The following is a 144,179-nucleotide window of genomic DNA, read 5'->3' as shown; positions in this document are numbered from 1 at the left end:
TGAGGTTCTAGTTTGAGCAATGTTAAATCTGAATTTTTGTGTAAGTGTCAAGCAGCGACAAGAGGCCTAGTTTGCAATTGAATATCTCACACCTAGTAATGTTTCATAACTCTCTACTTGTGGAGTGTTTAATTTCTATATCAAAGAACCTATGTTTTATATTTTGAGTCATTTTGACATGATTTGAATACATTTTGAATCCATCAAAGTTGGTCATTTATTATTGTCATGCTGATGTGAATTGCTCAGAATTTTGGGATGCCTTGTTTGATTAGTCGTAACTTTAATCCAGTTGACCAAAATGAGATAATTACTTTTTCATTTTATTCTAGAGGTTAGAAAAAATTTCTATTTCAATTTTGAGCTTATGATGAATCTGTTTGATTAGTTTTCAAATGTGACTCCATTTGCAATTTGTGAAGTTTTATTGGTGTCAATAAGTGCAGATTGGTTAGTACTTCTATTTGGGATGTCATAATTCTAAATCCATGATAGGTGAGATTGAATGGATTGTACCACTATGTTCTACTCTAAAAATATTTTAACTATGCAATTTTTCAAGTTTTGACAAATCCGTCTGTGCACTTTCCCAGGTCAATTCTCTTTGCAAAAACCACTTTTCTGCTAGTGTTTCTAGTTCTACAAATTCAAGTAGCTCACTTTGACTGTTAGCTAAATTTACCCAGTTATTCGTCATGAGCCCTAATCAAAAATTTATATTCTCCTCATTATAGTGAACCAATGCCCTCATTTTTGTGCCCACAAGTGTTAGTTTTCCCTATTTTCAAAGCCAAATTCGAATGCATTTTATTGTTTCTGACATGTTTGCTTGCAGGCAGTTTTAAATGAGTAACTTTGATAGCCAATATCTTTTGACTAAGAATTCATCATGAGACAAGATTCAATAGGGTGTAAGAATGTGGAATAGAGGATCAATGTGATTGAATTCAAAGCCTAGTCAAGTGTTTTTGTCAGTTTTTAAGGCTAGTCAGAAGACCCCTTGGCACAAAATTGACAAGTTACAGAGATAGGTGAATTGAGTTTCAAAGTCTTTTTCAATGGTTGACTTTGATTTCAATTAGTGTGATATGTGCATCAAATTTGTTTGAAATCTTAGTTTCTTGAAAGCAAATTTTTTTAGCCAAACCCACTTTGGGGTCCGATTATTTTCAGTAGATTGATAAGGCATTGTGGAATTTTCAAAATGGCTAAAAGGGGTTAGAATGAATGTGATCTTTTGGAATGTAAAGATGATATAATAAGAATGCTTGGAATAATTTATTCAACAACATTTGTTGATATCAATGCAATACATAATTGAGTCCTTTGAATGTACACACTAGGACACTCCTAAAGGGACAATTGATACCTTGAGCAGGATGACAACTCTTTCAAGCCATGTTTTATTTTGAAAATTAAATTCCTTAAGAATTTAAAAGGAATTCATTTTCAACTTAGAAAAAACATTCATGATGATGTTGAGTATTGAAAATCTTGAATTATATACATTTTGATAGAGAAGGAGTCATTTCTATGGGGCATTGTTGATCAAGAAAAGGGCGAAGACAATGGTTTTAGTGGCTTTAAATTCATCATAATAATCCTAACTTTTATTGGGTCTTGGTTGATATGTGGTTATCAAAAAATATATAAGCAATTTGTGTTACCTCACATTCCCATACTACCTTTATGGAATCTTCTTTAGCCTCTTGTAGTAGCAGTTTGTGTCCACGCAAATGTGTAAGAGGAATGATGTTGGCTGTATAAAGAATAGATTCATTAACCAAATGAGGGTGTTGATAACATCTAGGGTAGGGCCCCCCTTTTTGGACGAGTTTTGAAGTCGGCAACAGATCTCTAAAACATACTCTCCATTGCTAGTGCCTTCATTCATGCTAGGAAAAGCAGATCAAAATATATGCCAAAACTGGGGATGAGCATTGCAAGGAACAAAGAAGGAAGAATCAGCAAGATTATGGAAGAACATCAATGTCATAAGGAACTACATCCATTTGGTGAGTTCAACATGCAAAAAATGATGGAGGAGGTATTTTGATGTAAAGTTTTGTAGACAAGAATGTTATTTCTAGAATATTGATGTCTCGTAAAACCACATTCTATAGTTGTTCTCAGTCCTCATCATGGACTAAAGGAGAGACTTCCTCCAACTTCATTAATGGAAAAAAACCTATTATTTCACTGTAGCATCTAATTTTTTTAAAAACTCAAATGTCAAAGTTAAAAGATAGCCATGTACATCACTCTATTCTCTAGAAGATGCCATTTATCAACGGAAATCAGATTTAGGGGACATGAATTATAAGAAGCCTTCATGGAAAAATAAGTTGTTGGATAACCAAAAGCTACTTTGTTCCAAAATACATGAAGAGGCCAATGAATTGTACCAGACCATAGAGGACAATGAAGATAAGTTTCATATTGCTTCATAAGTGGTTGATGTTCTTTACCATACAATGGTGCTACTTGTAATACAAATATTGATATAGAGGAATTTTTTAAAGGAATTTCCCAATGGAAGGACTCTAAATATGGAGATTACTGGTCAAGGTTCTACATCATGTAGCATATAGATAGAATTGAAGCTATGAGGAGCCAATTTATAAAGGGGTGTTTAGAGTCACAAGTGAACACCAATTGAAGCCGTGACAAACATGAGTTGAGGTTTTCTCCAACCTATCATTTACATGAGATGTAGTCTAGAATAAATAGAAGGAGAATTGCCTTCATCCAACCATGCAAAGAATTGCAAGGTGATGAGAATGTCAAAGTTTTCAAGGGCACAATATTTTACTGTCAAACCTATAGAATTTGGTATAATAAGTATGTACAATTGAAAAATCATGGAGTGAGTGTAACTAGAAATCTTCCACATTAGTCATGGAGGTGCACTATGCATGGAAAAGGAGCCACACCATGACATCTATTAGGAAAAGACTTGCAATTATAAATGGAAACAAGCATTTTCCATTATCCCACATTCATTGTGGATAGGTTTTTAATAGTCTCTATATACCATAGGAAACACTTCAAAAGTGTCTTAAAGACACCATCATTTTGAAAGCCTCAAGCAGCTCACATGGTTGGCCTAACCAGTTTGGTAGATGGTAAGTTAATTTTGAACATGTACAGTGACTGGATGCTGATGTGGTTGACCAACTAGACTTATTGGGACAAATATTATAGCAATACCTAGCAAGGCTTCCAGATGTGGCATGCTTCCCAAGGTGTTGATGTGGTACATAGTGTCATGTGTCATTATGTCATTATGTTTCCATGACATGGAACCCTATTGACATGTCATGCGACATAGTGACCAATGACATGGCAGTGATGTGGTGCTGCCAATCGGATGTTAACATGGACTGAGGTGCCATGTGTCATGATGTTTCTATGTCGCGATGACATGGCAACATGCTAACTAGGATAGTGATGTGGTAACTACCACATGGAAAAATAGGGGATCAATGAGATGGTGAGATGTGGTGCCTAGGTGGTGAGTGTCAGGTGATTGTGTAGAAATTAGGCCAATTTAGTATAGGAAAGTCAAACTAAGTTGACCCAAATGGAAATTTTGGAGGGAAAAAACTAGATTCATAAAATTCAATATTTTATTATTTCCTTTAAAAAATCACATGCAAGGCCTTTTAAAATCAAAATGGTTTATAAGTTAAAGTTTTAACTTTAGTAAATGTTAGATACTTGTCATAAAAATGCAGTTTCAAATCCATGATAGGAGCCTATAATTTAAACTAAGATTTTGGGCATTTCCAATAAGAAAGAATATTAGTATTATATATCACTGGAACCAAGAAAGAATAAACTTTCCATTTCTAGAGTTTTTTTTGCATAGAAGGCCACTAATTAAAGTTATGTGAGGATTTGTCTTAGGTGTCCATTTTCAGTTTCATTTAGTTTAGGTAGTTCAAATTTGATTTTCGGTGAAATGGTGAACTGAATGAACATAAAAGGTAGTACAAATATAGTTATTGGTGAATTTTGTCACATCCAAATCAGTTGAATCAAGGTATTATTAGCATTTCATGATGCATTTTAGATATTTTGGCAACACAATGGTTTTCATCATTGAAGAAGAGATATTTCAAGTTTGTTACAAATAATGATGAAAATAATATTAGATTTCATGGCTAGAAAGATGAGAGATGTTTTACAATAGCAAGGAATGGAGATTCAAGTGGACACATGTCATTTCCAGATCAGATTTGGGATTCCATTCTTTTCCTATATCTTTCCAGTTTTGGAAAAAAATTCTCACTATTGTGATACCAGGGGGTTCCAATCTTGATATTTCTCAAATTTGTGAGACCAAGGGTTGCAGTTTTGATGTGTTTTCATCACTGTGATACCACATTCTTTAGCATATTTCTCTTGTATGAACAACAATAGTTAAGCTAATATAGATAGTTCTGATCTATTTGGTGGTTATATGAGTTGTTTTACATGCATCTGAATGTTTAGTTTCAAAGAAATGAATACAAATGAGCAAGAATCTCTTAGTTTCATTCTGATTCTTGTCTCCTATCTTTGTAATCTACAATCTTATGTGGTTTAGGGACAAAGAACTAATACCCATTTGCATCCCCTTGAGGTTGTATGTCTGATATATTTTGATGTTGGAACAAAGGGCCAAATAAATGCTTGATGAATTTGACAAGGTTGCTGGTTATTTGAGAAGGATATTTAATGACAATGAGGTCTTTATGAACACCAATGTCTGATTCAAAAAGTGATAAGATAGATCTGATAACTTGATGTATGGAATATTTCATTGGTATCATAGATGTATGTGTCTAATTTGTGGGATTTTCCAATAGATAAGGCACTTATTAGCTACAGGATCAAATTGTTCTTATTGTTGCATATTTGAAGTTTTGCTGAAATCAACATCATTAATCAAATATCTTTCCCTTTAATGTTGAAGGAACTGAAAGGATTCCCTCACTTAGCTTATCAATTTCTTTGGCCATGTAATTAACTATTTCATGTTTGAGATCTTTGCATAAGTGTTAGAAGATTAAGGGTTTTTATCTACTTTGTTAGATTGAAGTGTATGTTTTAGCACTAGGACCATATAAGTGAATTTGAGGTTTACCCACCTAGGTTTTGGAGAGCCTGAAGTAGAAGAAGGATCTAGCCTTATAGTTGGCCCAATGTCTGAAAGGGTATGTTGAAAATGGGAAGTAGCTACCTCTAGATGTATCTTGTTCTCATTGAGGTAATTTGAAACTATGATGTTTCAAAACATCAACACTATAGAAAAAATAGCTAGACAACATAAAGGATATTATGGGAGAATTGGATAGAATCTAGGAAAGTATTGTGGTAGGTACTATGACATTGGAATCACTTGGATGGAAAACACCATCTTATAGAGAAGATTGTATTTTCACATTCATAATGATCTAATGAACAGGGTATTATAGATGATAGAAAGTGGGTTAAATGGGCTTAACAAGAATATGTCTCTTGTGGAAAGTGTGACCTTGATTTAAAGCTAAGAATGCCTAGGACACAAATTCTCATCCATACCTTATAGGATTCCATAGATCAAATATATAATTACTCTTAGGGCCTACAAACATGTGAATACACACTTATTAGAAAACTTCAATATGATGAAGCTTGGGCCTTTTGATGTCAACCCATTATTATAGGATACCCAAAAAGAAGATCATTTGGATGGATGTTGGCATGTCTACTTGCTAGCCTATTACTATATTGGTATGTAGCATAGATGAAAGAAAACTTAAAAATATGTTTGTCAATGAAAATCTATATCCTTCTCAAATTAGTCAAATACCTTTTTGCCAGTGGCATACATATTCCAGAAGATGGTTGAAATAAAATATAAAATGGCGGTAAGTGTCAAGAAACACTAGAATGAAACCAACCACTGAATAAAATACCATGTTCCAATTATGTTCACAATGGCTACAAATGTCCCAATTGAATTTGTGATACCTGCCCAATATAGATATGAAGAATAAGATAGTTGTCATGAATGAATCCAATTAATAAGAAACTGATCATTTGCCTTGAAACTTGAGGATAAAAAAGGGATCAACCATCATACGATGAAGAACTCTTGCATATTGTGGTGCTATATCTTGATTATACAATAAACAAAGAAGAATCCAAATATTCAAAAAGTGATTTTTCTAAGTAGAGAAAACTGTGATACCATTGTTCAAGTTTCTTAAAGCTCTTGACACACACTAAAATCAAATGAAGGAGTTTTGAATTAGTGGTAGAATGATATACTTCAGTAAGCTTCAAAGACCAACTGTAATACGTTTGAAAATAAAGACATTGGTATATCAATGAAGACAAGAGACCTATGTGCATATTTAGAAGAAAACCAGCTTGGCTGAATGAACTTAAACTAATGTCATTATTAGCCATGCTACTGCAATAGTTGGGTTTTGAGCAGTATTTAGACCAAGGAGTGCTATTCCTGGACCCAAAAAATTGATTGATTGCAGATCTTTACAAAAAATTATAAGTAACATTGTTTGTTATTGAAACAAAAAAATTGTAAGTGTGCCTTTTGCTCAATATCAAAAAAATGTAATTAGTTTAAAATTAAAAATAAATAAGCTAATTGAGGAGAAAAACTTTTGAAGGATCAAATTTAAGTTAGAACTTGTCAAACATGGTTTGGTTATGGCTTTTATAAAATTATAGATATTTATATGTCTATAATAGAAAATAGGGTTAATTTTTACCATGTTTTAAGAGTTCATTGATAAGGTCGTTGTAGTAGGCCACTCCAATTTTGTTAATTCTACCTTTGATTGTTCCATTTGTTCTCACCAAAAACAAGAAACTTTTTTCAAGAAAGGCATTGTTGATTGCTAGTCACTTGTGTTTAAGGGTTAAAAAAGGGCTCACATGGTAATATCCATGACTAGGATATGAAAAACCTATATGCATCCAAGTTTATGTCCTTCATTAGTTTCACATCTTCTTGCAAATTACATAGTCCAAGATAAAAATAGCAAATTCATTAGGAGGCTAAAAACATAAAAAGGAGTAGATTTATGATCTTCCACGGATAGTCCCTCAAAATTCCCATGTTTTCTTTCATATAAATATTCATTTGGATAATTAGCACATATCCCTTAGAGCTCCCACTTTTTCTTACAAATAAATATTCATTTGGGGGCCATTTGGATGGTAGCTTCTCTCTAATATAACCCATTTACTTTTTTACGCTTACAATCATTTTAAAATTGTGAAAATAAATGATGTGTATTTAGAAATTGTTTGTCTTTCCCATATCACATCAAATGATAAAATTATACATGAAAAAAGAAACCAAATAATGCAACATGGATAAGTTGGTTCTTCTAGAGCCTCCTACATTGCCTAAAACCAAGAGATTCGCATAGTTAGTTATCATGCAATCATAGGTTAATGTTGAGCTTCACTTGGTTTCAAGAATAGTTTAATATTCTCTACTAATCAGGGCCAACCATGTGAAGGTGGAAACTCATTTGGCCCCATCCATCCCCCCCCACCCAGCATCTAAATTCCTCCTTAATATCTAAAATCTTTAAGAAAGGGTCAATCTTTAAAGTACCTAGAAGTTATGCTACTCTCAGGGGAAGTCCATATTCATTTCTCATGAGAAATTCATCATAATTGTTTAGTGATCACGTACATCTAGGAATGTCCTCATTGCCTTCTGCATAAAATGAATCCAATATTACAAAATGCCCCCTAAGAAATAATAGTTCAAGAGAAATAAACACATGAAAAATGAGAGAGAAAAAGAGCAATCTACTTACCAATAGACATGGCCATCACAAGGGAATGAGCCTCATGATTATGGAATTTTGGGAAGAAATACCAAAATCTATTTTGATATGGAATGTATTATGAGATTCTCATTTCCATAACATATATGAAGGATTCTTAGGTTTAGCTAGGGGATCAAATCAAGGATTTGGCTATGCAACAAAGAGTTATTTCCACTAGACTTGGTGTTATTTTTTTGTTTTTATTTTGGACCCTTTCTCACTTTAGCTAATCAAAAAATTTCAAGACATTTTAGGACATACCAAAATTGAAAAAAGATGTTCACTATATTCTCTATATGTTCTCTTCATATTGTCAAAATATTTTTCAAAACAAATTACTTAATAATTCAATGTGAGGAGGAAGTTGATTCTTACAAGAATGGTATTTCTCTACACCACATAAAAGTAAAGATGTCAAACTTGTTTTCTCTATCTATTATCTTCATATTGTCAATGATATTTATGGTAACAATTTACTTGAACAACATCCAGTTCAATGTGGAGAGGTTTTTGGTTCTCACGAGAGTGGTATTTTGAACAATATGGATCCAAATATGGAGTATTATGTGAATCACAGAGGGGAACATGCTAGATTATATTTTTCACAGTATAGATTTCAAGGTGAGCTTGGAATCACCTCAATTTTTGCCTCTGTGTGGTGGGGGACCACCATGACTACTCATTTCTAACCAATATTCTATGAGTCAAAAATAACAATTGATAGTATAGAGCCAAGAATATGTGTTTTTGTAACAATGTTACTCGACGCCACAACTTTATCAAAATAAAAATAATCCTTTTTCCCATGAGAATATAAGAAGATTTATCATATGTGAATATATAGTTCTTTCCAATGAAAATATAAGTAGATTCATCACAAAAAAATAACCCATTACATGAACGAATACTTTCATATTCCAAGCTCTACTCATTCTTTCCATTTAAAGAATGGTATTTAAAAGCAATGAATAACAACTAGTCAAGTCATTCACCCATTAGTCATACTACTCAATAAGGAGTCATCCTCTATAAAGAATTGAAGAGATTGTGGTAGGTTATATAGAGTATAGTCAATATTAGTCATGGCCAAATCAATATTCAAAGTGAAAGTTGTATCTATCGAAGCTTTCTCTTCCATCAAGACTGAAAGCAACGACATGTAAAGTATAGCATGGTAAATACTTTAATCCAATGTTGTTTTGTTCATGGATAACTAGGAGAACTCTTCAATATTAAGAAAATAGATTACATAATCAAGATGCAAGGAAATAAGAATGGAAGAAAAGCTAACTTGGTATCTTTTGTAAAGATTTTCGAGATGACTCCTTCATTCTTTGTAGTGGAGTTGAGAAAATCCAATGGAGATACAATATAATATGAAAAAATATGTAATCAGTATCTTAAACTTGCTCTCAAAGATATTGTATGGGTTTGGCAAGATGATGATCATACTTTGGGGCTTGGGTCATTCTTAAGAAAGAAGCTAAAACTATTAAGTAAAATTTGAAGAAACTAAATTACAAAATCAAGATGTTGGGATAAATGGTTGTAATGATAATGTGACAATAAGATTCACATGCCCAATTCTATTAATTAAAAAAAAAAAGAACAACTCATCCACAATTTAAAAAATTGATAACCATTATCTATATAGATTAGAAAAGTACCAAATACTACATACCTCACTTCATATTTTGATGAAATCTTCGTGAACTTGTTTTCATTCTATCTAGTAAGTACAATCCATTTTTCACCATCAACAAGCACTGGAGCAACAAAATCTAATGTTAGAAAACTGCCATAATCTAAAAAGCTAACATAAGGTTCATATTAAAACAATTGACATAAGTTCTAGAAAATTTATACACTTAACCATTTCTTTTTTAGATCATCCTTAAATTGATCCCCATATCTCCATATTGCAAAGAAAAAAGGTCATAAAGTGTCCAAGCTACAAGGTTTACTGATAATACCATCTCCCTCATAGAAAAATTTGTAAGATTTTGGTATAGCTCTAATACCATGTAAGAATTTGCCTGAGGAAAGAATGAAATGCCAAGATATAGAAGCTCAAGAGATAGTAGAAGAGAGACAAGATATGATCAAATGAGAATGAATAGAAAATTATTGGATATCAAATAATTGGATGAATACATCATAGAAGTGCCTTGTATATAAAGGAAACTGATATGTCTAGGAGTCATACAAGAGATAAGCATAACAATTAAGTGCATTTCCACCAAGAGTGGATTATCCTACATTGTGCATGAATGTACATGCAACAATGAGAGGATAAGAATAAAAAGATGTATCTCATGAAGAGATGTAGTAGAAAACATGTGCTCAATTAGAGTGCAAAGAACTGTGTTGTCAACATGAAAATCGATATGAATATGCAAACTCCTAGGTGTCTACATGACAACTAATATGAATATGCATTATCATAAGTAAACTTATGTAAAATATAAATAGTAAATACTTATTTACACCAACAGAATCATCTGTCAACTTGTAGGTGCCTACCCTACTCATTAGATTTTGAATCAAGAATGCATGTGCAACCTTATTCTACGTGCATGGACAATAGGAAGAGCTGAAAAATAAAACCATGTTTATATTTATTTAATAGGTTTATTAAGTTTTTAAAATTATAGACCATCATGAACATTAGAACTCTAGCTGTTATGGACAAGCAATCCAACATATAGAAAGTCTTAATTTTCTTGCATGTTGAAGAAATTACCCTTGCCTATAAGAGTCAAAGTTACAATGTTCGTGATGGTGAATAACCTAGAATACCTTATTAAATACCTCTAACAAAAATGCAAACATGTTGCATTTTTCAACTCCACCTAATGTCGTATGCATATGAATTGAGATTTCATATTGAACTATGGCCTCCTTCTACATTGCTTGAAACCAAGAGATTCACACAATTAGTTGTCATCCAATCATAGGTTAATGTTGAGATTCACTTGGTTTTTTAATAGTTTAATATTCTCTACTAATCAAGGCCAACCACGTGAAGGTGGAAGCTCATTTTCCCCCACCACCCTCCCCCACCCCCCCAACATCTAAATTCCCCATTAACATCTAAAATCTTTAAAAAAAGATCAATTTTTAAAGTACCTATAAGTTGGGCTACTCTTAGGGGAAGTCCATCTTCATTGTTTATGAGAAATTCATAATAATTCTTTAGTGTTCTTGTACATCTAACATAGGTACATCTAGGAATGTCCTCATCACCTCCTACATAAAATGAATCCAATATTACAAAATACCTTCTAAGAAATAATAGTTCAAGTGAAATAAACACATGAAAAATGGATTTCCATTGCATCTGTGGTGATGCTACATTTTGAGTGAGTTTTATTTTTATTATTATTTAGATTCTGGAATATGTTTGCAACTAGATCAATAAGCAGCTTAAAAAAGACCACTCTGTATATATACATACATACATACATACATAGACACACACACACACACATGTGTGTATGTATATATATACATATATATACACATACATAGGTATATATATGTATATATATACATATATCCATGCATATATGCATGCATATATACATACATACATATATATAGAGATCACAAGGGCACAACAACAAAATACAATGATCAAAAGGGAATGACAACAAAATCCTAGATCTCCACTAATCTCCACCAACGTTCAAAGCTCTCCACCCTCTTTTGTATGTAGCTCTCCACAATTGATCACAACAAATGGGGAATGATTAATGTCATGTTTTTTTGTTTGTATATAATCCATAATCCACAATCTACATGATCTCTCTGTATATATACATACATACATACATAGACACACACACACACACACACACGTGTGTGTGTATCTATGTAAATATACACATATATACATATACATATGTATATATGTGTGTGTATATACATACATACATACATACATACATACATATATATATATACATAAATACATATATATACATGCATATATACATATACACATACATATATACATGCACACATACATACATACATACATACATACATACATACATACATACATACATACATACATCTACATATAAAACTTTATCACCTTGGAAAATCATATTTGATTCGACTAGCTAGGAACAAACTGATTGCTTGTTTTATTGTACCTAATCTCATGACAATTCTGTAGGAATTTTTAATCAACCCATCTAATAAGAAACTAGACCAATTTAACTGGGTTATGGTTTTTTACTTTCTAAAAATATCTTCTATAATATGTTTTTGTAAAATTTCTTGCGAACTCTACCCATTTATCTTGGTCTACATTATTTTTGTGCAAGATCTTGACCAATCTTGAAAACTTGAATGTTGAAATATAAACTAACAAGGAAGTGATTGAAATATATGCACAAGAACATGACATCCATTTTTTTCCTAAAGTGGGATGCACACAAGATGGTCTTCAATTTTATGGCTTTGAAAATGTCAGTATCTATCTAGATTCTATAAATCATCAAGTGCTTGTACAATCTATAGGTAGATGGGTGATTGCATCATTGGAGTAGTTAGTTGAGATGCACCATAATTGAATGAGAGAGAGTCTATGGCAATATACTAAATGGAGAAGGAGCAGCTTTAGAAAGACACTACATAGTAGAAATAATAGCTAGCCAACACGGAGGATATTATAGAAGCATTTGATAGAATCCAGGAAAGTGTTGTGGTGGGTACTATGAAATTGACATAACTTATAAGTGTCTTTGAGAATTTATAGTCCAAATATCAAGAGGACTACAAGTTGTGTAATTTGTCAAGTATTTCATCTGCATTTGCTTTGTCATTTCTTATAAGAGTGTTTCAAGGTTGAGAACCACTTCAACATCCTTTGCATGGTTTATAGGTAATGTCATTGTGGTAGAGGCTTTTGCAAGGGAATGTGTCTCATGATTAAGGAATTTATAGAAAAGTAGAACTTGCCTCTTCAAATCCTTACACTCAAATCTTCATTGAAGTTATTCTTCTAACAGTGATAATAGTTGCTAAAAATTCCTTGGAGCCAAGGTAGCCTAAACCTATGTTACATTTTCTAGAGACATGGGATAAGTTACTACCAGCTTTAATACTTCATAACATTTTGAAACATATAGTGATGCCCAAATTAATAGCAATAGTAGATACTTGGGATCCTCACAAGGAGACTATGCCAATACATGCATGGTTACATCCTTGGCTTCCATTGTTGGGCCAGGGTACGGAGCCTTTATATCCAACCATTCATTATAAATTGAGGAATGTGCTTCATGCCTAGCATGTAAGTGATGCATTTGCATATGCAATTTTATCACCTTGGAAAACTATATTTGATCCTGCTAGTTGGGAAGAATTGATTGTTCATTTTATTGTACCTTATTTGATGATTTTTTTATAGGAATTTGTAATCAACCTAACTAATCAGAAACTAGACCAATTTAACTAGGTTATGTCTTGTTTCTTTCTAAAAATATCATCTATGATATGTTTTTGTAAAATTTCTTGCGAAACCTACCCATTTTTCCTACTCTGCATTATTTTTGTACAAGATCTTGCAGCAAGTCACTTAGCACAGGTTGAGTGAGTTTTATTGTTTTATTATTTGGACTCTAGAATATGTATGTAGCTGGATCAATTTTTTTGTTGTGCTAAGATGTAATAAGCACCTTAAAAATGATCTCTCTCTATATATAAAGAGATAAAAACATAGACACACATATGTGTATATATATGTAGATATACACATATATATACATATACATATGTATACATGCATACATACATACATACATACATACATATATATACATATACACATGCCTACATACATACATGTCTACTGCATCAACACAACTCCCATTTTATATTGATTACTTATTTGGACTATCTTTCTCCCATTGATAAGTTTTAATAGTGGGAGAGAACTAATTATTATTAGTTTTTGGTGAGAACCAATAGACATTATTGTCTAGGGACATAAAGAGAAGATATGGGTACAATGAAGGAAATTTCATAATTTCTAAGAGTTTACAATTGTTCAAAAAAATTAATACTTTACAAGAAAATGCACCTAAAGAATTGTTAGCTCATAAGAAAGAACATGTTGAAACAATATAGAAAGTGCTTGACATGAGAGTTCCATAAGTGAAGGTCTTGACCAATCTTGAAAACTTGAATGTTGAAATGAAAGCTATCAAGGATCAAACACCTATACCAGAGTTACAAAATAATATGAAGTTTATTTTAGATATGGTAGAGGTAGATATTTAGAAGTTTGATAATCAAAATTTAAGGCATGAGAGAGAGAGAGAGAGAGAGAGAGAGAGAGAGAGAGAGAGAGAGAGAGAGAGAGAGAGAGAGAGAGAGAGTATGACAATATACCAAAAGGAGAAGGAGTGGCTTTATAAAGAGACTACATGGTAGAAATAATAGCTAAACAATATAGAGGATATTATGGTAGCCACAGGATAGAATCCACAAAAGTATTACAATAAGTACTATGACATTGGAATCACTTGCAAGTGTCTTTGATAATTTATAGTCCAAATATAAGGAGGACTACAGTTTGTGCAACTTGTCATGTATTGCATTTTCATTTTCTTATAAGAGTGTTGCAAGGTTGGGAACCACTTAAACATCCTTTGCATGGTTTAGAGGTAATGTCATTGTGGCAGAGGCTTCTGCAAGGAAATGAGCCTTGTGATGATCAAATTTACATAGAAGAAGAACTTGCTTCTTTAACTCCTTACACTCAACTCTTCACTTGAGTTATACTTCCATCACTAAGAATAGTTGCTACAAATTCCTAGGAGCCAAGGGACCCTTAACCTATGCTATTTTTTTTGGAGACATGGGATAAGTTACTACTAGCTTCAATACTTCATAACATTTTGGATCATATAGTGATTCCCAAATTAATAGTTGCAGTAGATACTTGGGATCCCCACAAAGAGATTGTGCCAATACATGCATGGTTACATCCTTGGCTTCCATTTTTGGGCCAACATATGTAGCCATTATATCCAACCATTCAATATAAATTAAGAAATTCTCTTCATGCCTGGCATGTAAGTGATGCATCTACATATGCAATTTTATCCCTTGGAAAAGTGTATTTGATCCTGCTAACTGGGAACAACTAGTTGTTCATTTTTTTATACCTAATCTAATGAAAGTACTACATGAATTTGTAATAAACCTAGCTAATCATAAACTAGACCATTTTAATTGGGTTATGGTTTGTTTCTTTCTAAAAATATCTTCTATGATATATTTTTGTAAAATTTCTTACAAAGTCTGCCCATTTTTCCTAGTCTACATTATTTTTGTGTAGGATCTTGAGGTAAGTCACTTAGCATGGGTTGAGTAAGTTTTATTGTTTTATTATTTAGATTCTAGAATATGTATGCAACAAGGGTAGAGCAAGGGTAAGGGCATGACACAACAACACAATCATAGAGCTAGGGCACAACCATAGATTGGTTGGAGATTATTACAATATAGTCAAGCTCATTTGATGCCATGGACAACAAAAAATATTTTATTAAGTTTAAGATATCATATAGGGAGGAAGATATTCAAAGTTAGTGTGAAATGATAGAAACAATAAATAATGAGAAGAATGCATTATAAGCAAAATACCATGGCAACAAAATGCAGAGAAAAGACAACAAAAGGGCATGACTAGGAAATTGTATATCTTCACACTAATCTCCACAATCTTTCAGAACTTCTCTAAAAATTTCTTTTGGATCTCTCCACAATCTTTCATGTGCATCTCTCCATAAGTGATCAAATGGGAATGATTAATATTGTGAGCATTGTTGTAAAGTGGTGAATAGTACATTTGTTTTAATTTTTACTTCTAATAATTTCCAAGAGAAACCTTGTTTACCTTGGTTGACTTCATGCAAGCCATTACTTCCCCTATTCACCATTTCATGAAATTTTCTTATGATAGTAAGATTGAGACAATTAATCATAGTCTATATCATCTTTCTAGACCTCAACATTGTGTTATTCTTGATTTCTTTTGGCCTTCTATTCCTACTACAACTCCTACTTGTCTGGATTATATTTTTTATACTTTTCAAACTAATAAATGTTGAAATATTTCAAAGTATTCCAAGGGATATTTTTCATGGTATTTACCCAAATTTCTATGCCTATTTCTTCTTAAACTTCTATTTATAATGGTCAACCACTTCTTGCATCTATTGGTCATCCTAGTGTGGTTCCTCTTCCTAGCGTGGTTCCTTCTTTTGGCCTTCTATTCCTTCTACACCTCCTACTCATCCAGATTATATTTTTTGTACTTTTCAATCTAATAAATGTTGAAATATTTCCAAGTTAATTATTCCAAGGGATATTTCTCATGGTATTTTACCTAAATGTTCTACACATATTTGTTCTTAAACTTCTATTTATAATGGTCAACCACTTCTTGCATCTATTGGTCATCCTAGTGCAATTCCTTCTTCTAGTGTGGTTCCTCCTCCTAGTGTGGTTCCTCTTTCTACCCCTCATCCTCTTGTTGTTCATACTCTTTTTCCATCAAAAGGTAAGGAACCTATGGTTTTTTAATCCTCTTTGATCTTCTCAATAGGTCTCTAATAAAATTTGTTGGATATAATTGTTCAAATTGTGTGTTGTCTTTATTGTCACACAAATGTCATATCAGTCATCAGATAGTGTCTACCGAGCTCAGAAGGTCAGTAAGAGAAAGAATAGTGTCTACCAAGCTCAGAAGGTTAGCAAGGCAAAAGACAGTGCTTACTGAGCTCACTCGATCATCAAAGGAAGTGTGGTAAAAATAGTTCTTACCAAGCTCACTCGGTCATCAAAGGAAGTGTGGATGAAATAGTTCTTACCAATCTCACTCGGTCATCAAAGGGAATGTGGTAGAAATAGTTCTTATTGAGCTCACTCGGTCATCAAAGGGAATGTAGTAGAAATAGTTCTTATCAAGCTTTCATGAAGGAATTCAGTTCTTACCAAGTAAACTCAGAAGCCAAATGATTTTACAGCTATTGCAATGTTAACTGAGTCAAGAAGGTTAACTCAGGAAATTTGTGGAAGCAGTATTTACCGAGCAGGGTCGGCTAGTAAAGGATTTCATTATTTTATGAAATAACGTTTATTTGTTTAGAGTAATATCTATAGCCGACTGATGTATGGTTTATTGGTAAATGTAACATGTAAATAAGTCGACTTGACAATTTGAATGGTATAAGTAAGAGGTCAATTTGTGAATTCTAAGTGAATGGATGTGTGGAATTGATATGATATAATGACTGATTATTGTGAGAGAAAATTGGAAGGATGATCAAAGATAATTGAGGAGCAACAAAGCTATATTTGATCAAGGAGGATCTAATGATGCCAAATAGAGACCTGTAGCCAGCAAATTCAATTGTATCTTGTTTAGGTCAATTCATTGTTTCTTTCTAACCATTGTAGTAGTGATTTCAAATCTCTTAACAAAGTTGGTTTAACAACCATTTTGTAAATCCTCTAACAAGGTGAAAGTTTAGTTGAATTGTTCTAAATACCTCTAGCAAGGCCACTCCTAACAGGGTGATTAAATCCTCTCATAGGGTCACACCTAACAGTGTGTATTGCAACCTTTAATAGGGTTGGCTCCTAATAGGGCTCACTTCAGAACTAGTTACTTGGTAGTTTTTCCCATATTGGGTTTCCACATTAAATCTTGTGTCTCTTGCGTTCATTTTATTTAACTTTTGCATTCATATTAAAGACTATGAATGCTAAATAATCAGTAACTAGTATCAATAGTAAATAAGCATTAAAGACATCTAAGGGATATGCGGATTAATTTTTGTGATAACTGATTCACCCCCCCTCTTAGTTACTCTATCTTTATCCCAATAATTGGTATTAGAGATCTTGGTGCTTGCAGGAAAAGATTTCAAGGATCTAAGCCAAAGGTTAGGATGTCTTATAAGAGGGAAATTCCAAGACTAAACAGGGACAAATTCTCAGAATGGCAAGGGTTGATGAGACTTCATCTAGGTTCTATTGGAGATACAGGACTGAAGTACCTTGATGAAAAATATGCAGAACCTACTGGTACATTATTTGTCCATGATATTTCTGAAAAGAAGATCGACAACAATATGATGATAGATATAGCATCTGCTTTGAGTTATGAAGAATTTGATGACATCAAGGACTGTAAATCCGCCTTTGAAATGTGGAACAAGCTGAAAGAAATCTATGGAGGAGATGATAATGTAAGAAGAGCCAAAGCAGAAAGTCTGAGAGGACAATTTGATCAAATGAGGATGAGAGAGGATGAAAACATTGCAAAATATGTTGAAAGAGTTAAAGAATGTGTTAGTGCAATAAAGCATCTGGAGGAGATATCAAGGAGGAGACAGTTATTGTAGACAGCTAAAAACCTTTAAAAAATAAAGTATTTTTATTTTCTGAAAAATTTCTGATGACATCATCATTTATTAATTAATTAATTATTTAATTAATTAATTTATTTTTATGCCATTAAATCCCTTTATCTTAATTAAAAATATTTAATTAAGGAATCTCTCCCAAAAATGTTTAAATCTTATTTAAACATTATTTCCTTATTTATTAATTATTTAATTAATAAATTGACCAAAAAACCCAAAATAAATAAAAAAGTTTTTTTTTGCCCAAAACTTGACCAATTTTCTTAAGACCACTAACCTCTTCCAAAATCTTCTAATCCTTCTTTAATTTTAATTAAAGGCTAATCCCATCATTTCCTACCCCTAATCCCAACTCAAAATATTTAATTAAGATTAAATATTAATCCTCATGTTTATTAAAAAAGTTTTAATAAATATCTCCTCAACCCAAACCCTTGAAATAAATAAAACTTTATTTATTTCCTAAAAATCTAATTTATCCTCATCCTAAGAAGTTCTAGACTCTTCTAGAAAGTCTTCATCCTCATCCTAGGAAATTCTAGACTATTCTAGAAAGTCTTTATCCTCATCCAAAGTCTAGACTCTTCTAGAAGATGTCTTTAAACCTAATCCTAATCCCCTCCTAACCTTGTTACATTCCCTAAACATGGGTTAAAACTTACTAACCCAAGCCAAAGTTAACAAATATCTCCTCCTTCACCCACCCTCATTAAATGCCATCCACTTGCCTATCCCTAAGCTAATCCTAAACCATCCTAATCCATCCTCTAATCATTTGCACAAGCCTAAACAAGCTTAAAACCTTCTTAATCAAGTCCAAGTCGAAATTGCTCTCATCACCCTCAAAATATCTCAACCATAAAATTTTATGAAGTCCACTAGGTCATAAATGACTCTTACAAGCCCTTTTATTGCTCTTACAAGTCATTATGAGGGTCTTTATGAAGATTTTATCCCTTGAGCCTCCTTTTTTGACTCATCCTTCCCTTTTCCTCCATCCTCTCACCATGTGACATGTGTCACTCCTTGATTGGCTATAAGGAAGCACAAATCCATGTGCTCTCTTCTCATGCAATCTGAGCCCTCCATGAGCTTTTTCCCATCCTTGCATCTTAGCCCTCAATCCCTCAAGCCTCTTGCCTATAAATTGGATCCTTCCCCTTTGAAAAATAACACAATCCATGAAGTAAAGTCATAATGCCATTTTGAGAAGGCATTTTACATCAAAACCATACACTCACACCCAAATTCCAACTCCATTTGAAGCCCTTTTTGAAGCATAAGCTTGAGCATACATCCTATCTATTTAGACAAAGCTACTCAACAAGAGAGCTTCTCATTGAGAGAGCCCATTAATGGCTCATATTCTCAATTGAGAGTTCATCTTAGTCTATCTTGAAGTTTATGAATTTTTTTTAGTTTGTAGAAGCTTTATTTAAATTTGGTTTCTATTAGCATACTAACATTGCTCATATACATTTTGGCACGCCCGGTGGGACCCCACATGGGTCATCTTCATTAGCTTTTTTAGTCAAGTTTTGTATGTCATTTGCTGATTTTGGCTAATTTTTCTTGTTTTTGTGATTCGTAGGATTGTATAAATTGGTTTTGTAGGTCCACATGAGCATGAAGAAGACAAAGGAACTCATAATCTATCTCATAGTGTTTGCATATTTTTCAAGCTTATAGGTGAACAAAGAACTTGAAATTCTTCTTCCTCTTCTTGTCTATATTCTTCTTATTCCATCTACTTCTTCTTCTTCTTCTTGTGGGAGATCTTGGCCATTTTTTTTTAAGGAAGCAAAATCATACACACTTCTTTTTAGTGCTTAAAATGAACCCCCAAATCATACTTAAATCCATTGAAAAATTAAAAATTTGCAAAAAAGAAAAAATCTTTTAACAAGTGAAACTAAACCAATCTAATCATTTGCATCCTTGCAACATCAAGGTTTTAGATGCATTAATGCTAAATTAGGAACACTTCATTTTTGGGAATTTAAAAAGAACTTCAAGTTTCCATTTCAAAAGGTTCAAAATCAACACTAAGTGCACACTAAAGTTCTTTTAAAAAATCTCATGAAAACTAAGAGTCCTAAATGGTTGCCAAAAATTGTCCTAAAAGCTTTGTTATTTGTTCCAAACAAATGTCTTTTGCAAAATATTGAATGTTTCTTAGGTTTTTCATGCATCAAAACAATCTAGGAATATCATTTTTGGGCTTAAAACATGCAAACTAGAACACAAAATCTTGAATGAAAACCAAAGTCCAAAGAGTCATTTTCACTTTTGAGTCCAAAACAATCTTGAATGATCTAAAGTTAAAACAAAGCACTTCAAAGTTCTTAAAAAAACACACAAAATCTCAATCTTGAATGCTCAAAAGAAAACACTTGAATGTTTAACCACTTGTCTTTGAATGCATGTTGCTAAAATCACTCTTGAATGCCATGGATTAAAATCAAATTTTCCTTGAATGCATGATTAAAACAACAAATCCAGTCTTGAATTCTAAGGATCAATTAACCATTGCAATATCAAACACTTCATTTGGAGCTTCTAAAAATTGAACAAAACAAATCTCTTTTCCACATGCAATCTAGGTAAAGTTTGATTTTTGGACATTTAAGAAACCTTGTTAAGTTAAAATACAAATTTGCAAAAATCAATTTGAGTAGTTCCTTGGACTCACCTCTTTTCTAATCACCCATCAAATATTAACCATTGGTTGCAATCTTAGCGCCATTTATGGGGATGGGTCTACTTGAAAAAGGTGTTAAATGTTCCACAATCTAACTCACTCACTTGGTCTTTGAATGTTTGCTTTAACTTTATCAAAATTCTTAAATGATCAAAACTCTAGATTAAATCGATCACACTTCAAGTTTGGGCACTAAAATTGAACAACAACTGACGTGGAGAGCCTCCGGGTGCGCGCTTGAAATCAAATCTCACACACTTTTGTTTTGGGCTTAAAACAAACTCACACTCAATCTTGAATGCCTTAAAGAAAATTAATCGATACTTGACATGGAGGGTCTCTGGGCGCGCGAGTTTTCTTTTTTTGACCCTAACTCTTCTTATTGTTTGCATTCTTCGATCGATTTACTTTTGTTGGCACTTCAAGTTGGAATTGAACATTGTCTCTTAAACATGAGTTCTTGCAAAGTCTAGATTAGCAGACATAAGAGTCAGTTGGTAAAAGAACAAGCGTGTTTTTTAGCCCAAGGTCATCCAAGTCTTCTCTCCCCTTGTCGTCTTTTGAGGCCATCTTGGGCGCATAAGATTAGGATCCAAGAACCTTGTTTCTTTTTAGGATGCCTGCTTGGGGATTTCATCACCCCTTGGACGACCTCAACTCCAGCGTTCTGGCGGAGTATAAGAATCGGGAGGTGAATCGAAAGAAACCTCTCTTGGGATCAAGATTTTGTCACTCGGGCTAAGCCTCAAGGAACTTTATACCCTTGAGAAGTGAAAGAGGAGAAGTGGGTTACCGCTCCTCTCGGCTGTGTGACATCTTTTTGGTCTCATCTATGGATTTGGGCCTTACGTACCTTGGGTATATCGAGGACTCCTTAGCTAAACCAACTGTCAGCCTTGTAGACAACCATATAGGATGTTAATGTGTTTGAGGTGACTGATCGAAACATTTGTAGAACATACACACTCCTTGGCGCAAGTATCACTTTCTGAGAATCAAAAACTTCTATCTGGTTGTTTCTATCTATTGCTTGATCTTTTATTTGTTGAATGAATGTTTGCCAAACTTGGTCAATCCTAGCTTAGGGCATACTTAGCATAGTCACTGCCTATTCCAGAAGTTGAATGAGTTGAAGCAAAACAACCAAGATCTCTCAAAGCCAAGCAGATTCAGAAATTGATGTCAGAGCAACCCAAACCCAAACAGAAGTTCCACAAAGTTAAACTCAAACCATCTCTAGCATACCAAGAACTTTCAGCCAAGAGAAAAGAAATAATACCAAGCCCATGAATTGCCAAACTCCACAAAGAAGAGGACAAAGCTACCGACGAAGCACTTCAAGAGGCCTGGTTAGAGCACAACATCAAATTTAGCCAACATCTAGGAGTTAATCCTGCTTATGCCTTACCAACTAGGCATGATTTATATGATTAGACACCCTTGTTTCTCCACATCTTCTTGGATAAGCTTCACTTTAGAGTCATCTTTGTAGAAAAGCCAGCCATCTTAGGTTATCCCCTTAATCATTATTAGCTCATCCATCTCATTTAGAATCAAACCATCTAGCTAGCAACCAAAACCTCACATCCAAGCCTTCAAAATTGTTGTCACTTTTGCCAAAAGTTTGCCACTCCTAAAATCTTCCAAATCCATCAATCTCACCAAGGTTATCCCTTTGACAGAGCTTTGTCTAGGGTAATCCAGCTTTGTCACTTGTTATCCCTCATCACCTTGAGCTAAAGGTTGGGATCCACAAGTGGTCAATCTCGTGTTCTTCCTAAAGGATCATCAGTCTATCCTTAAGTTGACACAATCACCACCAAGCTTGCACATAGGAAAGTAGACCTTTCGTGCTTTGACAACATATCTTTGAAGTTAGAATCTCCAACCCAATCCTCCTTAGGTTTTTTCATATAGCTTTGCCTTAATCTAGGAAATCATTTGCATAGGGAAGCCTTCCCCCTTTTGCATCCATTAGCATTATTGCATCTCATCCCTGGGAGCATTTTTCATGCCACCCGTCACTCACTTAGCCAAGAAGAAAGAAACAATGGAGCCCTATCATTTGGATCGAACAGCCTCACCCCCCTTGAGCACTCAGCCATCCTTCAGCCCAGAAAAAGCTATGCCATCATGTACTGACATTGAAGCTTTCATGAACCAACCAGGAAATGCAGTATTGGTAAATGCCATTATAGACAAGAACAAAGAGACAATCATGGATAATTTTCGAAGGGAAAATGTAGGAACCTTTGACTTTGGAAGACCCCCTCCATTATCAGATCCATCTCACCCATTGTTTGGGCAGCTACCACCACCCATAGGCTCTTATGATCCAAATTATCCTCAATATATGGCAAAAGAAGAGCCTCTAGCCAATCCATATGATCCAATAGACCCAAACATACCATCATCCACCCAAGTTGAAATCTCCATGCCGCAAGCCAACCTAGCCACCACCACTCCATCCTTGGTTCATACCTCTCCGCTCCAAACCCCCTTTACCCAAAACAGCTCACCGTTCACCCCCTTCACTATTGCTGCTGCTGCTCCCCAACCCAGCCTTCCAAATCCACCCATCTCCCAAATCAGTGCTAGCATCTTTGGCCAACCTCAACAATATACAACAGGGATGCCACCCATGGGGCCAAGTAAACAACCTTTCATCACCCCCAGCTTGTTCACTGCAGCCTAAAGCACAATCCCATCATTTCCATTAGGTCTTGGGAGCTCAATACCATTAGCCACAAATCTACAAGCTACTACCCTCACTCCACAAAGCTATCAAATCCCACAAGCTACTACCAATTTTCTACCAAGCTCCCAAGTGACCCTAGCCCCTGCCACTACTCTACCAAGCTTCCAAATCCAACCTCAAAGCTATCAAACCCCATCAGTTCCATTCCCAATCTTTCAATTCCCACCACCTCCACCACCAACTAATCCATTACCTCCAATTACCAACTACTTTTCAATGCCACTTCTAGGAGGTAATCCACCACCCCAGCCAACCACCAATTATTTGCAGATACCATCCCAAATGGGGGCACAACCCACATATATTGGTCAAACCCCACAAGCCCCCCGATCCTTTCCCCAAGCCTCTCAACCCTCTTATACCTTACCTCCACAAAGCAATCCATTTATCCCACAACTAGCTTATGTTCCTCAATCCCAACCTCAAATCCCATATCAACAGCAAGCCTCGCAGCACATGCAGCAATATGCGCCACCTCCCCCTCAGCAACCTGTCATCCACCATGCAGCTGCCCAAACAATGTACAATCCCTATCAACAAATCCCTCATAGCCATCCATATTCAGTGGCCCCATCCAGCACATACCTACCTCAAGGCACTCCTACATTGGGGGCACCCCAACCATCACCTATCAATTCAGAATGGGAGCAAATGAAGATAGCTCTGAAAGCCATCCAAGAAGGGAATGATCCAAAGACATTCAAGTTTGAGAATGTGTGTCCTTACCCATTTGACAGAGCCATTACCATGACACCATTTCCCAAACACTTTGAGGTACCCAAATTTGACAAATTCAGAGGAAAAGGAGACCTTGTCACACATATCAAAGAATTTTACATGTACTGCCAGGATGTAGCATACAATGATGTCTTCCTCTTGCACCTTTTTTCCAAAAGCTTGGCTGGACCAGCTCTTGAATGGTTTTATAGAATCCCCTATGGCACAATTAAAAACTTTTCTGAATTATCTGAGGCATTTGTAGCCCAATATGCCCATCTTGTTGAAACAGAGCTATCAATAGTTGATCTTGTCCACACCAATGTGATGAACCTCCTTATAGCAATATCGTGAGAATGCTCGAAATAAAAGAATACAAAGTGATAGCAGAACTCAGAATGAATCTACTGATCGTAGGCCACTTCGAGGGGGTAACCTCCTTTGAGCAAGCTCAATACAATAAATTCGTCCGTGCCCATCAAGGGCCTCAACCTATTCTTATATACTGAGTACGATCTAGAAAAGTAATACTACCTATACATGTGGGATAATAAAATATACTCACGGGATGACTTACAAAGCATATGCGTCCAACAACACTACTCTAACAAAATAAACAGAAGGAACACACAGGTTCCTAACAACCAAGCAAAAAGGTGGAGAAAGCCTTGCCGAATACCTGCAAAGATGGCAAACCCTTACCACCTACATATCCTGCACCTTGCCAGAATGCCATGTGGTGAAAATGTTTATTGATAATGCCCATCCTAGCTTGGCTCACCACATGACCATGAAATGTTTGCAAACCTAGAAAGATATCAAAGAGAAAGGAATGATCCTTGAGTAAGGACTCATTAAAGATGGTGTGGTCAAGATTTACAAGGAAGCCAACCAAAATCAATCACATTCCAATGACAAGTCTAGGTATTGGAACAAAAACAAGCACGTTGCAACAGATGGCGTCACTGACACCAGACATGTGAATATTGTTGGTCCTTCTCACAACCAGTCCAACCCACCATATCAACCAAACAATCAACAAGCTATCAACTACCAACAACAGAATAACCAAAGCTATCAAAACCACAATCCAAGACCCAACTTCCAAGGGTCTAGCAATCAAGCTAATGCCATCAATATAGTTGCAGGACAAAAGCCTAGATTCCAACCTACACCTAGAAACTATACACCCCTTGGTGAGCCATTGGATGTCATTTTTGAGAAATTAGTCAAGGAAAACCTCATCAAATTTCCTCCTACCTAGCAAATTGACCCAAGCCAATCCAAAGCTGCATGGTACAAAGATAATGAGTACTGCAAATTTCATAGGGTAAAAGGTCATAGTACCCTCAGATGCATGAAACTGAAAGACTATGTGCAGGACCTCATTGATCAGAAGGAAATCACTGTTGGTGCCCAAACCTCTCCCAATTCAGGCTTACAGATCTATCAAAATGCTTTTCCTCCACACCATAACCAAAATCCTGGAAAAGCACCTATCCAAACCAACAACAACAACACCAACAATCGTCAACCAAACCAACAGCATGGGAAGAACAATGACCATACTTCATCCTATATAGACTATGGTAGCCTTATAGGTTGTATATCCGAGAAAGAGCCTTCTGTCAATGTTATCAATATCCAAGGACCAAACAATGAGTGTGCAGTTAGCAGTCAAAGAGCGCGATTTAACATCGCAGGCCCACCTATTACACCAACACCATCAGCTCCATCAAAAGGCCAGTACAATATCTTGGAACACCTTGGGAACATGTCAGCCCAAATCTCCATTTTAGACCTTCTTTGCACTAGTGCTATGTACAAGAACATCCTTGACAGTGCTCTCATAGAATCCCATGTCCCTTCTGATATCAATGCTACTGATTTTCATAATCTTGTTGGACACCTCTCATCCTCATGTGCCCTATCATTCAAACCCACCGACATACCCATGGTCGAGCCAGATCACACCCTTCCGCTTCGCATAGCCATCATGGTATCCAACTTTGCTGTGAAAAGAGTAATGATAGATAATGGATCAGCCTTGAATATTTGCACCCTAAAATTCATCAAACAAGCTGGGTATACTGAGGCAGATATCATCAGTGAGGTTATCACCATCAAAGCTTATGACAACTTGGAAAGAACCACAGAAGGAACTATTTTGCTGCCAATCAAGGTTGGGCCAGTCATCCAAGAGACACTCTTCCATGTTATTGATCTAAACCTACCATTTAACATCCTCCTCGATCGCCCATGGATTCATGCCATGAAAACCATTCCATCCACTTACCATCAGTGCGTCAAATTTCTGCATCAAGGCACTGAGGTAACCATCCATGCCGATCCAGAACCCTTTGCTTACTGTAATGCGCTTGAAGCTTCATATACAAACCATTGCCCTAGAATTGATATCAGCACATCCATCGCCAGCTCATCCCACACTTATAATAACCCAGAAACCATCCTCGCCTCTACCCTGTCTACCGTGAAGATCAATAACAAAGGTTGTGGAGAGTATAGTCTGTCAGATGCATTTGCTGTCGAGGCACTCCCACTTGATCCACATGCCCATGGACGACCGACATATCACAAAGCTAAGGAGATTCCACCTCCTCGATACAAATAGTTTGGCCCAACAACCTTTGTATCCTCGAAAATCCCTCTTCATGAGGAGCTCACTCCAGATATCAACAAATGGTTACATAAGGATGCACCTCAAAGAAATCAAGCACGCCTTGATCACTTCAGCCAAAAGTATCCCCAAGAACATAAGCTCATCACTGACAAATGGAACTATCAAGGTGGTGGTCTAGGACTAGAAGAAAGAGGCATGCAGTGCCCCATCGACGCACACAAGTGGGAATCGAAGTCAAGTCTTGGCTTTGGCATACCCACAACTGGGGGCACCAATGAGAACGATCACACTTTTTCAAACATTCATCGCAACCTTTTTGAAATTGAAGACATTCCTGAGGAAGTTGAAAAGAGAGCCTACGACGATATCCTAGACCAAATCTCCCTCGGAGACTCTGTTCTCCAAGAACTATCCATCCACCTCATTGACCTACCACTCGCCCATCCACAACTCATAGATTGGGACCAACCAAGTGTCATACACATCGATGAGTTCACATCAGAGGAGGCACTTCTAAGATTCATGGGAGCTGAAACTCCTCACAAGAAAACAAAGCCAGATTCTGCCTAAATCTACAAGCTAGATCCCAAGGGGTATTTTGGAGAAAATCCCCAACCTAGTTTCGATACACCCAAAATTGGAACTAAGGTGAATTTGAGACTAGCTAAGGCAACAAAGAGAACCCCTCAGCAAGAAAATCCAGAGCCACAAGAAGAACATGAGGATTTAGCATTGCCTCCTCAAGATAATTGACCAGAGGTGTCTTCTATTCTAATTGAGGATACTCGAGAAGTCAACATTGGTTCTTCAGAGATCCCCAGACTTGTTCATATTGCTGCATCCCTATCACAAGATGAAGCTGACCTCCTCTTTGAGGTCTTAAGAGAGAACATTGGCCAATTTGCATGGTCATATCAGGACATGCTAGGACTTGATCCAAAGCTTGTAGTTCATCATCTTGCAGTTGATCCAAAGATCAAGCCCGTCAGACAAAAGCTTAGAAAAATGCACCCCAAGGTGGCATTATTGGTCAAAGCTAAATTAGAAAGAATGTTAGCTGCTAAGGTTATCCGACCTATCGACTATTCGGAGTGGATCTCCAACATGGTCCCTGTCACTAAACCTTCCGGTGACATCAGAATCTGCACTGATTTTAGAGATCTTAACAAAGCTTGTCCAAAAGATGATTTTCCCTTGCCCAACATAGATATGATTGTAGATCTTACAGCTGGACATGAAATTTTGTCCCTCATGGATGGATTTTCTAGGTATAATCAAATCAAGATTGCAGAAGAGGATCAACATAAGACAACATTCACTACCCCTTGGGGAACCTTTTGCTACAACATGATGCCTTTTGGCCTAAAGAATGCTGGGCCTACCTATCAAAGAGCTATGACAGCCATTTTTCATGATCTCATCCATAGCATTTTGGAGGATTATGTGGATGATATCTTGGTAAGTCTCATACCTTCATGGATCATCTTGCTGACCTGGAGAAAGTCTTTGATAGGTTAGCCAAATATCATCTCATGCTGAATCTCAAGAAATGTGTCTTTGGGGTTACATCTGGCAAGCTTCTAGGCTTCATAGTTTCTAAACGAGGTATAGAGATCGACCCCAAGAAGGTCAAGGCTATCTTAGACATGCCTCCTCCCCAGACACTGTGACAGCTTCGCTCTCTTCAAGGAAAGCTCCAATCTGTTCGGCGCTTCATCTCCCATCTTGCAGATAAGTGTACACCATTTTCACATTTACTGAAGAAGGATGAGAACTTCAAGTGGGATCCTTTATGTCAGCACAACTTCAACCATCTCAAGCAGTATCTCATCAATCCCCCTATCTTGGTTCCACCAGTTCCTGGTCGTCCCCTGATTTTGTACATATCAACAACACCTACTGCTCTAGGGGCACTTCTAGCACAACTTGATGACTACAACAGAGAAAGAGCCATCTACTACATCAGTAGAACCCTGGTTGGTTATGAACTCAATTACACTCCTATGGAAAAAGCTTGTTTGGCAGTTGTTTTCTCAACTCAAAAGCTTCGCCATTACATGCTAAGTCATACCATCCAACTAGTCTCCAAGATTGACCCTCTCAAGTATATGCTCTCTAGAACAACACTTACAGGCCGTTTGGCCAAATGGTTTATGCTCCTTAGTGAATTTGACATCCAGTATGTGGATAGAAAGGCAATCAAAGGGAAAGCTATAGTAGATCACCTAGCTGATGCACCTCTAATAGATGCTTATCCATTGATCACAGAATTTTCAGATGAGCATATCTGTCTAATTGAAGAACAACCCCCATGGAAACTTTATTTTGATGGCTCATACACATCTCATGGATCAGGGGCAGGAATATTGTTGGTCACACCTCAAGGATATTGCATTCGAAAAGCCTTCAAGCTACAATTCTGTAGCACCAACAATATAGCTGAATATGAGCCCCTCATAGCAGGATTAAAGATAGCTGCAGAATGGAACATTGTTGAGCTAGAAATCTTTGGCGATTCTCAGCTCATCATCAAGCAAGCCCTAAATGAATATCAAACCAAAGATGAAAAGCTATTACCCTACAAAGATCTAGTTGATCAGCTAACCCAACATTTTACAAAGCTTCAGTTTACACAAGTGCCTAGAATACAGAACAAAGCAGCAGATGCTATGGCTACTATAGGCTCGCTCTTGGAAATTCCCTAAGCAGCTACATAGTATGAGTTTTTAGTGGAGCAGCTCCTCACACCCGCCTATGCGAATGAGGATTCAAATCGTGTTTGTATCTTGGTTGGTCCCTAATCCCCTTGGTACCATGAGATTCACACTTACCTTAACGATGGTATCATATCCCCTCACCTCACACGTACCCAATGCCAGAACCTCATCCAAAAATTATCCCGCTATGTTATCATAGCCAATACCCTATATCATTGAGGTTATCATGATACTCTCTCTCGATGTTTAGACCAAAATGAGGCCGCAATGGTGTTAAAAGAAGTACACTCTGGACTTTGCGGTGCCCACACGAGTGGTATTGTCCTAGTGCGAAAAATCCTTAGAGCAGGCTACTATTGGCCTACCATTGAAGAAGACTCCTGTGACTTTGTCAGAAAGTGTCTCCCATGTTAGCAGCATGCAAATCTTGTGCACGCTCCAGCACAGGATCTACAACCTATTGCACCACCTTGGCCTTTCGCTTGTTGGGGCCTTGATCTAGTTGGAACTATCACACCCCTCTCATCTGATGGACATAAATGGATAATAACAACTACAACCTATTTCACTAAATGGGTGGAAGTAGTCCCCCTAGTCTCAGCTACAGGAGTTCAGGTCTCCAAGTTCATCTTGTACCACATTGTTTGCCGCTTCGGCATCCCATCCACCATCTTCACCAACCACGAAGGTAACTTTGAAAATCTCAACATGGAAGAATTATGCACTTCCCTCTGCATCCATCACTGCTTTTCTAGCCCATATTTCCCACAAGGTAACGACCAGGCAGAGGCAACTAACAAAACCCTCCTCAAAATGCTAAAGAAAGTTGTCAATGATTCTGGCCGTGATTGGCACCTATAAATAAATCCAGCCCTATGGGCCTATCGAACTTCCTTCCGTACATCCACAGGCACAACTCCATACTCCCTAGTCTATGGTGCTAAATTGGTACTACCTATAGAGGTTAAACTTCCCTCCTTGCGCATATCTTTGCAAGGGAAAATATCAGATGAAGAATATAGAGTAGCTCGACTCACCCAGCTAGATCTCTTAGACAAGAAGTGACAACAAGCCTATGATCATCTCACAGTCTATCAAACTCGTCTCAAAAGGAATTTCAACAAGAAGGTGCTTCCATGAAACTTTCAGCCAGGTGACATGGTCCTCAAAGAAAACATGAAAGTCCAAGTAGATCGAGAGAAGAAAGGAAAGTTTGAACCTACATGGCTTGGTCCTTATGTTGTCACTGCTTCCTTTGGTTCTGGAGCTTATCAACTATCTACACTAGAAGGAGAACTCTTGAATGATCCTACTAACATCATTCATCTCAAGAAGGTCTATGCTTGAAGATCCTTGGTATACCCAGCTTTTGAAAAATACAAAAGAAAAAAATAGTAAAGAGAAATAAGTGTCCAATGGTGAAAACTTGGCAATTCAAGCACCTTGGATAGGTACCTTGGTGAAAACCTGGTAATTCAGGCACCTTGTGTACTAAAAACTAATCCATTATCTATCACTATCCTATCCCTCATCCATTCACCCACCATCCCATAAGACACACTTGCTTGTTCCCTTGGTGTTCCAACCAAATATCCAAAATCTGATGAAGCTTGTAAATACCTCCTGTACAGCTTGTAAATCTTGTACCAAAGCTTGTATTATACCTTGTAAATCTTGTACCATACCTTGTCTATCCGAATCTTGTCCAAGGTTTGTACCATATTCTAGCCTATAAATAATCCTGTATCCTAGCTTGTATACTATCACGTGCACACACAAAACCCCATTTTCACTTAAGCTTTTCGCAAACCATCTACCTATCCACCTATCACCTATTATAGACATCCCATCCTTCACAAACATTTCCATCTCACAAAAACTAAAACATGAACAAAATTGTATATTTGTAACATATCTTGGTCCATCAGCTTGTACATCCTCTTTAGCTTAGTACCATTGTATCTATCCAGTGTTCATGTCAGTTCGTCCTTGATCAACATCTTGCACCCATCACACATCTTGGTTAGCTATTCCAACACATCCTTTAGCTAGATTTCCTATCACCAAAGTGTTATCTTTCTTAGTTCAGCTTGCCAGATGCATCATTCATCCAAATCCACCAGCTTTAGTGCTCTCCGATAGGTCCTTGCAGGATATAGCTTTCCTCATGTCTGATCTTGGTCCGTTAGTACCTTATCCTACCCATCTCATTGGCAAACGACTCTCTTTTGGATTTTCACTTTCTTTTGATTTGGGATCTTCCATTTTGAGTCTTGAAGTATCTTTTCCAAGCAATCTCCTTGTTCCCTCCTCAAGGTTGCCACGATCTTCCATATCATGGTATGTTGCGAATGGGGCAATTAGAGCGTAAGGTCTTGATCAGGTCTTTCATTTGTTTTTCTTTTCTGCTTGTGGGTTCTCCAGTGTCGTTTCCACGCTGCTTCCTCTAGGATTCATGTGTGATGCTGGGGCAATCTTTGTGTATTTGTTTTGAGTTAGTTTTTCAGTCCTTTGGATGGTTGGTGAAAAGGCCTTGATGTTCTTGGTAACCTTGGCAATTAACCAATAGTCCTATAGAAAATCTAGTGCTCAACTACATGGTGGTACTTCTTTTTGAAGTATCCCCTCGCTCAAAAAGCTTCAATGGTTTTCCTTCATCTCCATTATCCCCTATCCATATCCAGCATCCGTCTTTCCTACCCCAGCTGATGCATCAGTATCTATTTGAATCACTCATCACTCTTAGCTTTAGGGATCCACAATCCTAGTCTTAGGGATCCACCAATTCAAATCAATCCACCAAGCCTCATCTTTCGAGATCCACAATCCTAGTCCTAGGGATCTCCGAAACCCATCTTCCGCCAATCTGACTCTTTGAAATCCTATTGCATCAACTTTATAATCCCCTCATCCATCTCCCTATACTGGATTCCTTTTTATAGCGCTCCACTCCTTCATCCTCCACCTTCCCAAAAGTCTTAATCTTGTTTCCTCTTGTGCCCCTGATTTTCCTTTATCATCGTCTCGTAGTGAGAGTTTGAGTTAATTTAGCCCCTTCTCTTTGGCAAACCTGTGTCTTAGCTCATCTTAATTTCTTGTACTTTTCAAGAAGTCATCAAGCCTCACTTTCTCTCCCTGTCGCCTTCTTGAGGGGGCATCTTCCAGTCCATTCTCTCCTTTTCTGCTCTAGCCTTGGGCATCTTATTTTCTTATCTTTGATGCCATGCCACTTGCGGCATCACATCAAAGAGGGGCAAAATGTAGACAGCTAAAAACCTTTAGAAAATAAAGTATTTTTATTTTCTGAAAAATTTCTGATGACATCATCATTTATTAATTAATTAATTATTTAATTAATTAATTTATTTTTATGCCATTAAATCCCTTTATCTTAATTAAAAATATTTAATTAAGGAATCTCTCCCAAAAATGTTTAAATCTTATTTAAACATTATTTCCTTATTTATTAATTATTTAATTAATAAATTGACCAAAAAACCCAAAATAAATAAATTTTTTATTTTTTGCCCAAAACTTGACCAATTTTCTTAAGACCACTAACCTCTTCCAAAATCTTCTAATCTTTCTTTAATTTTAATTAAAGGCTAATCCCATCATTTCCTACCCATAATCCCAACTCAAAATATTTAATTAAGATTAAATATTAATCCTCATGTTTATTAAAAAAGTTTTAATAAATATCTCCTCAACCCAAACCCTTGAAATAAATAAAACTTTATTTATTTCCTAAAAATCTAATTTATCCTCATCCTAAGAAGTTCTAGACTCTTCTAGAAAGTCTTCATCCTCATCTTAGGAAATTTTAGACTATTCTAGAAAGTCTTTATCCTCATCCAAAGTCTAGACTCTTCTAGAAGATGTCTTTAAACCTAATCCTAATCCCCTCCTAACCTTGTCACATTCCCTAAACATGGGTTAAAACTTACCAACCCAAGCCAAAGTTAACAAATATCTCCTCCTTCACCCACCCTCATTAAATGCCATCCACTTGCCTATCCCTAAGCTAATCCTAAACCATCCTAATCCATCCTCTAATCATTTGCACAAGCCTAAAAAAGCTTAAAACCTTCCTAATCAAGTCCAAGTCGAAATTGCTCTCATCACCCTCAAAATATCTCAACCATAAAACTTTATGAAGTCCACTAGGTCATAAATGACTCTTACAAGCCCTTTTATTGCTCTTACAAGTCATTATGAGGGTCTTTATGAAGATTTTATCCCTTGAGCCTCCTTTGTTGACTCATCCTTCCCCTTTCCTCCATCCTCTCACCATGTGACATGTGTCACTCCTTGATTGGCTATAAGGAAGCACAATCCATGTGCTCTCTTCTCATGCAATCTGAGCCCTCCATGAGCTTTTTCCCATCCTTGCATCTTAGCCCTCAATCCCTCAAGCCTCTTGCCTATAAATTGGATCCTTCCCCTTTGCAAAATAACACAATCCATGAAGGAAAGTCATAATGCCATTTTGAGAAGGCATTTTACATCAAAACCATACACTCACACCCAAATTCCAACTCCATTTGAAGCCCTTTTTGAAGCATAAGCTTGAGCATACATCCTATCTATTTAGACAAAGCTACTCAACAAGAGAGCTTCTCATTGAGAGAGCCCATTAATGGCTCATATTCTCAATTGAGAGTTCATCTTAGTCTATCTTGAAGTTTATGAATTTTGTTTAGTTTGTAGAAGCTTTATTTAAATTTGGTTTCTATTAGCATACTAACATTGCTCATATACAGTTATAAGTAAAGTTCTTAAAACTCTACTTCCCATTTATGCAATCAGAGTCTCTACAATTCAAGAAAGAATATGTGAAGCAAATCATAAGATAAATATAGAAGCCATAGTTGGAAAATTGACTGCATTTGAACTAGAGATCTATGATAATTATGTTCCAGTTGCCAAAAACATTGAATCAACATTTGAAGCCAAGCTTTCACTCAAAGAAAAAGGCAAAAAGCTAAAGGATCCTCAATCAGATAGTGATGAAGAATCATAACAGAGTTTAGATAGTGATCTTTAAGTGGTTGAAGCCTTGCTAGCAAGAAAATATTCAAGAGGAAAAGGAAAATACAAAGGTAAGGTTACTCTAATCTATTTTTCTTATGAAGAAATTGGACATATTGCTGCTAGGTGCTCAAATAAGAAAAAAAAGGATGAGAAGAAAGGTCACAAGTACACTGGCAAGAGAGAGTTCAAATAATTCAAGGACAAAGGTAAGAAAACATGTTTTATAGCTCAAGATTCTAATGATTTTGATGAAGAAGAAGAAGATAAAATTGTCTACATTGTTGTGAAAGATGAGTCTGATGATGATGAGAAAATGGCACTCATTTCTCATATGAGCAAAAATTATACATGGATCATAGATAATGGTTGCTCTCATCACATGACCGGTGACAAAACTAAGTTTGAACACTTTGAAGACTATGATGGTGGCAGTGTAAGATTTGGTAACAATGAACCTTGTTGTATAAAAGGAAAAGGAAGAATCTCACTGACCAAGGAACTTGTATGTGATAATGCATATTGGGTAGAAGGACTAAAGCATAATTTATTGAGTGTGGCACAACTACTCAATAATGGATTCAAAGTAGAATTTATGCATGGAAAAACAAGATTGCTAGATGGCAAAGGAAAGCTGATTGGATCAAGCACTCAAACAAAAGGTAACTTATTTTATCTTGAACTTGGTGAATGTTCATGTTTTATTGATCAAATTGAAGAAAGTTGGTTATGACATAGAAGGTTGTGCCATGTAAACATTGAAAACTTGGTAAAGATAAGTAAATTCAAGAAAGTAAGAGACATTCCTAATATCAAGAAACCTGAGGTTGGTCTATGCAAAAATTGTCAAATTGGAAAAATGGAAAAAACTAGTTTCAAGAGTAAGAACTATCAGTCTGAAGAAGTTCTAAAAATTGTGCATACTGATTTGTGTAGACCCATTGGAATTGAAAGTTATACTGGTGAGAAATTTTTCATTCTTTTTGTTGATGATTATTCAGGAATGATGACTGTCATGTACCTAAGAGAGAAATTAGAGGCATTCAAAAAATTCAAATGATATTTGGCCAGAGTGGAAAAGGAAACAGGCAAAAGACTGAGATGTTTAAGGTTTGACAGAGGTGGTGAATTTATTTCACATGAATTCAATAACTTTTGCATTGAAAGGGGAATCAAAAGATAGGTCTCAACACCAAGAACACATGAACAAAATAGAATAGCTCAAAGAAGGAACACATCTATCATGGACTATGCAAGAACCCTAATGATTGAAAAGAGCATTGCTATCAAATACTAGAAGGAAGCTATCAACACTGTAGTTCATACCTTAAATCAAGTACAACTAAAAAAGGACTCATTCAAAACTCCCTATGAATTATGGTATGACTACAAACCCAATTTAAGTTACCTAAAAGTATTTGGAAGCAAATGTTACATTTTGAAAGAATCTAGAAAAGGTAAATTTGATGTGATGGGTGATGAGGGAATATTTTTGGAATATTCTTGCAAAAGTAAAGCATATAGATTTTTGAATCTTTCTACTCACAAACTCATAGAAAGTGCACATACGAAAGTTGATGAGTTTGCAGGAAGATCTGAAGAAGAAAGAAAAAGGGTACCTACAGACTACAGAAGATTTGTTTACATTGAACTAGATACAGTTCCAAGTATATCGGTTAATCAGGAATCCTCAACTCTAGAGTCTTCAGTTACTGAGTCATAGGAAGTTCAAACCAAGCTAATGCCTCTTGAGTTACAAGAATCTGAGTTGCAAACAAAAGCTACCAAATCAACATCTACCAAGCCTGAGAAACTAGATCTAGGACAAGAAGTTGAGATGCAGAATGATAACAATGGAAGTCATTCAAAAGGCAAGGAGCCCATGTTAGCCAAGTATGTTAGAAAGCATCATGCACCAGATCAGATCATTGGAGATAAATCATAAGGAACAATGACAAGAAGTAAGTTGAAAGGAACTTGTTTACTTGCTGATTTTGAACCTAGAAATATCAAAGATGCATTAGAAAATAAAAATTGGATTGAAGCTATGAATAAAGAGATAGAACAAATAGAGAAAAACAAAACATGGACTCTTGTACCTAGACCCAAAGATATAAATGTGATTGGAACAAAGGGGGTATTCAGAAACAAATTAAATGAAGATGGTAAGGTGTCAAGGAACAAAGATAGACTAATATGCAAAGGATACTCTCAGGAAGAAGGTATAGATTATGGAGAAACTTTTGCTCCTGTTGCAATATTGGAAGGTGTTAGAACCTTACTTGCAAATGTTGCATACAAAGGATTCGAAGTTTATCAAATGCATGTCAAGTCAACATTTCTCAATGTTATATTAGATGAAGAGGTCTACATTGAACAACCTGAAAGTTTTGTTGATCAAAATAAGAAAGACGTGGTCTACAAATTGCATAAAGCATTATATGGTCTAAAATAAGCCCCTAGAGCATGGTATGAAAGATTGCATAACTATCTTATTCAGATTGGTTTTCAAAGGACTAATGATAACAATAGTTTGTACATAAAGGAAGGACTAGATAATAAGATTATTTTGGAAAAAATATTTGTAGATGATACTTTGTTCATAGGAAATGATGATCTTTGCAAAGAATTTTCAGAACAAATGAACAAGGAATTTGAAATGTTAATGTTTGGTGAAATCAAATTCTTTGTTGGTCTTCAAATTCAACAAAATAAGAATGGCATCTACATCACTCAATCTAAATACATCAAGGAGATACTAAAAAAGTTTGGTATGGAAGACTGCAAACTAGTTGGGAATCCTATGTGTACTAGATTGAAACTTACCAAAGATGATGAATCTAAGGAAGTAGATCATACATTGTATAGATCTATGATTGGAAAGTTGCAGTATGTAGTACATACAAGACCAAACATTGCACTTGTAGTAGGAATTGTAACAAGATTCTCAGCAAATCAAAAGAAAATCACATGATGGCTATATGCGTGAAAATGCGGCCTATGCTAACACACACACTTCAACACGGTCCTTATTTGCGAATTCATCGCGGAATGAACATTGAATTGTTCATCCAAAATTTGCCTTGCAAAGCGACCTATTGCCTTCTATCTAAAGGGATTTTGCCTGTTAATATCCTCAGAATCGAGGTGTAGGCAACTAGACCCTCTAAGAATGAAGGATTTGACAATGGAATTAAGCTAAGAATGAGTATACAGATTAATCTAAGAAATGAAAGATGCAATGTAATCTAAGAACAAATGAAGCAAACTAGATTAAGCATATGCATGATTAAACTAAAATGAGATTAAACTAAAAATGAGAATGTATGCAAGAAATGTAAGTAAATATGAGCATGAATTTCAACAACAATTCGATAGAAAATCAATTCATCCTCCCCCAAATGAAGAGATGAGGGTCTCTGAAATAGAGTTTCCTGGAATCCATCAACGGTTGAGATCGATTCAGACCAATGGTCAGGATTGAAGATGAGTTTTAGTCATAAAGGGAGATTCCCAAATTAAAGGGAGTTAACAGACTTAATTTGAGATAAATAAAGAGTTAACTATTTTAATTTGAGTAGAAAAAGGAGTTAACTATGTTAACTCATTTTTGATCAATAGTGAACTGGAAATTCCCCTTTTTTGAACTAAAGAGAGATTTTGTTGAGATATTTAATTTAATAAAATGAAATATGCTATCATAATTACTTTTTCTATTTAATTAAATAATCTTTAATTAATTAGAGACACTTTTGTTTAATTAAATAACTTCATTTAATTAATTAGGAATGTCTTCCCATTTAATTAAATAACTTTGTTTAATTATTTAGAAGTAAGTACTCCATTTAATTAAATAATTTCTTTTAATTAATTAGAAATACCTTTCCCATTTAATTAAATAATTACATTTAATTAATTAAGATAGGCGTATTTATTAAATTAAATAAATTTAATTCCATAGTACATTAGCCTTAGGATATAATTTAATTTAATTAAAGTATAAATACTTAATAATTAAATTAAATATTAATCAAGTAGGTTTAATGCAACTAATATGAGTACGTACTATAGGAATTAAATAAGAAATATGATGAATGCAGATTAGGGTTTTTCTGCATCTGAAAATTAAGTCAAGTAGCGAATAGCAGAATGAGAATTGCCTATTAGAATAGGACTTTGAAATTATCAGAAATAGACTAGAATTGGTATAATGACAATGAGCCAATTTTGGGGTATTACAATGGAAATCAAAAGGATCATGAGATACTTAAAAGGAACTGAAGATTATGGATTATAGTATAAACTTGGAGGAAATCTGAATTTAAAAGTATTCACTAATGCAGATTGGGCATGAAAAATTGATGACAGAAAGAGCACAAGTGGATGAGCTTTCTTTCTTGGAAAAAGGTTGGTTTCTTGGACAAGCAAAAAGCAGAATTGTACATCTCAATCCACAGTAGAGGCTAAATATGTTGCAGCAGTAGTAAATTGCTCAAACATTGTATGGTTTAAACAATTATTGGAAGGTATGAAGCAAGAAATCAAAGAACTTTTTGTTATGTTTTGTGATAAAACAAGTGCAATTAACATCTCCAAGAATCTAGTGATGCACTCAAAAACTAAGCATATTGCCATAAAGTATCACTTTGTTATAGAATTGGTGTAAGAAAAGGAAATAAGGTTGGAATATGTCTATACCTGATGTAGGAGCATCCTGGGTTGCCTTGTTATCCTACTCTTTTTTTTGCTTCTTTTGCAGTTGGTGCCAAGTTCAGGTGCTGAGTTACTGTAGCACTCTTCAGGTGCCGAGTTACTATAGCACTCTTCAGGTGCCGAGTTACTATCGTACTCTTTAGGTGCCGAGTTACTGTAGCACTCTTTAGGTGTTGAGTTACTGTAGCACTCTTCAAGTGTCGAGTTACTGTAGCATTCCTTCAAGTGTCGAGTTACTCAGTGGATGCCGAGTGATCCTTCATGTGCCGAGTTACCTAGTGTATGCCGAGTGCCAGTATTTGGACGTGATTTTTGCGAGCCAACTTGCGGGAATTATTTTATTTGTGACATTTAATTTAAGATCTTCTCTTGGGATGAGTCCAGACCATTGTTGGGTCGGCCCTCCTCTTATATAATGTTCTAGAATGTTCTGTAAGCCATTTTGGAAAGTATAAATAGAGAGTTTAGGCTTAGAACTAAGTAAGTTTTAGAAGGGGAAAAATTTTTTGGGAGCAGAACTGAAAGTGCGAATTTGCTATTGGATCTTTGTAACTGAATATATTAAATTGGCCGTAACCCAGAAGGCCTCACAGTTGGGCATGTATGAAGATATTTTGATGAATCAATAGAAGTATTTTCCTCTTCTCCTCCTTTGGTTGCTGTCCATTTGTGTTTTCTTTCGTTGTGTTAACTCTTGCAGGGTGGTTTGGATAGCTGGGTGAGCCCTTGGCCCTAGTTATTCATCCTTCTTGCCTGCGTTAGTTGGTGTCAAAGCTTGAGGTTTGTCCTTGTGGATATTGGATCATGTAGAACCCTGATTTGGATTTGGTTGTAGGGTGGTAGATCTATGGATTTGACCTATAACTTGCAGAAGGTTACAATCTTGCAGGAACTTGATTTGTAAAGATGGTTTGTAGTAGAGGAAATAATGTTGATAATGCTACATTGGATCAGTTGATACAAATTGCAGCCAGATTAGATGCTGTGGAGACAGCTGAGAGGAGAGGAGCACATCTTGATGATGTAAGTGATGATGAAGTAGTAGCACCAAACCATAATCTAGAACCTGAAGAAGACCAAGATTGTTGAGAATTTTGTCTAGAGTGAATTCAAAGCCTACTGTAGAAGTTGTTCCTTATGATGGAAAATTGGATACCAATGCTGTGCTGGATTGGATCTTTGATATGGAGAAGCTCTTTGAGTATGAAAACACTCCTAATAATAGAAAGGTGAAGATAACAGTCACTAGGTTGAAAGGTCATGCATCTCTATGGTGGGAGCACTTGCAAACTGATAGAAAAAGAAGAGGAAAGGAGAAGATCAGAATTTGGTCGAAGATGGTGAACAAGGTAAAGAACAAATTCCTTCCTGCTGACTACCAAGTTAGCTTGTTGTGAAAAATGCAAAATTTGAAGCAAAAAGACATGACTGTGAAGGAATTCTATAGACTGGATATTAGATCTGGACATGTGGATGATGATGTTGAGAAAATTGCAAGGTACATTAATGGATTGAGATCTGGAATACAAGATGAAATAAGTTTTGTGAAGCTGGAAAGTGTAGAAGAAGCATATCAATATGCCTTGAAAGCTGAAGAGATCTTGACAAAGAAGCATGAACAAAGATAGAGAGGTAGAGGTGGTAGATTCCAGAGAGGCAAAGGTAGATCTTATGGAGAAAGTGGTAGATCTGATAGTTCTATACAGGATAAAGACAAATCTGAATGCAAGAATGATGACAAAGGAAAAATTGAATGGAAAAGTGGCAATTCTTATTGAGGAGGCACTAATTCCTACCGAGGAAGAGGTAATTCTTATTTTAGAGGTGGATTTCATGGTAATTGTTTTAGATGTGGAAAAGAAGGGCATAGATCCTTTGAATGTAGATCTTTTGAAGGTGGGCAAAACAATAGAAATGCTGTGATTCAAGAAGATGATGAGGGTTCACCAAGTGGACCTGAGGCTGGAGAAAATTTGATGGTGAGAAGAACCTTATGTAATAAGGGAGGTAATGAGGAACCTATTCTAAGGAGAAGTCTTTTCAAGACAAGATGTAAGATGGCTGAAAAATGTTGTAAAGTGATCATTGAAAATGGAAGTTCTACAAATCTGGCATCAAAAGAGCTGGTTACAAAGTTGCAGTTAGAGAGGCTCAAACATCCCAAACCTTATCATGTTTCATGGATCAAAGATGAGCATAAGATATTGGTAAGTGAGCAATGCCTTGTGAAATTTAAAATTGGACATTATGTTGATGAAGTTTTGTGTGATATTATGCCCATGGATTGTTGTCATATTTTGTTGGGTAGACCTTGGCAATATGATAGATATGCTATACATGATGGAAGATTGAATCAATATACTCTTTGGGTAAATGGGAAGAAAAAAACATCATTGCCTTTGATTGAAGTTCCAGATGAGGTTAATTGTACTGCTATAAAAATTTGCATGGTTAATGGGAAACAATTTGAAAAAGAAGTAAAAAAGAATCAAGTTTGTTTTGCTATAATTCCAAGAAAACCAAGTTTTGTCAATGGAGACCGAGTGCTAGAAAACAATGTTAACCGAGTGCCAGTCAGTGGTGATCGAGTGACAAATGATAGTATTGACCAAGTGCCAGGAGAAATTGCAAAGCTATTGAATGAGTATAAAGGCATTATTGTTGAAGATATTCCTGATGGTTTACCTCCAGTAGGAAGTATAAGTCATTGTATGGACCTGATCCCTGGAGCCAGTTTGCCAAACAAAGCACCATATAGATTGACACCTGTAGAGAATGAAGAAATTAACAGAAAAGTGCATGAACTATTTTAGAAAGGTTTCATCAGAGAAAGCTTGAGTCCATGTGTTGTACCTACTGTATTAGCACCTAAAAAGAATGGATAATGGAGAATGTGTACTGATTCTAGAGCCATTAACAAGATAACAATGAAATATAGGTTTCCTATGCCAAGAATGGATGACATAATGGATTGTTTGAGTGGAGCAAAGTATTTTACCAAGATTGATTTGAAGAGTGGCGATCATCAGATTAGAATCAGAGAAGGTGATGAATGGAAGACTACTTTCAAGACAAAAGATGGTTTGTATGAATGGTTGGTTATGCCTGTTGGTCTGGCTAATGCACCTAGTACTTTCATGAGGTTGATGAATGAAGTTCTAAAAAGATTCTTGGGTAAGTTTGTGATCGTTTATTTGGATGATATTCTGATATTCAACAAGACTAAGGAAGAACATCTTGAGCATATTAGGCAAGTATTGCAGAGGTTGAAAGAGGAAAAGTTGATGATTAATTTGAAAATGTGTTCTTTTATGCAAGAAGAGATTGTGTATTTGGGATTTGTGATTTCAGCTGATGGTTTGAAGATGGATCCTAAAAAGGTTAAAGAAATTTTGGAATGGCCTACACCTGAGAATGTGAGTGAGGTAAGATCATTTCACAGTTTGGCTAGTTTCTATAGAAAGTTTATAAAGAATTTCAGTGTTGTTTGTAATGCTATGACTGAAACAATGAGGGGAGATAAAAAGGAATTCAAGTGGACACACGGAGCTAATAAGAGTTTTGAGACTTTGAAACAAAAGGTTGTTGAATTACCTGTATTGGCTTTACCTGATTTCAACAAAGTATTTCAAGTTGAATGTGATGCAAGTGGAAATGCAATAGGAGCTATATTTAGTCAAGAAGGTAAGCCTGTTGCTTTCTTTAGTGAAAATTTGAATGATGCTAAAAGGAAATATTCTGTGTATGATCAAGAATTCTATGCCATTGTTCAAGCATTGAAGAAATGGAGACATTATTTGATGCCTAAGGAGTTTGTGTTATACACTAATCACAAAGCTTTACAATACTTGGGAAGTCAACATAAATTGAATCAAAGACATATCAAGTGGGTTGAGTATTTGCAGAGTTTTACATTTGTGATCAAGCATAAGAGTGAAGTTACTAACAAAGTTGCTGATGCATTGAGTAGAAGACGTTCTTTGTTGATTGAAATGAAGGTTGAAGTTCTTGGTTTTGATGAGATGAAAGAGTTGTATTATGCTGATCCTAATTTTTTTGAGGCATGGAGAGAGTGCAGAGCACCAAATTTGATAGATCACATAAGTAAGTATGATGAGTATTTCATTCAAGAAGGTATGTTGTTCAAAGGTATTCAGTTGTGTATTCCTAGAAGTCTTATGAGATTGAATTTGATTAAGGAAAAGCATAGTGGTGGATTAGCTGGACATTTTGGAATTGATAAAACATTGAGTTTGCTGAAAGAGAAATATTATTGGCCAAAAATGTATAAGAATGTTCAAAAATTTGTAAAGAGCTATGAAGTTTTTCAAGTTGCAAAGGGAGTGAGTCAAAATACTAGTTTGTATACACCTATTACTGTTCCTGAGAAACCTTGGACTGATATCAGTATGGATTTTGTTCTTGGATTGCCTAAAATAGTGAAGGGGTATGATTCCATATTTGTTGTAGTGGATAGATTTTCTAAGATGGCTCATTTCATACCATGTAAGAAGACATCAGATGCAGAGCATGTTGCTGAACTTTTCTTTAAAGAGATTGTGAGATTGCATGGATTACAAAGAAGCATTATTTCAGATAGAGACAATAAGTTCATTGGTTATTTTTGGAAGACTTTGTGGAAGAATATGGGTACTGAATTGAAGTTTAGTTCTACATTCCATCCACAAAAAGATGGACAGATAGAGGTTGTGAATAGAAGCTTGGGTAATTTGCCAAGATGTTTAGTTGGGAATAAATTGAGCAATTGGGAGATGGTATTGGCACAAGATGAATTTGCATATAACAATTCTATAAATAGGAGTATAGGGAAGACACCTTTTGAGATTTTTACTGGAATGCATCCTAGAGGTATATTAGATTTGAGAGATGTTGTTGGTGAAGAAAAGAAAAGCACTGCAGGAGAAGAATTTGCTGACTTTATGGAGTCCTTGCATAAAGAAGTGAAGTTGAGGTTGGAACAAAGTAATCAAAAGTATAAGGAGAATGCTGATCAGTCTAGAAGACACCATTATTTTCAAGTTGGTGATGAGGTGATGGTTCATCTAAAGAAAGGAAGATTCCCAGTTGGAACATATAGCAAGCTGAAGATGAAGAAATTTGGACCTTGTAAGATCTTGAAAAAGTTTGATAGTGGTAATGCTTATGAAGTTGAGTTACCTGATGACATGGATATATCTCCTATATTTAACATTGTTGATTTGTATAAGTATCATGAGTCAGAGGATGAAGTTGTTATACCAGATGATTATCCTAAGAAACAGATTGAGGAAGTTGAACAGATATTGGATCAGAGAGTTGGCAAGAGTACAAGAGGAAAAGATTACTATGAATATTTGGTGAAGTGGAAGAACACACCTATTGAAGATGCTTCATGGATTTCTCAATTTGAGTTGGATTCAGCTCAGGTTGGGACATCTCAATGATTCAGGAGAATCATTTATTGACGTAGGCAAGAAGGATGAATAACTAGGGCCAAGGGCTCACCCAGCTATCCAAACCACCCTATAAGAGTTAACACAATGGAAGAAAATGCAAATGGACAACAACCAAAGGAGGAGAAGAGGAAAATACTTCTATTGATTTATCAAAATATCTTCATACATGCCCAACTGTGAGGCCTTCTGGGTTACGACCAATTTAATACATTTAGTTACAAAGATCCAACAACAAATTTGCACTTGCAGTTCTGCTCCCAAAAACTTCTTCCCCTTCTAAAACTTACTTAGCTCTAAGCCTAAACTCTCTATTTATACTTTCCAAAATGGCTTACAGAACATTCTAGAACATTACATAAGAGGAGGGCTGACCCAACAACAGTCTGGACTCATCCCAAGAAAAGATCTTAAATTAAATGTCGCAAATGAAATAATTCCTACAAGTTGGCTTGTAGAAATCATGTCCAAATATTGGCACTCGACATACACTAGGTAATTCGACACATGAAGGATCACTCGGCATCCACTGGGTAACTCGGCACTTGAAGGAATACTACAGTAACTCGACACTTGAAGAGTGCTACAGTAACTCGACACCTGAAGAGTGCGATAGGAACTTGGCACCTGAAGAGTGCTACAATAATTTGGCACCTAAAGAGTGTGATAGGAACTTGACACCTAAAGAGTGCTACAGTAACTCGGCACCTGAAGAGTACTACAATAACTTGGCACCTAAAGAGTGCTACAGTAATTTGGCACCTAAACTTGACACCAACTACAAAAGAAGCAAAAAAATAGTAGGATAACAAGGCAACCTAGGATGCTCCTACATCAATATCAAGGAAAAAATTGCTGATATATTCACAAAGCCTTTACCTGAGGATGCATTCTTGTATCTTAGAGGTAAGTTAGGGGTTATTCTCCTATCTAAAGCTCACTAAAATATAGTTTTAATGATGCATCAATAAGAACATAATTGAAGATCTATTAGTTGATGCAGCAAACAATTGAAGACATTGCATATGAATTAGTACATTAGGTACAATGCTATTTAGCTATTTTGAATTGTCTTTGGCATGTGTTGTCAAAAAGAGAGAGTATACTGTCATACCTTTCTAAATTTATTTATTTTTAAATAAAATAAAATAAAATAAGAGTTTGTATAAGAGGGAGAGATTATTATGAAAGAGGGAGTTTGTTGTATTTGAAAAAGAAAGTGAAGTATTCTATCAGTAAAAGACTTGTTTTCAAATTTCATTCTGTTATGACATGTTGTGTTGCCATCAATGCCAAAGAGGGAGATTGTTAGGTACAATTGTTCAAATTGTGTGTTGTCTTTGATGTCACACAAATGTCATATCAGTCATCAGATAGTGTCTACTAAGCTCAGAAGGTCAGCAAGGCAAAGAACAGTGTCTACTGAGCTCAGAAGGTCAGCAAGGCAAAAGACAGTGCTTACCGAGCTCACTCAGTCATCAAAGGAAGTGTGGCAGAAATAGCTCTTACCGAGCTCACTCAGTCATCAAAGGAAGTGTGGTAGAAATAGTTCTTACCAAGCTCACTTGATCATCAAAGGGAATGTGGTAGAAATAGTTCTTATCGAGCTCACTTGGTCATCAAAGGGAATGTGGCAGAAATAGTTCTTATCGAGCTCTCATGAAGGAATTCAGTTCTTACCGAGTAAACTCAACAACCAAAGGATTTTATAGATATTGCAATGTTAACCGAGTCAAGAAGGTTAACTCAAGAAATTTTTGGAAGCAATATTTACTGAGCAGGGTCAGCCAGTAAATGATTTCATTATTTTATGAAATAACATTTATTTGTTTAGAGTAATATCTGTAGCCGATTGATGTATGGTTTATTGGTAAATGTAACATATAAATGAGCTGACTTGACAATCTGAATGGTATAAGTAAGAGGTCAAGTTGCGAATTCTAAGTGAATGGATGTGTGGAATTGATATGATATAAGGACTAATTATTGTGAAAGAAAATTGGAAGCATGATCATAGATCATTGAGGAGAAGCAAAGCTATATTTGATCAAGGAGAATCTAATGATGTCGAATAGAGACCTATAGCAAGAAAATTTAGTTGTATCTTGTTCAGGTCAATCATTGTTGCTTTCTAACCATTGTAGCAATGATTTCAAATATGTTAACAAAGTTGGTTTAATAGCCATTTTGTAAATCCTCTAACAAGGTGACAGTTCAGTTGAATTGTTTTAAAGACCTCTAGCAAGGCCACTCCTAATAGGGTGATTAAATCATCTCACAGGGTCACACCTAACAGTGTGTATTGTAACCTTTAATAGGGTTGGCTCCTAACAAGGCTCACTTCAGAAGAGTGAAAAATTGGTGACTAGTTACTTGGTGGTTTTTCCCATATTGGGTTTCCACGTTAAATCTTGTGTCTCTTGTGTTAATTTTATATAACTTTTGCGTACATATTAAGGAATTTGAATTCTAAATGATCAATAACTAGTATCAGCAATAAATAATCATTAAATACATCTAAGGGATCTATTTATTAATTTTTGTGATAATTGATTCACCCCCCCTCTCAATTACTCTATCTTTATCCCAACAAAAATTAAGTGTAACCAACATGCTTGTGAATGTCAAAATAATTGTCAAGCTCATACTACAACTCATATGAATAGTTCTCATGAGTCCATTTCTATTGAGGAAGTTAATCATACTAAAGAGATGAATATTCTTTTTTTGGATTCTATTATTATTAGCTCAGATGAAGAAGATACTTTATTTTTAGTATATTTGGAATAGCTAAGAGGGGGGATGAATTAGTTATCCCCAAGTCTAGATGTATAAATCAAACACTTAAATTCAATAAATTTAACCCAATAACTCACTAATTAAAATTGTTCACAATAATCCAACTTATTCATTCCATTATAGCTCTCTTTTCTAAATGTGTCAAATTGTAGAAACTTATCATAGTCAACAATAACATTACATTTTAAAAATTAAGTAGCATAAATACACAACAAACATCCACACAATGTTTGACATCAAGATTTAACATGGAAATCCATTTTGGGAAAGAACCAAATAACTTGCTACCATATTTTCACTCTTTTGAAGTGAGCTATGTTAGGAGCCAACTCTTATAAAGGTTACAAAATACACTATTAGGTATGACCATGTTAAAGGATTTAATCACCCTCTTAGGAGTGGCCTTATTAGAAAAATTAACAATATTCCATAAGAATGTCACCTTGATTAAAGAATTTATAAATGGTTGTTAGGTCAACCTTATCAAAAATATTTTACAAGTACCACAATGGTAAGAAGGTAATAGTGAAACTTTGACCTAATAAACTACAACTTACTTTGCAAATTCAGATCTTTGTTTGGTGCAACGCTAGTTCATTCACTAGACTCCATCATTCTCATCATCTCAAATATTCTTGGTAACTCTTCAAGAAATCCTTCACCTCACAAAATTTTCACTTCTCCTTGCAAGTTTATCTACCACTTTTCTTTGCAATTTTCTAGCTCAACAACCCCATAAAACTTGTCAGATATCTCTTTAAATAGGTAGTCTTGATCTTATTCCACTTAATCACAATTGTAGATCTTAGGGTTTATGATTAAATCCAAAACATTCAATGAGTCTATCCATCTTCTTTTTCTTCTTCTCTTCTCAAAACTTCTAGAAACATATCCTTGAATCTTAGCCTTTGATCATTCAACTAATCCTTTCCTTGCATTAAATCATATAGCTTATCAATGCATTTTTCTTATTCCAAGATTTTAACTATATCAGTTACAAATATTGATTCTCTCATTAACTATTCTTATGTTGTCACTTGGTTATCACTATGCCTTTCTTCTCAATCTTCATTGGATCACTCAGCCATTACTACATTGTCTCTCTCGGTCATCACTATTCAACTTGGTTGATATTGTTTCTTAGAAATCTCTATCTCTCAACCAAAACTGGTACTTAGCCAACATTCTTCTTCTCAACAATGCTTAATTTCCTTAATCTTCTACTTCAACTCCTTCACTGATTATGGAACATTGATACTTAATCAAGCTTATCATTATAAATTGTTTCAACTCTTAGCTTCAGCTAGCTATCTCCTACACTTCATGTATTAACTTAAACAACACATTATCTTGTCAAGTACTAACTTGTCAAGTTCCCATTGTAATTACATCTCACTTTCACATCTCATGTAAACCTTTCACTAGGTCATCTCATAATCTCTTCTTTTCAAATCCTCTTCATCAATCAATATATATGGAACTCTATACTCTTCATGAATGTCTCTGTAGTAGGTTTGAAACTTGTCCTATCGATAAGTTTGACATGAATGACAATATAAAAATTATTCCAGTCAAGCTCTACAAAATTGTAGCTCTAACAATATCCCTCTTTGGCATTGATGGAAACACCCTCAAGTGGGAACACCTTTCCACCTTTCACAATATATATAATATCTTCAAGTTACCATGTAATCCAAAAGGTAAGACAATACCTAAGTTTTCACCTGCATTGTATTTCTCCCTCTATGTTCAATAGATAGATCATTAGTAATATCCTTAGTTGCAATATAATTATCATCTAGTAAACTTTAGTGATAACAATAGTCTTCAACATTTTTCATATGATCTTCCATAACTATCTATATTCTTCATCATCTCCCTCTTTCTTTGTGTCTTTATTAACAAAAGTATCATGTTTGTAATAAAATAACTTGCACAATAGAAGAAATAATATGAAATATTATATAAATACTTGATAATAATTAAGATTAATAGGGCACTTTGAGGAGGAAACCAACAAATATCTCTAATGAGAACACACTTCAGAATATGATGTTGAAATAAGACTCCTAACCTCTTATATATACCTAATTATTCTTAAGTTGAACAGACACAACCCTACATGACACCTAGGCCGAGCTACCTACCTAAATAATAATAAAATAATGATAACATGACTTAATTAAGGATTAAGATAGCCACAAGTTGACTATTCATAACCCTATATACACCAATATTAAGGGCATAGCATGCTCCCTCTCTTGAAAGAAGCATTGTCCTCAATGCTAACCAAGTGTGGATTCTTTTGGATGAACTCTTCATCTTCCCATGTGGCCTCCTCAACTAGTAAGTTCTTCCATTGGATAAGATATTGCGTCAGGGTTTTGTTCCTCATCTTCTTTGTGTATGTTTGAAGAATGCACTCTGGTTCCAAAATTATTCTTCCTTCATCAAGTTCTAGTAGTACTATTTGAGTAAGAATATTCTACCCAATTACCTTCTTCAAATAAGAAACATGAACTGGATCTATCTTTGTTGTTGGTGGCAACTCAAGCTTGTAAGAAACACTACCAATCTTTTGCATGATTTGGTATGGTCCAAATATTTTGGAAACAACTTATTATTCATTTTTTGTTGCTTCATTGAGATTTTTTTATAAGGCTGCAATCTCAAGAAGACCCAATCTCCAACTTCAAAATTTCTTTCACTATGATGTTGGTATGCTTGTTGTTTCACTTGATTTTGTGCCGTAGTTAAATTCTCCTTGAGTCCTAAAAGTGCTCGTTGTTGATGAAACAAGTGGTCCTCTATTGCCTGAACTCTTGGTGACACATTTAATGATGATGTGATGGAAGGAGGATGATATCCATAAAGTGCTAAAAATGGAGACATTTTTTATGAGCTATGAAAAGAAGTATTGTACCACCATTCTGTAAGAGGTAGCAAATCTACCCATTGAGATTGTTTTTCTAAAGTGAAACAATGTAGATATCTTTCCACACATTTATTAACAACCTTAGTTTTCTGATCTAATTAAGGATGGTATGAAGAACTGTGAGCCAATTGAGTACCCAAACATGAGAATAAATGTTTCCAAAAGTGATGATCACTAACAATAATCCTAGGTGTACCATGTAGCTTTTGGATATTCTCCAAGAAAACTTTTGCCACTATACTTGTTGTAAAAGGATGTGATAATGCAATAAAATGTGCATATTTAGTGAGGTGATGAACTACTACCATGATGACATTATAAATTTTAGATTTGGGAAACCCTGTGATGAAGTCCATGGATACCTTTTCCCAATGTTGGCTAGGAATAGATAAAGGTTGCAAGAGACCTGGTGTCTTAATTGTTTCCCCCTTATTTATTTGACAAATTGAACATCACCTTTTAGCCCTTCCCAAAAAAAATCTTGCTTGACCTGATGATATGTCTTTAAAAATCCTAAATGACCACCAATTGGGGACTCATGTAGTTCTTTGAGAATATTTTGTTTAAGAGTGGAATTCTTGCAGAGATACAAGTGCTCTTTATACCAAAGAATATCCCTCTTAAAAAAAAACTTATCTAAACTACCAGGTTCACTTTTTATTTGTGGGATGAAATTACTTGTTGCAACATCATTTTGCCACTCTTCTTTGGCTTCTACCACCCAGTTTTCTTGTAATATTGAAAAGGCACACAATAAGGCTTCATCTTTTTCATCCTTTCTAGAAAGTGCATCAACCAAAATATTTTCCTTCCCTTTCTTGTATACAATTTCAAAGTCATATCCCAACATCTTAGTGACCCATTTGTGTTTCTCTTCTGACAATAGTCTTTGTTCCAAAATATATTTTAGGCTATCATGATCTATCTTAACCTTGAAGTGTTGACCCATTAAATAAGCCTCCATCTTTTAACTACATGAAGGATTGCTATCATTTCCTTTTAATAAATAGGTTTGAGTTGATTTTTACCTTTTAGTTGATGACACTCAAAAGAAATTGGTCAACCTTCTTGTGTGAGAACTGCTCCTATCCCATTTCTAGAAGCATCACATTCCAGAATGAATTCCTTGGTGAAGTTTGGAGTGGCAAGCATTGGAGTTTTACACATAACCTTCTTCAATTTCTGAAATGATACATTAGTAGATTCATTCCAATGAAAAGAATCCTTCTTCAATAGAGTGGTCAGGGGTGCTGCTATATGACCATAATTCTTCACAAATCTTCTATAGTATCCATGGCAATCCCAAGAAACCCCTCAACTTCTTAATAGTTTTTTGAATAGGCTATTTTGTGATAGCCTTAATTTTTTTAGGGTCCACCTTTACTCCATGTGAAACTATGTGTCCCAAATACTCCACCTCCTTAAGACCAAAAGCACACTTGGATGGCTTAGCATAGAGTTGACGATCTTTGAGTAATTGTAATGCTTGATCTACATGTTGCAAACATTCTTCCCAAGTCTTACTATAAATTAATATATCATTGAAAAACACTAAAAGAAACTTTCTCAAGAACTTCTTAAAAATGGAATTCATCAAACTTTGGAATGAAGATGGTGCATCAATAAGAATGAATGGTATCACCAAAAATTCATAATAACCCTGATGAGTTTGAAATGTTGTCTTAAAAATATCTCCCTCCTTAATCTAAATTTGGTGATAACCTGATCTAAGATCTAACTTGGTAAAATACATAGCTCGATTTAATTCATCTAGAAGATCATTGATGACTGGAATAGGAAACTTATCTTTAATGGTTTAATTGTTGAGCACTCTATAATCTAGATACATGCACCAAGTTTCATCCTTGTTATGCACCATCACAATAGGTGAGTAGTAAGCACTTTGGCTATGCCTGATAATTCTTGCCTATGTAAGGAAACTCAGGTGCGAAAACAGCTTCCTACACTAATCTCTTAAGAGAAGTATGGTGCAAATCCTATTAAAATCTTTTACACTTATAGATTCAATATCATGTAATCAACAATATTGCAGCCAACCATGCATACAAAAAATAGATAGAGAAAGAAACACATAACACAAAGATTTTTCAGTGGGGAAAAACCTTTCGGTAAAACAACCCCACCCCTCCAGAACCTGCACAATGTATTATCTTCAAAAAAAGGTTACAATACACTTATAGTGCGAGCTCAACAATGACAATAGAAGACTCCAATAACAACTCACAGTACCAACAATAAACTCTCATGCATCACTTCTCCTTGCAACCCTAAAAATGCTTATAACATGCCCTTCACTTTAGGGCTACTCCCAAAGGTAAACCATATTAGGGTTTTACCATTTTTTGAGAAAATAGGAACCCCAAAATTTTTTTTAGGGCAATCTTGAACCCCACTATTGGGGTAGAGTGTACAGTACTCAAATATCTTAGTTGCCACATGTCTTCACCTATCATTGAATCTTCCTAACATAGCTCTTATGTGTCACAAGAATCTGTCATAACCGTTTTAGCCATGATCTCCTTACACACAATTCAAGATGTCGACACATCAAAATTATTTGCAATAAATACATTTTACAAAACAAATAATAAGAATATAAATCATACTAGTTTGAGACACCTTATTCCTAACAGCCTATAGCATTTCCTTGACAATTTTTTGTGTCTCACTTTTTTGTATGTGTAGGTACCTATAAGGCTTGATGTTTGGTGGCTAGCTCCCTAGAACTAGTTGTATGGCATGGACATGATCCCTATTAGGAGGAAGTCCTTTAGGCATATCTCCAAGAATCACTGAGTGATGATTAATTATTGCTTGTAAAACTAGATGATTAAGAGAATTAGATTGAGAGACGTTTAATGAACATAACTGGGCCATAAATCCATCTACACCTTTCTTAAGAAACTTTTGCATTTGATGAGAGCTTACCATCTATGGGAATTTTTCTTTCAATCCTGTTAGCTCCACTGCCTTTCCTTTTGATTGAAATCACATGAATAGTTCTTGGAAGTTCATCTCAATTTTTCCCAATGTAGTAAGCCATTGTACTCACAAAACAATATCTGTTACACCCATGGATATCGCATACACTGGGGTATCAAGTTGATAATGTCCCATGGATAATTTAATGCTATGAAACTTTAGTGAACAACTAAATGTGCCCCCATCTGCAATCAAAACATGAAACTCTAAGGCTATATATATAAAATAATTTAGAAGAGTTGCCAACTTTTTGTTGATGAAATTATGAGTACTACTTGAGTCGATCAACACTATTACTTTCCACTTCTTTAAAAAACTCACTACCTTGAGATTTTGTGGTGTACTAAAACCTAAAAGTGCATGAAAAGAAATGATTGGTTGAGAATCATGTGATTCCTCACCTAACTCCCTACCCTCCTCTAATGTGGGCTCATCCTCTTCTTCCTCACTTGGACCTTCAACATAGAATAATTTCTTTTCACTACATTTATGTCCTCTATTATATTTTCTATCACAATTGAAACACAACCCTTTTTCTCTTTTCTCCTCAACTTTTTGTGGAGTTAACCTAGTAGGTTGAGGAAGAGAAGGTGTTGAATATCCTTTTTCTATTGTCACATTAGCCCCTTGCTTTCTAGGAATCAAGAACTTCTCCTCTACCCTGTGTGCTAGTATAAAAGACTTATTTACTAAGCTAGGACAAAACATGTGTACCTCATGTTGAATGTGATCCTTGAGACCACCCAAGAATAAATCATTCAAGTTCTCCTCTATAATTGTATCGACTCTTAAGGATAGATTTTGGAATTTTGGAATATAATTCTTAACTAATCCTATTTGTTGAAGCTTAGCAAGTTGGCTAAAGAAGTTTTCTATCACACTATTTCTATATTGTTCTTGGAGTTCTTCTATAAAAATTGACCATTATATAGTGAGACCCTTTTTCCTCCTATGAGTACAAAGCCAATGATACCAAATGAATTGATTTGGTTCTAGATATAAGGAAGTCATCATGACCTTTTGTCCATATGGGATTTGATATACTTCAAAAATATTCTCCATTTGATTTATCCATGTTAGAGTATCCTTGCAATCAAATTTGTGCACTTCCACCTGTGAAAATAAATTCCTAGATCTTGTAGGATTAATAAAATTTGTGTCACTATTAGTCAACTTGAAGGTTTCACCTTGATTGCTTGAGAGCTCCTTCCTTGTTTCATTCATATAGGTGCTTAACATGCTTCATATATCTGATATATCTCCTTATAGGTCACACATATCCCTCTTAACCTCTTGAACTTACTAAGTTCCTCATTGGGACTACTATCCTCTGTTGCTTCCCAATCTTGATTAGAGGATTTCCTCAGTGTGGTTGCATTCTTTTTGCCTCTTGTTGAAGGCCTCATCATGATGGAAACTGATATTTCACATAAATGAAATGTAAATTAACTAATTTATTTATTTATTTATTATTGTAACTTACTTGGGCCAAGATGCCCTTACTCAAAAAAGAGATCCAATTTTTTTTTAGCAATTTTGCTCCCTTGAGAGAGAATTTTTCTAATTTTTCAATATCTTGCTTATTTTTTCTTCAATTTCTCCAAGCTTTGAAATTTAGGCTCCTCTAATATGTATTCAAAAACCCAATACAAATTATATTCCAATTTGGCAGGATGTGAGAAATATGAAGATCTCAATAAATTGTGTAGAAATAGTAACTTTATAATAATTTTCTCAAATTTGCTCCAATTCCTCTAAATTTTGGATATAAATTCTTTAATATGGTCTTCAAAAACCTTTAAAAATCTTTGAAAAAATTTCTAAAATCAAAAAGTTATGCTCTTTCCAAAATTGCCCCAATGTTGAGAAACAAATCTTTCCTCTATGGTGCCAAGGTCATGCTCCAATACCACTTGTAATGAAATAACTTCCACAATAGAAGAAATAATATGAAATATTATATAAATTATTGATAATAACTGAGAGTAATAGGCCACTTTGAGGGGGCAAGCTCCAAATATCTCCAATGAGAACACACTTCACAATATGATGTTGAAATAAGACTCACAACCTCCTATATATACCTAGTTATGCTTTTGTTGAATAGGCACAACCCTACATAATACCTAGGCTGACCTACCTACCTAAATAATAAAAAAATCATGATAACATGACTTAATTAAGGATTAATATAGCCACAAGTTGACTATTCATAACCCTATATACACCAATATTAAGGGCGTAATAGTTTTGGAATCTATTTTCTTCTCCCTTTATGGTAACTACCTATAGTCTATTGGAATTATTTAGAATAAATGAGAGTGGGGGTGAATCAATTATCCAAAGTCCAGATGTACAAATAAAACATTTCAATTCTTAGTAGACCCATATCCATCAAACCTTATTATGCATGCATCCATTTGATCATACAACACTTAAAATTTGTAGGTTACAATCCTAGGTCAAAACAACTTTGCAAAATGCAAACATGAAACATAACAGATTCAATAACACATTTCACACAAGGATTTTATGTGGAAACCCAATTTGGGAAAACCATCACTAACATGCTACTATTTCTCACTCACCATTGGAGGATTTCAATCACCTTGTTAGGAGTGCACCTTGTTAGAGGACTTTAGACCATTCACCTAGAATGTCACTTGGTTAAAGGATTTACAAATGGCTATTAGGACAACCTTAATCCAAAGGATTTACCCTAGACTAATACAATGATTAGAAAATTATAGTAAGGCTTGATCTGATAAAAAATTACAACTCACTTGTAGATTATATATCTCTATTTCAATCCTCCATTCTACTTGGCTTTCACACACTTTAGCTCTAATAGCTTGTTCACCCTTTAAGCATTCATACTCTTAAGCCTTCTTGCTTTGCATGCCAATTGTAGTCTCTTCTTTTCGACCACTAAATGAAGCAATACCCTAGACTAATTTAGGTTCTCACACATGACAACTTTTTCTTCTGACCAACTCTCTAAATAGAAAATTTAGATCTTTTGTTGCTTAATCACAATCATCCATTTTAGAGTAAGGTAGGATTAGGTAGGATACAATGAATCTACCCAGTTTTCCATTTGGTTCCTCTAGAAACTTCTTCTATAATCTTCCTTCAGTTTGCCACAAAATGGTTTACCTTGAATTTTCTACCACTAGCTCATCATAGTTATCTTCTACATGCTTCACACAATTCAAGAAAACAAAATAATTGGCTCAGATTCATCAAATCTTCAATTTAACATGAATACTAGCACTCAACTTCTATACTATTCTTTTATTCGGCCAACACTTGTTCACTCAGAAAATGCTAAAATTTACTAATGCTTAGCATTAACTAAACTTTACTTGGCATATATTGACAATCACTTGTCTTGCACTATTTTTCATCTTTCTTAGCAAGGCTTGTTTTTCACTCAGCTTCCACTGAGTTCTACTTGGCTTGCACTAACTTCTTGACAAGGCTTAGCAAAAACTTTTCATACTTGATCTTCTTCCAATCTTAACTTGAGTAATCTTTCATTTCATCTTAGAAGTAGATAAACAATACACTATACTATCAATGTCTTACTTTGTCTCTAGGCTTCTTTTACATACCAAATAACTCATCCTTTCTCTAGGTGGTATTGTTATCTTCTCTTTTCAAATCCTCTTCATCAATAAACTAAATGATAGCTTTTAGACCAAAAAGAAATTGTCTCACTAGCAGGTAGCAGGTTTGACATCATTGACAAAATAATGATTGTTCTATTACAGATTCTTCACTTTAAAACAATCTCATATCAACACAGTCTTCATTATCATCTCTATTTCTCTTTTTCTTTATTCACACAGTATCATCTCCCTCTTTAACAAAAATTCCAAAGATATCTCAATCACCATAGAAACATCAGGTACAGTATCATACATCTTCTATGTGTAGATATCATTAGTCTTGCAATTTTCTCTCTCTATCATTAGGTTCATCTTCAAAATCATCTCTTCACATGATTTCACATCTTTGGGAAGATCCTAAAGTGTGATCTTTTTCACCAATGTGTATGATATTCTAATAATAATATTTGATGCATTGTCACATGTTTCCCTAGTTAGCAGCAAAGAGGGGAATGACCCCCAACTTGTCTCTCAAGCACTCATGTACTTCCTTAGGTGATGCCTTAGTAAATATGACAACTATCTATTCCTTAGTGTTCACATATTCAAGCCTCACTTCTATGTCTTGAACCAACTCTCTCAAGTAATGCTACTTGATCTCAATATGTTTTGTCTTGGTATGTATCAAATGATTCTTTTAAATATTTGTAGCACTTGTATTATCACAATAGATTACTACAAGATCATTAATCCCCTCCTTCATACCTTTCAACAATTACTTGAATCAAATAATGATAGAACAATTTACTTTTGCAGCAACATATTTAGCTTCTATTGTGGATTAAGAATTGTAGTTTTATTTCTTGCTTGTCCAAGAAATTTGTCTCTTTCCATAAAAAGAAAGTTCTTCCACTAGTGCTTTTTCTATCATCAACATTTCCAACCCAATCTACATTAGTATAAAAATTCAACTCAAATTTATAATTCTTCTTATACCATAGGCCATAATTCTCAATTCCTTTCATATATCTCTTTATCCTTTTCATAGCCATTATGTGATTCTCCTTAGGATTACCAAAGAATCTTGAAACTATTCCAATTGCTAATGCAATCCCTAGTCTTCTATGAGCTACATACTATAATTTTTCAATCATTGACCTATACAATGTCTGGTTCACCTCTTTAGAATCATCATTCTTTGAAATTTTATGTCTAGTCGATATAGGTGTTCCAACTAGTCTCAATTCTTCCATGTTTTCAGTATCTCCTTGATATATTTTGATTGTGTAATGTAGATACTAGATACCTTTGTTCATGTGATACACTTGTAGACCAACAAAGAATTTGATCTCCCCAAACATAGACATTTAAAACTCTCTCTTCATGTCATCAAAAAATGATTTACATGATTCATCTTTTCCTCCAAATATGATGTCATCCACAAAATTTTGAGCTAACATTTTCTTACTCTCATATTTATTATTCAAGTATAGATTTATGTTTTCATTTTTTTTCTCAAAACCAATTTTTATGAAGTATGCATGAAATCTCTCATACCATTCTCTAGGATCTTGTTTCAAACCATACAAAGCTATATGCAATTTACATACCATGTTTATCTTGTTGGGCTCAACAGAACCTTTGAATTGCTTAACATAGACTGCCTCTTCAAGTATACCATTCAAAAATATGGACTTCACATCCATTTGATAAAATTTTATTCCTTTGTAAGAAGCATATGCAAGAAAATTTCTTACTCCTTCCAACCTTGCAACTAGAGAAAAAGTTTCTCCATAGTCAGTACCTTCTTCTTGTGCATATCCTTTACAAACTACTCTTGCCTTGTTCCTTGTAACTTAACCTTTCTCATTTATTTTGTTCCTGAATACACACTTTGTTACAATCACATTATTGTCCTTTGGTCTAGGTACTAGAGTCCATGTCATATTCTTTTTAATTTTCTCAATCTCTTCATTCATGATTGTAATCCAAGATTCATTCTCAATTGCATCCTTGGTTGATCTAATCTCATAATCACATAGTAGTCACTTATCACTCCTTAGTCTTCTTCTTTTCATTACTCTTGAATCTTTTTCTCCAATGATTTGGTCTAGTTCATGATTTCTTCTCACATACTTTTCTAGGATAGGTTATTTTCTTCTTTGTTGTTGCTAAGGTTCAATAGGCTCACCTAGCTCAACATGTTCAATCACTTCAGGTTCTTCATGTATGTATCATAGGTACATCATTTTGATGGTCAACATTCTCTTCATTTTTCTCAAATTCTATAGTCTAACACTCAGTAGGCTATTTTTGCTTGATAAAGCCTTTCTACTGTGACTTGATAGTGTTCGCATTTTGTATTTCTTCAACTAGTTTCTTAGGTTCAAGAATGTTGTTAGGTTCTCCTTCATAAATATATACAAAATTTGTATAACCTTTGTGTTATTTCTTTCATTCCATCTCATTATTTTCTACAAATCGATCAACTCTAACATTTTTACTTTTCACAACCTTGTTAGTGTTAGAATTAAAACATTTGTATGCCTTACTCTTTGTGGCATAACCTAGGAATATGCCATCATCACATTTAGTGTCAAGCTTTATATTCCCTGAATCTTTTAGAATATAAAATTTTCTCCCAAAAAATTTGAACTATATTACATTACATGCAAGTCCATACCATAGCTCAAAAAGTGCTTTATTCATACCTTTCTTGACTTGTACTTGGTTTAGTGTGTAGACTATAGTGCAAACAACTTCTCTCAAGTACTTTGATGAATTATTCTTCTCCATCATCAATATCCATGCACAATCCATTATGGATATTCCTTCTTTGAAGTATACCATTTTATGGTGGAGTCCTAAGTATAGACATCTACTTTTTTATTCCTCTATCATTGTAGAATATATTAAACTCTCTAGCTATGAACTCTCCACCTCTATCATATCTCAATAACTTTAGACTCTTACATGTATCCTTCTCCACTCTAGCCGAATACCACATAAACATTTGAAAAGTATCTGGTGTGGCCATGGGCTCCCCTCTTTCCCCTGTCATCGCCAACCTTTATATGGAGCATTTTGAAGAGGTGGCCCTTCATTCATTCCCTCTTCAACCTAAGTGGTGGAAAAGATATGTAAATGATACTAACATTTGCTGGCCTCATGGGCTAGACAAACTAGAAGAGTTCCACCAGCACATCAAAAACTTGACTCCCTATATTTCTTTCACCAAAGAGCTAGAGTATAGCAACCAACTGCCTTTCCTTGATGTTCTACTCATCAAGAAACCAGATGGCTCCCTTGGCTGTCATGTGTTTAGAAAGGCCACCCATACTGACCTGTACATTCATCCTTCCTCCCACCACCATCCTAGCCATAAAAACTAGCACTCTTAAGACCTTGGCTCTAAGAGCCCATAGGATTTGTGATGATGATCATCTAAACCTTGAGCTCAACCACCTCCACCAAGTCTTTCGGCTTAATGGTTATTCTCCCAGGAAAATTTCTAGGGCCCTCAACCAAGCTAGGTCCCTCCACCTTGCCTCCTCGATCGCTTCTCTTCCCCCCCCTCATGCTCTACACGCCTCCCTCCCTTTCATGGAAGGCATTTCCCATAAAATTGCTAAGATCCTATCTAAAAATGGTTTGTGTGTTGCTTTCAAGCCCCTCTTCAAGCTTAAGAATCGTGTCCCACCAATCAAAGACCCCACAGATTCGTATTCCAACTCAAGGGTCTACAAAGTGGTCTGCTCTTGTGGCACACCCTATATTGGTGAAACAGGCCACTCCTTCCACACCCATATCAAGGAGCATGTGGTGGACATTAGACATGATAAGGTTTACAAATCGGCACTTGCTAAACATTCTTTCTTGACCAAACATCACATATGTTTGGAGGACACACAAATCATTTCTTGCAAGGACAACTATTTTAAGAGGAATCTTAAAGAAGTCGTTGAAATTATTAACCACCCCATCAACCTCAATCGTGATGATGGATGGCTTCTCAACCCCTCATGGCATCCTTTGTTGACTTCTGCAGAGAAACACCCTCGTTGTGTTGGTTAATCTCTTTCTCTCTTCATACCTTCTTGCATGGTTGCTCCCCCTCTCCTCAGTTCTTGTCCTCTCTCCCCCTCTCCTCTCCTCTAGTGCCCTACACCCTTCCCCCAGGTTGGACACTTATTTTGTGTCTTTGGTAATTCTTCCTCTCTCCTCCTCATTCTTTCCTGTCTTATTTGTTTTTGTCTCTTTGTGGGTGGTATGATTCCCCTCCCCTCTTTTTCACTAGTCTTCTTTAGGTCCTTGTTGCTGCTCTTCTCCTCCTTCAGAGTTTGGGTCTTGATAGTTGGGTTAGTTGCACCCTCCTCCTTTCCTTTTCACCTTTTGTGTTGCTCTTTCATCCTTCATTCTTTTGTTGGAGTTCTTCCTTGCTTTGTGTTTCTATCCTAATATTCACTATTCAGAATATACTCGTACATATATACAATTTTCACTTGTTACATATATGATAGTATATTTCATATATATATATATGTTTAGCATTCTCATGCTTTTTGTGTCATATGTATCTATTTCCATATGTTGGTTGTGTATGGGGGTTGTTTATTTTTTTGCATATATATTCATCTAGTTGTGTATATGTGCACATTCTATATATATGTATATATATTTGTTATATGTTGGCTTGTGTATGTATTAGTTTTGCTTGTATATAATTTATATATATATATTGCATACGTATAGGTTTATATTATATATATATGTGTGTGTGTGTGTGTGTGATTTGCATGTATATTCTTGTTACATATATATATATATATATATATATATATACAACATTTGCTTTCAGATGGGTGTTTATTTATATTTTGACGCAAGTTTATATTATCCACATGCATACATGCATGTGTGTGTGTGTGTATGTATGTATGTTTTTTTTAATGTTTTTATTTTTATTTTTATTTTATCTTTTATTTTTTATCTTTTTATTTTTATCTTTTGATTTATTTATTTATTTATTTTTGCACCTATATAAAATATTTTTATTAATTGGTAGTATTATATTGTATATATTTTTACATTTATGTGGCATATTCATATGTTGATACTATGTATAGGTTTTGGTTTTGTTCTTATATAGGCAATATATTCTTTTACTATATATTTATATTTTTACATACACTAACTCTTTCCATTTGCTTGCTTTTTGTAGTTTATTGTCTTGTCCTATTTATTATCTTTGTTATCTTTCTTGGTGCTTTCACTTTGTGTCTTGGTAGGTTTAGTATCTCCCCCATGTTTTTTTGTTTTTTGTCTTTATTTTATTTTACTTCTTTTGACTTGCGTTGGGCCGTGTGCAGTCCCTCTCTTTCTAGTCTCCTTTAATTAGTGACCTTGTACCAAATCTGCATCTTACATTGTTTGACACCTCTTGCTCTCTCTTCTTGATGATGGATCATGTAGTGTGATTCGAAACGTTGATGAAAAATATCTACACAATCTATTCCAGAAACTTAGCATTATAAATCATGAATTGTGGAAATTTGATTGCATTAATAAGTATCATATTTTTTCTTTAAGAAATACTACAGTCTTCATTCTAGAGAAGTCATCAACAAATAAGATAAAGTAATTATCTCCACAGTAAATTTGTACTCCAATAGGACCACATAAATCAGTATGAACTAATTCCAAAGTATCGAAATTTTTTTTCTCTTGAAATTAAACTTAGTCACTTTTCCCAATTGACATTGTTTACACATCACCTTATCTAGTTTACTCAGCCTTGGAAATCTTCTTACTCTTCTTTACTTGCTAATTTCAACCAAATTATCAAAGTTTACATGACAAACCTCTTATGCCAAAGCCAAACATCTTCATATTATGCAAATAAGCATGTATCTTTAGATATATCTAGATAGAATAAATTACCTCTTTTCTTCTCTCCACTTCTAGTTAGTACACCAGTGGCATCATAGATCATTGCCTTCTTATTTAGAAATTCAATCCTCTGTCCAAAACTAATCAATTGTGTCGCACTCAACAAGTTATATTTTAGACCATCAACTCAATATGCATTGGCACATCTAATCTTATCATTCATAAATATTGATCCTTTACCTTTCACATAACATGGTGCATCATTTGCAAATTTAACACTATTACCATTACAATGAATTATCCTTTCAAACTTTCTTGTATCACTAGTCATATGATGTAAACATCCACTATCTATTATCCATCTGTCAATTTTTTCTTATGTTTGAAATTAGAGAAGTCTTTTCACATCTTTCATCTTCATCAAAATTATCTTTCAGATCAACATACACAACCTCTTCATCATTTTTATCAATACCACTACCAGAACTTTCTTCAGCAATGTAACAAGATTTCTTACCTTTACCTTTGTAGCCACTATAACCTCTATTGTATATGTTGTCTCTCCTATCTTGATACCTATTGTCCTTCCTCTCATCCTTATCTTCTATGTCAGGACACCTTGCAAAAATATGATCAACTTTATAGCATGTGAAATAGATAATAGGTAGTTTACCTTTGTATTTACCTTTTCCTCTAGGTAGCCTCTTAGCCATTAATGCCTTAAGTTCATCAAGTTCTTCATCTAATTCACTATCAAGATTCACATGTTTTCATTTCTTCTCCTTTCTAGAATCATCATGAGTTAGTTTTTCTTTGAAATCACTTTCAACATTAGTAAGCAAAGAATTATCAAAATTAGCCAACTCAAAAGTTGCAAGTCTACCAACTAGACTATCCAATGTGAGATCATTACCATGTGTGCACCTTAACTCTTGTATTGCAGACACTCTAATAGCATAAATAAGAAGTAAAGTTATTAGTACCTTGCTAATTTTTGTCTCCTCAAATATGTCATCTCTAGAACTAATATAATTCACAAATTCCTTAATTTGACCAACATATTGTGCTATATTCTCACCTTCATTCATTCTCATGTCATCAAACTTTTCTCTTAGACTTTCTGCCCTAGCTCTCATCACATTTGAGTCACTTCCATGAATTAATGTCAACTTGTCCCATATTTTTTGGCATTTGTATATTATTTTAATTCATCAAATTCATAATATATTAGGGAGGATGAAATCTCAAACATCATTTGGTTATGCTCCTGCTTCTCTTTCATCTACTCAATAGTCATAGGTATGGGAAATTTAATGTGCTCATTTTCAAGATAGCAAAGTGTAGAATATCCAATACCTAACAGATGCAAATTTGTCAAAATTTTCCATGCTGAAAAATTATCCTTGCTCAACTTGGGTATCTCTCTCTTATACATCTTTATCTTTAGCTTTAAGTCCTTCAAACTTTCACACAAGCACCAAGAGCTCTGATACCAATTGTTATAATATTTGGAATAACTAAGAGGGAGGATGAATCAGTTATCCCTAGGTCTAGATGTATAAATAAAACATTTAAAATTCAAAAAATTAACCCAATAACTCATTGATTAAAACTATTCACAATAATCCAACTTGTCATTCGATCATAGCTCTTTGTTCTATGTGTGTCAAATTGCAGAAATATTTTGAAATCAATGATAAACTTAAACCTTAAAATAGTAATTAGTGTAAACACACAACAAACATCCACATAATGTTTGACACTAGGACTTAACATGGAAACTCAATTTGGGAAAAACCACCAGTAACACGCTACCACTTTTTCACTCTTCTGAAGTGAGCTCTATTAGGAGCCAACCCTATTAAATGTTACAAAACATGACACTATTAAGTGTGACCTCGTTAAGAGATTTAATCACCTTATTAGGAGTGGCCTGTTTAGAGGACTTAAGAACATTCCATTAGAATATCACCTTCATTAAAGGATTTACAAATGGCTATTAATTAAACTTTGTCAAAGAATTTTACAACTACACAATGGTTAGAAAGTAATAGTGGAACTTTAATATGATAAAATACAACTCACATGGTGAATTCAGATCTTTTTTTGACTCAACAATGACTCATTTACTAGAATCTGTCATTATAATCAACTCGAATCTACTTGGTAACTCTTCAAGCAATCCTTTGTTAGAAATAAGAATTACTAAGAGGGGGGGTTGAATTAGTAATTTACAAACTTTAGTCACCAACTAAATATTGTTTAAAAACTTGCAAGAAAGAATATAAATATTTCCACATAACCCATAATAGATCTAAAATAAATATGCAATTGAAATCCACATGAAAGAGAATAGACAACATACCCACAAAAATGTGACACAAGATATACCATCAAAAACCCTCATTGAGGAAAAAACCTAGCCTTCAAAAGCATCCATCACCATGTATTATTTAGAAAAATCACCATTGTAGTAGAACCATGAAAGCCTTCAAAACCATAACCACAACCGAGTGACCCATGTGAACAAACATGAATCCACACATCCCATGCCATGCTTCCAACCTTCACAAATGTTCTCTTAGCTAACCTATCAAGCCTTTTCCTGCTCGACTCTTTCCCTTTGCCTTCTTCTTATCACTCCAACAACTACCCTTGTGGCTATTTATATAGCAAAAAGTCCCACAAAACTACCAAGTGGTATTACATAAACTACGTGCTAAAAACATGTGCTACCTAACCCACTAAACCCACATTTAATATTGAAAATTTAATTCTTTTTCCCAGTATTAAATAATTACATGAAATATTATCACAATTTTACAATACAACTCATCAAGTATATCCCATGAGAATCTTTGCATGTTGCACATCCATCTAGGTGGAACATTGCATAATAAAATAAAAACATACAATATAACAATATTATGCAACGTGTGCAACACCCATTATCTCAATAATCTCTCACTTATTGTATGCATTTCATAGGGTCAATCTATAGCCATATAAATGAGCAAGGGAACAATCCCTCCCAACACATCCACCATCATGGATCAAAGTAAACTATGTGCCCCATCTTAGTACCCACAACAAAATCAAAGTATTCAATATCTCAAACATGAATGATCTCACCTCCTATTATTCCACTACCACTAGACATATATAGAAGTCATCCAAAGAGAAATCCACCAAACCTGTCGCATTAGGAGATCATAAAATCCTATACCAACTAAAATGCTAAGCACAAAAACCTAATCCAAAGGTAATCACATGTATCCGTAGTTTTCAAATATATACATAGATGAAATAGCACCCACAACAAGTGCCAAACCCATCCAACTATCCATACCACCAAAGGTATACCAAGTGAATCTCACATCATTAACATATCCAATCTATAACCTACAATCACAAGCCTCAAGAGAAATACCTATCACATATATACCATGAAGCTCCCACTACAAAAGATAATGTCAAATCTATAACTAATTCACTCACAACATCTCAAAGAAGTGAATCCATGTAGTCTCAAGGACATCCATAACACATTTACTAATAACCTACAAGAACGAATCTCACAACAAGTCTCCAACAATCTCTCAAGTTCTCCACAACCAATAGAGGAAAGAGATAAAGGAATAACCATGTCATCTCTCACATGACATACATGAGCACAAACTAGTGTTCACAATCTCTAACTAATCTCAAATTCAATGTAAGTGAAACTAAACATCCAGGAAGATAACCAAGGCCAAAGAGAAACTGTGAAAATCATAACTTATATCATGTCCTTCTACACACACCTCTAGATGTAAATTGTTCAAGTATGATCTTTTTAAAACCCCATCAAGAAGCCTCAAAAACACCTAAACCATGCCATATAACTAATCATGGATGTAAGCCTCTCACAAGAAGATCAAACTCATAAACCATTCCTAAATCCAAGGAATATGCCCAATATAAAACCATCTCCTAATCTTAACCTGCATAACAACATATACACATGGAGATAACCAATACTAAACCATATCTCAAATCAACCCTCTAGAACTAACTCATGTACCATAGCTCAAGATGCATATCCATGAAAGATAAGCATAAACACAATGCACCTAAGAAAAACAATGGGCTATACCTCTCAAGTAGAAAATCACCAAGTAGACCAAGAGTGGGGAATACGAATTCTCATCAAGATATCCAAGTCTCCAACCAAGACTCATCTAAGAAAAATCTCTTCTCAAGTACATATTAGGGGAATGCCGCTTGGACTTCTTGCTGAAACTATCAACCATCCCAAAAAATACTTCTCTAATCCAAGAGAAATCAGCATCACCATCATCTCTAAGTATCTATGAGTACCTTTAACCAATCAATTCATGCCAACTCCAAATGCAACATAGGAATATCATGAAGTATCTATCGTATGATCAATGTACTCGATACCAAGAAACTAAACCAAGATCAATGTCAAAGTTCCAACCATGGTCTCAGGAACATAAACATGACAACATGATCTTACCATCTCAAAAGAGACAACATGCTCCATATGAACATACTATTACATGTCACAACTCTAAACATGTATCAAGAGTATACCATGACATAATAATGAAATCATCCTAACTCCAAGGATAACATGCCAAATGAAAGCATAAACCACACCTTACTAAGAACTCCAAAAGTCCTCAAGATGCAACCATCTCCACACACCATGAAGAAAACCATCTCCACATACCATGAATAAAACCATCTCCACACACCATGAAGATAACCAAGAACTCCACGAGTCCTCAAGATCTAACCATCTTCACACACCATGAAGATAACCAAGTGCACCATGCAAATGTCAAAGATGCTTCTGCAGCAACAAGATCTAAGAAAAACCTACAACATCTGCAAACACTTAATAAGTATATCAATGCCAAAAACCCCCACTCAACCGTGGTACCAAAGCATCATAAAATCCATCTCTTACATGAAGATCCTCCAAGTCTACACTGACACAACCAAAGTGTTAGTACCAAGTGAAATCAAGATCTCCAAACCAAGAAGATATAAACCAAACCATGAAATAAGCCTGCACTGTCACCTCATCATTGTCACAAGTTCTCACTAAATTGTGTATCCTTACTATCCATGACGTTGATGAAAAATCCATCCTCTAACCATTAGAATCAACCAAGGAATCAAACCATCAAAGAACTCAAAGTGCACATCATGAGCTCCTCAAAAGAAACCAAATAACCATGATCCTCAACCAAGAAGATATACCACCATAACCAAATCAGGAATCCAAACCAATGGATATCAAGGATGTACCTTTATATCCAATCATATCATATCAAAATCCATGGCACCATGATCACATCCATGAACCAAGCATCTAACTCTCACTATGTTCAACCTATCAGCATAAAATAGTCAACCACAATCCTGAACCATGATTGTACCTAGTAACAACATCTCATCCCTTCTACATGAAGACAAATTAGCAAATCATGTAACATAGGGCATAGACAAACCAAATCTATGCCACATCAATAATGAAATATCAATGGGCAAAGACAACCTATATTCAAGCCATAAATACAACCTATAGGTATAGACCATTTACAATACTCTACAACTTGTGGACCCAACAAGTCATCATACATATCCAAATCAAACACTTATAACCATATCATCATGAGACCAATTTGAAATATAAACTAAGTATACAATGCCATCAAATTTTAAATCTCCAAATGTACAATGTCATAAACTCACAATGTTACCATAGTCAATATATATCATAATTTTTTTAGATAAATATATCACCAAATAAATCATATCAAACCTACACCAAATCTAAAACAATGTGGAGAATTCTCCAAGAGCTTTCCATTGACTACTTGAAGTCCAAAATCTGACTTCTTATGCCCAAGTTATGACCTGATTTGTGCTCAAAATAAATAACATCTGACATTTAGGCTCTTAAGACCTTGAAAAATGTCAAAATCACATAACCAAACCTACACCAAGTTGTGGTTCTCTGAATTAGCTTTCCAAAGCCTATAAGAAGTTTAAAATTTGATATTTTGAGAGAAAGTTATGATTATTTTACTAAGATAGTCTTTTTACTATTTTCCCTATGATTTCTTTTTTTATGTGACAAAAATTCTGAGAAGGTTAAATTTGACAGCCATCATGGGCTGAAACTAAAAAAATCTTTCATTTCCCCTAAGCATGGCCAAACTAGGGCATATTATATATCAAAATTTATGGAAATATCGACCCAGATCCAATGGTGAGGTCTATTTTTACCTAAGCGGTCATTTCTGCAAGCCCCCCCTAAAATCCTTATTTAAATGAAACATTTGAAGAACCCTTTTGTCTAACAATTTTACATGCCCAAAATCTACCAACATCCCATCACAATAGAAAACCCAAAGCCCTCAGATCTGCAATAAATAACTCATATATCTTGCCCTTTCTTTTATCCTCTCATGCATTCCCATGGATTCAATCTAGGGTTACAACAATACAACCTGGCTTTAATACCACTTGTAAGGAAACTTGCAAGAAAGAATATAATTGTTTTCACATAACCCATAATAGATCTGAAATAAATATGCAATTGAAATCCACATGCAAGAGAATAGACAACATACCCACAAAAATGTGACACAAGATATACCCTGGGAAACCCTCCTTGAGGGAAAAACCCAGCCTCCAAAAGCATCCATCACCATGTATTATTCAACTAAATAACCATTGCAATAAAACCGTGGAAGCCTTCAAAACCATAGCCACAACCAAGCAACCCATGTGAACAAGCATGAATCCACACATCCCATGCCATTTTTCCAACCTTCACAAATGCTCCCTTGGCTAATCTGTCAAGCCTTTTCTTGCTTGACTCTTTCCCTTTTTGCCTTTTTCTTGTCACTCCAACAACTACCTTTGTGGTTTCTTATATAGTAGTGAGTCTCACAAAACCACCAAGTTATATTACATAAATCATGTGCTACCTAACCCACTAGCCCCACATTTAATATTGGAAATTTAATTCTTTTTCCCAATATTAAATAATAGAATGAAATATTATCACAATGTAACAGTATTATGAACATTACATAATAAAATAAAATAATACAATATAACAATATTATGCAATGTGTGCAACACCCATTATCTCAACAAATATTATTTATTACTTTGAACCATACATAAGCAAGTAATAAAATAATGTTAAATAGTAACAATAATCATGCACAAAGATAACTCATAACACCATATTTTGTTAACTATAGAAACTCTGGCCAAGGGAAAACCCCAATGGGGATGATACCCACTAGATGATATACTTATATATAAATTCCTTGTTATAGGATGGACCCTATTAGGAGTCAATGAGAAAATTTCATATAGAGAGTCCCTGTTAGGAGAATTTGAATCCCTATTAGGAGATTCCAACCCTGTTAGGATTTGTAGCATAGTAGATGCAAGATGAGCCCACTACCAAAACATGCACTTTCAATTACAAGAAGAGCCCACTGCCTAAACAAGCAATTAGACTTCTGGTACATTGGTGTTGTAATTTCTTTCTTGACTGATCTTTGATCTTGTGCTCAATCTCGGATCACAAAATAGCTTTACAAAAATTCACATATCACAATACATCACTTGCTTGCATAACTTACACATGCACACATGAATTCGCAAGATGTCCTTTGCATAAATAACACGCCTTTACACAAATTATTGCTAGGTCAGCTAAGATCATAATATACTTTTCCAACTTAGAGTAAACATCTAGGATGTCAACCCTAATTGGTCAAGTAATTATTTTGTAAACAAATAATTTCTTTCCTTTAATTTCAATGTCATGTTTCACTAGTAAAACATGAATATCTCTTTTTGGTACAATCTATACTAACTTCCAAGGTTAGATATGTCATCATAAACATGTATGCTATCTCCGTCTAACTTTACTAGTCATAATATGATGTCAGTAACAAGTTACATACAAAACAATACACTATTGTAAACCAAATTCATACTTAGACAATTTTCTAAGTACCAAAAGATAAGTATTTTTATTTCTAAGTTTCCTGTAAGCATGTACATCATGTGTTGCCATAAAAAAAAAAAATTACATATCTTCATTATCTAATTTTTAGCAATCTCTCCCTTTGGCATTGATGGCAACAAAATAGGAAAAATTGGCTAAGTATCAAAAACTTGTCAAAAACAATACAATAACATTACGTTAATCATCTATTACAACTTTTCCATGTTATATATGCTCCCCCTTGCAATATGATATCATACCTTACAATTTTATCTTCTCCCCTTTACCTAATTTACAATTTTATTATGTAGATTCTCCCTCTTTGACATCAATGACAAAGGTATGTCAAAAGACAGTCAAAAAATTGATGTCAAAAACTCTGTTCTTCTACCTTAAACTAATAGTATCTTCATGCAATCATAAAAATTTTTCTTAAGATTGGTTAAACATTTTACCCATGTATCCTTGGTTGATTCAACAGAGGTGAGAATTGCACATAAGACATGTGATGAAATCTCAACAGTATTAAGATTGGAGTATAAAACATTTGAGTAGGTGTCCTTAGCTTTGACACATTCCTCCAACTGACTCTCAACAATAGATATTTTCAGAGCAATAGACTCTTTAAAATTCGATAATCTCTTCAAAATTTGTTCCTTTCAAAGTTCCAATTTCTTGATATCACTATGAATACTGGCCACTTGTCCTTCAAAGTATCAATTTTACTAGAAGGTTGTTGCATCTAGCTTCATAGAGCTTCTAGCTCACTCAACTTCCCTTCAATCTTACTATCAAGATCCTTGGTCAACTTGTGAGATAAGGTACACTTAATGTACAATACCTTTCCATCATGTTGACATTTCCAAAGTTCCTTGATATAAGTATCAAGACTCAGAAAATCATTCTTGATATTTTGACAAATGGTGCTAAATAAATTAGCATTATGTGAAATATGTGTCTTTGACTCTACAACATTTAGAAAATTTGTAAAGTCCTCATCAAAAGATTTCAACACCGCTTGTACCCTCTATTTAGGATCTACCTCTATATGCTTGACTACTAGAGTACTATGTAATCTGTCAGTAACCTTCATTAAGGTTCTTTGTAGGCTCTTCACTTTCCTATTCTTTTCAATAAGTTTTGACAAAGATGAGATCAAGTTAGTTTGATCATCATCATTAGTTGTTAGGCTAGCAAGCTAAAGCTGAGTAGATAAACTAGAAGGTTTAGATTCATCTTCCCTTTACTTCTTCTCAGCTACCTCTTTGACTCTTCTTTCTCTTTCTCTTCCTTTTATTTTCTTTCTTTCTCTCTCTTTTCTTCCTCCTCTATTCTCTTCTTCTTATCTTCCTCTAATTTCATCTTCTTTTCTTCCTTAACTCTTCTTTTCATCTATTCTTCAAGCAATTTCTTCTTGGCTTCTCCTATTTTCCTCTTTTCTTCCATTAATAGTCTTTTCTCATCTTCAATTGTTTCAATTGATTTTCAATAACATCAACCTGAGATTTAGTTTGTTTTGAGCTCTCAAAAGGGTTAGTATCATCAATGTTAATAGTAGCATTGGTCTAATCAATTTTCATTATGTCAACACTTATTGATACTTCTAAGGTTCTAGGTGTTGGTGATGGTGTTGCCTTAGATTGTGTCATCATTTGACTTATAGCCGTAGTTGTTTCACTTCTTATTTTGTCCTTCTCACCCACCATAAATTGAAATGGTCTTACCTTGTTTCTCAAGTAAGCTGCTATATTATTCAACAATATCTTGACTTTTTCTTCATCATCAATCTTACATATTGTCCTTATCATAGACTTCAAAAGTTTTATGTCTTCTTCTCAAGCTGATGTCTTCTTCTCAATAAGTTTGTCATAGATTTTTTTGATTTACCATGCCTTCAATATACTTAAGTTTTAGATTTTTAGCTATTGTACATCTCATAGTAGAGATATCAATCTGATCTTTCTCAATATTATTATACAAATCATAAAAAAATTTCATCTAAAAAAAGTTCCCTTAATTAGCAATGACAAATTAATCTTCTCTATCTTCGGCTTCTAGGGTTGCCAAGCTTTTCCTATTGACTATTTAGAAGTAGTTACTTTCTCTGCCTATTTTGCTTATTAATATTATTATTATTCACTAGATTCAATAATTGTTAACAATGTGTTCTATCTCTTTCCTAGTCTAGTGGCTTATTGCTTGACCCTTTTTGTCTTGGTGGTCACAGCTTCCACTAATCTCTCCAATTTCCTCTTCGATCACTTGGTTGTATGTCTAACACTACTGCATAGGAAATTCTTTGTTCTAAAGATGTCTCTACAATAGACATTGATAAAGGTTGCACATATAGTATTCTTGTTTCATGGTCTATCTAACTACCTATGATTCACTTTTTGTCATACCGGCCTCTGTTAAGGCTTTCTTCATTATTATTTCTATCATCTTGTGAGATGCCTTCTCTAAGGATTCCTAATGGGCTGATTGGGTAATTTCTTCATAAGTCCCAAATCTATACTTATCTTGCTCCTTAGAATTCAAAACTAAATCAATGTATCCAACTACTACTTCATCACTCAATTCATAACCTAAGGGATTAAGGAATGTTTCATGAGGTTCTTCTATTTGGATATAAGTAAAATCTATATCAACCATAACAAATATATCTTTTTAAAATCTTTCCACAGTCACAGGTGCAATTTTGAATTTTTATCTCATCTCTTTTTGAAATGTTTTCATTATCTAATTCCCACTATCCAAGATTTTATCTGATGGATTTCTTTTGCATAAATTTTTGATCTTCTCCATTATACATCTCTCACTACTCAGAATCTCTATGAATGACAAATATGGAAATCTCTTAAGTACATGAAAGAATATATGATTGATCAGTGACTAAGATCTACACACACCATTCTTGGTCCTCTTGATTTTCTCCAAGTTTTCAAGAAGCTGCATTCTTTGAATTTCACAAGGTTAACTTGTTCCTTCTCAACACATATCTTATAGGCTACATAGATAAATTTGGCTAACAATCCATCAATCTTAGAACTTGCACATATAGAGTAGGCAATGATTCTACTTAAGAAGCATACATCATCTTGTCTAATTGTGTTGATGATCATGGCATTCCCATTATAAACTACTTTTGTGTAGCTCTGAACCTTCTTCTTAACAAGTTTCTTGTCTATAGGTACACTACCTCATGAATAAGGTTGGTTGAAATATCAACTACATTATCTTCTATCCACAATTTTCCATCATGAATTCTACTTAGTATGATCTCTATCCACTCATCGGTGTCCAATTCTCAGTAGATATGATATTTGAAAAGGTTTAGTTCCTTCAAATGTAAAAATTTGGGCTTCACAGTCACATCATGGTTAAACACTAATTCCATATCTTTGTTCATATACTCGCTCCCAATAGATTCAAACTTGTTGTTAAGATAACTTCCTACATCTTCCAAATATACTACATTGTTCAGAGTAATGGATAATGTTGAATTAGGTTTTCCTTTTATGGGTTTCACAAAAATAACCTTCAATTTTGGTATCTCCTTATTCTCAACATTATGAACTAATGACATATCCATGATTCTATCAAATATAAACTTTATTAAATAAATTTTGTGAATAAATGATAAAATACCTTTTTTTGAAAATAAGGTTTTCTTTGGAATTTTCCTTATCAAGTTGCTTTTGAGTGCTCTATGTTTCTGATGTAATTGCAATGAAGTGGTAATTAAGTCTGTACTCCATTTTATTCTTCCAATTCAAACTTGTATTAATTGTGTACTTTGCAAACGCAAAAAAGTTGTCAATTACATTCTAAAATCAAATATCTATTCAATAATCTTTGTTCGATCTTCAAATGCTAACCAAAGTTTACCATAGCTTCCTTCCATCATGACAATGCTCCACAAAACTTTTCTTCATGAAATTCTTAGTAAAAACATAGTTTTCATCTTTTTCTATAGAATTAACTTTCTCTATAATAATAGTAACTCTTAATTCCTTTGTAACTAGTTTAGATAAGCTCCAAATTTCAAGTGAGCTTAGATATTGTTTAAACTTATCTCGATACACCTTTTCCCAACTTCACTACCTCTAATTTAATATCTAGATGAAGTTTCAAATTTTGGTATTGTGAATAAGCTTAATTCAACTTAATTGAATCAAACTTTATTACTAACTTTGATCTTCCTAGCTCATCATCTTCTAACTTTTCTTTTGAGATGTCTAATCCTTTTACAAATGCCTCATTGAGTTCTTCTAAAAGTTCACCGACTACATTTCTTTATTCCTCATTGTCTTTCTTAGTTCTAGAGTTCCTTTCATGGTTTCTTCTATCATTTCTAATGTTTCTTCCATCGCTCCTTCTATTTTCAAAGTTTCTTCCATTGTTACTTCTATCTCTGAAGTTTTTGTCCATTCTATAATACTTTGTTGTATGTCTAAAGTTGTTGCATAACTAACATACTAGAGTTTTGTTAGATTGTGGTGACTGATGAAGAAAGTACTGTACATACTTCATAAATTCTTTGGGGTGTAGGGCAGTGCCACGAAAAAAAAAATTAGGTCTTGGCCGACGTTGTGGCTGACATATGGCTGACATGTTGTAACCCTAAAGAGGCATAAAATTACTTGTATAAAAGTGCTTAGGGTTAGGTATTTTTCATTATGTTGTGATGTGAAATTGGTTCTTGTGGTAGTATTGAGCTGTAAGGGATTACAGATTGTAATCACTAGATTGTAATAAGATCAGACTTGTTGTTTGGTGGACATAGCCCAAGGATTGGGTGAACCACGTTAAATCTTGGTGCTTTGTGTTCTTTTCTGTGTCATCTATTATTTTTTGTTATTAGTTATATTTGCATGTAATTATTATTTCTATCTGTAGTTTAATCCTAACAAGTGGTATCTAAGCGAGGTTGTTTTTTAGTTATCCTCTGCAAGAAAGTCTTATAGTTGAGTGGGAGCAATGGCAGATGAGGGTAAGCTTAGGGTTGATAGGTTTAATTGACAGAACTTCCAATTATGGAAGATGCAAATGGAAGACTATCTTTATCAAAAAGATTTATGGAAGCCGTTAGAAGGCAAAGCCAAGAATTAGGGATCTATGTCAAATGATGAATGGGATCTTTTAGAAAAAAAGGTACTTGGAAGCATTTGATTATGCCTGGCACCATCAGTGGCATTTAATATTACAAAAGAAAAGATAATAGAAGAGTTGATGAAAACCTAGCGACACTGTATGAAAAGCCCTCCACTTCAAACATGATATTTCTCATGAAGCATTTATTTAATATGAAAATAGCAGAAGGTGGATCTGTTGTAGATCATTTAAATGAGTTTAATACTATTACTAGTCATTTATCTTCTGTGGGTATCAATTTTGATGAAGAAATTAGGGCTCCTTTGATTTTGTGTTCTTTGCCTAAAAGTTGGAATGGCTTGGTAATGCTTGTGAGTAATTCTATTCCTAGATCTAGTACCCTAAAATGTGAAGATGTGATTGGTGTTGTTTTGAGTGAGGAAACTCATAAGAAATCCTCAGGTGGATCTACATCAGGAAGTGCTTTGAATGCACAAAGAAGGGGCAGAATGGCTAAGAGAGGAAGTAGTTCCAAATATCATGGGAAATCAAGAGGAAAGTCAAAGAGGAGGAGGTCTCAATCAAGAGGAATGAATGACTGCTAGTACTGTGGGAAACTAGGTCATAAAAAGAAAGATTACTCGAATCAAAAGAAAAATGAAGGAGATAAATCAGATGGAGACAAGGAGGTAAATGTGGTAAGTGACAAATCTAAAGAGGATGCTCTGCTTCTATCTTTAGAAAGTGTTGATGATATGCTTGTAGTTGGGTCTAACATGGATCATATTATGGGGCTGAAACACTAGTTAGCACTTGCATTTTCTATGAAGGATTTGGGGGCCACAAAATAAATCCTTGGTATGAAGATTTGTAGAGATAGGAAGAATATAACATTGACGCTATCTCAGACTGATTATGTGGAGAAGGTGTTGCAACATTTCTCTATGGAGAATGCTAAAGGTGTTAGCACACTTTACCTGGTCATTTGAAGTTGACTAAGGAGGTGTGTCTTAAGACATAGAAAGAGGAGGATAACATGTCCAAGGTACCCTTCAGCTATAGGAAGCTTGATGTATGCTATGGTATGTATCAGGCCAGATATTGCACATGCAGTGAGAGTTGTTAGCAGTTATATGAGTCATCCAAGAATTGAGCATTGGAATGTAGTCAAATAGATTCTCAAATATTTGAGAGGCACATCCAATAAGTGTTTACACTTTGGGGGCTCTACTACTGATTTACAAGGCTATGTTGACTCATATTTGGCATGGGATATTGATACCAGACAGAGTACTATAGGTTATGTCTTTACTATTGGTGGGGCAGTCGTGAGTTGGATTTCTAGGTTACAAAAGATTAATGCTCTATCCACTATAGAAGTAGAGTATGTTGCTACTACAGAGGTATCCAAGGAGATGATATGGCTTCAGTTCTTGTTGGAAGAATTAGGACATTCTCAAAAGGATAATTATTTGTTTACAGATAGTCAAAGTGTCATTCATCTTGCAAAGAATTCAGCTTTGCATTCAAAGACCAAACATATATAGTTGTGGTACCATTTCATTCGGTCAGTTTTGGAGGATGGATAGTTAAAGCTAGAGAAGATACAGATAAATAAAAATCTAACAGACATGTTGACAAAGGTAGTAACAAGGGAGAAGCTGACCTCCTCTTCAGCTTCAGTTATTCTTCTAGATTGAACATGAATAAATGAACAATAGAGTCTAGGGTGGTTTGATCCAGTGGGAGCCCCATGTGGTAGTGGTATTTCTATAGGATCAATCTCCAAGTGGAAGATTGTTGTTTAGTGTGGAGCCTGATCAGCTCCCAAGTGAGAGATTGTTAGATTGTGGTGACTAATCAGGAAAGTATTATACATACTTCATAAATTCTTTGGGTCGTGGCCAATATGTGGCTGATGTTGTGGTTAACATATGGCCGACATGTTGTAACCCTAAAGTAGCATAAAATTACTTGTATAAAAGGGCTCAGGGTTAGGTATTTTTCATAATGTTGTGATGTGAAATTGGTTCTTGTAGTGGTATTGAGCTATAAGGGATTACAGATTGTAATTAGGTTGTAATCACTAGATTGTAATAAGATCAAACTTGTTATTTGGTGGATGTAGCCCAGGGATTGGGTGAACCACATTAAATTTTGGTGCTTTGTGTTCTTTTCTGTGTGATCTATTATTTTTTGTTATTAGTTATATTTGCATGTAATTGTTATTTCTATCTATGGTTTAATCCTAACAATTTTTGCTTCTAGGATTCTCCTGATCATCAGGTGCATGATAATTCTGAGATATGTGTCCAAAGTTATTACACTTATAACACATGATCTATCTTCTATCTTCATAAGGTCTTCCTTCTCTTTATGTCCTTTCATTAGATCTTCTTCTATCTACAAGGTTAGTATTTCTAGACATTCTACAATTCCTTCTATCATTATCATATTTAGTTTTCCTACAATCAATTTCTTTATGACTCATACCATGATAATTACAATAATAAAAATCTTCAACATGATTAAATGACTTATTTTTACAATCTCTTTTCATATGACGTATTTTAATACATGAAAAACACTTACCTCTAAATTCATACCTAGTTTCTTTAGGAGATTCCACTTGCTTTGGTTCATTCAATATCTCAACTTCCTTGTCTTGTCCAACTTCTTTAGGTTTATTAGAAGATTGACTAGATTCAATCTTATCATCAAATTTATCTTTTTCTTTTAGATCTGATCTAATTTTAGGTTTCTTTGTAGACATGTTGAATAGATAACCAAGACCAGTCTTATCATAAGTAGGTCTCTGTATTGACATTGAATCATCAAGCTTTTCTCTACTAGAATAAAGCTTTTCAAGTTGCTACTTGCATTGAGTTAATTTACCTTTCACAATAGTGTTGTACTTATAAAGTTCTTCATGATATTCTTTCAATGTTTCAAACTCAAGTGTCTTCTTTGCTAGACTTTCTCTAAGATCTATATTCTTAGTCTTCAAATAAATTTCAACTTTGCTAGGATCACTCTTCAAAGTCAACTTTAGATTGGTAATCTTCAATTCATGCTTCAAGATATTGTACTCTGCCTTTAGCTTTGAATAATCATCATCACTAGTTTCAGATTCAATGGATTCAAGCTTTGATTTGAGATGTTCAATCTTATCCTTCAATAGTCCAATATATACTTTGGAGTCTCCATATCTATCCTTCAGCTTATCTCTTTCTTCAATAAGGAGATCAATTTATTCAAGTGCTTTTTCAAGGTTCTTCGTCAACTATTCCATATGCATAGGGATCTTACTCAAGTTGTTAAGCCCCTTTTGAGTAACTGTGCTCTGATAACAATTGTTAGAAATAGGAATTATTGAGAGGGATGATGAATCAATGATTTACAAAATTTAGTCACCAACTAAATATTATTTATTACTTTGAACCATACATAATAAAGTAATAAAGTAATGCTAAATAGTAACAATAACCATGCACAAAGATAACTCATAACACCATATTTTGACAACTAGAAAATCCTAGCTAAGGGAAAACCCCAATGGGGATGATACCCACTAGATAATATACTAATATATAAGTTCCTTGTTAGTGGATGGAGCCTATTAGGAGTCAATGAGAAAATTTAGTATAGAGAGTCTCTGTTAAGAGATTTTGAATCCCTATTAGGAGATTCCAACTCTATTAGGAGTTGTAGTATAGTAGATGCAAGATGAGCCCATTACCCAAACATGCACTTCCAATTACAAAAAGAGCTCACTGCCCAAACAAGTAATTAGAATTCTGGTACATAGGTTTTGTAACTTCTTTCTTGACTTATCTCTAATCTTCAGCTCAATCTTGGATCACAAAATAGCTTTACAAAGCTTCACATATATCGCTTTCACAGAAAGTTCGCATATCACAATATGTCACTTGCTTTCACAACTTACACATGCACACATGAATTCACAAGATATCCCTTGTATAAATACCATGCCTTTACACAAATTGTTGCTAGGTTAACTGAGACCATAATATACTTTTCCAAATTAGAGTAAATATCTAGGATGTCATCCCTAATTGGTCAAGTAATTATTTTGTAAATAAAATAATTTCCTTCCTTTAATTTTTCTATTTCACTAGTAAAACATGCATATCTCTTTTTTGTACAATCCATATAGGCATCCAAGGTTATACACATCATCATCAACATGTATACCATCTCCATCTAACTTCGCTAGTCATAATATGATGTCAATAACAAGTTACATACACAACAATACACTATTGTAAACCAAATTCATACTTAGACAATTTTTCGAGTACCAAAAGCTATGTATCTTTATTTTCAAGGTTTCCTATAAGCATGTACATCATGTGTTTCCATAAATGACAAAAATTGCATATCTTCATCAGCCAATTGTCAACATCCTTCACCTCACAAATGCTACACTTATCCTTGCAAGTTTGTCCACCACTTGTATTTGCAAGTTTTTAATCCAACAACCCCATAAAACATATCAGATATGATAAAGGGTGCTATCCTTAATACCATAAACACATAACAAAAATAAAGAAATAACAACAATTTGTGAGAACAAAATATGGGCTTCATATATTCACTACAAATGCAGAATTATAGATTTCAGAATTACAATATGCTAACAACAATTTACAAGAAAAAAAAATGAGCTTCTTATTATCACCACAAATACAAAATTACAGATTTTAGAATTATAATATACTAATCCACATGGGTTCCTTCATTACAATAATTTGCAAGACAAAGCTGTGAACTATCACTCGAAGTTGTCCTAGACAATGTATGGGCATTTCTTAAATAGGCAATGTTATGCATCCCAAGAAGATTCTAGACACACAAACTTAATACCTAGGGCTGATAGAACCTAACAATACATATAGAGTTGACCAAATCTATTTTTGACATTTATTTTAGAATTTTTGGTCAGCCCAACTTTGAAAGGCCATAACTTTCGAACCATTTCTCTAATTGACTGTTATAACCACTTTTCAGAATCCTTATCTTTTCATCTACAGACTTAGGTTGGCACAAGTGCCCATTTGTCAAGATTTTGGGCCTCATTCAGGCATGTTTAGGCCTTCAATGGTGAGCCTAAATTTTTTATACTAAAATTGTACACCAAAAATCCACAATAAATCCTTGAATTCTCATGATATTACACTGAGTCTTAATTGGGACACTGATATATCCAAGGTCAACATCCACCTCTAAAATTAGGACATCTACGACTCGTATGAATGACTTACTAATTGATAGTCTCCAAAAACAAAAACTTTGCATTGAGACAACCCTTATTGAAGAAACAAAAGGGAAATATTTTATGGTGATTAAAGATTTGTCTTACACCTAGGATTTTTATACCAAAATTGCACACCAAAAATCCATAATAAATCCATGAATGCTCATGATATGGCACTAAGTCTCAACTAGGGGGACTAATATATCCAAGATGAACATCCACCTCTAAAATTAGGACATTCTAAGCTTGTATGACTAAATTTCTAAGTATAAATCCTCCAAAAACAACAACTCTATACTGAGACAACCCATATTGAAGAAACAAAAAGTAAATATTTTTGGGTGATGCAAGATTTCTCTTACACCCAGGATGCTCCTGTATCAGACACCTAGGGTAATTTGAGAAGTGACTCCATCACATCTTAGGTATTTAGAGGAAAATGAAGATGGTTAACCTCCTCCCTTTCTACCCATGATGAATCTTCTACTAGCCTCCCTTTCCATTTGATCAAGTATTCTTCATAAGTTATGTTCCTTTTCCTTTTTCCAATGTGATTATCTAATATCTCCTCAATCTCCTTTGTAGCTAAACTAGTTGTTGGAATACTCCATTGTGCTTCTGCAACTACATCTCCATCACCTCCTTCATAATACTTTGTCAAAACTAAAATATTAAATACTTTTGAAATATACAATTCAACATGTAACTCCACTTCATAGGCATTTCAACAATCATGTCTTTTCACTATCTTACATGGTCCAAACTTCTTCATTTTTAAGTTATTATATGTACCTATTGGAAAATTTTCCTCTCTCAAATGAACCATAACTTCATATCCAATATTAAATTCCTTATACCTCATTTTTCACATCATACTCAGCCTTGTACTATGTATTCATCTCAATATTGTGCTTCCTCACCTCCTTAGGGATATTCTTCAAATGTTCACCAAATTATTTTTCTTCAGCACTACTTATTTCCTATTTATCCAATTGCCTCAATTCAGAAGCATTTATGGGACTACTCCCATGTAGAATATGGAATGGTTATTTACTAGTACTCATGTTGACAAAATTATTATATGCAAGTTTTGTTTGTGGTAAAATCAAATCCCTATCCTTTTGGCCTATTGTCGACCAAGCATCTCACCAAATTTCCTAAACTCCTATTCACCACCTATGTTTTTTCATCGAACTATGGATGATGTGATGAATTCAACTTCAAATATATCTTCAATTTTTTCCATAATGTGTGCCAAAAATACCCAAAAAACTTGGTATTGCGATCATAAACTATACTCTTTGGTAGACCGTGTAATCTCACTACTTCTCTAAAAAATAAAACTTCCACATGAACAACATCACTAGTCTTCTTTTGTAAGGAATTATATGTTCCATATTTGAACACCTATCAACCACAACAAAAATAGAATCATGCCCTTGTTGAGTCCTTGGTAATCCAAGAACAAAATCCATGTTGACATCCTCCCATGGCTTCTGTGGTATAGGTAATGGCTAATACAACCTTGTATTTTTCTCCACTCATTTTGCCATTTGACATAGTCTAGAACTTTGTACAAACTTCTTCACATCTTGTTGCAATTATGGCCAGTAATAATTCTCAACAACTAAAGTAATGGTTTAATCTCTACCAAAGTGTCTAACCAAACCTCCACTATGTTTCTCCTTGATGAGATTCTTTCTTATAAAACTTCTAGGAATGCACAAATGACTTCCTTTGAACATCATACCATCTTGGATAATAAAATCGAACCATTTCATCCTATCAAGTGTAATAGGTTATGTATAAGCCTTTCAAGTTTTGCCAAAGTTAGGATCCTTTGGATACAAATTATTGAGTTCCTTGCACCCACCCACCTCAATCGACATCTCTGTCAGCAAAAGTTGTCTTCTACTAAACTACTTTGCAAAAACTCAACCCACTTCAAATGCCTCTGGTTTAATTTTCCTTAAATATTCAAATATTACAAAGCTTGATGATCACTATATATTAAAAAAAAACCCTTAGAATGAAGATAGTATCTCCACTTCTTCAATTCCTAGACTATAGCATAAAATTTGTGGTCATAAATAGAATATTTTCTTTTGGCATCATTAAACTTCTCATTGAAATAAGAAATAGGTGTACCTTCTTGGCTCAAAATAGCTATTATTGCAGTACCACTAGCAATACAATCTACTTAAAACACCTTGTTAAAATATGGAAGTGCTAAAATAGGCTTCTTTGTAACTTTTTGTTTTAATAGATTAAAAGTCTTATCTACTCCTATAGTCCATTTAAATTCTTTCCTATCCCCTCTCGTTGCTTTAGTCAAGGGTCCACAAATACTACTAAAACCTCTTATGAACTTTCTATAAAAACTAGCCAATCCATGAAAAAGATCTTACCTTTGTAGCACTCTTTTGAGTAGGCCTATCAAGGAAAGCCTTCACTTCCTCTAGGTCTATTTTTAGGCCTTCTACTGAGACCAGAAGTCCCAAGTACACCAACTCCTTCTTCATAGAATTTTACTTCTTCAAGTTTATCAACAACTTTTCTCCCCTCAATTTATCAAACATCTTTTGAATATGCATCAAATGCTCCTCCAATGTCCTGCTAAAGATCAAAATATCATCTAGGTAAAAAATTACAAACTTACCAAGAAACTCCTATAGTACCTCATTCATTAACCCCATGAAAGTTCTTGGCGCATTGGTTAGCCCAAAAAGCATGACTAACCACTTGTGCAGTCCTTCCCTTGTCTTGAAAGTAATCTTCCACAGATCGCCTTCCTTGATGCGAATATGATGGTATCCACTCTTTAGATCTATCTTTTTAAATTACACAATTCCACTCGAATAGTTCATAATATCATCCATCCTTGGCAATGGAAAAATATACTTGATTGTGATATTTTTGATAGCACAAGAATCTGTGCACATCCTCCATTCTCCATTCTTCTTAAGTGCTAATACTATTGGTACATCACATGGACTCAAACTCTCTCAAATAAACCCTTTCTACAATAACTCATGAACTTGTCTATTCATCTCTTCACTTTCTGTTGGTGTCATTCTATGCGATGCCTTGTTTGGAAAATTGGCTCCTAGAATCAAATCCATATGGTGACTGATCTTCCTAACTAGGGGTAATCCATCAAGTACATTATCATAAAAATATCCCAATAAATATTCAACTTATGCAGGTACCTCCTCTACTTCTTCTTTACCATCTTTTGGAATTATAGCAAAATGCATATGCTCATGCTTCATACCTTTGAGAAACTCCTTTCCATCATTAAAATACATCCTGGTAGCACTACATACATTTTATTATTTCTCCTTCAATAAGTTAAACTTATGTTTCACTCCATCTATAATGTATGATATTGCTAAGTACCTCATCCTAGTAGCTTCAAATCTTGAACTTCATTAGGCATTGTTCATTGACTATGAGCACCCAGGCAATATGGTATGGACACAGGTGTTTCTACCTCTTGAGATTTAACTTTGTGACCATATTTTTAGACACCATATTGTTATTACTTCCACCATCAATGATCATTCTACAAAACTTACCTTCACATTTGCACCTCGTGCAAAATGAACTCCTCATTTGATTAGGTTCATTCTCTCCATTTAGTAAGACTCTCCAATTAACTATGACTTCTCTTCTTTCAACATCTTCAGAATGGGATGATTTGGCATCTTCATAAATATACACAACTCTTGGATGGCTTTATGTTCTCTAATCTTTCCTTTCTTGGCACTAGGAACATTCAAATGCTCTATGCCATTCTTGTTTGAAGTGAAAAAAATTTCCACAAAAACCTCATCTTCCAGATCCTTTCCCTTTACCTCTTCCTCTCTAATCTCTATTTTTTTTATCATAGAAATGATTGGAATTATTTCCCATCTAGTTTTGACTACTACTTCTTGCTCATCCTTGTTCTCTTGATCATCATTTTAGTATCCATAAGACAGTCGATTGGATCTTCCATCACGAACTCTTCTACTATTCTTGTTATCAAACTTTTTGCCTAGCTTCTCCTCAACTTTTAGGGAAAAATCATATGCCTCATCAATACTAGTCATTCAAACTAGACTTAGTTCCTCCTGAATGCTTGGCCTTAATCCATAAAGACAATAGGCAACTTTCTCCTTATCAACTTTTGGATGGTTGGTTCTAATGAGAACTCGGTAGAACACTTTAGTATACTCTTGAATATATCTTCCCGCTTGCTTCAGCCCTTGCATTTTATTTAGAAGATCTAACACATAGTCCATGGAAATGAATTGTCTCTTCAATATAGCTATCATCTGATCTCATCTAGTGATTTTTTCCTTTCCTTTTCTATTTCACTCCAACTGAATCTCTTGCCACCAGATATTTACATGTTCCTTCAATTTTTCCTTCACAATCTTGACCCTATCAAGATCTCAATATCATCATACTTAAAGTATTCCTCCAATTCACTGATCCGATCAATCAATTCCTCTAGTTTACAATTTATAAAAAATGTGGGAACATCAAACTTAGGCCTTTTTCCAATCTTAGAAATGGCCTTAAAAATATTTTCCTCCTCTAAGTTAAGAACTTCATCTACTACAACTTGATCAACATTTTCTTCTTCTTCTCTTTCATCGTCACTTTCATCATCTCCTATGACAAGATTCATTCCTCTCCTCATTTATTCTTCTAATGCTTGTATTTTCTTTTGGAGGGCTCTAAAACCATTAGTTTTAATACCTACAACTCTCCCACCACACTCTCTTCATAGAGGCATCTTTGCGCTTTAGCTAAAACCCTAGTGCAAACTACCTAACATTTAGTGATCTATCTACATGCACAACCCAAATCATGGTCCTGCTGCAACTACCTCATAGTTAGCAATCTATTTACACTCTCAAGAACTCTTTGTCCAATACCACTTAATGAAGGATGCTTCCCTTAAAACCATAAACACATAATAGAAATAAAGAAATAACAATAATTTGCAAGATCAAAATATGGGCTTCTTATTATCATTGTAGATGCAGAAGTACAGATTTCAAAATTATAATATGCTAACCCAAATGGGCACCTTCATTATAGTAACTTACAAGATAAATCTATGAACTATCACCCAGAGTTGTTTTAGACAATGTACATGCATTTCTAAAATAGGCAAATTTATGTCACTCGAAAAGGTTCTAGACACTAAAACTTAATACCTAGGACTAAAAAACCCTAAAAATACATATAGAGCCAACCAAATATATTTTTGACATTTATTTTGAAAGTTTTGGTTGGCCCAACTTTCAAAGGACATAACTTTTGAACCATTTCTTTGATTGGTTATCATAACCACTTTTCAAAATCCTCAGCTTCTAATCTATAGGCTTGGGTCAGCACAAGCACCCATCCAATGAGATTTTGGGCCTCATCTAAGAATGTTTAGGCCTTCAACAATGAAATCAGAGTTTTTATACCAAAATTGCACACCAAAAATCCATAATAAATCAATGAATACTCATGATATGGCACTAAGTCTCAACTAGGAGGCTGATATATCCAAGATGAACATCCACCTCTGAAATTAGACATTTTGACCTTGTATGAATGACTTACAAGTATAAAGTGTACAAAAATAAAAAATTTGCATCGAGACAACCCTTATTCAAGAAACAAAAAGGAAATATTTTTGGGTGATACAAGATTTCTCTTACACCTAGGAAGCTTTTGCATCAAGATACCTTTTTAAATAGGTAGTCTTGATCTTTTTCCATTTAATCACAATCATAGATCTTAAGGTTTACGATCAAATCCAAAAAATTCAATGAATCTATCCAATTTCTTCTTCTTCTTCTCTTCTCAACACTTTTAGAAACATCTCCTCAAATCCTAGCTTTTGATCACTCAACTAATCCATTCCTTTCATTAAATAACACAGCTCATCAATCCTTATCATCAAGACATTTTTCTTATTCAAAGATTTGAACTATGTTGGCTACAAATCTTGATTCTCTCATAAATTGTTCTTATGTGTCACTCAGTCATCACTATGCCTTTTTACTCAGTCTTCACTAGATCACTCATTCATTACTACATTGTCTCACTTGGTCATCACTATTCAACCTGGTTGACATTGTCACTCGATAATCTCTTTCACTTAGCCAAAACTAATACTTGACCAACACTATTCCACTAGATAATTCTTAATTTCCTTAATCTGCTACTTTGACTCCTCTACTATACAACATTAATACTCGGTCAAGCTTATCATTAGGACATTTTTCAACTCTTATCTTTATCTATTTTTCTCCTACACTTCATAAATTAAATTGAAGAACATGTTATCTTTTCAATTACTAACTTAACAAGTGCCCATTGTAATTACATCTCACTTTTAAATCTCATCTCAACCTTTCACTAGGTCATCTCGTGATCTCTTCTTTCAAATCCTCTTTATCAATCAAAAGATATGGCAATCTACAATGTGAGTGAATGTCTCTCTAGTAGGTTTGACACTTGTCTTACCAATGGGTTTTACATTAATGACAATATAACAATTAATTTAATCAAGCTCTCAACAATTGTAGCTCCAACATTTGGATGATGTTGAGCATGAGATTATTGATCTTGATGTTTATTTACCTAACATGCTTTCTATGAATCTTACACTTACATCTACACCTAAGCATAGTGACTCTCTTGAGAGCCCTCATTTGGATTTAGCTATCTTTTTTACTATGTTGGATATATCTCGTCTTGCAATTTATCTACCTCTTATTACTACTAATCGAGCTAGGGTGGAGGGAAACATGCTTGAAGTGAGTGCTCTAACATTGTATCTTTTTTATTGATTTCTTGTTTCCATATGATTCTCCTATATCATATTTTCTTAATATTTTTTAGGTTTCTTTAGAGGACCCTTATTTCTCCATTGGCACAAGGTGATGAAGGAATCAAACATATTGTATCATTCTTCTATTTGTATCTTACCTCTTGAATATTTTTTTTCTATGTTATGTTTTACATTTTCTATTATTCATACTTGTATCCTTATATTTTCTACTTGGATTCCTAACATGGTAGCACCAATTCTTTTTGGTCTCTACAATGGTGGTCCAAAAAGACTCTTCTTTGTAACTCTTACATGCATTTCTTTCATTGTGTTGTAGTTCTACTTCCTTTGGGGAATGATGATATTTCATACTTGATATAATATTTATATGTTATCGTATGATCATACTAACACCAAATTTAGTAGATTCCTTTTGTGCTCTTGCATGTTATATTTTTCATTTCTCTTGATTTGTCTTCTCCTACAAGCATCTTATAATAGAGAAATTTTTCAATAATTTTATACATACTCCATTAAAGTCCTTGCTCATGTTAAAGTATTGGAAATGACTTTAACATGGGGGCATACACTCTTCTCATTTTTGCATTCTAGTCATGGGGTAGTAAATACAAATTCTAAGTATAGATTGGGCTGCTTTAGCCCTAGTTTCTTAGTACGCTTCCTATGTTATCCTCAAATCTATGCATTACAACTTCATACTCATTTTAAATGCACACATCTTAAGAAACCCTTTATGGATTATGAATAATCCTAAAGAATGGATTCTCTATGCACACATCTAATATAGGAAGTGAGCATCCTTAACATTGGATCTCTCTTTCCTTTACATGCACATATGCTAAATCTCTTTTATGGGTAATGCACAACAATTTTTTAAGTACCATACATGGGTAAAGTCTTATTTGACCTTTCCATGGTGATACAAGTAACATTGATCTATGGGTGGGTCTTCTGATGGGTTGACTAGTGTGTTACCACCACATTATACTATTTCAATGCCATCTTTTATAACAACTCTTTCAATGATTCACAATACAGTGGGCACTCTACTAGGAGATATAATTATGTTGTTAATTTGGATGAGGATGTATGAGGGTGATATAGGGTTTTCATTTATGGAAACATCACCTACTCTGAAGGAAAAATATACTATGCAGTTTGGATTCTTGGACATAGAAAATTGTCTAAGTGTTATTCAACAAAATAATGAACAGTCAGAATATTTTGTTTAGTTTACTTCATAGGATGCATTTCAGCATGTCCATAATTAAGGGAAGATATAATGGGAAATATTTAATATTTATCTAAAAGACAAAATGATTTGGAGATGTACAAACAAAGTTATGAACATTTTTACAAGTTATGATAAGCAGAACAAAGAAAATGACAAACTAAAGGCATTTTTGTTAAGGAATTTTTTTTTTACCAAAATAATGACTTAGAAAGGTTGGGATGACATACTATATGTTAAGCCTCACTTAGAAAAAGTAATTTTGAGTTTTGGTAAATGTGCAAGCTATCAAAGGTTGATTGGTTAATCAATTTGTTATAAAGGAAGACACTTTTTTTTGTAGTATTATGATGATATAATGTTTGAATGCACACTTTGTATGATTAGTATTGATACAAGCTTGATGATACTGCAATACAGTATGGATTTATGATCATTTTTGAGAAGAGTAGCACAAAGGAAAATTCAGATATTAAAGATATCAGTATTGTTAGAAAGGCTTTTGTATCTATACCTTTTGTATATAGATTTTACTATTGTATATGCATGTTTGGGAAGTGGACTTAGCATGATAATTATATTGTAATACCAAATCCTTATAGGGTTGAGGCTTCTAACAAGGGCATCTACACTATATGGATGTAACAAACTCCTAACAGGGTCAATATCTTTCACAAGATACTTTTGACTAGTTGATCATTTTGTGGGTACCATCCCCATCGGGGTTTTCCCTTGGTCAATACTTAACAAATAATGGTGTTAAGAGTTTCATTGTGTTATTTTTATACTTAATTTTTAGTTGGATCATATATGCAAGTTTAAATTTATGGGTAGCTACAGGTATTAAGAAGTACTACTAATGGGGAGGTGAATCAGTAGTTCAATATTTTTTCCTCATAAAAACTTGCCTCCTTTAATTGATAGTCACTTTTAACATTTGACCAATAAAACTATGATGTTTCTCTAGTATATCAATATTTAATGAGTTCTAGAAATAAAATATAGTAAGGTTTAAACCATACACATGAAACACATGACACATTGATTTTGGTAATGTAGAAAACCATTGGTCAAAGGGAAAAACTATGGTGTGGACAATACCCACAACTTATCACTATAGTAACAAGGTGTCTAGTTAAGAGATTTACAATAATGTCATCTTTTGAATGACTACACTCTGTTAAAAGTGTCTAATACTCTGCTAAAGAGTATAAAGAGTCTTCTTAAAGAATACTATGTTAAGATATTTAATCCCAATATTACAGTGTTCACTCGATTAGAGTTTTTACATTGTGAGTTCAAAATAGAACTTTAAAAACTATGTCAAAGATTACTTTGTTAAAGGATTTCATAATATTGATGAACAAAAAAATAGGTATACACAATAAGAAATTGGCATGTACTTTCCTTTCTTCTAATTGATATGTCTTTTACATCAACTCATTGTTCCTCTTCTGATAATTCATTGTTCCTCTTTTGATAACTTATTGTTCCTCTTCTAATAAATATTCCCTGATAACTTCTTATAACAATACTACATCATTCATTCATCTCCTTCCTCACTTGTCACTCTCTTCTTTCACCATATTTACTTGATAACTTAATTAGGCTTTGTTATCCTAGAATCTTCCACACACTTCTCTTAATCTCTTTCTCATCTTTAGCTTTACTAAGATGCTATATCTCGATATATTATGTTATTTGATAACATGTATTACTTTGGTACCATTCTCCTTGTACATAATAATATAAAGTTTTAACGAACAATGACAACAATATAAAAAAGCATGCCAACAATAGTATATGGGATTTTGTCCTTAATAACAATATCTCCGTTTGGCACAAGTGGCAAAACTTTATCAAATTTTTATTTTTTGCTCCCCCTTTCATCATAACCTTCATACTACCTGCTTTAACTATCACACTTCTTCTAACTTTGTCAATCTTCTCCAAACTTCTCCCCATTTGAAAAAAATATCAATGGTATCATTATTCATGTGTCTTTACTCTGCAGATTCTATATACTTCATTGCACTTTTTATACTCACTATTGTAGAATCTCATTTGTTCTTCAAATTTGAGATACTAACAATATGACCTTTGACTTTTATTGTCTTTTCAAGTGTATATGTACTTTTTCCTATTGAAAATTCATCTAGGAATATGTATGTAAGCTCCATTTGGTATTGTATGAGATTCATATAGGATGATAACCTGTAAGAATTCTCATCAATGTCATCTTTTATCATTAGAATTATTTTCATGTCCTTAGTCCTTCTGTTGTTGTATTCTTCAAATTACTATGTTTTGCTAATAATAATTTAGTCATTTCAATCAATTTGTCCTTATCAGTTCTTTTCTATAACTTTGTGATAAATTCTTCCACGGTATTAGTTATTTTATATTATTTCCAAAAATGTTTGCAACTATCTTCTGCTTCCCATTTCTTTATCAACTTTTACTTTTTGTAGTAGTTGAGATAGTGCATTCAACATTCTCTTAGTTGTCTTTTTTCCTTGCTTGTCCTTCATTTTTCTCAACAAATCTGCTCTTTCTTGTAATATTTTTGCATAAATCTTCTTGTCTTCATGATGTAATTTAGTGTAGGATTTAATATCTTAAATTCAATTCTAGTATTGATTTCTTCTTTTTCACCTTCTTCAATTATTTTCCTTTTTCCTATAACTTCAGTGATCTATATCATATCTTGCAATGTTCTTGAAACCTGATCTTTTATAGATTCACTTTGTCCTTATGCATTTCTTACTTTGTGACTTTGTTCCTACTAAGAATTCATTACTCCAATAGTAGTAGCCTTATTGGTATTTTTAGTTCTTTCTTCAGCTATGTTTCCTTGTTCCTCACTTACTCCTTCAAGTGTCTCACTCTTCTCACCTTCATGTTCTTCACTTAATTCCTTATGTCCTCCAATTTATTTTGATGATTCCTCTTCTAATTCTAAGATTGGTATAATTTCAAACTCATTCTCTATAGGGTTGTATTCACCAATAAGGTCAATATGTTTACTAAGCTTCTCATTTAAATCATAGATTGTTCCAATAGGTGGTCCTTCTCCTAGTACCTGTGATGTGAAAGATGATATTCCACATTATTTTACTATCTTCTTCAACATCTTTAACCATTCCTACAAGGATTTTTTCCTTTATGTAGTTGATTGAAAACTTATTCTCATGTTTTTTTAGTAGCCTGTCTATCTCTTCAACTAATACATTTGGCTATACCAAATGCAAAATTCTCTCTTGACTATTTGTTTCTAATTTATTTGCATTGTTTGATTTGACTAAAATTTTGTTGTATAGCTCAGTTGGAGTTCTCCCTTCTACCTTACTGATAAAGAATGATAATTTGTGCATATTAAATATTATATCTTCTTCAATTGTTTATTTTTCCTCTTTGTTCCACTTGCTAAATTTATAGTCAGAGATGATTCTAATACTCCCATATTTTCCCATTCCCTATACAATTTCTTCAACATTCCTTTCATGTCTTCTTTTTGGTTTCCTAAGAATTAATGATGTTGTTTTCACTTGTCCCTATGTGCTTTCCTATGATCTTCTTACTATTTGACTTTGCATTCTTTTTTTGGTTTATGATGTTGTTTGTCTTGTTTGTCTCATGGGTTTGCATTTTGTAATATCTTTTTGTTTCTTTATCTTTGCATATGTTATTAGCATATTAACAATAGATTTATGTTTTTTTCCTTCCCTCTCCTTTAGACTTCTTTTCTTCCATAATTATTCTCTTATAATTCTCTTCATGTGTTCCAAATATTTTAAATCCTTCACCTTTGGCTTCAATTAGTACTAGATCAATTACTGATTCTAGTTCATTATTTAATACTTCATAGCCAAACGGGACTACCTAGACCAATCTAGGTTCTATAGCTTTCATAATGCACAAATGTTTACTTTCTAGTAAACATACATCCTTTTTGTACTTACAACTTGTAATGGAATCATGTTTCTTTTTTTCATTTTCTCTTGTAGTCCTCTAAAGTGAGACCAAATTAGACTATTGTAATTTCTTCCTAATGTTTTGGTAAATATATTTATCTAGTGTACAATCAGCTCTTTATCTTCCCAGTTCACATTTCCTATGCCAGGAAAGTAATTTTATACAAAGAAATATATGCAGACCAATAAACATTCATACCTTAATCCTTGTTTCTTAATCTTTCATAGATTCATCATCAATTGTTTTCTAGTAACTCACATAGATCAAACTTTTTCCCTTCAATAATAATTTCATATGCTACTTGTATGGAACCTCACACTACTTTTTCAGCCTGATAGATCTTGTTCCCAATTACTAGAGATGTGAACCTTATGTTGTTTCTTTGATTGGTCTAACATCAAATGTTTTTTGATTTTTCTTGTATCTAACTAGTCCATCAATATACATTTTTGAGTCTCGGTCTTTTATGTACATACTTATCCATTTCCAAGTAGTCCAATGATTGAGCTTATAATCTCTTTGGTATTCTCTGCATTTCCATGTTCCATCCATTGATATTATCTATGCATCCTACTGAGTACAATTTTAATCTGTTCCTTGTCAAGGTTTTTAGGTAGATCAACAATATGTGCTAGGACCAATTCATCATCTTGTAGTTCCATGGTGTTGAACAATTCTTTGTATGTCATTCTAATTTCTTCATTTCCAAATTCACCATGCTTTCTTTGGAGACATCCAATTATGTCCTTTATCAATAACACTCCTTCTGGTATTTGTGATAATGCTCTAGCACCATCTAGATCCTTGAACTTTAATGAATAAATACTATTTTGTGGTTCTTCTTCATCAGATTGTCTTATCAACATATTCCTTACTTCCATATTGTGTTCTTTCATATTTCTAGATTGTGATTTCTCTCTTAATGTTTTCCTATTGCTTTTGATATGCAAATTTTTAGATACTTTTTCCTTATTTATAGTCATCTTATTTTAACAGTTAGTGTACCCACTAATGAATTCTGGTCAATAGTAACTAATTATCCTTATCAATCGATAACACAATTTTTTTACTTTATTTATTACTATTATATACTTACAAACAACGTTCTATTTTTTCTTATCAAGAGTTCATAAATAATCATTCATAGATTTGTGTCCCATCTTAAAGCTTTTCTAATTAGTTTACTAATGAATTTCTTGTGTCATATGACAAGGTTTTCTCATGTGGTATTAGTTTCTTCACCTTTGCTTACCCATATCCTCTACATCTTGCTCCTCACTTATTTTTCTATAGTTCCTTTGCACTTTTTGGTTTGGTTATTTTCATCACTATACTAATACCAACAATTGTAGGTGGATTGTCCACACTGTGAGTAGAAGTGACATTTCATTTTTAATGATCTCGAAGGGCATGATATTTTTGTTCTATATTCATATGTTCTATTTCCTTTTCCTTCACATTGATAGTAATTCATCATTTTAGCTCAAAAGTCTTCTAAAAAATATATAATCTTATTATTTTTCTTGCTATCTATATGTGTCCTTCACTCACAAGCTTTATGTCCATACCTATTGCACTTGGAGAAGTGACCATTGAATGGTATATTTCTTACACTTTCTTGCCTATAATTATAGGTATCCTCTAAATGACATTGTTATTCACATATTTCTTTACCCTCTTCCTTTTCCTATGCTATAGATTCTTAATAATTTGATGCAGGAGCATCCTAGGTGTAAGGGCAATCTTGCATCATCCAAAAACATTTTATCGTTAGTCTTTTCTATTTTAATAAGGACTAGTACAAAGGGCGGTTACTATTTATGGGAACTTTCTATTTTTAGTAAGTTTTTCATATGAGCTCAGAATGTCCTCATTTTCTACAAGAAGGTTCTTTTAGAGATATAAACCTACCATAAAAATCTCATTGCTCCAGCTTAAGTATCAGAGAAGTTATTGTAGATTTTCGGTGGAATAATTTGCAAAAAAAATTAAGGCTCACTGTTGGAGGCCTTATATTTCTTGGATGAGGTCTAAAAACTTGATGGAAGGGTGCTAGCACCACTCCAAGCCTATAGGTCAGGAGTTGGCATTTTCAAAAAGTGGTTATAATAGCCAATCAGAGCAATGATTCGTGAGTTTTGGCCTTTCAAAGTTGGGCTACCCAAAACTTATAAAATAATTGTCAAAGATGTATTTGGCTGACTCTATATGTTTTGTTAGGGTCTGTCGGCCCTAGGTATTAAGTTTGAGCATCTAGAACCTTCCCGGGTGGTATAAAACTACTTATTTAAGAAAGGCCCAAACATTGTCTAGGACAACTCTAGGTGATAGTTCACAACTTGTCTTGTAGATTATTGTAATGAAAGGCACTCATGTGGGTTAGCATATTGTATTTCAAAATTCTATAATTCTACATTTGAAGTACAAATAAGAAGTCCATATTTTGTTCTTGCATTTTATGTTGTTTCTATGTTTCTGTTATGAGTTTATGCTATTAAGGGGAGCTCCTTGCATCAAGTGGTATCAGAGCTAGAGTTCTTGAGTGTGTGGACAAATCACTGATTGTGAGGTAGTTTGTACCAGGACCATGGTTTGGGCTAAGTGTGTAGATAGATCATCGAATGTGAGGCAGTTTGCACTAGGGTTTCAATGGAAGTGCGAAAATGCCTCCATGAAGAGAGCATAATGGAAGAGTTGTAGGTGTTACACCTAAGGGTTTATGAGCCCTCCAAAGCCAAATGCAAGAATTGGAAGAACAAATGCAAAAAGGAATAAATCTTCCTATAAGAGATGAAAGCAAGGATGATGAAAAAGTAGAAGAAAATGTTGAAGCAGAGGCAATTCTAAATCCAAAGGAAGAGAGACTTTTTAGGGCCATCTCCAAGATTGAAAAAAGACCTAAGTTTGAGGTTCCCACATTTTTGGGAAATCTTAACCTAGAGGAGCTAATCAATTAGATTAATGAACTAAAGGAGTACTTTGAGTATGAAGATATTGATGATCTTGATAAGGTCAAGTTTGTGAAGGTAAAATAGAAGGGCCATGCAAAGATCTGGTGGCAAGAGGTTCAGTTGGAGCAAAATAGAAAGGGAAAGGATAAAATCAGTAGATGGGATTGGATGAAAGATAAACTGAAGTGACAATTCATTCCCATGGATTATGAGCTTGATCTATTGAAGAAGACACAAGGGTTGAAGCAAGAAGGAAAATCTATTCAAGAGTATACTGGAGTGTTCTACTGAGTTCTCATTAGAACTGGCGATGCAGAAGCTGATAAGGAGAAAATGGCTCGTTATCTTAATGGGTTAAGGCCAAACATTTAGGATGAGCTAAGTCTAGTTTGAATGAATAGTATTGAGGAGGCACACCATTCTTCCCTAAGAGTCAAGAGAAATTAAGCAAGAATTTTGACAATAAGAATAGTGGAAGAAGTCATGGTGGAAGATCTAGTGGACAATCTTATGGTGGTCATAATGATGATCAAAAGAACAAGGATGAGGCTAGAAGTAATAGTTAGAACCAAAGGGGAAATAATTTTAATCATTTCAAGATCAAAATAATAAATATTAGAGAGGAAGAGGCATAGGAAAAGGATCTGGAAGAGGAGGCTTCCATAGGAAATGTTTTCGCTATGGAGAAGAAGGGCATAGAGCATTTGAATGTACCCAATGTGAAGGAAGGATAGATCAAAGAAAAAAAAATCAGGCCAGATTTGCACATGTTGATCAAGATACCAGATCCTCACATTTAGAAGATACTGAAAGAGGAGAAGTCCTAGTTAACTAAAGAGTCTTGTTGAGTGGTGAGAATGAACCTAAACAAAGAAGGAGTTTGTTTCGTACAAGGTGTAGATGTGAAGATAAGTGTTGTGATGTGATCATAAATGGTGGACATACTAACAATCTAGTGTCAAAAATGATGGTCACCAAGTTGAAGCTGAAGAGGCAGAAACACTTGCATACATACCGTATTGCTTGGGTGCAAGATGATAGAAAGGTCATGGTCAATGAGCAGTGCTCAATGAAGTTCAAGATTGGAAGCTACTAGGATGCGGTACTATGTGATATCATACCTATGGACATATGTCATATGTTGTTGGGTAGGCTATGGCAGCTTGACAAGTATGTTGTACATGATGGATGAGCAAATACACTCTAACTAAGGATGGAGTGAAACATAAGTTGAAGTCGTTGAAGGATAAAGAAGAAAAGGTATGTAGTGCTGCTAGAATATGTTTTTTTGATGGAAAAAAGTTTCTTAAAGGTATGAAACATGAGCATATGCATTTTGCTATAATTCCTAAAGATAGTAAAGAAGTAGAGGAGGTACCTACAAAAGTTGCAGATATGTTGGGAGAGTTTTTTGATATTGTGTCAAATAATGTACCTAATGGATTGCCCCCAATGAGGAAGATCAATCAAAGATGGATTTGGTTCCAGGAGCTAGTTTTCCAAACAAGGTAGCACACAAAATGACACTAGGAGAAAGTGAAGAGTTGAATAAAAAAGTTCATGAGTTGTTATAGAAGGGGTTGATTTGAGAGAGTCTGAGTCCATATCCTATACCAACAATATTAGCACCAAAGAAGAATGGAGAATGGAGGATGTGCACATATTCTCGTGCTATCAACAAAATCACAATAAAGTATAGATTCTCATTGCCAAGGATGGATAATATTATGGACTATTTGAGTGGAGCTAAGTATTTCATAAAGATAGATCTGAAGAGTGGGTACCATTAGATTTGTATCAGAGAAGGTGATGAGTGGAAGATTGCTTTCAAGACAAGAGAAGGACTATATGAGTGGTTAGTCATGCCTTTTGGGCTAACCAATGCACCAAGCACTTTCATGAAACTCATAAATGAGGTGTTGAAGGAGTTTCTAGGTAAGTTTTTCATTGTTTACCTAGATGATATATTAATCTTTAGTAAGATATTGGAGGATCATTTGATTCATATTTGCAAGGTGGTTGATAAGTTGAGGGAAGAAAATTTGCTAATAAACCTGACGAATGCAATTTTGTAAAGAAAGAGTTGGTTTACATGGGATTTTTAGTCTTAGGAGAAGGTCTAAAAATGGACCAAGAGAAAGTGAAGGCTATCCTTGAATGGCCTATTCCAAGGAGTGTGACAGAGGTAAGATCTTTTCATAGACTAGCCACATTTTATAGAAACTTCATAATAAGTTTTAGCAGTATTTGTGAACCCTTGACTAAAAAAATGAGAGGGGATAGGAAAGAGTTTAAGTGGACTGTAGGAACAGACAAAAGTTTTAATCTATTGAAATAGAATGTTACTGAGAAACTTATTTTAGCACTTCTTGATTTTAACAAGGTGTTTCAAGTAGACTATGATGCTAGTGGCACTACAATAGGAGTTGTTTTGAGCTAAGAAGATAGACCTATTTCTTATTTTAGTGAGAAATTGAATGATGCAAAAAGAAAATATTTTGTTTATGATGAGGAATTTTATGTTATAGTTCAAGCATTGAAGAAGTGGAGACACTATCTTCTTCCTAAGGAGTTTGTTTTGTATTTTGATCATCAAGCTTTGTAATGTTTGAATAGTTAAGGAACATTGAACCAAAGGCACTTAAAGTGGGTTTAGTTTTTGCAGAGTTATAATTTTTTTTGAAACACGAGAGTGGGAAGTCAAACAAAGTCGCAAATTCTCTTAGTAGAAGACAAATTTTGTGACAAAAATGTAGATAGGGGTGGTCGAGTTCAAGGAACTCAGTACATTGTATCCAAATGATCTTGATTTTGGTGAAGCATGGAAGGCTTGTAAAGAACTTATGACACTTGACAGGACAAAGTGGTTGGATTTTATGATCCAGGATAATATGTTGTTCAAAGGAAGCCAGTTGTGCATTCCCAGAAGTTAAATGAGAGAGAATCTCATCAAGGAGAAGCATAGTGGAGGATTGGTTGGACATTTTGGTAGAGATAAAACTATAGATTTGGTTGCTGAAAATTATTATTATCCATAGTTATAGCAAGATGTGATAAAGTTTGCACAAAGTTGTAGAGTATGTTAGATGACAAAAGTAGTGAAGCAGAGTAAAGGTTTGTATTAGCCATTACCTATACCAGAGAAGCCATGGGAGGATATCAACATGGATTTTGTTCTTGGATTACTAAGGACACAGCGCATGCATGATTCTATTTTTGTGGTGATTGACAGGTTTCCAAAGATGGCACATTTTATTCCTTGCAAGAAGACTAGTGATGTTGTTCATGTAGTAGAGTTATTTTTCAGAGAAGTGGTGAGATTACATGGTTTTCCAAAGAGTATAGTTTCAGATCGAGATACCAATTTTTTTGGGTATTTCTAGCATACATTGTGAAAGAAGTTGAAGATAGATTTGAATTTTAGTTCAGCACATCATCCATAGGCTGATAGACAGACAAAAGTTGTAAATTGTAGTTTGGGAAACTTGCTGAGATGTTTGGTTGGAGATAAACCAAAAGTATGGGATATGATTTTACTATAGGTAGAATTTTTATATAATAATTTTGTCAATAAGAGTACTGGTAAATCACCATTCCAAATTTTATATGGGAGTAGTCCTAGAAATGCTTTTGAATTGAGGCAATTTGATAAAGGAGAGATAAGTAGTGCTGAAGTAGAAGGTTTTGCTAAACATTTGAAGAACATCCATGAGGAGGTTAGGAAGCACATCATAAAGATGAATACATAGTATAAGGCTAAGGTAGATGTGAAAAGGAGATATAAGAAATTTTAGATTGGAGATGAATTCATGGTTCATTTGAGAAAGGAGCATTTTCTAGTGGGTACATATAATAAGCTGAAGATGAAGAAGTTTGGACCGTACAAGATAGTGAAAAGGCATAATTATGGAAATGTGTATGAAGTGGAGTTGCTTATTGAATTGAATATTTTAGTTCAGTATTTAATATTTCAGATTTGCTAGAGTATTATGGAGGTGATGGAGATGAAGTTGTAGAAGCACAATGGAGTATTCCAATTGCTAGTTTGGCTACACAAGAAATTGAGGAGATACTAGACAGTCATATTAGCAAAAGTACTAGAAAAACAACTTATGAGGAATATCTAGTCAAATGGAAAGGGAGGCTAGTTGAGGATTCATCATGGCTAGCAAAGAAGAAGGTTAAGCATCTTGGTTTTCCTTTGAACACCTAAGATGTGACATTACCCTCGGTGTCTAATGCAAGAGCATCCTAGGTGTAAGAGCAATCTTGCATCACCCAAAAATATTTTATTTTTAGTCTTTTCTATTTTAATAGCGACTAGTAGAAGGGTGGTTACTATTTATGGGAACTTTCTATTTTTTAATAAGTTTTTCATATGAGCTTGGAATGTCCTCATTTTCTACAGGAAGGTTCATTTTAGAGATATAAGCCTACCATAAAAATCTCATTGCTCCAACTTAATTATTAGAGAAGTTATTACAGATTTTGGATGGAATAATTTGTAGAAGAATCTTCAAGCTCACTGTTGAAGGCCTTAGAGTGCCTAGATGAGGTCCAAAAACTCAACAGAAGGGCACTAGCACTATTTTAAGCCTATAAATTAGGAGCTAGCATTTTTGAAAAGTGGTTATAATAGTCAATCAAAGCAATGGTTTGTGAGTTATGGCCTTCCAAAGTTGGGTTACTCAAAGCTTCTAAAATAATTGTTAAAGATGTATTTGGCCAACTCTATTTTTTTTTAAAGGTTTTTTGGCCCTAGGTATTAAGTTTGAGCATCTAGAACCTTCTTGGGCGGTATAAAATTACCTATTTAAGAAAGGCCCAAACATTGTCTAGGAGAGCTCTGGTGATAGTTCGCAACTTGTCTTGCAGATTATTGTAATGAAAGGCACCCATGTGGGTTAGCATATTGTATTTGAGAATTTTTTAATTCCACATTTTTAGTGCAAATAAGAAGTCTATATTTTTTTCTTGCATTTTTTGTTGTTTCCATGTTTCTATTATGAGTTTATACTATTAAGGGGAGCTCCCTATATCAGAATCTAATCATTCACCTCTTTCTTTTATGAAGCTTTTGATAGTGGTCTTATCACTATAAATTTGTTCATTTTTCTTTATCATTAGTCTATCCAATTATATCATGCTTTCTTTGAAATTTTCTAATCTAGCATTTCTTTTCTTTTCAACTTTCAACTCATTGCTTAGATCATTGTTTTTCTTCTTCAATTTTTCATTTTCATTTTCAAGATTTTGACTTCTTTCACTAATTTTACTAATTAGGTCTTTTTGAGTTTTTAGTTCATTTCATTGTCTCTCTATGATCAAATATATTCGAGTCATTGTCTCTAAGGCATCTTGATATCTTATTTCAATGTCATTTTTCTCACTTTCAAGAGTTGCCACCTTACTCAAAAGTTTAGTTAACTTAATGGCCTCAAATTATTGATCATTTATTATCAATTTGATCTTTCCTTTAAGTTATGTGTTTGTCTCAAGTATTTTATCTTTCTTTTCTATTAACTCTCTTATTGCAATATCTAATTCCTCAAAAATAACACTTCCTTCGGATAGTTTTTCCAATTCATCCAGACTGGTTTGTATCTTTTCAGTCAGTTCCTTTCTTTTTGAAAATGAGGCTCCTAGTTTTTCTTTTAGTTCAAATATTTGTTCGTTCGCATCCTACAAGGCTTCTTCCAACTCTCTCTAATACTTGTACCTATCCATTCTCCCAAACTTACTCAAGCTGTTAAACTTTTCTTCGAGAACCAAGTGCTTTGATAGCAATTATTGGTAGCTACAAGTAGGTGTGTGAATCAGTACTTCAACTTTTCATCCTAACAAACACTTTCCTCCTTTAAAAAATTATCACCTTTAACATTTAACTTATAACATTATTTTGTTTCTTTAGTATACCAATAGTTAATGAGTTCTAGAAATAAAACACAATAAGAATTTAAATAATGAACATGAAACACATAACACACTAATTTTGGTACTACTAAAAACCCTTGTTCAAAAGGAAAAACTATGATGGGGATGATACCCATAACTTATCACTATAGTAACAAGGTGCTCATTTAAGAGATTTGTAGTAACATCATCTTCTGAATGAATACACTCTATTAAATGAGTTTAATACACTACTAAGAGAATCAAGAGTCATATTAAAGACTTCTTTGTTAAGAGATTTAATCTCTCTATTAGAGTGTTAACTCAACTAGAGGTCTTACATAATGAGTTCAAAATAGAACTTCAAAAGTCATGTCAAAGACTTACCTTTCAAAGGATTTCACAATCTTTTTATGAATTGATTAGGTATATAAAACTAGAAATTGACATGTGCTTTATGTTGATCTCTAAGCCTAAGTTGCCTATTACTTGTTGATCTCAGATTGGTTGTGACAATTTAGTGTCAACACACTTAAGAAATTTACTTAGTTTATGTTAAACTAGTAATGCATGCCGAGTATAATATGTAAATACAATACTATGCCGAGTTCCAATGAGTCCTGATTCACACGTGTCGAGTCACTCAAGTGTTAAGTAGATAAACTAGTTTGAGTGATTCAAGTGTTGAGTAAATAGTAGATGCCAAATAGTTTAGGTGCTGACACAAAAATAGAATTATAATGTCTACCGAGCATCAGTAACTTCAAGTGCTGAGTAACACAAATTGGACATACTTGTTTGTGATTGCACAAACAACTATGTAAACCATTTTCAAGCTAACTTAAGGTTAGATTTTGATTCTTTAAATATAAGGATGAATCTATTTGTAGAATCCCTATGTGTTTGCATGTAGCTAATTATAAAATAGGAAGGATTAAGTGGCAAAAAGGATGAATCTCAGTCATAGATTCATACTTGACCCTAAGCCACCAAATTCTTTATAAGGAAGATGAAGCCCCAACAAAGATTAAAAATCAAGAGAGTGAAAGAGATTATGTTACAGGAGGTAACAAGGGGTGAATGATCAAATTTATTCACAAAGCATTCAAGGTGACTTAGTAGTGAGAGCAAATTGCAAAATCAGTTGGAGGAGAACGAAGAATAGAAGGATACAAAAAATATTATATCAAATCAAAGAAGATCAAGAAGGAAACTATACAAATTTGAACTGTAATCAGGACACTAGAGCCAATCACAAGATCTATGCTAAAACATCCTAATAGTTGATTTTAGTTAAATCTCCTAGGTAGAGTAGTCCTAACAGACTGTTGTAAATCTTTTAATAGGGTGACATTCCAAGTGGATGCTCTAAAGTCCTTATCCAGGCACACTTCTAACAAGTAGTTGAAATCCTCTAACAAGATGGGACTTAATAGTCCTTGTAAGGCTATAACAAGGCAGGCCTTTTATAGGGTAGATCATGTTTCATGGTCAAACCATTGTAACCTTAATTGGCTACACTTTATTGTTGTAGTAGTGAAGATTTGTGGGTGTCATCCCCACCCCATTTTTACCTTCTCTTTGAAGGGTTTATGGATAATCATATATGGTGTTAAGTGTGTGTGTTCAATTTTTTACATGTTTTAGATGCATTTACTTTTCATGTTATTTTCAGCTCATAAGTTACATGCATCTAATAAATGGTGAAAGTTTTAATAGCTAAAGTTTGAACTTCTGATTCACCCCCCCATCTTAGAAGTATATGTTTTCCATGTTCACTTGGTGGTCATCACCTCCTCCAAGGTTCATGACATGGATTGACCACCTCTCATGGATCTAGGTAAGTCTGGTGTTTGTGATGTTTGCTAACAGCTCGAGCTTTTGGCATAATAAAAAACATACCAACAATTGGTATTAGAGCCTTAGGTCATGAGTTCAAATCTTAGGAGGTCTCCTTTATTCTGTTAGTGTGGAACCCTTAGTCAGTGTTGAGGGGGAGATTATTGACTTGTTGGTCATCACCTCCTTCAAGGTTCACAACATGGCTTAAGCACCTCTCATGGATCTAGGTTAGTGGTGTTTATGATGTTCGTTGACAACTTGAGCTTTTGGTGCAATGGCAAACATACCAACATTCCATTTGCAATTCCAACAATTGGTATCAGAGCTAAGTTCTCAAAAGAAGAAGCTTTGCAGCTTAGAGGAAAGATATTGAAATAGAAGTCTACAAATTGGCAAAGACCATTGAGAACCAAGAGATTAAAATACATCTCATACTACATCAACTGAATGAAACTAGAGATGCTTTGAAGAGCTCCCTAAAGAGAAGGAAAGATATTGCTATAGCAAAAAATGACACACAATACAAAGAGATTGACACCACAAAGCTATTTGTAGATGGTAACTCTAGTGAATTTGATATGGAAATTTTAGATCTAATGGAGAAGAATAGAGCACAAGCTGAAAAAATCAAAAATCTCAAGTTGGAGCAGGAATCACAAGCTATACTACTATGTGAGGTGATAGAACAAAAGAAGAAATCTATAGAAGACAAGGCCATGATTGAAGAAGATAAAAGAATGTTGGAAAATAGATTAGAAGAGAAGTCAACAGAGCTATCCAAGATCTCAAACATACAATTGGATACCTTAAGCCAAATGATGAATGCTCATCATCAGTTAAATGTCAAGGACACTGAGATAATTACATTGAAGTTGTAGAATGAACAACTGCAGAATGACCTAAAAAGAGAAAAAGAATTTGCTAAAAGTTTCAACAAGCCAAATGAAGCCATCAAGTACTTTTAGCAATTACTAAAATCCCCTAGATCCAATAGAGATACGTTAGGATTGGGCTACACAAGCACTGAAGAAGGAGAATCATCCAAAGCTACTGAGGAAAGGAACAACAAAGGTAAGAATTCCAAACTTACTTTTCATCATTATGGAAAGAAAGGGAACACCTCCGATGTGTGTAGAAGCAAGAATAAAAATCAGAATGGTAAGCCTAAAAACATGGTCCACTGTCATAAGTGCAATAAACAAGGTCATCGAGCACATGAATTCAGAACTAGAACCATGCATGCACCAAAATTTGAAGGACATTGCTACAACTATCAAAAGTATGGACATAGAGCTTTTGAATGTAGATCCAAGTCCACATGGTCATCAAGAAAGCCAATAAAAGTAAGAAGCTCTTATAACTAGGATTACAATACAAGATATAGCTGTCACTACTATCAAGAATATGGACATGTACCTAAAAATTGCATTAGGACTCACTTTAGTAGTAATTATAAGAGGTAGTTGAGACAAACTACATGTTTCATCTATTTGAAGACTAGTCACATCAGTAAACATTATCCAACTAGGTCCAAGGCACCAAGTTGTGAATTTGATAAAGGAAAAGGCAAGGCAAATGTTGAACACGTCAACAATGAGATGCATAAGACATAGAAGAAGAAGGAAGGTTGCAGTACATCAAATGGAGAAGGGATCACTTCACCCAAAGGGTCAAGTGGTCACACTTCATCAAACTTAGCAACATCAGGTATGTGGGATTGATAGTCAAAAGTATTATATCATGCATTAGTTCCAAAAGAAAATAGCACTGAAAAGATTACATTAGCATGAATAAAGATGCAAGAAGTTGTAGAAAATTCAAGGTTAAATCTTTAAGTTTTCATGTTGTTGTCGAGCATGAAAAGTTCTCTGTGTATGCCAAGTAAAATACTAATTAGTGCCAAGCTACTAGGTTAGCTAGTTGATGTCGAACCTATAGTAGCTACCAAGTAATGGTCATGTTAGTAGATGCTGAATCAAATAAAAATTATGTTGATGTCGAGTTTATAGTAGTACAAGAATAAAGCATTAAATGCAAAGGTTTGGAGGGTATAAGGCTGATTTTCACTCATTTTTCATCATTACAAATTCAAACGAGAGCAAGTAGAGTGAGAAGGTGATTTAAAAACCAAGTTCAAAGTGTTTGCATAGATTCTAGTGATGATCCAACATCAGTTCATCAAATTTCCAAGGTATTCTTCATAAGCCAAGTCATGCAGTTTGAAATTTATATAAACCCTAGCTTGTCAAATAGCATCCAGCTTAAGGAATGTAGAGGGTCAAGAAGTTTTAAATGTTCAATTAGTTAGCAATGAAGTGGAGCAACTAGATTTTAGAGCAATTCTAGATGTTGCATACAAACAAGACTCGTCAAGCACACTTTCCATGATTCCTCCAAAAGTCATAATGGTCCAAGATGTTAGAAAATGCTATAATTGCAAGATAGGTGGAATAGGAGACATGGAAATAAGACAAGCCTATAAAAAATTGTGTGAAAATAAAATTTTGAAAGGATAATTTAAGATTGTTGAAAGGAAGGGTTTGACCTGTGCCCTAGATTTTCCTCTAGTGTTTAGAAAAGAATAGATCAAGATAGTGCTAAGAAGAATACAAGATGGATGCTTATGGATGGAAGATGGTCCCATCAAAATTCCAAAGGGAATAGTTCATAGAGTAACTAGTTTTCCAACCCTAGATCAACCAAAGACTCTACGAAGTGACTCAAAGGAGGTCATTTAGAAAAAAACATGAGCCAAATGGAACAAACGTGGAATGACTATTGACACCATAATAAATCCTCTATTGCACTTTGCCATAAGGACAATTTCTCACAAGTTTTATCAATCAAGTAGGTTGAACAGTGTACCCTACATTGTAGTAGATATGGCTATAATATTATAAAGAAAGATCATACATATGATCTAGCTGAACTAAAATTGCAACAAATAATGGAAAACCTAGGTGTCATTAGAAAAACCAAGAGTGCATAGTTTAATTTTGGAGCAATCCTAATTTGCATGTCTTTCTATGTTGAAAACACATTCCCATCTTTTGGCAAGGTGAGTTGGAAGACAAACATGATCTGTTGCAATTCAAGTCAATGAGTATATTGAGCAAATGGGAGATAACTTTGAGACTATCATGACCAATTTTTTTGAAGACCTCAAGAATTATATGAAATAGAGGATGAGAATACTAGTTTCCTTGGTTGAACAATATTATAATGACATATTCTTTCTTGTTGATATTGACTATACATATGTACAGGTTGTTGTACCTAGGGTAAGATGGCTAAGACCCTTAAGCTATGAAATTAATGTTGATGAAGCCTCAATTGTCATCACTACCCTTCTTGCTGAAGAATTTGATAAATCAACCGAAATCTTTGGCAATTATGATGTCATGTAATCCAAAGTTGAGATGGAGTTGAAGAAAGCCTCCACATTGAAGAAGAAAGACAAATTGGTGAAGAAATTAAAGGCAAAATTTGGTGAAGGCACATGTGAAGAAGAAGATGATGAAGAGGATGAAGAGGAAGAATAGGAACAAACTCAAGAACCTCTTGCACTAACCCAAGGATTGGGAGAAGATAAGGATGAAGAAGAAGTAGAAGGTGTCAAGGAAGTAGAGGAAGCACCAATATAGGCAGAACCAAAGAAGAGAAAGGCCAAAGCACAACCTATGGTAAAGACAAAGCCTAAGAATATTGCTAAGCTAAACCTAGCAAAGCCAAAAGAATCAACAACCAGGGAAACACACAAGCCACCACACAAAAGGCCAAATAAAAAGCCAAAGAAAAGGCAAAACCTACAGAACAAGGAGGTCAGGAACAAAAGAAACAAAGAAGGAAATACATTGCGCAACTAGAAACTGATGATGAGAAAACAAAATCAAAGTATACAAGCCAATTTAGAGTGGTAAGTCATTCACCAAAATCTGATCTTGAGAATATCTATGAGAATGTTAGAAATAATGCAGATTTGTCTAGTTTGAAAAGTATTAATTTTGGAAAACTTGGTAGAGAAGACAAAAATTTGATTGAAGAACCAATATATGAAATGATGTCAAAATTCAAGAACACCCCACTTGAATTAGATAATACCATGCCAAAGGAATTATATACTATTGTTGAAAATAAATGGCATTATTGTTTAAACCTGGAGAAACAAATTAGAGAATCCATATTAGCCCAGGTAATGCTACAATTGACTGAAGGGTGGATTATCAAGGCCAAAAAGAAATATGGTGGAAGGTTTGCACCAAAATATAGGGCATTTAGTATTCTTCAAAAAAATATTGAAGATGTTGTGAATAAATCCACTCAAATGTGGAAATTGATTTATGGTTTGACAATTATCAAACAAGGAGAAGAAGATCCCTTTGACAGAAGAAATAATGGTGATGATAATAATGATAAGGAGGATGAAAAGGAGGAAGATAAGGAAAAGGATAATATTGAGGAGGAAACACAAAAGAAAGATAAAGACATGGCTATATCTGAAGAGCAATAGGAAGAATAGAGTGTGCAAGGTGCACAAATGCCAACTATGAGCCCTCCTCATGACATTAGTTTACTTGAAGAAACCATAATTGTTAAGATTGTTCCTGATAGTTCAACTCAGAACATCAATCCTTTAACTATAGAAGATCTGAAGAAGATTCTTGACCAATCCACAGTACAAGAAAGATTATGTGAAAATCCAGTATTGGTCAGTGTAGATCAGCTTTAGAAGGCAGTAGCTGACATAACACGAGATAAGGTGAATACACAAGAAGCACCTTTTTCCATCCCTTTAGTTACTAGTGATCAACCCTTGATTCAAACAACTAAAGATACATCTATCAAGGTTGACACAAGTGTTAAAGAAGGCATAGTTGAGCAGGGGTAGACTACCAAAGAAGAGGAAAAGGAGACAACAATAAAGCAAACAGGATAGATAGACACATATGTACCTACAACACAACCACAAGGTGCAACTCAAATCATTGTGATTGATGGATGTAGATCTGAAGAGAGAAATTATATACCAATGGAGAAGGAGCCAAATTCTATTCAAGCATTGGCAACATTACCAACATCAAGCACTCCTACAAAAATCCCTCAGAAGCTGAGCACAGAGGCAATACCACTACAAATTTCAACACTAGGCTCATGCTCTACAAAAGTTGACAAGGTAACTCACTATGGTGATGTAACTTTAGATGAAGAAATAGTGATACCTCAATTTGATTATGCAACAATGACACTAGAATAAATAAACATGTTGCAACAAGATTTGGAAAAGAAGAAACATCAAGAAATACTTACACAAGAATTTAGGCAAAAGTAAGAATTACAAGATGTCAAGGAAGTCTTCTTAGATGCATTTAGCATGCCTAAACCTAAAGAATCAAAGCGTCAGTTGGAATAATTGTCAGGAATTATTGAAAAGGTCAATAATGAAGATATTGACACAAGTGCAAAACTTCTTGAGTGGTTAGAGAATAAATTCCAAAGTAAAGTAAACGAGAAAATATCTAGTGAGATTGCACTTACTCAAGTTGCACTAACCACAAAGGTTGAAGATGTGAAGAAAGTATTGGAGAATATTTTCACATTGTACACTAAACTATGTGACCCAACACTCTTCACTCAAGAAACAAGACATATAATTTTGAGTCTAGAGAGAAATCTCAATGTATCAGGTATGCAACTACCTCAAAACCCAACTCAGAGTGAGAAGCATTTTCATGCATTGCTTCAGTCATAAAGTCAACTAGCTATGTTAATAGCAGAAGAGGATAATATAAGAGCTAAGTTGAAAAAAATTCAAGCCTCCCTCACCCCACATATGGAAATACTCCATAAAGAGCTAGGATATGCAAAAAAATTGTTAAAGAAATATCCTCATCTTTCTACATCATATGGACTAGTTCACCTAGCAGTCGAGCTGGCAATTCAACTCACGTCACTAGACATTACATGTGACAACTGGGATACAACTCTAAAGATAATTATGGAAGTCCACAAATCCTTTTTGGAAAAATATACTCTAAGTGTATAAGCCCTTTGACATAAGTGTCAGAAAAAGGGATATAAAAGAATAAAAAGGGGGATATAAACAAAAAGGGGAAGAGAAAGAAAAGAGTAAGGGGGAAATAAACCAAAGGGGGAGAAAATAGGGAAAGGAGTAGATAAAGAAAGAAGAGAATAATGAAAGGGGGAGCTAAATTAGTTTTTGACCCCAGTGATATACATTTTGAGGAATAAAATGCAAAAATAGACATAGAGCAAAGCACATATCAAATGACAAAGAATCAATTGCAAATACATTGAAGACAAAGAGTATCAGCAAGAGCCAAATCTACTTGGAATTGAGAAAAAATTCTTGGATGCAAAATAGGCACATTAATTTAGGGGGAGTTATAAATTTTGAGGTATATAGGTTCTTAAAAAATTTTGAAATTTTGAAGTTTTGTATATAAGCCAAGTTGTGAATATGATTATACTCAAGAAGATTAGATTGATTATGTATAGTTATGTGTTTTTGATACTCATGTCTAAGGGGGAGATTGTTGATCTTAGATTGGTTTTGACAATTGAGTGTCAATACACTTAAGACTTTTACTTAGTTTATGTTGAACTAGTAATGCATGTTGAGTATAATATGTAAATACAAGACTGTGTCGAGTTGCAATTAGTGTGAAGCTGCTCAAGTGCCAAGTAGATATACCATGCTGAGTGATTTAAGTGTCAAGTAAATAGTAAATGCTAATAAATTCAAGTGTTGAGTAAGAAATAGAATTATAGTATGTACCGAGCATCAATAACTTCAAGTATCGAGTAACATAGATTGGACATACTTGTTTGTGATTGCACAAAAAACTATGTAAACCATTTTCAAGCTAACTTAAGGTTAGATTTCAATTCTTTAAAGATAAGGACAAATCTATTTGCAGAATACCTATGTGTTTGCATGTAGCCAATAAGAAAATAGGAAGGATTAAGTAGCAAAAAGGATGAATCTCAGCCATAGATTCATACCTAACCCTAAGCCACAAAAGTCTTTATAAGGAAGATGAAGCCCCAAAAAAGATGAGAAATTGAGAGAGTGAAAGAGATCATGTTATAGAAGGTAACAAGGGGTGAATGATCAAATTTATTTACAAAGCATTCAAGGTGACTTAGTAGTGAGAGCAAACTGCAAAATTAGTTAGAGGAGAACAAAGAATAGAAGGATATAGCAATTATTATATCAGATCAAAGAGGATCAAGAAGGACACTATACATAATTGATCTTTAATTAGGCAACCAGAGCCAATCACAAGATCTATGTTGAAACATCCTAACAGGTGATTTTAGTTAAATCTCCTAGGTGGAGTAGTCCTAACAGACTATTGTAAATCCTTTAATAGGGTGAAATTCCAAGTAGATGTTTTGAAGTCCTTTAGCTAGGCACACTTTTAACAAGGTGTTGAAATCCTCTAACAAGGTGGGACATAATAGTCCTTGTAAGCCTTTAATAGGGTAGGCCTTTCACAAGCCAGATCATGTTTCATCGTCAAACCATTGTAACCTTAATTGGTTACACTTTATTATTACATTAGTGAAGATTTGTGGGTGTCATCCCCACCCCAATTTTACCTTCTCATCAGAGGGTTTCTGGGTAATCATATCTGGTGTTGTGTGTGTGTGTGTCTGTGTGTGTTCAATTGTTTACATATTTTAGATGCATTTACTTTTCATGTTATTTTCAGCTCATATATTACATGCATCTAATAAATGGTGAAAGTTTTAATAACTGGAGTTTGAACTTCTGATTCACCCCCCCTCCTCAAAAGTATATGTTTCCCATTTGTAATTCCAACATTACTATCTAACACTTAATCATTTTCGAGGAAGTGTTGGATAGTCATCACTATGACCAAGCCATCCAAAGAAGGCCAAGCTATAAAAAACTTGTCTGCATTTCATCATAAGTTGAGAAATTTAGAGGTTGTTGGACCCCAGTAGATACAGAGTCAACATAATAGCCAAGTAACATGAAAGTGACCAAGCATTTGGTAAGTAAGTTATGTTGAGTGATTCAGTATATTTCAAGTGTATAGAAGTCAAGTGATAGTATGAATGGTAGTTATGACTGAGTGTCAGAACATTCAAGTGCCGAGTAAACTAGTTTTAACATATGAGTTTGTAATTGCACAAACACTTATATACAGCATTTTAGCTCACTTCTACATGATATTTAAAGATTGTAGAGACAATTAGGGAGAAGATTAAGCATTTTATCAAAAGGAAATAATCCTTAGGAAAGAATATTAACCAATCAGAAAATTTTAAGGGTAAAACAGAAAAAGGATGAAATAGAGATCGTTGATCCTAATCAAGAACTTTCTATGATTATCTATTAAAGAAGGTTTCCTACCCTAGGATTAATGTATAAGTTTGAGAGAGAAGAAGCAAGCTAAGTACAGAGTGTAGGAAAGCTAAGTTTGAAAGTTCAAGTAGAGCAACTAGAGAAATGAAGGACAGAATAGAGATATCAAATAAGGAGAACAGATTGAGATTTTGAAGTGAGGAGATTCATAGTATGATTTTAGAGAAAAACAAAGGGTTGAGTACTTAATCATTTTTTACAGATTGAGTCAAGGAAAATATCTTAAAAAAGTGGTTCTAATAGACCTTATTTAAATCTCCTAACATAGTCCTTACTATATTGTAAGTATAAAATCCTTTAACAAGGTAAGACTTAGTAGTCTTAAATGCTCTTAGTAGGGCTGACCCCTCATAGGGTAGATCATCTAATATGATCAAATTATACCCCTAATAGACAAACTTTTTTTTTGTAGAAGTAAAGATTTGTGGGTTTCATCCCCACCCCAATTTTACATTCAACTTGATGTGTTTCTAGGTTACCAAAATCATCATGTTAAATATTGATGTTTTGCATGGATATCATGCTTAGATAGATTTCATTTCAGCATTTCATGTTTATGTTATGGTAGAAGATCTAAGATTAGAGATGAATAAGGTGTGAATGCAATCAAATTTTTTTATCAGAGAAAGGTTTTATAGATCCTGATTCACCCACTCTTAGAATCTTGTTTCCCATTAAAATTTCCAATAATTCGTATCAAATCTCAATTCTCTTGAATGAATCCTAACATCTTGAGAACACAAGATCTTGAAATGGAGGACTACAAAATGGGAAAAATCATTGAGACCTAGATGATTGAAATCCATATCATACTGCAGCAACTTGAAGGAGAAAAAGATGAGTTAAGGAAATCATTAAAGAAAAGGAAAGATATGGTCATTCAATAGAATGAAAGATACTACAAGAAATTTGATACACACGGATTTCTTAATAGTAGGAATAATGATGATAATGATGCAGCAATAGAAGACAAGTGAATAACAACATTATGAACAAATAAGTTAGAGAACTCAAGAGAGAACAAGAAATTCAATCAGTAAGATTATGTGAAGTGAGTGAACAAAAGAAGAAAGCTAAATGATACAAAGTCATGGCTAAAGAAGAAAAAACACAAATTTATACCAGACTTGAAGAAAAGACATTTGATGTGCAAAAATTTACAAACAATCAGTTGGACATGATGAACTAGTTGTTAATTGCAAATCAAGAGTTGAACAGAAAGGACATGGAGATCCAAAATCTAAGATCACAAAGTGACCAACTAAGAAATGATTTGAGATCAGAGAAATAAATTCTAGAAAGAATGAATAAAGCAAGTAAAGCTATCAGATACTTTGAAGAACTGATGAGATCACCAAGTTCATTTAGTTATACTTCTTATCTAGGGCAAGTCAAGCACTCTTCATCTACAAAGGAGACTCATCAAAGAGTGGTAAGAAAATAAATTCTATATTCAAAGACAAACCTATTTGTCGTCATTTTGGTAAACTTAAGAACATTGTTAACATATGCAAGAACAAGAATGGTTTGTAAAATCCTAAACCTAAGTTTACTAGTAATTATTTTAATGGCAAGAAACAAGGCCACCAAGCACATGAATGTAGGTTAAAGAAAAGTGATGCACCTAAATTTAAAAGACATTGTTATAACTATCATAAGTATGGACATAGAGGTCATGAATGTAAATCCAAGGAAAAATCTAACTGGACATCTGAAAACAAAACACATCCACCTAAGCAAGGTTACTCTTACAATTGGGATTAAAACACATGGTATAATTATCATTAGTGTGGAGAGTATGTACAAACTCTAGAGAATTGTATTCAGACACATTTCAAAGGTAACTATAAGAAATGGTTGAATGGAAACCTAGTTTGTTTCAGTTTTCTTGAGGTTGGACATGTTAGTAAGAACTGCATGACTTGAGCACTAGCCCCAAATAGTGAAAGCAATAAAGGAAAAGAGAAAGTTGTGATTATCAAAACATGGAAAGATATAGTAGAAGTTGTAAGTAGTGGAGAAAGTAAAGATAAGATCACCCCATCCAATAGATCAAGTGATTAAACAACATCTAACTAAGAAAAATAGGTATGTAACGGACTTTATACTAAAATCTAATATAATACACCAATTACTAACAAGAAAAATAGCTAAAAGTCCAATTAGCATGAAGTAAGGATGTAGTAGGAAAAATCTTAGAGAAGTATTGGATTGTTTAGTATGTTTTACTATCAAGTATCAAGCATCAGTACTACAATTTGTATTGATTGGTCTTTGCAATATAGACCAAAATTTTATATTGATCGAGTTGATGTATTGACAAAGAAAATTGATATTGATCGAGCAAGGTGATAGTGACCAAGAATTTGAATGAAAAGAGGTACAAAAGCTTGAGATAGTTGTTGTTTGGTTGCCTGAGTACAAACACATTTATTGCAGTCCTAATTGGATATATTGAAGATATATATCAAATTTGACATTCATTTTCATCTTACCAAGAAACTTTTAGAGATCAATTGATTCAAAGGTGATTTTAGCAATATAACAAGTGAATCACAACTTGTCATTACAAATTGAGATATCATAGTAAGTCAACTTTTTTAGTGTCGAGTAAATGTTTTTCAAATTTATTTAAAGAAAAATTGTGTGAACCTTAGTACAAAGATGACATCATATACATCTATATCTACAAAAGAAATTTTGAAGGAGAGCAATGCATAGATTATGAAGAACGACTAGTGTTCCCCACCAAATTTTAAATAATATCATAACATTGCATTGAATGGTGATAAATTTGGTAAGCTATCATCAATTCCACCAAGGGTATTAAAGTTTCATGATGTAAAATCATGCTATATGTGTAAAGTGGGAGATATTGGAGACTATGAACTTTGTGCAGCATATGAAAAATTCTAAGATAATGGAGTCTTGAAGGATGAACACAAGATAGTTTTTGAGAAAGGGTTGACTCATGCCCTAGCCTTTTTGAAGGTTTTCAAAGTTGAGTGGATAAAGATTGTGTTGAACTATATGTGTGATATGAAGATATTGTGAGAAGGTGGACCAATTAAGATCAACAAGGCTATCATACATCAATTCACTAATTATTCTTCTTTGGATAGACCTAATTCAATAAGAAGTTCCACAAGGAACAATGTCAAGAAGCAAACAAAGAAAAAATGGAATGGTTGTGGCATATCAATTGATGGGATTGATGACCCTATCATTGAATTAGTAGTATGTGTGAGTGTGCACAAGTTCTATTAGTCAAGCCAATTGAATAGCATGCCTTGCATTGTAGTGGACTTCAGATACAAAATTGTAAAGGAAGATCATAGTTATGATCTAGTTGAGCTATAACTACAAAAATTGTCTCAGAATCTTGGAGTGATAAGGAAGACCAAGAACATGTCATATAAGTTTGGTTACCTACTTGTATGTATATTTTTCTATACACAAAATTCATTCCCTATAGTAGGAAAAATTTCATGGAATATAAGTAGAATGGAAATAGAGTAGATAAGTGACTTGATAAGTAAGTTAGGAGAAAATTTTGAGGCAATTATGGATAGCTATTTTGAGGAATTCAAGAATAAAATGAAGAACCAAATGAGGATACCTAATTCTGTTGTGGATAATTATTTTGATGATGTATGCATCATGGTAGACACACATTTTATCTATACATAAATAGTAATACCGAAGATCATATGGGTGAGGTCGATGGAATATAAAGTTAATGTTGATGAAGTGATAGTAGTAGTGACTATACTGTTGTCTAAAGAAATTGATGTAAATGTCAAGCCATTCATTATATATGACGCTGTCAAGGGAATAATGACTTTAGAAACAAAAGATCTCAAATAGATAAGAAAAGGAAGAAGGATCTTGAAGGAAAACTTGGCAAAGATCATCTTTAGATTGCTCAAAAAAAAGTTGAGGATGAAGAATCTAAAGAAGGATACCAAGCTGAGTCATCTAAGGGCAAAGAGCTAGTTGTTGCCAAACCCAAGGCAACAAAGCAAAAGAAAATAGTGAGTGTGGATCCAAAAATCAAAGAAGATCTTAAGAAGTTTGTGAAGAAAGTTTTCACAACACTTGAGCTAGAGATAAAAAGAATTACAAGGTCAAAGGCAGCTTATCCCCCAGATATAAAAGAGAAAGGTAGTCTAGAAAATAGGAAGTCAGCCAAAAAAACAAAGCAAAATCTATCTAAGAGATCAAGGAGAGAACTGGTTGTGACACAGTAGGAGGACGATGATGAAGAAATAGAGTCTGATAACTTGAGAATACTTCATATTGTACCTAGATCACCTCCAAAAAGTGTGGATAAGGTATGTTAAGATATTATTGAATTAACAAGTTTTGCAAGATTAAAAGACATCAATTTTCATTATTTAAGTAAAGAAGACCAAGAAAAACTTGAACAAGCTATGGTTGCCATGATGATACAACTCAAGTTTATGCCTATAGAGTTAGGTTAAGGCATTCCTAAAAATTTGTATAATAAAGTTGATGCTAAGTGGAAGTAGGCATTATCCACTAAAAGAAAGATCAAGGAGACCAAGATAGCACAAACAATGCAAGATTTAGGGAAGAAACATATATCTATAGCCTTGAAATATTTTGTGAAGAAATTTATGCCTAAGGAGAGGGCCTATAAAATTCTCATGAATAAAGCTCATGAAGTTGAGAAAGAGAGAATAAGTATATGGAAGGAATTTGAGTTTCTTATTCCATCAAGTGATAAAGAAGATGAGGAAGGAGAAGAAAGAGGTGAAGAAGTCAAGGAAGATGAGGCTAATGTAGTAGAAGTTGCAAAACTTGCACAGGAAAGTAGGCAAGTCACATAAGGGTGTGAACAATAAGATGTTGTCACAATTGAGGACATTCTTGATTCATCCCCATAGAATCAAAATGTGTTGACTGAGGAAGATCTGAAAGATGTTGAATCAGATACATCTCTACCATGCACCAATCCAATGTTACTACAAGTACATGATTATCCAAGAATTGAGAGTGCAATTACGAAATGTTTCAATGTTACATTAGTTACAATGGTTTTTGGTATGAGTGTTGAGCAACAGGGCAAGGATATAATTGTCTATCCACAATTCACCCATGTCACTAATGTCAAACAAGTTTAGAACAAGGTAAAAGAGGAGAAAGAGATAGCCAAGAAAGAAAAACCAAAAGAACAAGACATCATCCAAGCTCTTATTAAACTATCTGACATACCTATAGAGACCTTAAATGTTACACATTTACATCAGGTTAAATCAACTCAACAGGAGAAGTCACCTAGATTGAGTACATAGGGAAAACAATTATAAACATCACTACCTAGTAATAACACCCCTCAATCTAAGATAAAGGCACATATAGAGGATACAATAGAAGAAATAGTGAGTTGAGATGAAGTCATCACATTGGCTATGTATGACTTGAACAACATGACATTGGAGTAGATGGAAGAATTGAAAACCTTGCTACATCTCAAGACAAAGAAAGAACAATTGAAGAGAGAACACAAAAAGAAACATGTATTGCATAGTATCAAAGATATTTTTCTTGATGCATTTGAGATTTCTTATGTTAATATACAACATCCAATTTTGGATCAGTTAGTATATATAGTTGATAAAGTTGAGACTTGGGATATAAAGACCAATAATAAATTGATGAGATCGTCTAAGAAGAACTTTGAGCACAAAGTTTTGCAGAAAGTTTCAAGTGAACTTGCAACTAGGTAGGTTGAACTTTCTGACATTACCACTCAGTTGGAAGAAATTTTTAAAATTATTCATTCTTTGTACATGAAACTTTGTGATGTTGAGTTCTTCATATTGGAGAATCAATGATCTATTGATATGATTCAAGCAGATATGAAGGCATGCACACATTCATTGAGTAAGAACACAAGTTCAAGCTCACCTTTATATAATAAGTTGACATTTGATCAACAGAGGTTAGTCAAGTTAATGGCTAGAGACAATCGCATACAAAACAAATTGATTTCATTTTAATTCATGCTACTATCGCACTAGAGATAATTCAGAGGGAATTATCTATAGCTCAGAATTTAACAAAGAAAGATACACATCTTTCAACTACAAAGAGCTTAATTGATCTAGCTTCTCAGTTAGAGATACATATTCAAGTTATGGAATTTGCAAGAGACAGTTGAAATAAAGGACTTGAATAAATTTTGGCAAGTCAGTTAGATAAATACAAGTTAACCCTAGATAACCCCAAGCCATAAGTGACAAAAATAAGGGGGAAATATCTACAAATAGAAAATGGGAAATGTCCATCATGACATAAGTAAAAGAGAAAATATGAGAAGATGACACAAAGGGAGATGATATAAATTAGATGAATCAACATCAAAGATTACAAACATGTATATATTGTATAGCAAAGATAATTTTTGAAGACCTAGTTATAGTCTCAAGGGGAGTATTGGTTTTTCCACTAATGTAAAAAAAATTTCCACTAATGTCAAAGGGGGAGATTGTTGATCTCTAAGCCTAAGTTTTCTATTAGTTTCAAACACTTAGTAATTTCCAAGTAATTTCCAAGGTAGTGTTAGAAAGTCATCACTATGACCAAGCCATCCAAAGAAGGCCAAGATATAAAGGAATTGTCAATGCAATCCTCATGCCATAGAATTCCCTAACAAAAATAGGTAGGGTGGAGGGGTGTGTGCTTCCATACCCCATAATGCCCTAGGCGAGAAATAGAACTCACTGGGGGGGGGCTTAGCCTAAAGAGATAGGACTAGAGGGGTGGAAGCTATGGGGTGACAGGTTGAAAGGGAAGGGAATCATGCCTATATTTCATCATAAGTCAAGAAAGTTAGAGGTTTCCAAGCACCCCAGTAGAGATTAGGTCAGTATACAAGCTGAGTAACACAGAAGAGACCAAGCATTTGAGAAGTTAGTTAAAGCCAAGTGAGTCAGTATGTGTGTCAAGTGTATAGAAGCTGAGTGATAGCATGAATGTTAGTTATGATCGAGCATTTAAACATTAAAATGATGAGTAAACTAGTTTTGCTTTATGGGTTTGTAATTGCACAAACACTTATGTGCATAATTTTAGCTGACTTCTAAATGATATTTAAAGATTGTAGAGACAATAAAGGAGAAGATTGCACATTTTATAGAAGGCATTAATCCCTAGAAAATTAGATTAACCAATCAAAAAATCATAAGGGTAAAATAACAAATGATGAAATAAGGATCATTGATCCTAATCTAGAACTTTCTATGATGATCTATTTAAGAAGTGTTCATACCCTAGGATCAATGTATGAGTTTGAGAGAAAAGAAGCAAGCTAAGTACATAGTGAAGGAAGGCTAAGTTTGAAAGGATTTTAGACAAGGCAACCAAAGTAGTGAAGGACATAACAGAGATATCATATAAGGAGATTTGATTGAGATTTTGAAGAGAGGATATTCGATATATGATTTTAGAGAAAACTAAAGAGTCAGGTACTAAATCAATGTAATAGATTGAGACAAGGAAAATCTCTTAATAGAGTGGTTCTAATAGACCTTATTTAAATCTCCTAACAGAGTCCTTACTTTATTGTAAGTTTAGAATCCTTTAACAGGATAAGACCTAATAGTCTTAAATTATCTTAACAGGTCAAACCCCTCATGAGGTAGATCATATAATATGATCAAATTGTATCCATAACAGGCAAACTTTGTTGTTGCAGTAGTAAAGATTTGTGAGTTTCATCCCCACCCTAATTTTACCTTCAACTTGAAGTGTTTATGGGTTACCAAAATCATTGTGTTATGTGTTGATATTTTACATAGATATCATGCTTAGATAGATTTCATTTCAGTATTGCATATTTATGTTTATATGGTATAAGATCTAAGATATGAGATGGATTAGGTGTAAATAGAGTTAATTATTTTAACAAAGAAAAATTATATAGATTTTTTGACTTCAACAATAAAAAGTCTAGTGCCTCTGCTCATTCAGGAAATAGAGTTAACTTCAATGTATATTATCATGTACAAGTCTGTAATGTTCTATGCACTTATACTGCCAACAATTAAATAATCAAGATGTGACAAAATCAAATATATATGAAATCTTAAATTAGTCTAGATTGAACTTTAACTCCTCTGGTAGGGAGACAAACTAGACACAAATACGAAAACAATTTGATATTTCTATGATGATCGAGTTTAAGATGATAAATGACCGTGTCCACTTATCTAACATTTAAATTGTACACAAAATTCAAAAATTAATTTTAAAGGATGAATCATCTACAGTTTAATTCTCCATACCTTTAAAAAATAAACAATGGCCCTTATAATTTATTATTAAAATAAAATAAATGAATTCATATTATTACTCCTTATTCCTCCAAAAAAAATAGAATACTTCTTTAGAATATGAATGTTCGAATGTGAATGTTGGAATATATTTTGTTCTTACAATTTGTCCCATATTTATATCTTTTAACTATAAAGGATGTGACTTTTTAAAGTCAAGAGCCATGGTGTTAGAATTCATTAATTATACATTTTTTATAATAATAATTTGTTTCCAATCATAAGAGGCTTTAATCGCACCCTTTGGTAATATTCTCATAATTATTTTTGTTTGCAAAGTTAATTCACCTGGAAGCTTAACTACTCATGATGAGCTCTTTACAGGTGGAGATTTTGATCGTATGAAAACCTTACAGTTTCATTTTGAAAAGTTTCTAAATTCTTACCAAAAATTGGAAGTGGTTCATTTATAGAAATAGAATTTGGATGTTTTTTATTCAAACTAAAAATCTCTAATGACACTATATCCTTCACACCTTGATGGGTTTTTCATAGCTGATGATGGATGAGACGACTCTAGAGATCCTGAATCATTCCATCCTCTTCATTACTCTTGACATGGACTTTTATTTGTGAGTTGTGCTAGATGTAGAAGAAAATATCCACATATTTTATGTGTATATACTAAATTGGTCACTTTTTTCCAGGTCATCAAGCAATCCAAATAATGAGTGGATATTGGGCACTTGCAAATCAACTAAAGGCAAAGGGAAATGTTGAAAAATCACTACTCCCACTTTATCAGTCTTATATGCCATGATATATTTATTCAAAAAATAGAATAGTAGAAACAAAATAGGGAAACAAAGAACTTCCAGCTTAATTTTATTGAATAATAGATGCAAACTTATCCAATAGGTTGACTCAACAACATTCCTAAATGATTGGTAATTAGATTGACAACAAAGTACTTCATGATTGAAAACACACATAAACTTGACAGCTAACTAAAACTTATGACACCTAACTTAGAACACATTCAAACTAGAACTCTTTGACTCACACCTAAACTAAACTTGTGTTGCCAATAATCAACAAGGTTTGCCACATGTGCAACAATTATTTATTGACTATTGTTGAAACATTAACTCCAACACCCCCACTTAATGTGACAACTAAAGGAAATATTATGTAGAAATTATACTTTAAAAATATGTCAAAGAAGATTAAGACTTTCTCATAGTTATGCAACTATCATCCATCTTTGAAACACCATTGGACACACCATCTCCACATGAAATGTCTCATAATCCTCATAAAGGTACGATGCAAAGCTTCCAAACTTTGAGATCTCCCCAAACTATTGGACACACCATTTCCACATGGAATGCCTCATAACCCGTGTAAAGGTATAGCTTCTATGATCCTATAGCACCTCAAACTATTTGAGCATCTATCTAGCCTCTACCATATTCTTTCCTATTTTTCAAAGCATTGATCTCTTCCAAATCAAACAAATTATTCAATCAAATTATAATCATCTAATGGTTCTTCTCCTGGCCTCGTCTTCTTAACAACTTCTTCTCTAATAGATAAAACTTAATAAGAAGATAGCTTTGATGCCATATTCAAAAAATATAACAACAGAAACAAACTAGGGAAAGAAAGAACTTCCGACTTAATTTTATTGTATAATAGATGAAAATTTATACAATAGCTTGACTCAAAAACATTCCTAAATGACTACTAATTAGATTGACAATAAACTACTTCATATTGACAACACACACATTAACTTTAATGCTAACTAAAACTTATGACACCTAACTCGAAACACATTCAAACTAGAATTCTTTGACTCACACCTAAACTAAACTTGTGTTGCTAACAACTCAACAAGGTTTGCCACATGTGAAACAATTATTTATTGACTACTGTTGGAACATTAACTCCAACAATATTTTAGCAGATGTAGGGTTGGGTATTTTGACACAATCATAGACTCCTCTAAGTGTCTTCCATTATAGTGTTAATGGCATCACCTTTTTGTCAAACCATCTTTGTTTGTGATTCATTCCTCCTAGAAGGTATGTACATATTGCACCATTTAATGGCTATATTCGACCCTTTGAATTTTTTAGGCTCTATGTATTTTGTGACATTCTCAACACCCTTTATTCCTTTTATGTTTGTTAAGCCTCTAAGAAGAGTTTATCACATATTGTTATTTCTATGTAAACCATGTGTGATAATATTCAAACAATCTCCATTGAGGACACAATATTTAGATAGTTTCAATTTGGGTTTGAATCAAATTTTAACTTCTCCTAAATGTGATTATGTTAGTTGTATGATTCCAAAAGCCAATATAGTTGGAAAATCATTTTTGGCCCTCATATGCTACCTCACTTCATTACTGCTATTTTCTGGAGATTATGCACCATATGATGACGTGAACATTGAGATGATTTGGCATTGTCTTCAACTTAGATGTCTTTTTTCCTATATCAAGAAGATGTGTGACAACTCACCACTTCCAAATTTCTTGATGGCTTTGACTTAAACATCACATACTATGCTTGATTCTTAGATCAAAAGTGTTAAATAGTTAAAGTTGACTTTTTTTCCCCAAACTTAATTCTTCCCTTAGTTTGTGATGTTTAAGGGTGACCCTATACATAATGGTATTCTCCCCTTAATGTGTGATGTTTAAAGGTGACCCTAATACATAGCAGCTGCTTTGTCTCTCCAAACCACAAGTTGCTTGCATCAAATTGTGTTGTTTTAATGAGATAAAATCTACACTATTCCAACTTTGGAATTTTTTTTTTCTGATCTTCATAATAATAAGTGTTGGAATCATTGCAGAAAATCTAAAAATGAATTGTTTCAAAAAAATGTCTCTTACTTTAGGGTGTATCATTTTATTTTGTATCAATAAGATGCATAGACAAAAACATTTATGGATTTTTTCCATCTCCAAAAAAAAAATTAGGAATAGACCTATTTATCAGTCTATATACTTGAAATTTTTTATTTTTATTTTTTACTTCAGATTGACCGCTCTTCTTGAAGATAGCTTTTAGACATTTCATTCTCAATTGGATTGATCATAATTGATCATTGTTTACCTTAAAGAAGGATATGTTACAAAATAATGATTGGCAGAAGTTGTGTAAAATGAATGATCTATAAGTTTCTCAATAAGTCTTCTGGAAAGCCATGATTAAAAGGAAGTCGGGGGTGATTTGTAAAATAGGGAAAATGATGTTCTCACGCATCTAAAATAATATATATCACTCAAGGAATTTTGGAAACAACCTGCAAACATAGTCTTCACCACCAACAAAGGTTAAAATATGAAATGTCTCTAGGTCATTTAGAGGAGCAATATTTTTATAAAAGCATAAATGGAGACTTTAAAAATTGGGGTTCCATCAGGTCTGTTACATCAAGTCATTGTTCCTATTTTGATAACTCATTGTTCATCTAATAATAACTCAGTTATCCTTTTTCAATAACTCTATTATAATACCTACTTACAAAAATATTGTATCATTCATTCATCTCCTTCATCTCTTCTCTCTTCATCATGTTTATTTGATAACATAATTATGGTTTGTCATTCTAGAATCTTCCACACACTTGTCTTAATATATTTCTCATCTTTAGCTACTTTGATGTGCTATGTCTTGATATGTAATGTTATCCAATAACATGTATTACTTTGATAGCACTCTCCTTGTACATAATAATATAAGATTTTAACCAATAATGACAATATTAGAAAAAATCATCCCAACAAGAGTATATAGGATTTTGTCCTTAGTAAAAAGAGTTTGTTATTGATGTCCATAGTTGGGGAAAAATTTTGGAATGTTGTTTTACCCCCTCCCCCAACCCACCTTAGTATTTCCTATTTCTAACAAGACTTCATTTAGAAATTGAAAGAGTGGATTGAATCAAATAAATCCAAGAAGAAAGAGTCACATAATCAAATCAAGGACTCTAAAGTAGTTTCTAAACTGAAGAAGAAGAATGAAATTCCGAAACATGAACTTGAGAATACCAATATTAAGATGAGCATGATGGAAGATAAAAGGAAAATTCGATCAGATTTAAGATCTAAGAATGCAGATCTAAAATCCAAATATACCAAGGTGACATCTAAGATTGAGACTACAAAGTTACAATATACAGAACTTGAGAAGTATAACATTAGTGCAAAAGGATAACTTACACAAACTAAGAAACAACTTGAGAAGTTATATTCAAGAATCAAATAGATTATGACACAAAGAAATGTTCGATACAAAATAGGGATTGGATAAATTGAAGGAGAATCATCTAAGGAATCTAAAGTTACTGAGGAACAATATCTAATGAACCAAAAACCTTATTTGCAAGAAGATCTTAAAAGAAGTACCTAATCAAACTGAACAACATAAATAAATAAAGAAATAATTTAATGGGAGATTCTTTATATGTAATCAACTTGGAAATTTGAAGGACTATACAGGTAAGTATACTAAACCCTTTTCTAGTTTTTATTATAATTACTTTGCATAGGGACATAAATCTAATAAATGTAGGAAACCTAGATATAATAATAATAATGGAATGTATGAAATTACTAACCCTACAACTAGTAGACCATTGGGACCAACAAATTTCATAAGAAATGGAGTTATGTGTTAAAAGTGCAACATCCTTGGAAATATTGCTAGGGATTGAAGATTACATACTAGTCAATTTGGACCTGGATATGGAAACAATGTTATAGCAAGTAAGATTTGCAACAATTGGGGACATACAAAAAAAAAAATTAGAATGAACAGCATGGACATAAGATTACAAAATATGAACTTTAGAAGGGATGCAATAACAATGTAAGTAGGAAAGAGAATATGAAAGGAAAGAAAATTGAAAGACTAGATAAAACATTTGTTAAAGCAAGAACAACTACAAGCACTAAAGTATGGGTAGAGAAGACAAATGATACATCAAAAAAAAAATTGAAATTAGTATTAGTAGCTGAGAAACCCTTATAAACTTAAAAAATCAATTCATTAGAGAAATGGGGGATAATGCATTTGAAAATCCAACAAACCCTGAAATGGTGACATAAAGTTTTGGACACTTGGGAAAACCATGGAAATATTTTTTAGAATTTATAGTTAATTGTGTTATTTCAATTATTTTTTAGAGTCACCTTGTTTTTTATTTTTGATTTAATTTTGAACCATAAGCTTTGACTCTCCCTCAATTTGAAATCCTCCAAGTGAATATCCCACAAAGTTTCCCTAAGTTAGTTTGTAATGCCCTGCCAATGAATCCAAAAGAATTAACCTAAAGTTTTACTAAGTCTGCCAAACATTTTTTTAAAAAAAATAACATACACATCGAACATAAAGTAGCAGAAGCAATTACATACAATCATACATAAGCAAACATAACAAATTACATTCCTTAAGGATCTCAAGATGTTTAGTCACATTTAAATTTAATTAATACTGAGTCTAATAAATACCCCATCCACATGAAAGAATAATTACAAGTCCAAGTCCATTTTAATAATATACATTTGTTATGAATGCCACTTGGCAATAAAATTTAGAATGCTCAATCATCCACTGTACATGTCATAGGGTATGAAAGGCTGAAAGAATATACATTTAAAATAGGTTACATTATCCCTTTTGGATCCATGAAACAAAGTACAATACAACATGTAAAGATCATCCACCATAAAGATATAATTATCCATCATAATACACAAAGATAGAATAAAAGGAAAAGCAGACAAGAAACTCCAGCCACAACAACAATGGACGAATCTCAATGGTAAGAGTAAAAGCACTACTACCCAACCACGTAGTAACCCAAAAAGGCCCACTCCCACTGTGCTGAGGAGATAGTCTCAAGTCCCAAATAGTATATCAATCCAAAAATCAAAAGTAATATCTAAGTCAAGGAAACTCTAAAAGTAGTCTAACTCAAAGGTTCCAAGATAAATCAACATCTAGACCCAAAGGAAAACTCAGACACGTCAGAAATCTATATTGCTAGTGGGCAAGTGTCATCGCATGAACCAACTCTAGGGTTATCTGGCTAGTCTTTTAATTCTCTGGCCCCCTAGTGACTCTATGCGGCACTAGTATCCTTTCATACTAACAAGGCATACTAACGAGTCAACTCTAAGGTTACCTAGCTAGTCTTTTAATCATTCGACCCCTTAGTGACTTTCTGTGGTACCAATATCTTATTAATTAATTTTAAACCTATTTAATGAAATGTTATCACTTATTAAACTACTTACAATGGGTTAGGCCACTTTGGGCCCCAGCCTCCATTACAAGCCACTTCCCAACTTAATATATATATTACTTACCCTAGGCTCATAAAAGTACAAATCAAAGAATCATAGTATATTACCTTAGTCCTATACAAGTGACTAGAAAGCATCAAAAGATAATTCACAATAACCCATCAGTTATTTTCAAGCAACTAGAAAACATCCCAAAATTACTGATCGAAGTCTTAAAAAGGTTAGGTCAAATATATCATAACATCCCTCTCACTATCCCACAAGGACACTAAAAGCAATAACCAACAATATAATCAAACTCATCATAGAGCATACCAACACGTTACCATGGTTGAGTTTAAAAGATCAAGATCAAATTAGCATAATACCACAATCACAGAACTCCCAAGCCTCTAGTAGATGTCCTAAAATTGGTCAACACTCTAGTCAACCCAAACCCAAAACATAGACAGCATACAGATAACATATTAGTTTCATAGTTTGGTTTGATTTTGAAAAACATATAGTTGAGTTAATAGTAATGTAAAGTTTTTATTTTAATGTATGTTCAAGTAGATAAAACTCACAATTTACCCTTACAAATTAACTCGTTCTTATATTCAAATAAAATGCATAGTTACCCCTATTTGATTTTAAGTCAATTTCTCCAAAACAATTTAAGGGTAATTATTTATTTAAATTATCAAAATAATAATTCTTAATTTTCAAGTAAGTAATCATGACTTTATTAAAATCAATATTATTAATAATAATAATATAAATCTACAACTTCATGACAAGTATTATTAATTAAACTTTAATTAAAATCTACATTTAATTAAATTAATTAATAAATATTAACCAAAAATATATTAATAATAATATATTAATTAATTAATAATTAAAAACTTATTAATAAAATTCTATAATAATTCATAATTATAAATTAACATTTATTAACAATTTAATATTTTAACTTTAATTTATTAATTTACTTTTTATAAAAACTAAATTTAAATAAAATTTTAAAAAAATACAACTTACCTTTTTGATTTGCAAAAGCCCAAGGCTTTGGCTGTCGCAGCAGCTCTATTGTCATGGCAGCAGAGTACTATCATGGTAATCCTTTGTAGCCATGGTAGCAGGTCTATCATGCGGCCCTTAAAAGCTATCAGCAACCCTTTCGCTACCGGACAAAGGGGAAATGGGAGGTGGGGGTGTGGTGGCCCCACCCCCATTAATTTCATTTAATATATTTTTTAAAAAAATATTTTAATAAAATTTATTATTTAAAACCACTCCCCTCCCCCCCCCCCCCCCCCCCCCCCATAACAAATTTGTATATATATTTTTAATAAAGAATGCTATCAATACCATAATAGAGAAAATATGACCAACCAGTTGAATTTTCACTTTAAATTTTTATTTTCATTCAAATCTCTTGCCGGTTTAAATTCCAATTTGTAAAATTACTGAACAAGGATTCTATGATATTTTAATCTTTACATATACAGAGGAAATTTGATACAAAAGATTGAAAGATTCATACAACGAAATTTGGGAAACATATTTCAAAAATCATGAAGAAGACAAGAATGATAAATAACGTAATTAACTGAGTGAATCAAAACACAAGAATCTACCTAGTTATGGTGCTAAAATCACAAACACCCAAAAGATTTGTGAGAGAAATTTCTTCTCTCAAAACCTTCTCTCTGCAAATTCCTTCTCCAAAATTCTCTGTCCTTCGAAAATGAACCCTCAATTGCTGATAAGGAGTTCTTTCCTAAATTTGGGGCAGTAATTGTGTGATCACCCAAGAGGACTCCTTGCTCACAAATTTTTAACTCTTCATTATCTTTTCTTTTATGTTTTCATGCACATTTATTGCAATATTAAATATCTTTATTTAAATTCACTTGCCTTCTCTTGTTAATTAATTTATTATATTTTAATCTCATGCATACTTTATGCAATCTTAAAACTATTTAATAAATTAATATCTTTTCCATTCTTTAATTTATTTTCGAAGTGTTACTTGATAAAATATTTATTAAATTAAGTAATAATAATATTTAGCATTTGTTTACAAATGATCTCCTAAATATATTATTATTAAATTAAATAAATATTATTACGCTCTAAAATTAAACCATCATTTATCTTTAAATTTAATTCTTTTTATTTAATTAATTAAATATAATTAAATATTGAAAATATCATAATAATGTTTCATTAAATTAAATCATTAATTTAATCATTTAATTATACTTAATTAATAGAAAAATCACCAAAGACCTATAGGAGAAATACAAAAACCCATCATAAAATACCACATACAAGATCAAACTAAAGGGTTATAATCACGAATTTATGTCAAATGACGCATTTGGAAGGTAAACATCTCAGATAGTTGTCCTAATTTTCTAGGAAAAATGGGTTTAAAGGTTAAGATTTGGACTTAAGAATTTATCTCCCCTCTCTTACCATTGAGATAATGGGATAGGGTATGCTCATCCTGGCAATTGAGGGAAGTCGATACTCGATACCTGGAATCTGCATAAAATCCATGCATGTACAAACACATATATACTAAACTAAATAAGAAATGGCAGGAAGTAGTGCATCATGTAGATCTCGACTAGCAGGTGAGTACGACTCCCTTCCTTAACCACATCAAAAATATCATACATAACGAAAATATACACGCACACCATACACATGCAGTATGGGGTAAGTATCCATAAGAAAACACATATGATAATCTATCTAACTAATAATCATCAATAATTGAAATCATTGTAATAATCATCATCATGCATACATGAAGTAAATAGTACAAAGTAGTCTCATCATAAAATCAACTGAATATGAAATAATATCTGATAATCTGAAAGATAATGCTACTAATCATCAAGCATAAAATTGGCCTAAAAGAGTTCGGCAATAATAACAAAATGTAAACTAGGGGTAGGCACTACACAATCCTAACCCTCAAACAATTCTTGGTTGATCAAAGCCTAATAATTTGATAGATATTGAACCTTTGTACCCAAAAATCTATTTGAGATTTCGAACCTTTTCAAATTGTCTAAACCACTTTGAAGTTGGTTCAAACTAGGGCAAACTGGTTCAACATTGTAAAAGTAATTCCTCCAGGAAAGGTGGTGGGACCCAATAGGAGCATGCAATGGTCATGTTTGAAGTGGAACATAGAAAATACCAAGGTGGGGTCTTGACATGTCATCTGATGGCATAAGAAGAAAAAAGGTGATATGGAAACCATGAATAAAGTAATAATGAGAAAGTGTGGCTTGTACAAAATCATTTAATTTTAAGTCTGTGTAGATTAGTATGTGGCATAAGGCACAAAAATCTAGAAGGAAGGTAACCCTGTGTGAGAATAATGAAGATTAAGGGGCAACAAGTGAAAAGACATCTATTTATGGAAATTACCTTGAGAAGTCTCATCATATGGTACTTTCAGGTGAGAAAAACTTTCCAAATCCTACCCTTGTAATTTACTCATAAGGTTTGGTATTTTAAAAGCTTACTCTCAAAATGGTAAGTTAATTCTTTCTCTAAGTGTTGGCTATGGAGAACACAGAGAAGGAGGTTCAATAGGTTCAATAAGGTTTGTTACTAAAAATTCAAGGTAAACTTTTGATAATTCCTTCATTCATTTTTTTTATTCTTAGTCATTTCTCTATGAGCTTGGTCATGAGTTGTGATTTCTTTTGGAATTGGAAAGTATGAGCTCTTCTCTTCATTTTTTTTGGAAATAGTGTCACTGTGAATTGTAGAGGTCCCCTACTAACTGATATAGACTTAAAGGGAGTTAATGTAGACATCTTTTGTGATAAAATGCAAGAAAATATAAAGGGTGAATTTATGAGTGAAATCTAAGATAGTGGCTTATTACTGGTCACAGCCTTTCCCTAAGTTGTTGTAATCCCTTAACTGGTCCAAGAATGTATAAACCATTATGATATTAGGTCTCAATGTATCACAAAGAATGATGGAAAGGTCTTTCTCTAAGTTATTAGGGACACAATGATGCTTGTGTTCAAAATACCCAATGAGTCGTTCATTAACTTCACTCCAACTCAATTCAATGCCAAATTCAATAAAAACCATGAAAAGAAATGCTCTTTCATAGATTTTCACTAGACTAAGAAGTTATATAAAGGTGGTTCATTGATCCAAAATAATCTAAATAAAGATCACATGAAGCCTTACATCCACAATATGGTAGATTTTCACATAGAGTCAGGGGTTCACCAGAGGCATTTTTGTTTGAAGATTGGATGTTTCAATTCATTGAAATTATATTAGAGTGCAAGCAGTACTTAGACTAGGCTAAGATCATAGCTAGTTCAATGACAAAATAGTTGAAATTAATCCTGACCATCAAAGAGGATTTCTTTATGTATTCCTATCTTATGTACAATCTAGCTTGTACTCAAGATCTCTCTCCCCTGCCTCGTGAACCTTAGGATCATGATATCCATATATACAATGAGTACCACTCGCTACAAAGGAGCCATGTCTTATCTAACTATAGGAATGTTCATGATGTTTTCATGGGAAAGTTATGTTTTGAGATAGCAGATATAATAGAGCAAAAAGTTTCATTGGAATCCATATAATTGACCCAAATATATGGTAGTCTATTCATTTAATTTCCCAAGTTCACATACATTAGGAGAGGTGGGTTCAATGAAGAGACCCTAAGATTACCCATATTTTCCATGGAATACTTTCTATTAGTTGAAATTTGTTGATAACTTGTCGTTTTAACAAAGAATTTTTTTCCCAAAGATAAATGGGATAGTTTATTTCCTGTGGATCTTGATAAACTTTCATGTAAACATTTAGAAGATGCCATGAATGCTGGGGGTAAATTTTGTGGTTTTGATTTCAAGTTTTATCATGTGAGGAAGGGGTTCAACAATAAATAATTCACCAAAAACTTTTGGAGGCAAAAGATCAATCCACACCTTTACCTCACTTGGAGGATTATTGGGAAGACTTCTTAAGTGAAAGAGAGGTTCAAAGGAGAGACAACTCTAGAATGTTTTAGTCAGAAGTCTCTTCTTTTGAATTCAATTTGAACATAAAAGGAGTTCAAGAGGAAAATTTGGATGTTGTTGAACCTAAGTACTTGAAACAACAAGAAACACCCCTACCTCTCATTGATTGGTCAAAACTAGAAGATATGGTGAGAGCACAACCAAAAACAAAGTGAACACAACAGGAAAAGGAAAATTTTATTATCAGAAATGTCATGCTATTTCATTCAGTACAACATAAATAGACTCAATTACATGCCCTATGGGCTTACAATGTTATTAGATTCTAGAGAAAAACCCTTCTCATAGTTTCTTCTCCCAAACTCCACCAAAAACTACCCTTACAATGCAAGAAATGGTCTTAAGTAACCCGCATTAGGTTTAGGGTTAGGAATAAATGTTATAATATTTGATTTGGCATCCATCACCAAAGAAAAAGGTTCTACAAGACACATCAGAAGTCAGTGCAAAATTAGGAGAATCAAGAAATGGTAGTCCAACTTCTGGGAGGCATAAATTTTGATCTGGGACTCTGATTGACGAACCGTTTATATTTTTAGAAATCTCTCGAAGCACTCTATAGCCTTATGGAGAATTGTTTCTCCTTCCCCTTTTTTTTGGCCTATACAAGGTCATTTAGTGCCTCAAATCTAACTTTGAAGCCTTCTTAGGGGGTCTCCAGGCAACTAAAAATTACAATAACTTTCAAACAGTAAATCATTTTGACCTAGTTCTTTTTATGGAATTCTATAAATTACAAATCCAATCATCTCTCAAAATTACACCTTCTAACTCATCATAATTATGGATACATTATAAAATAACCTATTTTCTATATTGATACATATCTCGAGGTGCTCAGAAAAACTAACCCAAAAAACCAATAATGGAACTATGAGAGTTGGAATCTCTATTTGGCCCAAATGGGTGTCCAAAAATATGAACACACTAAATAGAAACTAAAACTAAGCATATTTTTGGGTGATACAGGATTACCCTTGCACCAATGGATGCTTCTACATTAAGATGACATAGTATGGAAGATTGACAATGTCATTGAATACACCAAAATGTGGATTCAACGTAAAAAAGAAAAAGAGCACGCCTTTGTTTCAATTTAAAGACATAGTCCAAGAATTTCTTTCCTCCTTAATGCTAACATCATATTTTCCATTGATTTTGCAAGTGATAAGAAGATTTTAGAAACAAAACTAGATAATAACCAACCTATTGTGCAGAAGACAAGATCAAGGAGCAAGTTCAAGAAAGAAAAAAGCATCTAAGGGATAGGTTCAAATAAATATTGATATCAAAAAAGAACATAGCATAGGTTCAATAGATAATGAGCGATGGGTACAGTTGATCTTAAACAGTATTTCATAGGTTCTAAACTCCCTGAATACACCAATAGATGACACAAGAAAGGTTGAATCTTCTCCATCGGTATCAAATTGGCTCACAAACTCAATAAACAAGAAGAGAATCCTCCTACCAGTCTCTATACATGTGTGTGTCACTCAGTTAGTTGTAGATACCAAGATAGGGGAGGTCATAGTTGAGGTTTCTTTATATAAGCCCAAAGAAAGTCATCTTGTTGGATACATAATCATCTTTTTGAGATGTGTGTACATGAAAAATTGATCTAGATTGGATTTCAGGTAGATATAAGGATTAAAATTAAATTTATTAACCACATTTGAGCATTTGAATTCTAGAAGAACTTGTAGAGGAGATTAGAGAGTGAATTGAAGGTAATTTGAAGCATTTGAGAAGTGAATTTAAGAAATTTTATGCCAAACCCTAATTCTAACACTACTACATTTGGGATGGAATTGTGATGGACACCAATTGCCTGAGTGATAGTAGCACCAATTGGCCCCCATTGGATAGGCATCAAAATTTTGCTGTCACAAATTGCAATTGCAAGCTAGTCTGTTGCAATTGGGACGCCTAAAGCCATGACAATTTGGAAAAAAGAAAGGGGAAAAGTACCTCTTCACATCGTTGTAATTTGGATAGTCAACTATCATAATTATGATAGCCTATATTTTCAATTTTTCATCATGCTTGAGACGAAGTTGTTGTAGACCCAATGGGTATTCATCAGATTGGACATCACAACGGCAACTTGTGATGGCAATTCTGTTCAAGCGATGAGCATCCAATAGGAGTTTTTTTCATAGGTTCCACAGTCTGTGATGCTAATGTTGTGAACGTGACAGCTTACTGCTAGGTAAGACGTCACAATTCAATGGCTCATTGTACCATAAAAAAAAATGGTATTTCCAATATTCTATTATTAGTTCTTGCCATGGAAAAGAACTCTAGAGGTGTAGGCATCCCAAGACATTTGTAACCATATTTTCACCTTTAAATAAATTTCACTTGCATACAATTTTAGTTTATGTAGTGCCTGCCCTCGTTCACATTTTTCGGGACACATTGTTGCTATTATTATCGGACTATGTTAGACTAGTTTTATGTTGTTGGTTAGTAACATTGTTTTGATACTATCAAATATTGTGCTATGGATTCAGTTGATGTATGATGAGATTACTTAGACTCTATAGTTCATGTATGCATGATGATTATTATGTTGCTTTCAGTTATTGATGATGATTGGTTAGATGGTTTATTATCTCATGTGCTTTATTATGGATACTTACCCCATACTTGCATGTGTATGGTGTGCGTGTTTGTTCTTATGTATGGCATTTCTGATGTGGTTAAGGAAGGGAGTCGTAGTCACCTGCTAGTCGGGATCTACATGATGCACCACTTCCTACCATTGCCTGTTTAGCTTAGCATATATATATATATATATATATATATATATATATATATATCTATATATATATATATATATATATATATATATATATATATATATATATATAGTATGTACATGCGTGGTTTTTATGCGGGTTGTAGGTATGGGTATCGACTTCCCTGAATTTCCACGATGAGCGTACCCTATCGCACTGTCTCAATGATAAGAGAGGAGAGATAATATCATGATCTTTTGATATTTTGATTTTAATTAATTAAATGGAAAATTAATTGAGAAAAGAATTAAATAAAAGAAATTAGAAATTAAAATTAATAATAATGATAAAAATAATAATAAAGTAATAAATATATATTAATAATAAAAGTAATAAAAGAATTAAAATAAAAGTTATAAGTCTATCTAGGAGTAAACACACCTTTTGATAGCACATTTGTCAACAACACAGAAGTTAGCACACCAATTAAGCACATGGTGTCTACAACCTTATGACTCATCTAGAAGGTTGGAAAAGACTCATGCTTAGTTGTCAACACCTTCTGGTTACTTCTAGAGACATTCTAGGTGCTTCCTAAGAATTCTTTATATTCAGACACTCCTAGAAGCTTAGAGAGTGTATTTGGAGGAGCCGAGAATGTTGGAGAAGGAAAGAGCTTGCTCTGCAGATTCTGAGGAGAAGTGAATTAGCATCAGTGTCCAGGTAGGCACTTGTGATTTCGCCTATGTTATTTCTACTTCTTGCACTTCCTATCTTCTTCGTGTCTTCTGAATGCTTTCTGAGGATTTTCAGATGTTGGTTATATGCATTTTGTCATTTTATATGAGAAACTTTCATATGCGTAGATCTGATAAAATTATGGGGCTAGGGTTAAAATTTATAATCAAACCTATTAGAAGAATTATTGGGTAAATTTAGAGAACAAATATTTTATAGGAAAATTCTTAGAATTGGAATCCCTTTTAAAAAAAAAAATTGTGTATATGTTCTCTGTAGGAATAGACATGTTTATATATATTTTCAGATCTGCATACATACATACATACATACATACATACATACATACATACATACATACATACATACATACATATATATATATATATATATATATATATTTGTTGAAAAACTGAATGTTAAATTGCATTGGGAAGTATATATATTAAATCCGAATCGCAATGGTTTAACAAAAACATTTTTTGTAAAAATGTTACAATAAAATTTTAAAAAATTTATATTGCATATGGGAGGGTGAAGCCCATACCCCCACCGGCAATGAGTGCCGAGTACCTATGTTGCAGGTACTGCGACGACAACTGGTACTCTGTACCGCTGTCACCACAGGCCCTGTGATCGCAGCGTACCACATGCTAATGACAGTACTAACACATATATATGTGTTATGTGATTTGATGGGTGCGAAATTGGATTTTTCGCATTTTGACTTTTTATAACATTTTAAAATATTATTATTATCATTCAGTATTAATAATTATATATATATGTATATATATATGTATATGTATATATGTATATATAGATATATACATGTATACATATATGTATATATAGATATATACATGTATACATAGATGTATATATATATATATACATATATACATACATATATATATATATATATGTATATATATATGTATATATATATATGTATATATATATATATGTATATATATATATATGTATATATATATATGTATGTGTATATATATATATATATATGTATATATATATATGTATATATGTATATATATATACATGTATATATACATGTATATATATATACATGTATATATACATGTATATATATATACATGTATATATACATGTATATATATATACATATATACATATATATATATATACATATATATATATATATATACACATATATATATATACATATATACATATATATATATACATATATATATATATACATATATATATATATATATATATGTATATATATATATATGTGTGTGTGTGTGTGTGTGTGTGTGTGTGTGTGTGTGTGTTATTAATAAAAATAATTAATTTTTTTTGTTAAATGAATGGTACTAATAGTTTATTTTCTTTAAAAATTAATTATTTTGTAATATTATAGTCAAATGATGTAGATGTAATTTAAATATTGACTTGAATTATGAATGAAAGATATTAAAGGGAATTAGTATTTATTCATGTTAAAAGCTACAAGGTGTCTTATTGGTTTTGATGGGGGATCGTTTTCATATAATATTTGTATAAACAATATGTCAATAGAATAATTGGAAAATCAATTCTAAGAGTTAGAGGGAAAAACATTAATCCATCAAACAATGCATGGGTTAGGAAAACATACAAAAATGTTCCTCCACTCGATATCTAAATTTGAAAATGAAAACTGAGACCTCCACACTCTATTTAGCTATGTAATTTTAAACAAACCAAAACATGTGCTTGCATTGTGTTTTCTCTATGCTATCTGTTTTGGGTTTTGGGTTGACTAGTGTTGACCAGTTATAAGACGTCTACCAGAGGCTCGGAGGTTATGATTATGATGTCATGATGATGTCTATTGTTTTCGATCTTTACAAACCCAACCATGGTTATGTGATGGTATGCTCTATGAGATGTTTCTCTTTATTGATTGCTATTGCTTTCCAGTCTTCTTGTGTGAAGCTGAGATTAATATGTAATAGACATTTGAATAAACCATTTTGAGTCATCGATCAATTATACTTGGGTTACTTTCCAGTCATTTGATGGAATTGAATTGTTATCTGATCTTGATGATGTCATGTTGTGACATGTTTTGACTCAACCATTTTGGAGTCTTCAATCAATTTTATTTTGAGATTCTTTTTGGTTGCTTATTAAGAACCAATGATTATTGTGATTATCAGGGATACCTTCAGTTGCCAATAGAGAACTGTTGTGGTCATGATTATCTATGGATGCTTTTTAGTTGCTCATGGAGATTTGATGTTTATATTGTGGATTATCTTTTGTGATTTTGAGATTTATGATTCCATGAGCTTAGGGTAGGTTATCTACTTGTAGTGTCGGGAAGTGGCTTGCAATGGGGCCCGGGGCCCTAAGAGGCTGCCAGGGTAACTCATTGTAAGTTGTCTTAATAAGTGAAAATATTCACACTAATACTAACTTAATGAACCTAAAAAGATAATTATTTTGTTCTCGCCCATGCCTCGAGTGCTAGTACAAAGTAGGATGGGAGTAGAGAGAACGCTTGGTTATGACTTTGCATTCCGTAGTATGCCTCATTTGTATGAGAGGATACTAGTGGCTGCATAGGGATCAGTAGGGGGCCGGGGTCTATTGGGAGACTACCAGGGTAACTCTAGCGTGATCCGTGCGATGACACTTTCTCGCTTGCATAGTAGGTTTCCTATAGGTCTTTGTTGTGCCTCTGGGATTAGATTTTATTTTGTGTATGGAACCTTTGAGTTAGTATACTTTTAGGATTCCTGGACTTAGAGTGTATTTATGCTATGTGATTTGATAACCTGTTTGAGACTTGAGATTATCTTCTCAGCATGGTGGGAGTGGACCATTTAGGTACCATGTGGTCAGGAGGTAGTGTTATTTCACTCTTATCGTTTGAGATCCATTTGATGACATTGTGGCTGATGCATTCTTTGATTATGATGGTGGACATGTATCCTTTCATTGATGATTTTCATATGTTAGATGATGTTATCTTATGCTTTATTTTGCATGTTAGATTACTTTCTGCATATGATCTAGTATGTTTTTAGGAGTGACATTCCTATTTGATAATATTGATGATCTCTTCGGTGACTTGGAATGTTACACATGGAGGGATGGCTAGGACCCATGATGGTCTAATGATGCTATTTACAGTTGGGAGGAACCGTGCACTTAGTTAATTATGTTTGTGATAAATGGTTATCTATTACAATGGATGTTTATATCTTCTATGATGATGTATCATGTATGACATGTGATTACATTTACTTTATTACATCATGGAATAGAATTAGAATGTTGATGTACTTTATTTTCATATATGTATATTCTTTTAAGCCTTTCATACCCTGTGGCATGTACAGTGGATGATTGAGCAATCGAAAATGTAATTTATGAACATTGGACTTTTCATTATTATTTTATGTGGATGTAGATGGAATCATTAATAGTTAGTTTAGTTGTAATTCAATGTTGAGGAATCCATGAAGAATGTAACCTTTTCTGTATACTATGTTTACTTTCACTTGCATTTTTGCTATTGCTTCCGTTACTATGTATAAGTTGTAAATGGATTTACTTTCAAGTATTAAAAAAAAAAAATGCTACCAAACTTAGTGAAAATTTTAGGTTAATTCTTTGGATCCCTTGGTGGGGCATTACATTTGGTATCAGAGCGCGATTTTCTACATTGGGAGCTCTGGGTATTTTGGAACAAAACTAGGACTTGGAACTATTATGTGTATCTCTTCAAACTTGAAAACTAGGTGAACTAAAACAGAACTTGAACTGTTACTTGCATATGGAACACTTAGCTTTCAAAACTGAAAATCCTACTTAAACCTAAACATAGGCAAAACTAAAATTGAACTTAGTCTTTTGTAGAACATGTTCTTTTTATGCTATACAGTAGCATGCATTATGTACTTAGTATATTCTAGATATTGTTGTAGGATGGTATCTGGGACTAGGTCTTCTGTTAAAGGCCATGGTAGTGTAATGCCCCGCTCGGGAACCCAAGAGAAATAAACCTAACATGTTACAATGTTTACTGAACTTTTTTTTCTTTGAAGTTTAAACAACATCAAGATAACATTAATGCGGAAGCAATAAGAACATACATATCAAATACACATAATCAATTACAGATATAGTTTCAATTCCTCAAGAGTTCCTTTACGTTGAGTCACATTTAATGATTTTAAATTAATTAGTTTAAGTTCTGAGTACAATGTCTCATGATCATAAAGAAATAATAGATACATAATCGCATAAGCAAAGCATAAGTATAAACAATACAATGAAAGTACATCCACTAAATAACATCCACTGCACGTCGCAGGGTATGTGAAAATAGATACAATAAATCAGAATACATGATAACATATATACATCATCTGAAAAGAAGTCTCTAAGATAAGAAATAAGAATGATAAAGGTACATCTTCTGCAACGAACATCCAACAGCTAACAATGTGAAGGGGGACCCAAATGGTAAGAAGGCACTACCTCCCGACCGCGTGGTTACCTAGTCAGGCTTCCACTCCCACCGTGCAGGGAAGATAATGAACGATCCACAAATGGCTATCAAACATAAAACATTCCTAGGCAAGGTACCCCTAATAGCCAAAACTACCTCAAAGGTAACACATGCTACTCAAGAAGATAAAATAATCCAAAAGTAAGAACGCTCAATCCAATACCGACACCACATAACCAAACATCATACACAAACCAAGTATAAACCAAATACCAAGATCATAAGATAAAGTCAACGAAAGATAATCATCTCAAGTCAAAAGCCACATGTCAAAAGTACAACATCCATGAATCACCAATCATCCTCAATGAAAGTAAGTAACTATAATAAACACATCCGACAATAGATACACCACCAACAATAAGTACACCACCAGAGGTACACACAAAATCTATAGAGGAGACTCAGGCTACATACTAGGGAGTGTCATCACATGGCTGCTTGAGTTACCCTGGACTGATCTCTTAAGAGACCCCGGACCCTCAAGCATTGAGTTACCCTGAACTGGTTACTATGAACCCCGGACCCTCAACATCACACATATGGAAACTAGAAAGCCCTCTCAAGAAGACGAGGCACTCATCTCATTCCCATCCTTAGTCTATACAAGCACTAAAGGCATGGGTAGATCAAATATCTCTAACTTATCTTTTTAGTGTGTTTTTTCCCCCATAAATTTTAGTTACTAGATTATCACTTATTACATAACTTGCATTAGGTTACCCTGGTACTGACCACTTTGGGTCCCGGACCCCTATGCAAGCCACTCCCAAGTCACGTACCTAGACAACCTCTCCTAAGCACATAAAAATATAGTTGTATCCCATACCACAACACCCATAAAGATCAAAATCGGTTCCTTAATAGGAAACCTGATAATAAGATCATTCTCCCATCCAAGTACACATAAATGCTCCACAAGATAAAGCTCATAAATATAATCTCCAATATGAATCACAAAACTCGTCATAACATCCAACCACTTAAAATAGTATCAAAGAAATCTCACAAGGCCTTTGGTGTACATCCTAGACTGGTCAACATCTAACCGACTCCAAAAACCCAAAGCATAGATAGTATAAGCAAACAATACAGTTTCATAGTTTGGGTTTGATTTGAAAAGATATTGTTGATATTAAAGTAGGGTTTAAGTTCTAGTGCATATATTTTCAAGTAATAAGTTTCCGCATTTAGCCCTTTCAATTAACCTATTTTTCGTTCTTATAATTAGAAAATCATATCATAACTTAAGAGCAATAGTAATCATTTATTAAATTAACAATTTATTGATTATTAAATTCAATACTCCCAATTCCATTAATAATCCAATTATTAAATAATAAATATAACTAACATCATTAATTGATATTTATCATTAATTCAATCTTATTCTAATAATTGCATACATTATTAAGTAATTAATAATCAAGTTATTGGTAAAATTCTTAGATAAATCATAATAATCAAATTAATAATTAATATTTAAAGTATGAATTAAATCCTTTTGTAAATAAGATTTACTAATTCACCACTTAATTAAATAATTAATAATAAAATTATTAATTAAAAATTAATAATGACTAATGAGTTAAAAATAAATTTAATTAAGTAAATTATATTATTTTAAATGAATTCATATTAACATGGATATATAAAAATATACTATAGGTAATTAATTATATAACATTAATAATAAACTTATCTAACAATTTACATTGAATATCATATAGAACATTTAAACAAAATTAATTAAAAGAAATGGTTTTAACCTAAACCACCACGCGTGGCCTAAATTAATGTAGGCGCCATATACTCGCCTTGAATTAAAGAATGGCTCCCACGCTATATGCTCGGTTATATCAGTCGCTTAAAATGGTAAGTGGGGTATGGGGTAAAATGAAGATGTGTTTTATTTTTATGTTTAAAGCAAAATAACCCCCATCGCATGCAAATTGCGATCCACGCAGGCATAGAAAACATGAAGCTGCCGACAGTATGAGAGGTAAGTCAGGGGTGGTGAAACCCCTCTCAACATACATTATATTATATTTAATAATTAATTTTGGTTTTTATTTTATTTTTATAAAAAGATTTAAAATAAACAATCTCCCCTCTAAAGAATATATATATATATATATATAATTCAAATAATTTTGTTTTATTTAATACAAAACTCTCCTTCCTAATAATAATCAAATTTTAATATATATATATTTTGCAATTATCATCTGATAGAGAAAATCCTATTAACCATTCGAATTTTCAATTTAAAATTTTTATTTCCAAAATCAAACATTTATCCAAATTTAAATTTCTCAATCCCATTTTAATTCAACCCAAATCTCGATTTAATACTAATTCCTTTCAATTGTAGAAACAAGGTTTTCTAAATAGTTGTTTCAACTCGGAATTCACAGATGAAATCAAATAGTAAAAGATTCAGAACGAAGGATGGCAAGATTCAGACAACAAATTTTGAGAAACAACTTTCAACAAGCACGAAGAAGACAAAGATTTGAAAGTGTTTCTAGAATGGTTCACAAACCCTACCTTGATCTGATGCTAACAATCTGGTGAAACCCTTGCTAATCCGAACCCTTCCAAGCTTCCAAAGATTTCTTTGTTCCCCTTTCCAAAAGTGTGTTCCCTGAAACCTGTCTCCAAAAAATCTCCCTTCAAAAATGAACCCTCAAATTTTGATAAGGAGTTCTCTTCCTACAATTGGGGCACTAATTGTGTGTTTACCCAAGAGGTCTCTTGATCAATTTCGTTAACTCTAAAATCAACCTTTATTTATCTTATCTTTCATATTTTCATGCATGTTAAATGGATTATTAAATCTCTTTATTTAATTTCCACTCAACTTCTATTTTAATCAATTTATAACTTATAAATCTCATGCGCACTTAATTTGATTAAATATCTTTATTAATTTCACATGTTTAATCTTTTCAATTAATTTCTTTTATTTTCAACTCATGCATAAATCATGCGAACTCTAATCTTTATGATAATTAAATATCTTTTCACTTTTAATTTCATTTTTAGAAACTTAATTGATAAAATATTTATTAACTTAAATAAAAATAATATTTAGCATTTATTTAAAAATGCACTCTAAATATATTATTATTAAATTAAATAAATATAATCACGTTCTAAATTTAAACTTTAACTTTTATCTCCAATATTTAATTCTCTCTTATTTAATTAATTCATTCATGCACAATTAATTTCCTTTTTAAATTAAAATATTCTTTTATTATTCCTTCATGCACTTTAAGTGAATTGTTAAATTACTTTATTTAACTTTCCACTTTACTTTAGTTTAATAAATTTATAACTTTAATCTCATGCGCACTATAATAAAATATCTTAATCAAGTTCACATATTTTATCTTTTAAATTAATCTCTTATATTTAAAACTCATTCATGCGAGCTTAAATCTTTTCCATAAATTAATATCTTTTTCCTTTTTAATATATTTTTGAACGTTTTAATTTGATAAATATTTATTAACTTAAATAACAATAATATTTAGCATTTATTTAAAAATGAACTCTAAATATATTATTATTAAATTAATAAATATTATTACGTTC

This window comes from Cupressus sempervirens, chromosome 4 (assembly GCF_028749045.1).
Source record: "Cupressus sempervirens isolate cs-2001-9-10 chromosome 4, ASM2874904v1, whole genome shotgun sequence".
Taxonomy (NCBI): Eukaryota; Viridiplantae; Streptophyta; class Pinopsida; order Cupressales; family Cupressaceae; genus Cupressus; species Cupressus sempervirens.
This window is presented reverse-complemented; position numbering follows the sequence as displayed.